This window comes from Suncus etruscus, chromosome 12 (assembly GCF_024139225.1).
Source record: "Suncus etruscus isolate mSunEtr1 chromosome 12, mSunEtr1.pri.cur, whole genome shotgun sequence".
NCBI classification, from domain to species: domain Eukaryota; kingdom Metazoa; phylum Chordata; class Mammalia; order Eulipotyphla; family Soricidae; genus Suncus; species Suncus etruscus.
This window is the reverse complement of record NC_064859.1, coordinates 55839299-55983477: the sequence shown is the minus strand read 5'-3', so window position 1 is coordinate 55983477 and position 144179 is coordinate 55839299. Positions and strand designations below refer to the sequence as shown.

At 38.6% G+C, this 144179-nt stretch overlaps 3 protein-coding genes across 3 annotated transcripts; 2 read left to right on the top strand and 1 right to left on the bottom strand.

Annotated features, from left to right (window-relative positions):
* The first annotated feature begins 613 nt into the window (after nt 1-613).
* Nucleotides 614-1405, top strand: LOC126024517 (V-type proton ATPase subunit E 1-like). Its single transcript, XM_049784950.1, is given in 3 exon segments — nt 614-644; nt 647-883; nt 1155-1405. Coding segments are annotated over 3 exon segments (519 nt in total).
* A 5895-nt stretch (nt 1406-7300) lies between these two features.
* Nucleotides 7301-20833, top strand: MFSD9 (major facilitator superfamily domain containing 9). Its single transcript, XM_049784927.1, has 6 exons — nt 7301-7475; nt 10526-10613; nt 11764-11807; nt 13623-13752; nt 16740-16949; nt 19880-20833. The coding sequence occupies exons 1-6, from the start codon at nt 7329-7331 to the stop codon at nt 20650-20652; spliced, it is 1392 nt and encodes a 463-aa protein (XP_049640884.1). The 5' UTR covers nt 7301-7328; the 3' UTR covers nt 20653-20833.
* Nucleotides 20834-30076: 9243 nt separating this feature from the next.
* Nucleotides 30077-128700, bottom strand: SLC9A2 (solute carrier family 9 member A2). Its single transcript, XM_049784911.1, has 12 exons — nt 128406-128700; nt 90937-91400; nt 80935-81185; nt 57689-57906; nt 56872-57074; nt 50853-50942; nt 49738-49808; nt 44165-44326; nt 37058-37154; nt 34459-34590; nt 32094-32184; nt 30077-30571 (listed from the first exon to the last, which is right to left on the bottom strand). Exons 1-12 carry the CDS (start codon nt 128698-128700, stop codon nt 30201-30203), a joined length of 2445 nt encoding a protein of 814 aa, XP_049640868.1. The 3' UTR covers nt 30077-30200.
* Between the last annotated feature and the right edge of the window lie 15479 nt (nt 128701-144179).

Here is a 144179-nt window from a genome sequence, read left to right as displayed (position 1 = left end):
TCATAGTACTATCGAGTAGTATGAATTTTTGTGTAGTACACTTTAGTGACAGGAGTTACTCTTTTCACATAATTTGATATTGATTAGCTTTCAATGATATGCCATCAAAGTCCAATAATTTTATTGCACTCAACACAATTGTAGGAAAACACAGAAGCTCAGACAGTTTAAGCTCCATTAAAGCAAAGCTGCTGCGACAATTGCATTAGGTACCAATGTTCAAAAATCATACTTTACTCCAAATAGGAGTTCACTGCTTAGCTCCACTTTTAATTTTATAAAAATTTATATTAGTGAAGTTAAGTTCCATAAATGTTTAAGAGAGTAAACAATCCTTAGCATCCCATATGTTCCCCTGAGTCTATCAAGAGTAATTTCTGAGCACAAAGCCAGGCGTAACCCCTGACACCACCATGTGTTGCCCCCCAAAACAAACAAGAGTAAACACTTAAATTTTGCTTTCACTTCTGAAATAAAACTTATATCAGAGGGGAAAATACATAAATTACAGTATAAAAAATGATGGGGGCTGCTTTTTCCCCCCTTTCCACTGCAGCTAGGTCTTCAGACCAAAACTTAAGTCTGTTGCCTACTTGCCTAACATCCTTTCACTATGTCCCTTAGCAATGCTGATGTGAAAAAGCAGATAAGCATATGAAGGCTTTCATTGAACAAGAAGCTAATGAGAAAGCAGAAGAAATAGTTGCAAAAGCAGAAGAAGCGTTCAATATGAGAAAGGTCATCTGGTGCGAAACCCAAAGACTAAAGATTATGGGATACTGTGAGATGAAAGAAAAGCAGGTTGAACAACAGAAAAAAAACCAGATGTACAATTTAATGAATCAAACAAGAATCAAAGTCCTCAAGGAAAGCTGGAGAGATAGCATGGAGATAAGGCATTTGTCTTGCATGCAGAAGGATAGTGGTTCGAATCCCGGCATCCCATATGGTTCCCTGAACCTGCCAGGGGTGATTTCTGAGCATAGAGCCAGGAGTAACCCCTGAGTGCTGCCAGGTATGACCCAAAAACAAAAACAAACAAACAAAAAGCCCAAAGTCCTCAAGGGCAAGAAATGACTTTATTACAGACCTATTGGCTGAAGCAAAACAAAGACTAAGCAATTAGGTGATAAAAAATACAACCAGGTACCAAGTGTTGCTGAATGGAATGGTCCTCCAGGTTTCCTATCATTTGTTAGAACCCCGAATTATTGTACTTTGCCAAAACCAGGATTTCCCTCTGGTAAAGGCTGCTGTGCAAAAAGCAATTTCTATGTACAAAATTACCACCAAAAAAGATGTTGATGTTCAAATTTACCAGGAAGTCTACCTGTCTGAGGAAATTTCTAGTGGAGTTGAGATCTATAACAGGGATTTTAAAATAAGAGTTTCCATTACCCAATAATGCCAGCTGGATCTCAGAGCCCAGTAGATGATGCCAGAGTTTCAGGGAGCCTTGTTTGGGGCAAATGCCAACAGGAAGGTATTGAACTAAGTAAGGCAATGGAGTTTATCTACTACTTCAGAGATAATGGAAGTTTCTGATGTTTTGAAAATATTAACAACATCATGATTAACTGTGTAACTTTTTCTGTTTTAATAATCTCTGTTTATCATTAAAAACCCTTCTGTTGATAATGCACTTTTCGTAATTGTTAACAATGGGAGGAACTTTCATTTAATCTGAGCAGATAATCTACTAATCACTAACTTCTAGCTGAGATAAAAAAAAAAAACAATGTTTTCAGTGATCCATTGTCATGAATGTGCAGGTGGAGAAAGGGGTTCAGGTTGTGGTTGTCTGAACTTCACCAAGTCATCTACTCTTTCTCTGCTTCCTGTTTTTTTTTTTCTCTAGAGATAGCTGCAGATACAATTTTTTCTGTCATTAGAATTTGCTCTTTGACTTAAAATGCACTGGGCATGAATTTTTTCTAGCAGTATAGTAGCTTTACTGTTTCCGTTTGGTCCTAGATCTTTTCCTGTCCAAATGTGCTTTAAAATCTAAGCCACAAAGCTTTACTTTTTTTTATTTCTATTTTTTTTTTCGTTTTTGGGTTACACCCGGCAGTGCTCAGGGGTTACTCCTGGCTCTACACTCAGAAATCACTCCTGGCAGGCTCGGGGGACCATATGGGATGCCGGGATTCAAACCATCACCCTTCTGCATGCAAGGCAAATGCCTTAACTCCATGCTATCTCTCCAGCACCACAAAGCTTTATTTATTAAAACAGAAGGTTTACGTGAAAAAAAGAAAATGATGGGGTCTGAACTGGGAAGTTATTTGCCTTGCATATGGCAGGCCTATGTTCAATACCCAGCATCCCATATGGTCCCCTGAGAACTGCCTGGATTAATTCTTTAGTGCAGAGCAGGAGTAACCTCAAGGCATCACCAGGTATGGCCTCAAAACTATAATAGCACAAAAGTAAATTATAGCATTATATTATGCATGTGCAGTTCACAAATAATTGCACTGCAATTTACCCATCCATTTGTTTATTTGTCATTCTTTCTGATGGATACATGTACATTATGTTAAGAAACCGTGTCAATGACAAGATTCCTTTCTCCTGCCTCTTGCTGTGAAAATGCTCTTTGAGAATAGTGTGTGTAATGATTTCAGTCTTAATTCAGAGGAAGAAATGGTTTTATTTATCCTGAGCTCTGTGATATATTGCTCTTTCCTTACATACTCTTGCCACTGGGTATTCTTTTGCCCATAAAAATAATGGACTTTTAATTCCACTCTAGATGGTTTTTCCCAAGTAGGGACACATAAGAACTCAATGGTTCTAATTTAAATTGAGTGTCTCAAATGAAAGAATTGAATTTGTGAGAGAGAGGCCATAGTGTGAAAGACACATTGATATGAACTCAGTGGTAACAAGTCTCCAAGTAAAACAAATGACTGATGTAGCATTAGTGTGAAAACGCAGTATTTCAGGTCAATGCATGCAGTCAAACTGTTCCATCCTTTGTACCATAGCGGGTTCCAGAAATCTACTAGGAGTGGTCATTTGAGTCAAGAATAAGCCCTGAGCATGAGTGTTTGTGGAAGGAAGGAAGGAAGGAAGGAAGGAAGGAAGGAAGGAAGGAAGGAAGGAAGGAAGGGAGGGAGGGAGGGAGGGAGGGAGGGAGGGAGGGAGGGAGGGAGGGAGGGAGGGAGGGAGGGAGGGAGGGAGGGAGGGAGGGAGGGAGGAAGGGAGGGAAGGAGGGAAGGAGGGAGGGAGGGAGGGAGAGAAGAGAAGAGAAGGAGGGAGGACTGGAGGGAGGCAGGGAGGGAGAAAGAGAGGCAGGGGAGGAAATGTAGTCAGATTCCATACATGTGGAACCTTTAACTATAGAATGACTAAAGATGCCATGGAATTTCACATTCAAATGCCTTAAATTCTGTTTAATGACACATGTGGTATGGTCTTAGCCTTTGAAAGTTAGGAAACAATAGAAAACTCTGTACAACACTGAAAAATTAAAGATGACAATAGCAACAGGTTCACAGCATTGTAGACAATATTCCCTATACCAAGCACTGCCCTCAGTGTATTATCATTTAACCTTCACAAAAACCCATGCAGTGTGATGATTTTCCCTCAGTTGTCTAAGTTGTAATGAGGCTTTATAGTATGCTTGTTCCCTGCCGATTTGAGTGTGCACCCTCCACCAACCAAACTCATTTTGAGTCCTGAACCTCCAGTGTGCCTGTTTGAAGACATGGCCCATTAGGGCACTAATTGCTAAATGTGGGCCACAGGGCAAGAACACCCTGAAACTAGACTGAGGCCAGATTGTGAGACTCCAGGAAAATTTAAGTTTAACACATCAAAAAGGGATGGGGCTTCTATTTTCAGCTGTTCCAGAGCTGAAAAAGGCACTCTGTCCTTTTTAGTTACGGTTCAATAAGATTTCTTATTGACAACTGACCTGAGGCATTGTGGGGAGAGATCCAACTGGCTAGTAAAGTATATCATACTCTAGACCTACAGTAGTGTTCTTTGTCCCCACTGAAAGACTGGAGATATTCTAGAAACTTTCTTTGTGTGGTAATGCTGCCTTCAAAACCCCCAAATGTTGCCAAATTGACCTCTTCTTTCCTGGCAGGTATAAAAGAAATTTGTCATTCATCTCAATGTTATCTTTATAGCTTCAGTCTGTTGAACCAAGGAAAGTTGCAATTTCAATGGACGCCCTTTAACTTTTGTGGGGTTAAACTCTTAACCCTTTAATTTGTAAATAGTTACTAAGTTCCCTTAACTGCTTTCACATCCTACATGTCAGATCCAGTCAATGAGTCTTAAGCTTAGTGTACTTGTGAATTACTTTGTGAACTAACAAGATAATCAAGATCTCTGCCAGAAAAGGCCCAGCTCAGGGTCTGATATTGAATAATAATATGAGCAGACAAACCCTCTCAGTGAGACCAGACTATAGGGTTGAAAACTCTGGGGATTGAACGGAATCACCCACACAATCACCCTGTCACCAGAAAACCCAGCAGTGCCTACTAAGACACTTATTCCTGGCAACTTCACCGAATTCCAAAAGAAGATAATGGCCACTGATACTTGCTAGGTAGCCCAATTTGAACTGATACCTCTATGATCTTCTGAAAAAGGGATGGCAAAGGCAGATTCTCCTTTCTACATGAACTTACTATAGCAGCCCAATACCAACCCATGTACTTTCCAGCAGAAATGGGCCAGCTCCACAACTTAACCATATCAAACTTCCAACCTACCAAAGTTGTTTGATATATAAATACTGGAACGTGTAGTCATATGCACCTCAGTATTTTATAGTAGTGTTAGTCTAGTCGTATCCTAAGAAATATGAGGAAAGTTACACAGTAATCTACCAAGGTCAGTGAGCCTAAACAATTAGTAACAGAAAAGGCTCACTAGAATTAACCATAGCCCAATAAATCCTTAGACATTGACTTTAACAAACTATGAAGATATATAACAACCATGTCAAATTGATTCTTGTTGATCTAAGTTTAGATAATTCCATTGCCTTTGTGCCACAACAAACAATATAAGTACATTTTTATGCATGCATAGAGGCAGTTTATGGTAGTGGGTGGGAAATTGGGGACATTGGTGAAGTTAAGGTCACACTGGTGACTGATGTTTGAACATTTGATGCCTGAAACGACTAATATTATAAACAACTTGCAAATCATGGTATTAACATAAAAATTAGGAAAAAATCTGTGTCAGCTACATAAAAAAAACGAGTTTATACAGGACCACAGACAGTACAGAGGTTACAGTAGTTGCATTGTAAACCACCTACCTTGGTTGATACCTCCCAGTACCCAAGAGAGTCCCCCAATCCCTGGCAGAAGTAATTCCTGAACACAGTAATTCCTTGCACAAGGCCAACTGAGGTTCCATTCCCAGAAAAACTTATGGCCCCCCTATAGCCACCAGGAATGATTCCTGAGTCCAGAGCCAGGAATAAGTCCTGAAGACAACTGGGAGAGGCCCACAAACCAAGCAGTAATGATAATAATTTACTTGTCCTAACAAAAGAAAGACACCTTTCTAATTCTTAGGAAATTTAATTGACCTTAAGGGAATATTCTAGCAACCAGAGGAAGACTGTTAAGGGTTAAACTTTGGACAACCTAGGTTTGAATTGTGCAGGTATCATGTTTACATGATACCATACCTGCTGAGCTAAAAGATGATAAATGAATGTTAAATACTTCTGAACCAGTGTCAGATCAGGAGAAAAAGGTAAAAGCAGTGCTAAGTGTAAGAGGAGGGGCATCAGGTAATCTAATTTTTTTATTTATTTATCTATATTTTGGGTGGGGGGGATCATGCTACGTGTGTTCAGGGCTTACTCCTGGCTCTGGATTCAGAATCACTTCTGGTAGTAATATTGGAACCATACGTGGTGCTACGGATGGAACCTGGGCTGGCCTTGCTCAAGTGCCTTAAAACCTGTATTATCTCTCCCGTTCTATACAGTCATTTGAAATCTCCCCCGCATAAGTCAGAGTCTGATGGATAAGGGAAATAGCAGAGGCAGAGATACAAAATCATAAAATAAGATGAAGGAGCAGGAACTTCCCTTTTACCCCTGTTAGTGTATTGAGGGAGATTGTGTGAGAAGCAGTAGTTTTCTACTGCATGCACAGGGGCCTGAGAACAAGGGCCAGAGAGATAGGTGAGCTGATGCTTGACTAGAATGCTGCCACCGGGGTTTGATCTCTGGTACTGCATTTATATGGTCTCCTGAGCCACGAATAAGTCCAGAGCATTGTCAGGTTTTGCCCCCAAACAAAAATAAACAAACTACATATCTACATTTGGCAAAGTACAGCGACAATATTTTGTATGTACGTTACTGACTTCGTGAAGAAGCAAAGAAGCAAATTTATTTTTCTCAATTGTCTTTAAAATCAGGATGAACAAAGAAATGCATGGTAAGGGGTCAGGCTGGAAGGTGTTACCGAATAGCAGAGGCCGTGAATTATTCCATTATTCTATGTCTGGGATACAGTTTGAACCTGGGGCACCAGCTACAAGTAGTGTCATCCCGGGGACTTTGATTGTGATGATAACCATCAAGGATCTATCAAGTGCCAGCCAATGGCAAGGTGACTGATAAGGTTGGTACAACCCATAGCTTACTTCATAATTACTGATAACGTTGGGTACCACCCACTTGCATATTAATAAAACCCCACATCATTTTTCCCCTTTGGGGAGGGGAAAATTTCTTTTTCCTCGCAAAGCAAAGCAGAGAGAAATCCACGGGGCGCATTCCTGGGGCTCTCTCTCTTCTCTCCTCCCAAGTGACAGGCCTGACGTCCTCTTGCAAACTTGCACACTAGAGCTCAGGGGAGCCCGAACCCCCAGATTCAGAGCCTGTGTGCCCCAAAGTCCACGGCGAGGAGAAGCTCATAGCAAAATCTCTCCCTCCCTCCCTCCCTCGCCAGATCGACACGACGAGATCAAAGCACCACCGACAAGCCAGGCCTCCTCTGGGCAATGCAGGAGCGCGTCTCGACCCCAAACTAGCCCAAAGGGTGCGCGCCTGCAACTCCACTGCGCACGCACTGAGCGGACAGACTGCCGGAACTGATTCCTCGGCGCACGCGCAGTGCCCGAGCCCCACTCCTTACAGCCAGGACCTAGGGAGCCTAGCGCAGGCGCAGAGCGGAAGCCAGGCCAAGTGGAAACCAACCCCCCCTCTAAGCGCCTGCGCAGTTCCCATCTCTGCTTCCGTTCGGGGGCGGGGGCTAGAGGGGCGGGTCCGGGGGTGGGGCCTAGTTGGTGGCGGGTCCTGTCAATCAATTTCTCCGGGTGTGAAGATGGAACACCCGGGGGACAGTAGTGGGGGCTCGGACGCCCCGAAAACGCCGCCCCAGTCCGACAGAGAAGCAGAGGAGGACTCTTCCAAGAGTTCTGCCTTTCGATCCCGCCGCCTCTTGCATTACCTCTATCTGGTGGGCTTTTTGGTGAGTTCTGGAGTTGCAGGGGGAATGGGGGGGGCGTTGTCTGTCGGACTCCGGAGTCGAACCCGGGAGACGCGAGTCTGGCTCCGGGAGGATGGGGACGAGTGCGTGAGGGAGCTGTCCCATTTCTCCCCTACATCTTACCAAGCATCCCACCAGAGGAGCGCGACTCTAGGTTGTCCGGGGATGGTAGTGCATGCACCCCAGTTTGCAACCCCAGGATCAATAGCTGCTTCGTTGGGTCTCCGGCGAGGTGATCACGAACATTTCAAAGTGCAGGTTGTATATAGAGAAGCATGCTTGTGACTTTGGACCCGCTGGCTTGGCTTTGCAGCTTAAAAGTGTGCGTGTGCGTGTGTGTGTGTGTGTGTGTGTGTGTGTGTGTGTGTGTGTGTGTGTGTGTGTGTGTGTGTGTGTACTCGAGGAAAGGGGGTTAAGCATGGTGTGACTTTGATCCACTGTTTTCCGCATTGCACGGTGCAGATGTGTGTTTGTAGGACACGTGTGTGTGTGTGTGTGTGTGTGCGCGCGCGTGTGTGTGCGCAAGCAGGAGCATACACATGTCCTGTTTACTGCCCGCTCTAACGGTGCTGACTCTCCCTAGCATAATGTCAAGCTTAAATGAATGAGTACCAGCAGTCTGTCTGCGAGAAATCAAAAAGATATCTGAAAACCTTTTGTATAGGCGTTGGGTTTCCAGGCCCTGCAATACACATCATACGTACGCCCCCCTCCCCAACTCCTCCCGAGGAATTTTCGGTTTTCTTTGCAAGGTAATTTTTTTCCCCCCTTTGGTTTGGTTTTGGGTTACACCCGGAGGCGCTCAGGGGTTATTCCTGGCTCTGTGCTCAGGAATTGCTCCTGTCAGGCTCCGGGGACCATATGGGATACCGGGATTCGAAACACCTTCCCTCCTGGATCTGCTGCGTGCTAGGCAAACGCCCTCTCGCTGTGCTATCTCTCAGACCACTTTGCAAACTAATTTTGATAGTTCCTTAGGCCATTATCTATGGAAACCCTAGACTCCACCCTTTCACTCAGCTTCTCCAATTTAGGCCTAGAGTAGTCACTTTGGTCACAGAATTGAGATGCAAAAATCACCTGGGTTTCTGTGACTGTCTTTAGCTAGTCTGATTGTCTGTGGCAACAGATCACAAGGCCCTGGGCCCTGGCTGAGCAGCTTCTAGCCTGGGTGCAGGAAAGGACCACATGCTTCCCTGTATACCAAGTGGTCCTGGCTGAGCAGCTTCTAGCCTTGGCTGACACACTTTGTCTTTCACTTGATATAAAATATCATCCCAAGATAACTGTAAGATCCCCTGTCCCAATAGACTCAGACACAAATGAAATATTAACCAATCTTAAAATGCAAATAACAAAACCTAGTTTAGGCAGGGTAAAAGTATCAGCTGTTTGCATTCATGGGTACTAGATTTATGGTGATCTAATAACATATAGTCATGGAAAGAGGTCACTATTAAATCTATTTGGAAGTCCCTGTTTCTATAATTTGTTGATGTGTCTAGCTAGCAAGAGAAGTTGAGCCGGATCAATAGCATGGAGGTAAGGCATTTGCCTTGCATGCAGAAAGACGATGGTTTGAATTCCGGCATCCCATAAGGTCCCCAGAGTCTGCCAGGAGCAATGTCTGAGCATAGAGCCAGGAGTAATACCTGAGTGCTGCTGGGTGTGACCCCCCCCCCAAAAAAAAAAGAGAAGTTGTCAGGTAAAGGTTGTGCCCAACAAGATTTTGTTTTTTATGCATGTTAGTTCTTCCTGTTGATAAGCCTTATAGGAGAAGAAATACAGGTTGAATAGAAAGATAACAATGTATAATATATTCTCTTTTTCCTACATCAGTGATAACTGATAACTAAATGAATTAGGGAAAAGAACAAATCTTAAAAAAAATTAAGTGTTTCTGGTAAAACCAAGCTTAAAAAAATTAGTATCTATACACAAAAAATACAAGATATTTGATCTAGGGCCGGAGTGATAGTACAGCGAGTAGAGTGTTTGCCGTACACACTACCAAACCAGGTTTGATTCCTTACATCCAGTTTGATCCCCTCCTACCCCCAAAACCTGCCAAGAATGATTTCTGAGAGTTAGGAGTAAGTCTTGAGTGCTGTCACATTGTGGCCCAAAAGCAAACAAACAACATATTTGAACTTCTGTAGGTAACACCCTTTTCAGTCTCTAAGTACCTGATTTTCATAGTTCTGCTAGGAAAATACTATTGCCATGTCCATTTTCTCTTATTTTCTTCCTTCCTTCCTCTCTATCCCTCCCTTCTTTCTTAACCTTCCTTCTTTCCTCCCTTTTGCCAATCCTTTCCTCCATTTTTCTCTTCCTCTCTTTCCCATCCTCCATCCCTCCCTTCCTTTCTCCTTTCCTTTCTTCTTTCTTCCTACTCTGCTTACTGGTCATTGGTCCTCTTAAATTTCTTTCTGAGGAAACTTATGTGGAACTGTGTCTCTGACCCCAAAGCCCATTCACTTTCTGTGACTCAGCTCAGACCTCTAACCTTCCCACTGCAAGAGTTTTTTTTTTTTTTTTTCTTCCTGTTTTCTCCCTGTTTTGTGGAGAGTTTCTTTCCATTCATTATCTTTGGTGTTAAACCTCAGACTACTTACTACCTTCCCTCTGGCTTAGGAAATTTTTATCATTGAGCAAGTATTGCATTGCCAATAAAAATGTATGATCCTCTACCTCTCTTCCCACATCACTGCCCCATTTTTTTCATTCAAAACACTTATTATAAAGTAAAATGGATGCTCAGCAGTGATCTAGGCATTTACAAATTTTATCTGTTAAAACATGTGGTACTGGAATGACTTGATACTTAGTGATTACTACACCTGGCAGAGTTTGGGGAACTATATAAGGTGCCCTGGATCAAACCAGGATTGGCTGTATGTGAGAAAGGTGCCTTATTCCTGACTATATCACAGGCCCCAATTTTAAAAATTAGTTCATTTTTTTTTAATCCTTACTTTAAACCACTCTTGCCTTCAGATTCTAATTCAATAACTCACTGTTTTGTTTTTGAGGATTTGTTCGGTGTGAGCATGGTTGTTCCTCTATTGAACCTTCATGTCAGATCTCTTGGAGCAAGTCCAACAGTTGCAGGAATAGTAGGTGAGTTATTGGTGAATGTATGGTTACACATTTCTAGAATGTTGGATTTTGATATCCCTGGACTAAGTAGTTGAAAACAGGACATTATAGCTAATTTTACCCAATGGCAAATATAAAGAGGGACAAGGGACATTTTTTTATAATACTTAAAAGCATTATGTTTGAGCAAATCTTTTCTTAGGATAGGGTTACCCTGTATTGCTGGCAATCAGACATGCCACAGGTAGTTCCTGAGTCTCTCCAAGTCTTATTTTTGTTTGTTGAAAGAGTGATCCTTCCAGAGTGTTCTGTGAGAGAACAGAGAAGCAGAATTTGCAGAGACTACACCACACAGGAAAGAGATAGGCCTGGAGCCTTGGCAGATGGACTGGTACAATTTAGCAATTGCTCTAGGATTCCTCACCCTAGTGGTGTAAGATCCCCTCATGTAAGTCAGTACTTTACCAAAGAGGAGAGAAATAGCCATAGTTATGATTATATTCATGGATAAATGTTAAGATTATTTATAGACAGCAGACTTTTAGAATGATTTTGTTCATATCTGATGACTCCTGACCTATGCCGTGATTTTTATCTCCCTTGAAAAGTGTACTTGGAATTATGTTGGACCACTAGCTTAAAAAAACACCATGTTCAGGAACAGATGATGGGATATGATAGAAATATAAAATACTTTGAAATTTCTTTCTATATAATTGAGATGTTACACAAAATGAAGTAAATATGAAGACTTCAAATTTACTGGATCAGTTCTACTCCAGAGTTCTCTCTATTCCATCTCTCCCATTGAGGATTACCTGAGTTTTAGAGACCATTTCTAAAAGTCATAATACTGGAGCTAGAGAGATAGTTAAGTGGGTAAGGGTCTTGTCTTGTAAGAGAATGAACCAGGTTTTATCCCTGACACAACACAGGATTTCTAAACCCCACCAGGAGTGATCCTTGAGCACAGAGCCAGGAATAATTCTTGAACACCACTGGATATAGCATGCCTCCCCCACAAAAAAAATCACTTTACTGAATAAAAGAAGTCAGGCCATTTGCTTTTGAAGTCTCTTCTTTGCCTCATTGTTTTTTGTGATTATTGTGACTTTTACTGTGCTAAATAATTTCTGTCTTGGATCTTGATGGTTCATTATTATTTTTGTAGGTTCTTCCTATGGCTTCTTGCAACTCTTTTCAAGTACGCTGGTGGTGAGTATCTTCTGTAACACACCTTTAAAGCATAAGCTTGAAGTGCCATCCATAATACAAGTAACAGCAGAGTCATGTAGTCTGTCAGACTGGATGTTCAGGTGACTGGGGCTTGCAACTTAGTTAGATGAAGTAGCAGCTTTCTGTCTTCTTCCTCATTTGACATCTGAGAATAAAGAGGATTAAGAAGATGTGTGTGCTTATTAGTCAAACTATGAAATCTAGTCTTTAAAGATGTCCTTTTTTTGTGAGGCCAGGGATGGGAGATGTGGATTGGGCCACTCGCAGTGGTGCAAAGGGCTTACTCATAGCTCTCTGCTCAGGAATCACTTTTGGCTATCCTTAGGGGAACCATATGAGATACCAAGGATCAAATATTGCTCTTCTGAATGCAAGGAAAACTATTCTCTGGCCTTAGAGATTCACTTTCTAAGGGACCTGTGAGATATTACAGTGGGTAAAGCACTTGTCTTTTATACAACTGACTTGGTTATCTCTCTGGAGCCCCATATGGTCCCCTGAACATTGTTAGTGACACCTGAGCACAAAGGTAGTAATAAGTTCTGAACAGCACTAGATGTGGCCTCAAAACTAATTAGTAAATACATTTTATGTAAGGCCCATATGGTAAGGACTAAGAAGAAAATAACTGTGATAGACAACATTACTCTTATTTCACAGCAAGGGTAACTGAGGCATGGAGAGTTTAATTACATGCCATGACATGGGGAAGGATTTCAGAGATGAATACAGACAACTTAGCCCCAACCTAGGGACTAAATTGGATTTTTCTTTGCCAATGCCAACATAGGAGTGGGATCTAAAGAGTAGATAATAATCTGAAGAGTATATAAGCGTGATAATAATTTCTCACCCAGATCTGAAGAGTAGATAATTTCTGAAATCCATTGCAATAAGAAAAATTTTTTTTCATCTTTACATAGTAGTGGTTATTGACTTCTGGTGGTATTTTGCAATATAGTGAAGACAATCACTGCTGAACTCTATAAGCTTTTACTGTGCAGTGTGCCTGCCTATCTTTTTAGAACTGAACAGGGAAACAGTAGTGTGGGAAGAGTTACAAGCCATGATCAAAGAAATTCAGAGTGGAACAGGAGGAGTTGTTTCAGCTCACTAACTCAGCAACATCTCTGATAAGAGCCATGTTCAGTGCAGGGGAACAGATGTTCTTGCAAAGGTCAGCATTTTTTGATGGGGTCACCCAACCATGCTTGGATTCTTGACTAAGAAGTTGCCAGAATATTACATGTTACTACTAGAACTAAAGGTGTGTGCTAGAAATGGAACTCAAGGACTTGAACACATTTATCTCCCTAAACCTTCAAAAAAAATATTTTTAGTGACATGTGTTAAGTACATAAATCAAGTTAGAACATAGAGTGGAAGGCTTGACTATTTTGTCTAAAAAAATAGTTTGTAGATTTGGGGTATTAAGGGAATTACTTTTCTAGTTTGTCTTGTGTTAAACATCTTACTTAGAAGCAGTAAATGTGGTTATTAGATTGCATAAAGTGATGAGAATGATGACAAAATGATGCTTTATGATTTATGACAGGTCATTCTAGGTGCTTTCTTGGGAACCTGAGGATTTCTGTGGCTGGATATAACTGTCTGGTATTTTCTGCTCATTTTGAAGGAGACCAGGGCTATTAACATCTCCTTGCATACTACGTGGCAGAATTGAGTGTCCAAAACTTTCAGACCATGTCTCCCCACACAGGGCACCACATGCCATTAGTACTATCTAGTATTGTCAGAGGAAGTCAGAAGATTCCTGTGTTTCTCTTTTCTCAGGGCTGCTGGAGTGATGTGGTGGGGCGAAGGCCATCCCTGTTGTTGTGCATTCTCTGCAGTGCCTTGGGCTACCTGATTCTGGCTGTTTCTACCAATGTCTTTCTGTTCCTTCTGGCTCGAGTCCCTGTGGGTGAGTCCATACCCTGCGTGTCTGCGTAGGAATGAATGTTACACAAGTCTTTTGTTCCAGATCTATGTGAGGGGCGGGGAGTATGTTGCTTAAGCACTGGTATCCATTCCCCCAAAAGTGATGGGACTTGTAGAGAACAGGCCCAGGGACTTCCTGTGTCAGGAGCAGCACTGCAGTGAGGCCTGTGCCAGAAGTCACCAACAAGATCTGTTTGGTGTGGCTGGTGGGGGCCTGTAGCTGATTTTGTTCGCAGACTCATCCTCCTCCCCTAGAGAATAAGGATTTTTAGCTCATTTTTCTTGATTTAAGAGCATGCTTTAGGTGTGTCTGAATAAAGCTCAAGTAGCAGAACACAGGCCTAACATGGGCCACGACCAACCCCAACACCATAGTTCAAGCACCACAGGTCTTGGGATGGGGTGTCACTGCTTTGGGACCAACCATAGGCCGGCTGTACCACTAGTCATGTGCAGCACTGACCTTCGGATTCCAGACTCTACTATTTGAAAATATGAGAAAAATAATGTTTTTTGGAAACAAAACCTTAAAAATAACAAAAAAGAGATAGTATTCTTGATTTTAAAAGATAAAGTGCTTGGACCGAGAGATAGTACAGCAAATAAGGCACTTATCTTGCGTACAGTGCACCTAGGTTTGATCCCCTCCACCCATATGACTTTCTAGCAGCAGTGATATTTGAATGCAGAGACAGGAGTAAGCCCTGAGTATCTTCAGGTGTGGCCTAAACCAAAGCAAACAGTTTGATCCTTAGCACTCAGGCCTGGGTGTGGGAGGGAATAGAAAAAATAAAGAAAGAAAAGAAAATACTTCTTGAAGGTCTTTGTATATATTTATGTCATTCTAAATAGCCACACCACCACTTCCAGTATCAGGCTGACATCTGGTAAGTGCTCATCTGGCCTTGAATGTAAATTATGCTTTTTATTTAAGTAGCAAAATGGTTGCCCTTATCAAAAAATGAGCAACTGGGAGACCATTCCTTACAAACTGGGAAGAAATTCATGTCCTATTCCACATAAAATGAGACTGGCTCTGTGATTTGAACATACCCCCTTTTGCTGACAGGGAATGCTACCTACACTAAGAAATGCTGTCCTTGTATGGAACTCCTGACACCTCAACACTCTGTGGTACAAGATTTTGCTAGAGCTTCTGTGGCATGTCTGTGAGGAGTTGTGGGTTCAAATCCTTGAATCACTAGAGTATTTTCAAGGGTGAAGCACCAGAACTGCAAAGACCATGAATTCAGTCTTTCTCTTTCTCTTTCTTTTTCTTTTCTTTCTTTTCTTTCTTTTCTTTCTTTCTTTCTTTCTTTCTTTCTTTCTTTCTTTCTTTCTTTCTTTCTTTCTTTCTTTCTTTCTTTCTTTCTTTCTTTCTTTCTTTCTTTCTTTCTTTCTTTCTTTCTTTCTTTCTTTCTTTCTTTCTTTCTTTCTTTCTTTCTTCTTTCTTTCCTCTCTCTTCTCTCTCTTTCTCTCTTTTTCTCCTCTGTATCACTGTCTCTGTCTCTGTCTGTCTCTCTCTCTCAAAGACAAGAGGCAGCAGGTCTATGCTGTTCTAGGGAATGCTCCAACAATCACATTCTCTTTCCTTTTTGGTAACAAGCAAGCCAAGCCATCATCTATTTCTAATATGACCTTATAGAATTTAACTTCTAGCCTTATCCTAATTCTCAATTAAGGAGAGGGTCCATTTACTGGATTTCAAGAGAGATTTGTGTTTGCCTCACAGAGAGTCTAGTCAGGCCAATGTCTGCTCTGGTGTGAAGAGGAATAGAACCCAGAACCAAGAGAAACTTAATTCAACACAGTAATGTACAGAAAAATGCCCCCTTCAAGAAGACCCTGGCAGCCCAATGTTCCATCTCTACTTGGCATGATTTGGGAATACCCAGCAGAAGCTTGGGGCTGAGCTCCTGCAATGGATAGATCAGAGCAGTGCATAGCATTGACTACCAGAATACATCAAAGTAACTTGTGTTTTGGGGCATGTTAATCCAGCATGTGAGTTATGGGTTCTGCAGATCAGACATATCAGTAGACATGTGATCTTATTTCAGTCCTGTCACAGCTTTAGCTTTCATCGGTATTTTAAAAGATTGCACAAGTCTCTTCCTAGTAGAAAAACTGGACTCGAGCAATAGGATAGCAGGGAAATGTGTGCCTGGCATGCACCAGTCTCAGATTTGATCCATAACACTGTATATGGTACCTTGAGTCCCTTGAGGAGTGATCTGAGCACAGAAGCGGGAGGAAGCCCTGAGCACAACCAGGTGTGGAAAAAATGAAAACTCAGTCATACCTGTATGATTCCCCCCATGGCATTTATCACTTTTCTATGTATATATATATCACATATAGCATGTGTGTGCAGGGATATTAGTCTTGACTGTTTTTAGCTGTGTCTCTGGAATTGTTTTCATAGGGATAAAGGCAATGGGGCAGAGTTGTGGACACAGCTTTCATGCAAGAGATGTTTTCTTACTGAGGAGTTGAATAGAAGGGATAGATATTTAAATGAGGGCCAGCGCTATAGCATAGTAGGCAGGTCACTTCTTGCATGCAGGTGATTGTTGTTTAAATCCCTAGTACCCTATAGAGACCCTGAGCCCCACCAGGAGTGATTCTTGAGCACAACCAGGATTAAGCCCAGGAGTAACCACTAGCTGTTGCCCGAGCCTCCATCCACCCTCTTCAAAAACAGTGCCATTCCAAATTATACTGCAGTAATAAACCTGGAGACACTAGGATATAATAGTGGGGCAGGGCCAGCTGAGAGTACAGGAGTTTCATTGGTAGTTATGGGGTAACCAGCTCAGATGGAGATACTGCAGCCAGGAACCCAGCCATAGTGAAATGGCACTTGGCAGTTCCCAGGTCTCACACATGAGAAGTGATCTAGGAAAGAAAAAGCTTGGGAGTCGATAAGTCTGGAAGCCATTACAGGAAGTGCTGCTTGTCTCCTGACAGGTATCTTCAAACACACGCTCTCCATATCAAAGGCTCTGCTCTCTGACCTGGTCTCTGAGAAGGAGCGGCCCATGGTGATTGGACATTTCAACACAGCCTCCAGCTTGGGCTTTATCTTGGGCCCTGTGGTTGGTGGACACCTTACCGAATTTGAAGACGGGTTTTATCTAACAGCCTTCCTCTGCTTCTCAATCTTCCTTCTCAATGCCGGTGAGTTGATATTGAACCATGACAAGATTGTTGTATGCTTTCAGCATATCTGGGCAGGGGACTCTGGCCAGGCATGAGGGACAGACTGGGTGGTGCTCAAAGACATGCAGAGCCACAGATTGAATTCAGGATTTACCAGGGGTCCTCAAACTTTTAAACAGGGGGCCAGTTCACTGTCCCTCAGACCATTGGAGGGTCTGACTATAGTAAAAACAAAACTTATGAATGAATTCTTATGCACACTGCATATATTTTATTTTGCAATAAAGAAACAAAACAGATATGAATAATGGGCCATAGTTTGAGGACCACTGATTCTAGACACATAAGACTGGTCTTCCAGATACAGTTGTTTTCTTAATCTCCTGATCCATTTGTTAGAAATAAGTCAGACCAATTTGTCATCTCTCTTCTAAGTAGACATAGGAACTTCCCATCATGCTAACACATGCATGTGCCTCAAAGCTGCACAGAGGCAGTCTTGCTCTCCTGGCTTTTCTGCATGCTTCTCCTACAACACTGGGCTGCTAGACAGCACAGGCTGGTATAGAAATATAGTAGTTGCACAAGACTGCAGGCCTGAGCTCCTGTGCCCAGGTGTCTGAAACTTAGTTGAGGCTAACAACTTACTTTTCATTATCTCTGAAAGCACCCTTGTGCTTTTCTCAGAATTTTGATTAAAATGTAAAAGAATGATGTATCTTTGATGAACAAAAGGCAAAGAGTCAAGTTGAAGTACCGTAATAAAACTTATCATGGAACTGGAGCATTAGGACAGCAGAGAAGCTGCATGTTGCTAGCCTGGAGTTTGATCCTCATCAGAAATGAATCCAGAGTGCAGAGGAGCCCTGCAAGGTCTGAAACAAAACTAAATAAATGTATTAAGATGACTCTACTGAGTACTGTATTGAGTTCTGTATTTGGCATTAACAGTATCATTTATTGAGTTACACAAAGCAGTACACTGATGATGTGTAAAGTCTTCTATAATTGTCACAACAAGTCTTTGAGTTTTGTTACACATTTTGCTTTATTTTTTGAATTATGGGCATATATAACTCCAGTCCTTTTCTATGTGATGTCTGCTCTTTAACACTGATCTGTATTCTTTGTTCATGTACCCTATCTTCTGTAAATGTATCCAGTAAAGGTTGGCAGAGCAGATAGATGTACAGCACTGGTGTCTCTGGACCAGATTCTGACTTCAGAATTAAAGCTCTTTCTTAGCTAGGAAAACAGAAAGCAGAGCAAGAAAGATATGAAAGATCCCTTTCTCTGCAGAATAGGAGCTGAGGGAAGGCTTCCTGAAGTTGAAGAAGTAAAGGAACCAGGGAAAAGAACCATAGCTATGGAAGGGAAAGTATGACAGAGCAGGAAGGAGAGAGCAACAAAACATGGCATGCATGCATGGGTGAGCCCAAGGCTTAGCCACAGCTGTCTTTTCATGCTCCATCTGCAACCCCCACTGGACATATCTACATCAACCAGTCCTACTAACCCCATATTCTACCCTGGGGGAATGAGTCCCTTTTGCTTTAGAGTCTGTGCTTGGAAGCACTTGCTGCTATGTGTTTCCTGGCTTAGGTCTTTTCACAAGCTGTAGGTGCAATAGCATAGCAGCAAGTTCTGTCTTGTGGAAGTGGAAGGTAGACTGTCATAACTCCACTGCATTCTGGATATATAAGTTGACTTTTGAGGAGTCAAGTCTCATTCACCTACTTTCTTTTTGTCTTTATTAATTTTAGTCATAGTGATTTACAGGTACTGATCCCTTTACCCAATGTGGAATTCTTTAGACTGCAGCCTAAGTAGCAAGATCCAGAGGTCACAGGGAAGTAGCACCTCCTTAATCTAAGAGCTAGCATGAATCTCTTGTGCTTGAGAAGCACCACACACAAAATTCCTGAGAACAGATGAAGCAACATCCTTGAGCTTTAGATCAAGTTGACCTTGAATGTTGAAGAACTGAAAAACCCTTAGGGTTTTGGGAGGACAGTCTAGGACAGCAAACTTAAATTCCGTTTTTAGAAGCTTTGGTGTAACTGATTTACAAAAATCCCATTTTACTTCGTTAGCTTAGATTGACTTAAGAAGCACCATGAAGACAAAGGTGGGTTCTGTGGGCAGGAATTAGAGCTGTGTTTAAGGTTGTGCTCTGTAGATGATAATGAGTTGACATCTGACTTCTTTTATTTGTTTGTTTATTGTTTTTTGTTTTGGGGCCACACCCAGTAGTGCTCAGGAGTTTCTCCTGGCTCTGAGTTCAGAAATTGCTCCTGGCTAGAGGGACCATATGGGAACCTGTGTCCGTCCTGGTTCAGCCATGTGCAAGGCAAATGCCCTACTGCTGTGCTACCACTCTGACCCCAACATCTGACTTCTGATTTGCTCAAGCACATCAAGCATAAGGGCCATCCTGACTTCTTGGTCTTTGCAATCTGATAAGTCACGGGTGTGTCCCTGTCTCCAATCACCAGTAAGCTAAGGCTCCCTGTCTGTCCATGGCACCTGTGCTTTCTCACATGCAACACTTGCTCTGTCACTGAATTGTTTGTTGACTTATCTGAACTACCTTATAATCTTAACTTACCACATAGAGATTTTATGTGAAATGTGTTTACAATTGAGTACTTACTATTTCATAAATATGCCATCTTTGGAGGGATGAAGATGATTGGGTTCCTTAAACATAATGTATAAAAATTCAGGTGTGAAATGATAGGATATTAAAATCCACCAGAAGCTCCTCAAAAAGGAATAAACAGAGTGAATCTTTGTAATATTTTTTGAGTGTAATAGTGCAGTCTACAGAAAAAAGCTGAACTGTGCATAGTCAGAATTTAGGTTTAGAAGTGTAGGTCAGTATATGAAGAACAAACGGCAGGGAAATGAGTGATCCTTCCTCACTCTTCACTCTCCTACCTCCCCAGGTCTCGTGTGGCTGGTCCCATGGAGTGAAGAGACACTGAACCGTCCCAGAAACCAGCACCAAGACACAGAGCAGAGGCCGTGGAAAGAGGCAGAGCATCAGAAGCCCATCTCTAGGGTCTCAGCACAGGGGGAACCTGGCCAGGCACCTGGATCAGTGTTGCAGACACTGCTGAACATCAAGGACCAGCTCCTCTTCGGGATGTGGGAGCTGCTCACAGTGCACCTGCTCATGGCCCTCTCGGTCTTGCTCTACCACAGCAACTTTGTTCTGGGCCTGCAGCAGCGCTTTGGCATGAGGCCCTGGGTGGCGGGCTACCTCATCAGTGGCAGCAACATCCTGAGTGCCCTAACAGGCCTGTCCGTGGGCCCCATTCTGCATCTGTACCATCATAACGCCCGGATAGCCCTGTGCCATGCCTGCGCCCTCACTGGCCTGGCACTGCTGCTCCACACCATAGCCTACAACATGGCCCTAGTGCTGGCTGCCGCTGCCCTGCTGGCTGTATCTACCACCATTGGCAAGACCTGCCTCACTCACCTACAGCTGACAGCTGGAGGGTCCAAGTCTGGAGGGACTCTGGTGGGCCTTGCGCAGTCAGTGACGGCCATAGGCCGTGCATCTGCCCCTCTCTTCTCAGGCCTGGTCCAGGAGTTCAGCCCCTGTGGACCTCCAGCCTTTGGAGTAGTGCTGTGCATGGCAGCTGTGGGCATCATGTCACGAACTCAGCCTTCTCCTGGCAGCCATGCGGGTGACAGACTGAAGCAGGAGTGAAGCAGACTCAGACCATGTAGGAAAAGCACAATCCAAGGTGTTTGCACAGGAACGAAGGGGAATTCTTCTTTTTCCAACTTGACCACTGAGGTTGAGTTTTCTAAGGGGACACAAGGCAGGATAGGGAAATGGGCCTGGGCTGGCAGGGCAGGGAATGTGCTAGAAGGAAAGATGTTCACAGACTTTACAGACTCTATAAAATTAGGGTAACGGTTACTCTTAGTGGGGCAAAGGGCATAATTTTAAATATTCAGAGGGAGCTTTCCATCAGGATCCTCCAACTGGAGTTGCTTTCCTGCAAACTGCGAGTTCAGATTAGACAAGGCTGAGTGCTGCTGAAAGTCTGGGCCCAGCCTTTCCCGGACCAGAAGCTCAGCTGTCTATTCTCAGTAAGTACTTCTTCCAGTTGCTAATTCTGAAGGTACAAAATGAGTTATTCTGAAACACACTTTTGTTTTGTTTTACTTTTTTGGGGGGGGAGTGGGTTTGGGACCACACTCAGCTTTGCTCAGGGATCATCCCTGACAGGGTTTAAGGGACTGTGGTGCCAAGAAATAAACTCTACTCTGCCATATTTAAGGCAAGTGCCTTTATCCATATACTATCTTTCTAGTCCCTAGACACACATTAGCTGTTGTGATGCAGCAGGCAAGGGGAGGCCTAGTGCACAGCACATGCCAGGCTGTACCCAGCCCTGCACTCTCTCCCTAGCTCTCTGTAATCCTTCACCTCTGGACATAGCTCTGCTGCTGCTTCCCAAAGTCTGTGAGCAAACTGCCATCTCCAGTGCAGGGCTCAAAGGTAGTTGGGAGGCCTGAGGTGAGCTCAGTGGATTTGCTAGCATCGTGTACAGGACATCTGATGAGTGTGCGATGCTAGTGCAGGTTGATGAATCGCTGAGGTTCGTGTTCTTAACCCACTAGCGCTCACATTCCTGTCACTGATAGCTGGTCACTAGGATCTGTCACTAGGGAGGATCGACTTTGCTTTCAGCCTAACAGATGTGTGATCCTAAGTGGTATTTTGATTCATTGACTTGTTTTTTTTTGGGGGGGTTTTTGGGTTTTTGGGTCACACCCGGCATCACTCAGGGGTTACTCCTGGCTCTATGCTCAGAAATCGCTCCTGGCGGGCTCGGGGGACCATATGGGACGCCGGGATTTGAACCGATGACCTTCTGTATGAAAGGCAAACGCCTTACCCTCCATGCTATCTCTCCGGCCCCTCACTGACTTGTTTTAATTCGAACAAGTTAAAAATAATATTTCTAGGGTCTAGGGAGATAGTTCAAAGGGCTGAGTTCAGACTTTGCATATGGAAACTCAGATTCTAGTTCTACCACCTGATGGTCTACTGAGCACCACCGGAAGCAATTCCCAAGTACCAGCAAGTATGGCTGAGAGTCCTCTGTGCCAAATATCTATGTGTACACATACATGTACACACATATTTATGTAATTTTAGAAGCTGTGGAGTCAATTAAACTAATGGGAAGTTTGAAAATTAACTTTTTTTCCTGTCAAGCTACAAAAAAGTTATTTTTATGAAGTAGTGTAATAGTTGTGAGTTTAATCAAGTGCTAATTGCTAAGTGCTCCTGAGGAGACTGAAATATATAAAATAGCTGTGCCCTGAGGGTGCACAGCAGATGGTTGTGAGTATTAGACACAATACAGAGAAATAATCAAGGGTTTGTGCAATGAATAGAAATTACAGGAAAAAAATTCATCAAAAGCTGGTTTTTCTTCACTCTCAGAAATAGGCACATTTCTTAGAAGCTCTATAGAGGGCCATGTAATTTTTTTTCTTTTTATAAATTATAGCACTTTAGTTTTGAAGTTTTAAGAAACAGACCAATCAATGAGTGTGTTATTACCCATACACAAGAGAAAATTAGAAACTAAAGGTTGACCTCAAGAGAGAAGCACAGTGCTTTGGCCACTGTCTTCTCATTTCCATCTTTGTTCTCATGCATCTTCTTGTGTAAATCTTTTCTCAGTGTTCCCAGACAGGCCCGGTGGCATAAATACAGGGACACAATGCCAGCACTCTCATGGCAGATGGGACACTGGAGGTCTGTAGAGGTGCTTCCCAAGGAGGCCCAAAGCTGCTTTACATTTCGGGGAGTCAGAACCTTTGTGTAAAGATTATGGCATATGCTCTCAGGGAAATGAAAGGGTCTATTAAATTTGTTTCATTCTCTTGAGTAATGTCTGCAATCCTTTCTAAAGGTCTTAGGTAGGTTGAACCACATGAAATAGCTGTTTTATGAATAGAATCAGTCCATAGATTTTATCTGGTTTAGTTCCCCGGGAAAGAAGTTTTTTCTCTGAGCAGTGTATCATGGGGACAACATCCCTTCCTCATTCTTTTAGCACAGCCAGCAGCCTGGAGAACACACAGGGCTTGACCTTACATCTGAAGGAGATGCAGATGGCTGTCCCCCAGATGCCAGAATGTAAAGAGAACAAGGGAAGAGAGTGGGGCATGACCAGACTCGGCAAGAATATTGTGCAGTGGGCTGAGCCTTTGTTCTTGCCTCTGCTATATTTGCAATTCCTACTCCTGAGACACCCACACCTCAGATCCAGACTCCTGACTAGGTAGAACCCTGCTGTCTCTAACCATCCTGTCTAGATTTGATGCCATGGAGGCACATCTATACCACTGAGGATACTCAGTCTCAGTTCCAAAGGATGAGGGTCTCATGACTTAGGAAGATCTTCATGTACAGAGAAAAGCAGAGGAAACTAGGAAAGGAAGTTCACTGGGGAACAGAGATAGGCATTGGCAGTTATGGGAAATAAGGGTGTTGGTGGAGGTTGTGGGAAAAAAGGAAACACATACCTAAAGGTTGGGACCACATCTAAGGCCTGGTGCAATCAGACAGGGCCTGTGGGAAATTCTAGGGGTTTTAGATGATAGGTGTCCTTTCTGGACAGTGATTCAGCCATATCAGAAGGTCACTGAAGGTACAATGGGAATGCATCTTGCAAAATGATGATCAAAGTTTGAACACAGGCAACCCCAAACTCCTAAGCACTCCCAGGAGTGATTCCTGAGTATAGAGCCAGCTGGATTCCCCAAGCATTCCCAATCCTCAAGCAATATCAGATGTGACTCCAAACAAACACAAAACATAGGCTGAAACAATAATGCAGCAGGTAGAATGTTTGCCTTGCACATAGACAATCCAGGTTCAATCTAGGACCACCTATGGTTCCTCAACCCTAGCAGGAATAATACCTGAGTGCAGAGCCGGAAGTAAGTCCTGAGCACCATTGGGTGTGGCCCAAACATTTAAAAAAGAAAGAGACCACTGATGAGTATCAAGCACATTTTTCTCTCTCCCAGGTTCACTGACAAAAGAACATGTGTGGGCATTTATGGTCGTGTTCCCTGGAACACACAGAACAGTAAGAGAGCATCTTTTTCTTGAAGATATCTTGAAGGTATTTTGAAGAAATCTCTTGGTATAAGAAATTTTGCTGGGAAGAAGACACATTATGAAAAAAGAACAATTTAAATATCAGCTGAAGTTTAAAAAGGATGAGAGGAATTTTACAAACACATCTGAAAAATACAGAAATAGAAAATATGAAGCTTGTGTCAGAGGTCCAGACTTTAAAGAATTTAGATGAGAACAAAGAAAGTATGATCACTCATTTCCAAGAGGAGATCGGCAGGCTGCAGTATGTTTGGCTGTACAGGAGAAACTGCAGAGAACTTGCTCACAAATACTAATAAGGAAGATACATTTATTGTTTTTTGTTCGTTTTTTTTTTTTTTTTTTAAGGAGTAACTTCTGAAAGCAGAACAAGTTCAGGCAACTCAGCAGGAAGAGGGCTTTCTGGTTAAAGAACTTAGAGATGCCATCAACCTGTGAGATAAAATGATGGCTGATCTACACATTGCAGAGTTGGAAAATGAGAAAGTAAAAAAAAAAAGTTAGCTGATGCGGTAGAAGAACTGAAATGAAGTGCTGTGAACAAAGACAAGGAAAACCTATTACACTGGAACAGGAGCAGAGAAAAAAGGGGAAGACTGCAGCGTGTACAAGAGCATCCTGGTGACAAGCTAGGACAATGCTCTACGTGTCATCAGACTTGTGCTTAAAAACAATCATAATTCTGCAGTGGCTTCAGAATATGTTAGTGCATCTGCTGTCAGGAGAATGAGAGCTGACCACCCACCCCACTCCTGATATATTTCTGCTTTTTTCTGATCATATTCCAGTGTATCATTCTCTTCTTTATCTTTTTTAAAGTCTCAGACATTTGTGCAGCTACTTCAAGGAAAGAGCTTTTTCTTCCAAATGCACAGTAGAAGCATACATGGGAGCTCGGTCACATTCTATTACCTGAGAAGCTGCCTCATTCTTTACGAAGTCTCTGAAATAAGGTCTCTGTAGACCCAGCCAAGAGATGATCTGATCATACACATTATTTATGAGGTAGGGTCACAGGTTGGGAAAATTCTTTAATCCTCACTTTGTTTCTTGAAGAATTTGCCATTACATGATAATAATTTTGCTTTAAACGTTCATTAGAATTACAAGTGTTTTCTAATCAATTGTAACTTAAGCTATTCTTGCCTCCTGCCAAATAATTTTAGTATCCTACAGTGTTAGAAAAGTTCAACTTCCACTATTGTAGAACAAGGTTGTAAAGACAACAAAGCCTTTAGATCTTATAAAACATGATGCTAATACCAAATTAGATATAATTTAAATTTTATTCTATCTACTCTGATGGCAAACCATTTCAAGATAACATCATAGGTAGATTTACTTTTATTTAATCAGGTATCTAGATAACTTGTTTTCAAACATCATATTATTTTATATCTCATTTATCCAGATAGAACATCTGAAGTCAGCTTATTTTTATTCTATTTTATTCTTTGTGTATAATAGCACAATCAACTTAAGCGAAGTTTTCCCAATAAAGTAGAAGGTAGGTGCAGTACTCAGGATATAGTACCTTCTAGAAGGCAGAAACAATGCCCTGATAAAACCTAGTGTCAGAAATTTGTTCTGCTTGCACAAATTGGAGACATGCTCTATGCTTGCTTTTCTCTGTTCTAGGGTTTATTGATTAGAGGTCATAGAATTTCATTTAGAAAAGTGGCAGAAGTTTAGAATGCCAAGGGCCTTGAAACCAAGGTGTATCCACAGGATATTCAAAAGACACTCAAACATGTGGATGTTTAGTCTTCATGTCTCTATAGTGACTGGTCTTTGGTTGGGTGTCAACCACATACAAAGTGGATGATTGGTAAACCTTCTGAAGGGAGGTATCATTTCTCTCGAATATAGTCCCCCTGGGGGATTTGTTGGAAAGAACTTTGCCAAAGGATGGTATAGATTCTTCTACATGGAGTAGCCCCAAGTTAGATCCTTGGCACTGTATCTTCTTAGCTTCATTATGGTTCAGATTTTTACATATACTCCATTAATGGTCACGAGGCAGCCCCTGCTTCAATAGAGCTCCAAACACATTGCAAGTGCTTGATATGTGAACCTAGTCAAAACATAGGAAATAAAACACCAGAAACTATGTTTATCTATGAAAGCAGAAAAATAAAAATTATAAACCATCTTACAAACTAGATTTTCACCTCTGGGTGAAAGGTCTCTCAGACAGGCTAAGCAAGAGACTTAATACAGTATCAACAGATAATGCCAGAAGCTTTTTCAACTGCACAAGGAAATCAATCTTTATGGAATTAAGTCATGAGTTTTCAACTAACAAAAATATGACACCTCTAATCACTGATTTGGGATGCAGTTGATGTGAACCATGCTGAGCCATATGCATTTAAATCCTTGCTGACTGTTTGGGAGCTATGGCTTAAATAAAAGCATTTCTAATGAGACTGGTTTTTCTTTTTTTTGTTTTTGTTTTGGTTTTGGTTTTGGTTTTTGGTTTTTGGGTCACACCCGGCAGCGCTCAGGGTTTACTTCTGGCTCTATGTTCAGAAATTGCTCCTGGCTAGCTCAGGGGACCATATGGGATGCCGGGATTCAAACCACTGCCCTTCTGCATGAAAGGCAAATGACTTACCTCCATGCTATCTCTCCACCTGGAGACTGTTTTTTCTACTTGCTAAATGAGCTCAAGAACAAACAAGAAAATGAACAAAGTTTCTACCATGTGCTACTTACTTGTTGCAAAAAATATCATCAAACCTCCAAAGATCCAACATATTTCTAATAATCATCTTCATTAATTTTAGCTGTTTATTCCAGTTCTGTAGTTGACTGAAGCCTCTGCCAGTAGCTCAGAAAACAAGTGGGGACTGAGCCAGGACAGGATCCTTGTCACATTGCATTCACATACACTGTGATATTTGAACTGTATCAAACATGTACATACTTGGAGCAGGAGGAAATGGATGGCTCAAACAGATGCAGACAGTGGCTCTGGCTCATAACTACTTGCTTTGTTTTTCTCATCAGTGTTAACACTAAATAAAGCACTATCAAAGGCCTTCTGAAATAAATAACTGCTTCTTTATGTTTTTTTTAATAAAATAATATAACACAGGTAAGATGCACACCTTACTACAAAGTTCTGCAAAAACTAGTGAATTTCATTGCAGATGTTTGGGGAACAGGTAACAGAATTTCTTGCAAACTAGCAGACTTTGAGGCCAAGTTTCTTAATTTTTTGCTAACTGGTACACTTGCCCCCAAGAATGGGACCTTAGTATTACATATAAAGACTTTTGAGAAATGGCTTTTCATTCCTGAGGGATATTAAATAAAACGCTGCACAGACACTGAATATCCATCAATATTCTATTCTATGGTCATACTGAAACTTTAGTTGGAAAAATTGTCATTTGAACTAAAGATCTCATTTACAAAGTGCGTGACATTTTTATGTATTACACATTTTTAAATTATTCAAGTGTCTTAACTCTGTATTTAGAATTTAATTTATTGAGCCAAACCATGTTCAGGAAATGCAGTCACCATGAATCAAAGCAGAATGAAAGCCAAGCCACCTAATGTTCAGAAACAAAACAACAGAAATCAACCAGCAACAAATTGCTTAACAAACCTCTGACAATGACTTTATTGTCATTGCTAAATTATAATTTTTGCAAGTTTTCTTTTATTGTATTTTTAAAAAATAATTTCATTTCCACTTACCTGTAAACAAGTGATATAAAAAATATTACTTTGGGCCTACCACGGTGGGAATTCAGGGGCAATGGTGGAGGGAAATTTACATCGGTGGTAGGATTGGTCTTAAGACAAATGTATTATGAGCAACTATTTAATACATAGTATTTATATAAAGTAATTTATTAAAAATAATTTAATTTATTAAAAATGTATAAAGAAAAAGCTAAAATAAGTCAAATTTATTTTTCATTGCTTTTGTCATTGGACAAGAACAAATTTACAATGAAAATAAAAATAAAGTGACATAAGCATTCTTTTTCTGAAATGTTTACTGAATCTTATTGCCATCTGTTTCTTTATGTGACTTTTACCTGATAATAGCTGACTTGGGTCTATATGTTTACCAAGAAATGATTAGCATTTTTGTGTTTTCTCCTTCAATTCTAAATACAGATGTAGTATATTATTAATAAAGAAACCAGAAAAAATAATAAAATTTATTTTTAAATTCAGTTTTCATTTACATATCCCTATTCAAACTTCTAAGTTAAAATCTGAAATTTACTATTGACATTAGCAAAAATGCACATCATATCTCTTGAGGAATCATATTCCTATTACAAAGTTCTAAGTAAGATTTGTTTTCTTTTTTTCAGTAGATGAAATTTGTGTTCTTTCTAGAAATATTCGAATTTAGAATAAAGATTTTTGGCACAAGGTCCTTAGCTTGAATTTTCTAAATCAAGTCTGTGCTGCTTTATACTTATCAGCATGGGAGAATTTTGCAAAATAATTCATGCTTTTCATGAAAGCATACCTGAGTGTCTTTCCCTTCCTTGTTCATCATATCCAGCAATCCTGAAGTATTCCAATATTTTTGGAACATGAGAAAAAATGGTAGATTTACTTCTCTACATCAGTGTAGATGGTGGCAAAGAAGAAAGAGCTACCCCCAGAACATCTAAGTTCTTCCTATATCTTTTTATTTAAATTATTCACATTTCCCCATTTGATAGAACTCTTTACTTGTATCCTTTTCTGTAATGAAAATCCAGGCATTACATGTGAGTGGCTTAATTTCAGATCTAAACCCAGAAACTCAAGAGTCCTGCTCCAGGTAGGTTTCAAAAATGGTTTTTCTCAGAAAATAAAAAGACAAATCAAATAAAATATTTAGTTTAACAGACAAGAATTCAAATAACTTTTAATGCTTATGTTCTGCTTCTTGTCTTGCTGCTTTACTTTAAAAACTAGTACTCTAGTGGTAGAAATCATTTTGTGGTGTATTTGAATTACTATTTTATTGAGGGAAGAGGTAACAAATCACAGACTTGTGCAAAATAAAATAGAATTCTCACATTCTCCAAAGTGCTTCCTGAATAAAATTCAAAAACCTGAAAACTCCCCCAATTTTTAAACACTAGAATATCATGGAGTTCAACTTTCATCCTTGTCTGCTTGGAGCCCCTGATCTGGATTCAAAGTTCTAGTAACATCTGCAGAAAAATATTAAAGTAGGTGGTCACAGGTAGGCAGGGTGGGGGATCTTCTCCCAATATTGCACAATATAAAACCACCAAAATGTAGTGAGCAGACCTTGCTTCACCTCCCGACATACTGAGAGAACAGAGGTGGAGCATCATCAAGAGCGGTCTCCATGCCTGTCATCCCCTAAAAGCTGCTTCCCCCATGCAGCTGTCCTCTATTTCATGAACACAAAATGGGTACATGGATTCACTGTCATCCCAACACACCATGAAGTAAGAAACAAAAACCAGCTGGTTTTTATTGCAAAGGTACAGAGTGGCCCCTGGCCAACCTCAGGCAGCCAGACCACAGCATCAGCCGAACCTCTAGGTGTTACCTAATTCTCAGGACTTTGTGCCACGCAGTTCTGTACCCACTTCTCATGGGTGAAGATGAAAACAGCCATGTTGGAGCTGGCAGGGGACCCCACAAGCTTCAGGACCTGCCCTTTACCCAGTGAGGAGATGGCCTAAATATCCTTAGTGTCATTCACTGAAAAAGATGACGTATACATATTCTTCATAAATAAAATTTGAGGCATATAATGTATATATTAAAATCTTCACCATCAAGGGTATGTTAAAAATGTCAAGTTTTGTCCTTCAGGTTCAATAAAGGCACACATTTTTTATTCCCCACTAGGCCTGCAAAGAATAAAACTGCTTCCAACAAGTCATAGAACAAAAGGTGTTTTATGGAGCTTTTTCCCTTTGATTTTCCTCTTCTTGGGGGAAGCACGCATCCCGATAATCAGTGGCAGGATTCCATCTCCTGCAGAACGTGCTTAGATGGGTTTTACGTGGATTCCCTGCTGGTGTCAGGGTTTTGGTTAGAAGACACAGGTGGACTGGGGGGTGGGTCTCAGGTTACCCTGGCAGTGGCTTCCACTAAGGCTTTTCATTTCCAAAGCGACCCTTGCGGTTCCCAGGTTCTGAGGCTCTCCTGACCAGCCTGGGTGGTGGCCTGGGCCTTGGCTCTACAGTACCACTATCTCCCCGCACCAGACTCTGCTGGCCTTTAGAGAGCAATGGCTGCCGTAGCACACCTGGGGTCTGGGTGCCCCCTTCTTTGCTGAGTGGTACAGGAGGGTTGCTGGGCTGCCCCAGGCCAGAATCAACATTCACCTCATTCTTCCATTCCATTTTATAGGCCTGGGGAGCTTTCTTGGTGTACTGCTCTGGGAAGAAGCGCCGTGCCCGGGGCTGTAGATTGAGGACCGTGGTGGAAGCATCTGTGTCTGAATCGCTGCTGTTGCCACCTACCACAGAGGGGAGGACAAGGACAAGCATTTTAGAGAGGACTGCAAAAGACTAGCTCAGCAGGACCCAGTAAGGCCCGTGATTGTCCTTGGCCGGGCCAGGTGCTAGAGGTTCACTCTAATGTTGGCAGAGACAAGCAGCCTCTGAGCATCCATGTCCATAGTGTGTACAGATGCAATTTAGGAACCAACTACATGTTGCATTTTGGAATGAGCACTTTGAATGCACTGACCTATGTAACCAGCGCAACTGCTCGTCTTGCAAAATCACTAAAGACCAAGAAGAGACAACAGTAGAAATGGACTGCAAGCAAGACACGCTGTGCTGTCAGCTGCCACTAGGAACCATTTCAGGAGGGGCCTAAGGTCAGCTCCAGCTCTCGCACACACTGAGCTAACTGATGATTAGCAGCTATTCCAAAAATCTTTGTCTCACTCTCACAATCCCTTATGCAGCCCTGCTCATTTCTTTTGTGTTCTCATAAAAGGGTCAAACACCAATGCATGCCTCAAAAATTAGAAGAGGTACTATTAGAAGCAACTTAGTGCCATGGCCCTGAGGCTGTGACTGGACAGTAAAGGGCACCCACGTGGGTACTCAAAGCTCACTGAGTTCTGACTTTCTCCTTTTCCCATACTCTCTACCTCTATCTGTTCCTCTGGCATCTCACCTCCATTGCCCTAGTTATCATTATTAGACTTTTTATTTCTAGGTTAGTTACATGGAGAAGCAAATAAAACTAGGAATGTTGTTTTTAACAGTATGATACCACAATCTATTTTTCTTGAGAAATGGTTAAAGAGAATTGGCTGAAATTGACATGAAGATTTCTACTCAATAGTGTGCCAACCTAAGTTTATGTCAAAACTAACATGGAGCTAGAATGCTAGGACAGTGGATAAGGTGCTTGTATTGCACATGGTCAAGCTATCCCCAACAACCCACCGTCCCCTGAGCCCTCCCAGGCATGATCCCTGAGCACAGAGCCAGGAGTAACCCTGAGCACCAATAGGTGTAATACAAAGCAAAAAAAAAAAGTCTTTAATTAGAGCCAGAAGTGAAATATGTGGCTGAATTGTTGTAAATGTTTAAATTCAATATTATAAAAATCACTGTACTAAATTAAAATCTCTACATATTTTATTTTTAGTTTTCTAGCTATTTGTTCACTAACCACATGGTTATATTTGCTTTCTATATTCTACATAAACAAAATTGTATGTAAAATAAATACCTTAGGTATAATGTTCACAGAACTCTTGTTTAAAAGTTTGCATTGCTAAAATTTATCATAATTAATATTATGTATATTTATAATAATTCATTGTATTCATTAATATTATTTATAATTTATTAAAATTGAACACAAGCTCCATTTCTAGTACCACATGTGATCCTTCAAGCCCTGCCAGAAGTGATTCGTGATGCAGAGCCAGTTTTAAGTCCCACGCAACAATGGGATGACCCGAAACCCTCCCCGAAATGTAAAAGCATATTTAAATGGTCTAGCAGTATTTGTACCTGCATTTGGAAATGCTTTTTTCTTTTGAAGCTTTTCAGGGAGCTTTGTATTTTTTGGTAAAGATAAATACCGAGAAGTCGAAGTAGAAGCCTGTAAAAAAAACAGAAAACTTGTTACAACAAGGCTCGTACAACAGACCTTCATACCAATAAGGCTTGTTGTACAAGCCCGTGTACTCCCTTGAACATATATCTCTCTTGATTCTTTTGCTTGCTATTTTCACTCTCAATAGATTCATGTTTTCTCCTGAACAAGTATTTCCCCTCTTTTTCTCCTCTCATATCTTTCTAAGCAAAATTTGTTGAATTAAAAACTATCTTGTTTTGGGGCCAGAGAGATAGCATCGAGGTTGGGCATTTGCCTTTCATGTAGAAGGACGGTGATTCTAATCCCGGCATCCCATAAGGTCCTCCGAGCCTGCCAGGAGTGATTTCTGAGCATAGAGTCAGGAGGAACCCCTGAGTGCTGCGGATATGATTTCTGAGCATAGAGCCAGGAGTAAACCCTGAGCGCTGCTGGGTGTGACCCCCCCCTCCAAAAAAAAAACTATCTTGTTTACTAAACTAAAAAATATCAACAAAAAATACCTCAGAAAGCATTGAGTATTTAAGAAGTATATTGGTTATTTGAAATTGAAAATTCGATGTCAACATTGGTGATAAAATTTTTGTTTCTTGTTTCCAAGTTACTTTGTGTGGAGTTGTGGGCATGAAATATAAAGCAATAATTAACTTATTTAAAAGAAACATGCCTCTTCTAAAATATAGGGGAAATAATTTCTAAAGAATATGGAAAGTGGGTCTGAGTGATGGCACAGTGGTAGGGCATTTGTCTTGAATGCAGCTAACCCAGGACAAGCATGGTTCGATCCTCTGATGTCCAATATGGTCCCCTGAGCCAGAAGCAATTTCTGAGTGTAGAGTCAGGAGTAACCCCTGAGCCTCACTGAGTGTAGTCCCCCCAAAACCATATGAAAAGAGAGCTGAAAAGCAGGACCATTAAAACTACAAGATATAAAAAAAACCCACTGGAATTTTTTTTAATAAGAATACTATCAATGAGGCTGGAACAATAATACAGAGGAGATGGTGCTTGCCTGGCACAAGGCTGACCCAGGTTCGATCCATAGAATCCCATATATGATTCCTGAGGACAGCCCCAAGAGAAAAGTGTGAGCACAGCTAGCTACGGCCCAAAACAGAAAAATACCACCAAATACAAAAATCATGAGGAAAAGATATGTGGAAAAAAAATGAAGCCCATTTTAAGTTTTAATTAGTGAGTCTTGAAAATAATAGGGCAAAAGTATTCAGGTAGCTAATTTCACTAATATTTCCAATGTCAGAGCTTCTCCCTAATCTTTAACTTTGAATTAATGGTGCAACATTTTACACATTGCAAAACAAACAAAAACTAACAAAAAAAACCCTCCTTTCTTCAATCACAAACATTTTGATGCTTGTGACCCAACACAAAATAAAAACATGATGCATCTTTTATTCTGTTAGTCTATCACAATGTTATTTTAAAAATCTTTTTAGCCTATTTATGGCAATGTTCCAGACCAAATAAATGACTGTGCAAGTGGATATTCACTTCCCAGACAACTATAGGTTTCTCTAAGTTCTGATCGACTGAACAGCTCCAGGAAGGATCCCTGAGCCTAGAGCCAGGAAGGAGTAAACCTGAGTAGCACCAAGTCTGGCACCCAATTCAAAAGAATAAAAACAAAAGAAACTAGCACATGGTCACCAGCAACTATGACCCAGGGTTCATAAATAAAGGAAGTTTAATTGACATGATTGCCATGCCAGAATTGGTATATTACAGAAAACCTGACAGGTTCATGATTATAATAACTAATCCTTTCTTCCTTCACTTCCTACCTCCTTAGTTGACTCACTCACCCCTTTTCTCCTTAGTGCTAAATAAACTTCTTTCTCACATATCATTTCTGTAACTGATTACCTTCTCTCTCTCTTTAGTTCGAATCCCAGTCTTTGCATGTCAATATTAAGTTCCAAAAATTAAATAACAATGGGGACACTAGCTACCCAAAAACAGTCTGAAAAGACTTTCTGGTTTTTTGTTTGTTTGTTTGTTTGTTTTTCAGGCCACATCTGTTTGATGCTCAGGGGTTACTCCTGGCTAAGCGCTTAGAAATCGCCCTGACGCCGGGGGATAGAACCGTGGTCCTTCCTTGGCTTGCGCTTGCAAGGCAGACACCTTACCTCTAGCGCCACCTCACCGGCCCCTGAAAAGACTTTCTAATCTTCAGTTCCATTCCAGAATGTCTGGGGTTGGCCCTCAGCAGCCTGGGAACAGCAGCTATTTGTGTTCTTTCCGTCTTTGGTCCCCTATTACCCTGCGTTCTCGGTTCAAGCTGTTGTCTTTCCTGATGCTCTCCCGAAGACTGTGCCTGCGGCGAATCAGAATCTCCTTGGCTTGTCTCTCGCTAGTGTCCGCAGTCAGATTGTGTCGATTGTAAGACAGAGTCTGAAATAAAAACACAAGCAATACTTTAGAGCCAGAGCATAGCACTGTGGGGAAGAAGTTTGCTTGCAAGCAGCCGATCAGGGTTCAATCCCAGGCACCCCATATGGTCCCAGAGCCTGCCAGGACTAATTCTATGAACATAGCCAGGCTTAAGCCCTGATTACTGCTGGGTATGGCTCCCAAACAAAAAAAAAAACAAACACACACACACACACACACACACACACATACACAAAGCCAACTAGCAATATTTTACACACACACACACACACATTTTAATCACTTCTCAGAAATTAATAAACACTTACACTTTGTACCTAGGCCTTGCTACAGATTATAGGTAGTGAAAAAAAAAGTTTGAAAAAATTCATCTTCTCATGAGGGTCAGTAAATACAATGTTTAAATAAAATCGTGAATTCTTTATCAATGAAAAGAACAAGAAGTACTTCTGAGTTCCCGGAGTGTCCTTGGTATGTTTAGCCACCATAAGCATGGCAGGAGAGAGGGAGAAATACAAGCCATCTTCATGAATTCTCTAATGAATAGGAATGGCAGCATATAAAAGCAAACCAATCAGTGCCACTTGGGGGTGCCATGTCCTTCTGATTAGCTCCAGAAGATTTTTTTTTCTACTGGCTGTCAAGTGAAAAAACAGTCACACTGAGGGCAATGATCACATCCAAGTCCTCTGAGATTTCTAGTGGAGACCTTTAACTTTGTCAAATAAATAAATCTGCTTCCTAAATAAATTGAGATCATTAATAAATCTATGTTCATTTTTCTGGTAAAATTGTTTATCTCTTGAGAAAATATCCCTGTGTCTAGAACTAAATTAGAACTAGTGGATTTCTGCAAAATACAGAATAAGGCACAATTCCTGCCTTAAGGAATTTACTATCCAGTAGAGCAACTAGGATTAACAAGACAATACAGAATTATGAAATGAGGCATTAGAGCATATAGTAGGATACAATTGCTACTTCACCTAAAAACAGGATGGGGATAACTGCAATTGTTGGAGAAACTTCCAAAGCTGGAAGATGTGGTTCAGTGATGGAATCAATGGGATATTTCAAATGAAGACAAAAAATACAGAAGCATCATAAGGAATAAAGACTAAGCTGCTACCCAAGAGCTTCTGCCTGTGAGAGTGAGAAATAAATATGGATAGAGTGGAAATAAATATAGAGATATTGAAATAAAAAATATGAAAAGTCCATATAGCTAGATAGTCACCACCACTGTTTTGCTTTGCATTGTATTAAAGAAAAATGCTGCCATTGCAAGATGTATTGGGGAAAAGGTGGGTCATGAATGCAGGAAGGTGGGATGGAGAATCTTTGGGAAAAGAAGGTAATAGATGATGGAAATAAGCCCTATCATACTGTGGATGCCCACCAGTGTTGTGGCCTGTGTTCCATCCCACTTATCTGTGCTTAATTAAGTTTATCCTCTGCAAATCAGAGACTCCAGGAATATGATGTGTGCTGGAAGACTGAGTGAGTCAGTGCACACACCACTTTGGAATGAGCATGGGAGATTCCAATTATTAGCTAGTTTAGCAAATAACGAGGATGCAGTGGTCAGGATGGAGAAACAAACACTAAAAGAGGTGACTCAAAGGGTACAAACAACACTTGATTTAAGATTGCATACTTTCTAATAATTTTGTAAATGAATATGAAATATACTTTAAAGAATTTTAAATCATATTTAAATTTAATTAAAAAAACTTTAAAGCAGTTTCTTAAAAAAAATAAAATAGAAAGAGAATCAAGGGGGTTTAGGAAAGCATGCTTTTCTCTGGTGCCTCCCAGTCCTAGACCAAGCCATCAACCTTGAGCAGGGAATGGTCTCAAAACCAAAGCATTGGAAGTATTTTTAAAAAGTGAAACTAGGCTGGTCTGATGGCAGTGGTTTATCAGAACTTATTAACATTAGTATCACAAAAAGTTGGTATATAACACCCCCCACTGCTCAATTTGACTGGCTTAAAAAAAAAAAAGTGAAACTAATTGCCTTATTTTTAGTTACTTCACATTTTCGTTTTAACATCCAGGCCTGCCTAGCAGCAGACTCTTAGGGACTTTAAGGTTTTCTCTGGTGTGTGGGAGGAAAGTGATACTCTATGTAGACAGGACACAGTGAAGGGGGGTCTGACATATGAGAAGCTACTGTGGGTCAGAAAGGTAATACAGCAGGAAGGACACTTTACTTGTGCTCAAACAACATGGGTTGATTTCTGACATTGAGTCCCACAGAAGTGATCTCTTAAATTCTACAAGGAGTGATCCCTGAGGATGAATATGTCAGTTGTGGCCTAAAAACAAAACAAACAAACAAACAAAAATGAAGATCTCAGGGTACAACCTATAGAATTTCAATGGCTATGATCTGGATAGTAGAAACTTGGGACACATTTTTTAGCCAAAAATAAGTAAATTTTGCTAAACCAATGATTCTTACTCTTTGACGAATTTGATAAAGATTTCTTGATAGTATTTCTCGGATTTCATCCATTTCTCCAGGGGTAAGCTTCCTTATTTTTTCTTCACGGCAATCACTGGGAGCATTTAGGAAAGAAATATTTTGCTCTTTAACAAATATAGAAATAGTTTTCACTTTTTATATATACACACATCTATTTCATAATTTGACAGCTAACTTTAAAATACACATTAGAAATATTCAATATTTTAAAATAATTCAAAATTCAGAACTATTTATTTCAGTGTGAAAATAATTTTTATGCAGTTGTTTTAAATTGATCATGGAATTATCTTTTATTTTCTTTGGTTTTTGGGCCACACTTGGTGACACTCAGAGGTTACTCCTGGCTATGCACTCAGAAATCGCTCCTGGCTCAGGGACCATATCGGACGCCAGGGATTGAACCCAGGTTTGTCCTGGGTCAACCATGTGCAAGGCAAATGCTTTACTGCTGTGCTATGGCTCCGGACCCGCAATTATCATTTTAAGGCAGAAAAACCATAGCAATTTATCTTTTTATAACCTGATTACACTTACTACTTGATAGAGACACTACCTAACAAAAACCAAACTATGACATTGCTATTAAGATTGGGGTTTATAAAGAACATGTGAAAAATATCTACAAAGAAATCATTTATAAGTTTTTAACAATTATTGTCATTATTCAGATTACAAATTTGAAAATTCACCAAGTTATTAAACGTGTCCATAAACTACAACAACAAAATGAATGGCCTCATTCAATGTGCAGAGTATATGGAAATATGAGTCACTTCACAACAGATTCCCAGGAGCCTGGCAGTCCTCTGCCTTCTTATTTCACTTCTTATACTATATAGGTTATTTCTAGGTCTTAATGTGTTATAGTTCACACTTGGATGCTTTTTTGTTGGTGACCTCACTGTTTAAGAAGTCTTCCAATCACAGTTCTGCAGTGTTGACTAATTCTAAATGCATAAATGTGGTGATGTACCCTCCAGTTTTATTAGATTCTCTTAGTTCCAGCAGGAGTTAAAGTGCTACTGAGTTAAAAGTCAATGTTAAGAAAATAGTAGTATATAGTTAATAAGATATTTTTCCACAGAAGCATTTGTGATACCAGGATATGTATTGACAGGCTAATGAATCCACATTGAGCTTATGATGGTGCAGGAGCCTGGACTTGCTCAGTGAGTAAAGCTATTGTTTTAGCAATTTAGTAAGAGCCAACTGTTTACACCTTTCACTCTAACTCCTTCCCAAACCAGTAATATAGGTAAGATAAATTACCTTATTGACAGATATTAACAGGCTAACGAATGCACACTGAGCCGATGGTGCAGGAGCCTAACCCTGGATTTGCTCAGTGAGCAAAATTTCAGTCTTCACGTTTAGCTTTCACAGAACTTAACTACCATTATAAAGAACCAACTGTTTTTACACCTTTCTTTTTAACTCCTTCCCAGACCAGTAAAATGGTAAGATAAATTAGTAAGATAAATTTAAATTGAAGTTTTACAGGAAGAAGACAAGTCTTAGAGAAAGAACTGAAACCACACACATTAATGAGCATAATTCTCACCAAGATTTTTTTCAGAAGTCCACTTGCTGTTACTGTAAGTAATCATACTAGTAAAAACCAGTGTTTTCACTAACTAATGTGTAAGGAATACAAAAAAGAAACAAAGACATTTATGGCTTTGTCAGGATAATCCTTTTATATTTAAATCTGCTTATTATTATTATTATTATTATTATTATTATTATTATTATTATTATTATTATTATTTTTGCTGTACCTAGCAGTGCTCAGGCATCCCTCCTGGTGGTATTCAAGGAGCCATATGTGGTTCTATGTATAATCTCTCTCTACCTCTCAGATCACATTTTAAAATGTTTTATTAGACTAAAAAATTTTAACAGTTTTTATTTATTTCTTAGGAAGGGCATACCCAGCAGTGTTCAGGAGTTACTTACCTGGCTCTGAGCTCAGGAATCATTCCTAGCTGGCTAGGAAGACTATATAAGATACCAGGGATCAAACCAATGTTGGCCACATGCAAGGCAACCACCCTCCCTGCAATAATATTGCCCTGGTCCTGCTTTTATTTTTATTAATTGGCAAAGTTAATTTATATAACTTTATAGAGTTGGAAGACAACAAATAAGTACTATAGGCAATTATCTTTTATCTGATTTTCTTGTACAAAATTCTCACCAAGATTTTACTAGTATATGATTACATATCTCTGCAAAAAGAATATTTCGTTCTATAATTTTATATGTTGCACAGGTGTTATGTTAACAATAGTCAGCCTGACTAATTTTTAACATATGCATTGAAAGTTAAAAAAAATTCCCTTCATAGGGACAGAGAAATAGCATGGAGGTAAGGCATTTGTTTTGCATGCAGAAGGTCAGTGGTTTGAATCCCGGCATCCTATATGGTCCCCTGAGCTTGCCAGGAGTGGTTTCTGAGTGTAGAGCCAGAAGTAACCCCTGAGCACTGTCAGGTGTGACCCAAAAACAAACAAAAAATTTCCTTCATATAATGCAACATACAAGTTTTTACATGACTTATTAAAAATGTCTTATTTACATTTTAAGTTTTTACTTAATTCACTGTTTTGTTTAACTTCTTCATACTAGAATTTTTTTCAGTGTTTGTCATTTTCTATTTATTTATTATTATTATTATTTTGCTCTTTGGCCACACCCAGTGATGCTCAGGGGTTCCTCCTGGCTATGTGCTCAGAAATCACTTCTGGCTTGGAGGACCGTATGGAACGCTGGGTATCAAACAGTGGTCTGTCCTAGGTTAGCCCATGCAAGGCAAACACCTTACTGCTTGCACCACCTCTCTGGCCCTTCTATTTTGTTTTTGACTCCCTTCCAATAAAAGCATAATTGCTATAAAACTTTTTTTCTATAGAACTGTTTTAAGACATAATTTTATTGTTGAAATTTGTTTACTCTTACAATATTACAATTATCTATTGCTGGGAGGATCTGTACATTTTTGTTTATAGAATTGTCAGGTTTTATTTGACATATTTTGGTGCTATACTTTGCATGCTAATTTGAATTTATCATATTGTAGGCCAGAGAGATAATCAAGATAATAAAAGAAAACTGCCTCAAATGTGGGCAGAGTCAAGACTGATCTTTGGACTGATCCTGTGATCAAGATAATAAAAGAAAACTGCCTTGAATGTGGGTAGATTCAAGATTAATCTTTGGCACTGATCTTGTGAACACTGGCATGTGTGACCCTTGAGCACTGCCAAGGGGGTCCAACAACCAACATAATAAATAAATTTAAATTTTCTATTTTTTTTTTGGTTTTTGGGTTATACCCGGCAGCACTCAGGAGTTAGTCCTGGCTTTGCACTCAGAAGTTGCTCCTGGCAGGCTCTGGGGACCATATGGAATGCCATAATTTCAGTCGGGTCTGTCCTGTGTTGGCTGCATGCAAGGCCTTACCGCTGTGTTATTACTCTGGCTCCAAATTTTCTGTCTTGTATATTTAATATTATTGTGAAATATATTACTTTTTATAGCAATTTTATATAATTGTATTTATTCATTGCTTTCAGGATATAGGTTTACTAATTTGCATTTGTTTTCTGGAAATATTTATGCTAGTATTCAAACACAATATCTAGAGAGTTGTGCATTTTTCTCCATTTTGATCAACTCTGCTTTGAAACAAAACTTAAAGTGTATATTTAATACATTTTTGTTCAAAATTGTCATTAAACTATTTGTATTCTATTTTCCCTCTGCTCTAGAATTGTTTTTATTCTTTGTTATCCTTTTAAATTTTACTTTTTATTCCTCCCATCTTTTGTCCCATCGATAAATGCCTTTATAGTAACTTGAGATTATACATTAGTCAATGATCTATTGAAGCCCAAATTAATCTTTATACCAAAATAACACTACTATAATCTTATGTTCACTATAATTTTATGTTCACTTAATACTCTCTATATTTATATAATTATAAATTTATATAATTAATATTAATATTTTCCCAAATATTTGTCACATCCATTTTTTTATTCCTTTCTTAATCTCTAAGTTTCTCTGTAAAAATTTTTTCTTTTGGTTAAGGTCTTTTAGCATTCACATTTATATCCTAAGTTTTAGTTATCAGAAAATGTTTTTATTATTCTTTTGCTAAAATTTATTTTAGCAGAGTATGGAATCTTAGGTTTCCAATTACTTGATTTAGGACTTTGATGATATAAATGCTTTTCAAATACTTTTATTGAAAAGATTCTATTTTGTTTTGTTTCCCAATGGAGAAAATAGCTCTTTATTTTTTTCATATAGGTAGGTATAAGATTTTATATTTATTTTACTTAGTTTTACTAACATATGTACATTTGGTTCTATTTTATTCTTATATGTTGAAGTTTATCATACTTTAAGTCTTTTATCTGTTTTGGATAGATTTTGGTCATTATCTTTTAAATTTTTACTATGTTAATATTTTTCTAACTTCCTTCTAGAACTTTTCAACACTCCCTTTATATTTCTTTCATTTCAACCTTTAGTCAATTCAATATTTTATTCTAGTGACATACTTCTGTCCTAAATACTAAGTAATCAATTCTTCATTGGTGCTTAATTTTTATTTGCACCATCAAATGATATCCTAAATTTCATGATTTTATTTTTGGCTCAAATTATTCACATATATAGTTGTATTTATATAATCCTCATGATAATGCAAATATATTGGTGGTTTCTTTTTCATATGTATGTGAGTATATATATATATATATATATTTGAATTACCTTTTATAACCATTTTTTGCTTATCAGTTCATCAATGTTTAACAGGCATATTTTATTGACTACTCAGTTGGCTATTTTTATTGGTTGTTAGATATTCTATATGAAAAATTATTAAAGTGGGTTAAGGTTCTTTGTAATCATTTTTCCTTCCAAACAACTATGAATGATGGAGGTAATAACAATCTCAGATGATTTCAACCATCATGTACTAAGGTTAAACTTTGCTAGGTGTATTTTGTGGGTTAGGATGGAGATATGTGACATAAAAGCCTATAGATCGGTGTGAGCTCTTCATTCATTCTCTGAGAAAAGTCTGTCAAATCTTCTCTTTAACCTCTCTGACATCTTCTCTATAATAATTTCAGTTAGAAAGTGGCATCAAATAACAATTCCATTTTATTGGCTATTCCTCTCTCAAATCCTGACATGGAATTTCTCACTGCATTGACATTGTCCAGCTTTTCAACAGATATCCACAGTGTATTTTGTCACTCTTTCCTAATTGCTCTCAAGAGATGGCTGGGTCTGTAGCAGTATTTGGATAATTTGATCTGTAGCACTATTAAAACCAAATATTGAATTCCTATTCCCTCGATTTTGGTGTCCATTTTTTTTGAAAATGTATTACAAGGGAGGTGGTATGATTCATATGGTACCTGTGTAGCAATAATGCAGCCAGTTTTTAAGTGTGTAATCCAAGTCCTTAAGCCAAACCTTTCAAGCCTTTGCTTTCCTTCCTACCAATTACAAAGCAAATCATAAATAGGGTATAATACTAAAATTCTTTTCAACTGTGATTGCAGAACCTGGCACTTTCTTTAAAAAGATGAGTAACTACATTATTTCTTATTTAAAAAGCAAACAGAATGCTCCATAAATATTATAAACTAAAGAGATAGTATAGTGGGTAAGGCGCTTGCCTTGAACACAGTGGAAGTAGGGATTGATCTGCAGCACCACATATGGTCCCCTGATCAACCCCCCAACCCCAGCAAAAAGCCCTGAATGCCAACAGGTGTGACCTATAAAGGAAAAAAAAAAGATAAAAACTTAAAATATGATGTAATGCTAAAATGAAGTGCAAATCTAGGGCCAAAGCAATAGCACAACTGGAAAGACATTTGCCTTGCAAGCAGCCAATCTAGGTTTGATCCCCAGTATCCCATATAGTCCCCCAAGCCTGCCAGGAACGATTTATGAGTAAACTGCCAGAAATAACCCCTGATCACTGCTGGGTGTGACCTCACCAAAAACAAAACAAAATAAACCAACAAAAGTCAAGCCTAACCACATTTTCTTCCTGAAATAGGTAACCTGCCTTAAAGCCCCACAGTGAAATGCTTGCTGAACTGGGATGACACGCCAGTAATTTTTCTTAGTTCATTACTGTTTCTAAAGCAATATGATGCCTTCAAGTCATCCTAACCATTCTTCCTTTCAGTTCTAGACTGTGTCAACTCCCATGATTTTTACAAGGACTTTTTCCTCATAAAAATCACAGTTTTTATCATTGCCAGTGATTTGAAGCCTTCTCTCTCTCATCAACTCTCCCACTGGTAACATTTTAATTAGGTAGCATTTAGTTTAAATGAGCCTTAAGCTCATTAGTTAAAGAAGAAATCAATGGAATATGTAATTTCTGTCATTTCTGTGATAAAGAAGGAATGATGATTACTAAAGAAAAAAGCTCTTTTTGCTAATTAACTATTTACTGTGCTGCTTTTGATTTGCTGAAAGCTTCTGGAGAAGTCACCTCAGTTTTCAAGAGCTTCATATTCTGATTTTCTAAATTAGGGAGACAGACTAGATCAGTGAATCTCCATCCTGTTTATATATTAGTAACATCTGAAAAACTTTTAAATCTATCATTGCAGGGCTTCAACACCAGAAATCCTGACTTCACAGTACTGAGCAGGGCTGAGTACCTATTTTACTTAAATGTCTCTGCATTGTTTTATGTCCATTCTTGTCAGGAATGACTACATAGATTATGACCAATTTTCTTTCTAAGCTAACTACAATTCTGTGAATAATTGTGTGTAAACATATACACAATCACATAAATTTTCCAGTAATCACAAAGTGAAACAAAGGAAATACTCTATAAGCAATAATTGTCTTAAATATGTCTCTTCATCTAAGGCATGTTCCAGGATTTTCCACACTAACCAGGATTCTGCAGCAAGAATTGAAGAGAACTCTCAAAGTCAGGTCAAATTTGCTAGGAATATTGGTCTGGAAATATGATCAAGACACACTTAGAATGCTAACTTTGATTTATAAACCAATACTTACTTTAGAGATATAAAAGAAGGTACAGTGCTTATCATCCCAGTCTCTGCCATCTCAATGGCATGTTTTATTTCAAGTTTCTTATATAAGGATACAATGCTGGACTTGGGTTGATTTTCTCGAATCAAAAGCTTCCGCAGATATTTATCATCAAACTTCTTAAACCTGAAGATAAAAATCAATTAATTCTAATCCAGAAATAGTATATTGTCTAAGAAAAGATGCTATTTTAATTAATAAGACAATTTATATTGTCTGCAGGGGAAAATTAGTGGCAGCTGATCAATATATATATTTTTTAAGCATATGCATTAATGCCTATGTGTATAAAACATATGCACATATAATTACATTTTTGTGTATTATACATACCATATTTATTTGTTAACATTCATATAATGGTCACTCATTATAACATAGAACTCATATATTTCTACAGTTTCTATTTCTCAACCTCCCCTTTCAGCAAATTAATTCAAAGGGGGAGTTAATATTGCCAAGCTCCAATCTCCAATTCATTTTTCTCTCTCTTCCCCCCACATCATTCATTCAAAACCATGTTGGTTTATTTATAAAAATACATACAAAAGTTCAACCACAGGGCCAATGAAACACATAGCAGGTAGGGTTTTTGCCTTGTGTGGCCTTCTAGGCAGATTCAGGGTCAAATACCAGGACACAGTAAAGTTTCCCAAGCACTAAGAGGAGTTATTCTAAGTACATAGCCAAGCCATGGACGCTGCTGGGTATGACCCTACATCAAAATCAAAGTAATAGAAACAAAATACAATAATTTATTACCACTTTTGATGCTGTAATTTTTTTGTAGTGTGCACCTAATTTGATAGCTATATTCCTACATCAGAGCACTCAAAGAGCAACTAGAATTCTCCTGTGAAATATAAGTTGAAGGGGGCATTATTCTGAATCTCACTTGAGCTGAACTGCCATGACTACAAGCTTTTGGATGTACTTCCATTTCTTCAAACTGTATAACTTAATATTGATTCCAAAGGGTAAAGTCTGCAATATCCATTCACATATTTTTGGGAAGCTGGGGCCTTTAAGTGTTGCTCAGGAGGCTTGGCCCCTTCTTGTAACTTTCGACCAACATGCTTAGCCAGGATTCCAAGCTGTAGTACTGCTTGGGCCCTGCAGTGTTGATGCTAGAGATGACTCAGGCCACCCCAATGTAGCTGGTGACCTCTGGTGCCACACCCAATGGTATATATTGGCTTCCTCAATGATTCCTATTAATTTCCTATGAATATTTTTCTTTATAATAATTAACATTTTCTTTTTAGGGGGTGATTACTTCTGGCTCTTCAATCAGGGATCAATTCTGATGATGTTTGAGGATCATATGTGATGCTGGCAATCAAACTGGGGCTGATCACAGGCAAAGAAAATGCCTTAACCCCTGTACTATCTCTCCAACCTCGACAGCAGTTTTCTATCACACAATATAACTTATTTATCTCATTTTATGTTTCCTAACTCTAAAAAAATATCTATATTGGTAGGAAAAGATTTATTTTCTATGTCACCAGTACCTTGAATATTACCTGATACATGATTAAGCTTTTTTAGGTGGATTAATCCATTGGTTCCAATTCCTCCCAGTATTCAGGCTGAGAGCCTGAGAGACATGCAGTGAAAATGGATGATTAAAAGGAACTTAATTTTTGAAGCTCGTTATTGTGCTTTGACAGCTACCATGAGAAAGCTAGCGCTGGAGTTGCTTGCTAATCCCAGGAGAAAATGAATAGTTAAGTAACCCAAGTTAACCAAAGAGGCCAGCAATGTCAGATAATATCCAACCAATCCACTGAAGTATAAGCAAGACTAGTCAGATCAACTACTCAGTTCAGAACAGTATTTCTCAGCCTCTTAACTCTTAACAAGTGACTACTTTGAATATCTGGGTATTGAGTAGTATTATTTTCCTGTGTATATTTATTGAAATAAAAACAAATATTTAGTAAAAGAGAAGAGAATCACAATTACAGTGATCCCTGTATTAACATTTAGAAGTTTATTGGCTGGGATTAGAATGATAGTACAGGGGCTAAAGCACTGACCTTAAATGCAGCTGACCCTGGTTCAGTCCCTGGCACAGCATATAATGTCACCTGCCATAAATAATTCCTGAGCTCAGAGCAGAAGTTGCGTCTGAGCACAGCTGGATACAACCCAACATGACCCCCTCAAACACATTTTTAAAAAAGAAATAAGCTCCGGGTAGGGCATTTGCCTTGCATGTGACTGACCTAGGATCGACTGTGATTCGATCCCCAGGCATCTCATAAGTTTCCCCAAGCCAGGAGTGATTTCTGAGTGCATAGTCAGGAGTAACCCCTGAGCTTCAACGGGTGTGCCCCCCCAAAAAAGAAAACAAGAAACAAAACAAACAATCTAAAAAAGCTTATAGGCACACCTGTGTTATAAAAAGAAACAATACCAATCCATATAAATAATAGAGAACTACCTTTAATGTGCCTCCCTCTGACAGGTCACTGCATTAAAATCCAACCTAATTTTCTAAATTTATTTTGAATTTCATATTGGGGCCATGGAGCCAAGACTCACATATTTAAAAAAAATATTATTGTTTTTGCTTTTCACGGGAGATAAGTCAAAATAAGACTGAAACTAAGGAAAATGACATCTGATCTATTTAACATAGGAACTGTGCACTTTCTTTCTGTTTTCATTCTCATTCCACATCTTTCATTTCTCTGCCAAGCTACACATAGGCGGTTTCTTTCTCCATCATTGCTCTCCTTTTGTCAAGTTTGAGACACTGCCCTGCTTTGTCAGCCTTTCATTTTGTTCTCAAAAGATAAAATGCTTCACAAATTCTTTGGCCAGGCCACTAGAAATCCATTCTTTAAGTATTTCAGAAAGAAGTGAATGAAAACCAGCTGACCTAAAACAAGAATTTCTTTTTTAATGTAATTTTCAGTAATGTCAACAATTATATACAAAACAGAGATGAGATTTAAATAGCAATAGATCATGTACTTCACAATTCGGAAAATTACTTAGTAAACAACATGCATGAAAATAGGCAAGAGTTTATGAAATCATTATTTATGTGTACTGAATAAAAATACTATGCATGTAATAATATTACTTTTTAGACATTAATAAAATTTGGCTCTGCCATCTTTAGAGTTTACATGATAAATGGCCTGGAAACCTTTTGAAGAAGACATAATCACCCCAGAGATAAAGTGTCTATGTCTAGAACATAAAAGCTAGTCAGACATATTTGGGTATTCCTTTATTTAAGTTTAATTCTAAACCACATGGTTCAAAGGATTCATCTCATCCTCTTTTTGGGGGGTAGCCACACTTTGCAATGTTCAGGGCTTACTTCTATGTCTGCACTTGGGATTTACTCCCAGAGGTGCTCAGAAACCACCTGGGATGCTGGGGATAGAAACCAGGTTGGCTATGGGCAAAGTAAGTGCCCTACCTGCTGTACTTTTTGGCCCCCATTTTATCCTTCTTAAAATGCCTTACATTCTACTGACCTAATTTATCTGGTTTTGGAGACAGATGATGTCATAGGTTTTTAGCCCAATCTTTACCTTTGATGAAACAAAAGCTTTTTTGGAATAAACTCTCACTTGTCGTTTTGGAACAATAGTGATGAACTGCTAAAGAACTGAATAAAAGTGAATGGGATGTAAGGGATAAGGTCTACAAAAATAATCATGGTTTAGAAACAATACAGAAAGAAAGAAAAAAAAAGTGTATCATGGGCCTGGCAATTATAACATCTCTGGCTAGAGGGTCCCTGGGATGTAATGCAAGGAAGTGTAGCGAGTCACAGGCAAATGGTTAGGGTCCTTGAGCTAATTCTTGCTCACAAAACAGTGAGTATTGCAAATATACTTGGACATTTATTTGATAGTTTCGTAAGAAAGATTTTAGTTTGTTTTATTTTATCATCTTGTGACCCTGGGAATCTATTTGGACTATCTCCATGTAAAAAATTATTTTTACTTTAGTTAAGGAATTCCTAATTCCTTCCTTAAAAAGGCTAGTCTAAAGGAACTTTAAAGTAAACAAAAATGTTAGAATTACAAAGGTTGTTCTAGTACTTGAGATCTCTCTCACTCATATTATTCTGTAATGATACAAAGATATAGTTATTTTTGGTAGACACACATACATACTTATATACACACCCACACTCACAATAACCCTATCATAAAATACATACACCACCCACAATACCCCCCCACATAAACTTATCCCTCATATATATGTATACCTATTTGCCATGGACTGTGTTGCTCATTGATGGATCTGTTTTGATGAAAAGTTTGAAAAACCTAAATCTATATTTCATGCTTCTTATGTAATTCAATACATTTCAGCATGTGTGGAAGCAGGAACCATTCAATATATTTCATACTTAAAACTGCATAAATTGATAGTTGGCAAAACTTCATATAAATCAAGAGTGGAAGGTGGGGACTATCGAATGGAGGAATCTTGCAAGTTAGGAACATTCCAGAGCAAGAAGGAGCTACTGTGTATATTGCCTTCCAAGACATCCTTCAGTGATGACTCCTTTAAGTCTTAAATAACCAAATGCTAAAAACTGCTTGATTGAAAACCAAAGGCCCTACTTTTTAGCATTTTCTAGTTCTAAGTAAAAACCCTTCATTACTGATTAAAGCTAGCATCATGGACAGCACTGAAGACATATCGGAGAGGAAAGGCCAGCAGCCAGTCCCTAAAAACCTGTTTTCCAATTTATATGAAAGTATGTTCCTAACTAGCTCTGCCTGGTTTGTCTTCCTTTCCTACCTCCACATTTCCATCCATAGAGAAGCAATGAATCTTATTTACCTATCATAGGACCTTGAAAAATAAGATAGAGTGATAAAAACGTAGAGATGCATATTTATAAAAGTACACATAGTATTAGAGGGAATGTAGCTTTAATAACAGTCACTATTTCTCTTAGTCACTTGTATCCTCACCCTTCAACATAAGTGTTGAAGCTCAAATAGTAAACGTCCATTTTTAAGTAAAGAGACTACAATTCTTAGTCTACTTTATATTAAAAAAAATTGCTGCAGGATTGAGACCTGGCAATACAAGATCCGGCTAAACCACATGAGGCATTACTTGCAAGCGTCTGATAACTGATTTGGAGGAAGTCTTTAGTACATACTGTCTTTTCTTTACCTTTCCTCTTGCACAGCTGGGGGTGCGTGCATAATGCCTCTAGCAGGAATAGTTATTTGGGTCTAAAAGATCACCTGGGAAATCTAGGTTCTTTGTAGAACAAGTTAGACAGTAAGTTCGAGGGACCATGAAGAGTCCCCAGAGTACTGATCATATACTAAAACTACATTGCCTACTTCTGGTTATGTATGTGAGAGAACAAAATAAGCTTCAAGCATATCAAAGGTGTTAATCTTTCAGGTTATCTGTAATCAATTAACTTCAAAGGAAAAATCTGTAGCACTGAAATAAAACATTTCAATATGTTCTGCATGCTGTGTGACCCAGAGTTATGTACTATATTACACTGACAACACTATTCTTACTTGTCTCTCCAAAAGTTGTGACCCCAGTGTCCACAAACATCTTCAATTCCAGTCTTCACATGATCAAAAAACTAAAATGAGAAAAAGGTTGATTAATTTTTTACAATAACTTATACATTTTCACATCACCTCAAAGAGCTTGATAACAGGTTTTTGTTGTTGTTTTTTTTGTTTGTTTTTTGTTTTTTGTTTGTCTTTGGTTTGGTTTTTGTGCCACACCCAGTGATGCTCAGAGGTTATTCCTGGCTGTGCCCTCAGAAATTGATGCTGGTTCGGGGGACCATATGGGATGCCAGGGGTGGAACTGTGGTCCATCTTAGGTCAGCCGTATGCAAGAAAAACACCCTACTTTGTGCCACCACTCTGGCCCCAATAACAGTTATTTTTTAAATAATTTTTATTGTGAATTACAAGTTTTTTACAGTTATATTTAAGGTACATAGACAGTGAATTAGGACCACTCTCACCACTAGTGTTGTCCTCTCTCCACCCCTGTTCCCAACATGCATCTCATATCTCCTCCCTTGATAATTAATGGTTTTGTTTGAGGGCAATAAAATGACTCCAGTCAAGAAAATCAAAGAGATATTTTTCCTATCAAGAGGAATTCTTTTTGTTGTTTTAGTTTTGGCTTTTGGGCCACACTCAACAGTGCTCAGGGGTTACTCCTAGCTCTGTGCTCAGAAATCTCTTTTGGCAGATTTGAGGGATCATACGAGATGCCGAAGATAGAACATGGGAAGGACCCTGGTCAGCCAGGTACAAAGCATATACCCTACTGCTGTGTTATCATTTTGCCTCTCAATAGGAATTTTTATATTGGTTTCATCATACCACTTTATCCAATGATTTTTAAACAGAAAATAGAACAGTAATTTTCAAGGAAAAGCAAATTTCAACTTAAAGGAAATTATAAGAAAAATTTCTTATCTGCCCTTCTTAGCAGCCTTGCTCAGAGAAAATAGCTCATTCTCATTCCTACCTCAGGACTTTTTCCCTGCCTACCTTATCCACTGTCTTCAGAAAGTGAGTACCTTAATATCAAGTGGTTTGACGCAATCCAATGTGTTTTACCCCCATTATCTCATAAGTTGTCCTATTCCATTGATACCTACCCGACAGTGGATCTCCTCACTGACAGCTTGGTGCTTCTTATTGGATCTCTTTACATCTAGAAACTCCACTAGTGGTCGGATGGTGATTCCCTGAACAAGGAAAATGTGAATATTATTATATTATTAAATTAAAATTGAAATAACTATTGCTCTCCTAAGTTTTGATAACAATAAATGCTACCCATGTCCCAAGAACCAACAGTTTTTGTCCCACTTTTGTTAAACTTTTTTTCCTCTTTAATAGTTGTGTGCATTTTGGGGCCAGCAGCAATATTTCATGCCAGCAGCTACTATCAGAAAGAAAACAATGGGTGCTATGCAAGAAACAGAAAAGTCATTCTAAGAAATAAAAAGAGAAAGGAAGAACCTAAGAATTTTTCAAGTATCACCCATTTTAAAGAAATCACCAACTTGTATTACCTATAGAAAACCTTCCCATCAGTCTTTCACTTACTCATGTAGGCAATTTTAGTCAACATTTTTGGAATATATGTGAGTGGCTTGGGTTGTTGGGGCCCACAAAGTATCTCATATCTGGAATTTTGTGTCTTATACAAAGAAAAATAATTCAAACAGAAACAATGCAAGTAAAGAAATGAGGGAGAAGGCTCTGGAGAGGTGGCGCTAGAGGTAAGGTGTCTGCCTTGCAAGCGCTAGCCCAGGAAGGACCGAGGTTAGATCCCCTGGCGTCCCATATGGTCCTCCCAAGCCAGGGGCAATTTCTGAGCACTTAGCCAGGAGTAACCCCTGAGCATTAAACAGGTGTGCCCCCCCCCCAAAAAAAAACCAAAAAAATACGAGGGAGATACACAGGAGAGGCTTTGTAGAAAAGAGTTAGTGGACAGGACTCTTGGAAGATGTTGGAAGCATCATTTCATCAGACACCAACATGACAACAGCATATTGGCAATGAAAGGGAGAATAATAAAGAGCTTGTAAGTTTTTTCATTGCAATTTTTTATTGAGCTTTTCATTGTGAATCTGGAAAGTGAAGAAAACTACAGATTTGTGGTAAGTTATGAAAAGAAATTTTAAAAATTGCTTAATTAAGTAGGAAATAGCTACCAGAAACCTAAAGTGAACATTCATCATGAAACTGTAAATGTTTTTCCATGAAACAAGAAACAACACAAGACATATTCTTCTAGTTGACACAGTAGTTCCATAGGTATAAATCAATCAAATAAGGGAAAGAGAAAATGAAATAGGGATGGAAATGAAGGAATAGATGTTTACTCCTCTTTTAAGATATATTTTGTCCTGTATCATAGAGCCCCTATCATTAAAAAATAACAAAAATGTTCCAAGTATATTCTGCACCATTCTAATATTTTCCAAAATATTTTAAATAGCAAGTTAGAGATTTATTCTAAATTACTCTAATTTAGAAACAGTGAAGTAACCAAAAAATACCAAAGAACAGTAGAGAACTTATAGATATCACTATAACAAATATATTAAAAACATGTAATATTGGAAGTAAAAGAGGCAAGTTAAAAAATGAATGAGAATGTTGGGTCAAGTAAGATCCCCAACTTTTCAAGTCTGGGTAGTACATGGTGAGGCTTTTTGGCATGAATAAAAGCTATGTGAGTGTGAGTGGATTTGAGAAGACAGAGTGGATAGACAGGATGAAATATGTTCCTTGTCATGCTTCTCTAAATTCTAATTTACCCTTCTATATGTCTTCAACTTTTGCAAAATTTTTTACCCCCCCCCACAAATTTTTTTTGATAATATAAATTGCCTGTGACACTCATGTACATATAATTACACACTTTTCCCAAAAGATAGTTCATTTGGCTCTATCAATTCAGCTTTAAGTTTTTACTCTTGTTTGTTTTTAGTGCCACACCCTGCAGTGTGGCTTACACTTGTCTCTGTGCTTGGAGATCACTCTTGGTGGGTTCAAGGGATCATATGGGGTGCTGAAATTTGAATTCATTTGGCCATGTGTAAGGCAAGTACTGCACCAGCTATATTATTTTTATCTTTAGTTTTATGAAATGTGAACTGATTTCAATCAATTTTTTTTTGGGGGGGAGACACACCCCGTGACGCTCAGGAGTTACTCCTGGCCATGTGCTCAGAAATCACTCCCAGCTTGGGGGACCACATGGGAACCGGGAAAAAAAACCACAGTGTGTCCTTAATCAGCTGCATGCAAGGCAAACACCCCACCACTGCAACACCACTCCAGCACCTCAATCATGTTTTGTTTAAGACACACTTTGTGCCTCTCTGTATTTTTGTCTGCCACTCTGAAATAACATGGAATGTAAGAACAGCTTTCCAGTCAACACATATCATCATTTTTAGCTCAAGTAAAGAGGAGTTGGGGAACGCATGTGCTTATGGAAGCTGGTAGTTTCAGTCTTAGGCTCCATGAAGTTACTAGTTTAATAAAAGCTCCGAGAGCAAAATCAAAGCAATTTTCTAAACTAATGTATTCTATAAGTACTTTTTGACCTGCTTTTTTCCTATCAATATTTATTTAATAAATATTAGTGAGTACACAGTACAATAAAAATAGGGCACAGAGTTCCTGCTCCAATACCCACATTGATTCTTTTTATGAAACAGATTATTTCTAACTGAATGCACTACCATAAATACAGCAAAACAGATTAGCTGTAGGAAGTAAGTATGACCTGGAAAATAGATCGATTTCCATCAATATGGAGTTCTTAAAAATACAACATAGATAAGTTTATAATTATTAAAGCAGTTATTATAGGCAATGGGTTATTAATGCCATATTTTAAAAGATCTATATGTTTAAATAGTACTTTGTAATGGGCACATTTTCTCTAAATTATTTGCAGTATAATATCACACTTAATAAATTCTACCCTACTTCCTCTCCTCCCTCCTTTCTGTCTTTAAGTTATCTGTTTCAGAGAATTTATATATAGTATTTGTTTATAATATTTTAAATTCCTAAAATAGATGTTATAGTCTAGGTACCTGTGAGGAATTAAAGAGATAGAGGGGGGAGAGGAAAGAAGGAGAGAATTAGAGAGAGGAAGGAAGAGTTGGAAAAGAGAAAAGGGATCTTAAGATTTAAAAAAAAAATCTATCTCTACATAAACATGTCATTTGAAAAGAAACAAAATCCTTATTAATGAGAAGGCAAAGATTTTGTACATATTTTGATTACTGTACCATATATGTCATTAACTGTCTCCTTACTAGTTTCTTTCTCTTAACTCCCTAAGTTTTATTTTTAAAACTTCAAAAGTTGTAACTAAAATTTAAGTGATAGAGTGACAATGTATTAAATATTTTGGCATTGATATACAAGATTACCACCATCCCTCACACCATAGTACCCTTGACTATCTTCCCATTCCCTATCACCCACAGCCCATCATCCCTTCCCTCCCACCTCTGCCTCCATTATTCATTGATTAACAGTTTTGGTACAATGTTATCACCCTTTAACAACCATGTGCTCTGTTTCCATGTTATCTCCAGTCAACCTATTCATTCCCCTGCCTTCCTCTCCAGAAACCTGGGATCAGGTCTGAATTCTAATATCTGAAGGGTTATTATTGATAACAAATACCCTTAATTTGTTTCTCTATTTACCACAAATAAGTGAGATGTGTATTTGTCCTCTGCCTCTTGCTTATTTTACTAAATACGATACACTGCAAATTTTATCCAAGTTGCTGTGAGTTACCTGACTTTATTTTTTATATTGGGCGCATAGTATTTCACTGTATCTGTATACCATAAATTCTCTTTCTATTCAACTATTTCAAACTGGGTCAGAAGGCTGTTGGACATTATTAGGTTTTCCATTACCCTGGCTATTATATTGGAAGATGACATGAACAAAGTTGTACATATATCTTTTTGAATCAATATTTTTTATTCTTGAAGATAGATCCTTTGTAAAGATAGTATTATGTGTGCATGTTTACATACATGTGTATAAATGCCTATGTGTATTGATAGCCTATTAAGAGTCAGTTTTGATAGAAAATTGGAAGAGAGAGAAATAGCAATGGAGTCAAAGCATTGAGCAATGTCACAAGTCTTCAATCTGTGCACACAGACAATGATAGGATCAGACAATGAGGAGACAAGTATCTTATATCACATTTCCTCTTCCCTATGGCATTCCTTTGAGTTGGATTGTGATTGTCTATAAACCTCATCAAAGGAGACAAGAATTCATCCAGGGGGATTCCAAAAACTGTGCCTGAATATCTTCATCACTTCAGCAGTAGACATAACGATCTATAAACATATCAGTTATTTTCAATGCATCAATTTAATTTGCTACCTCTTATTTTTAATTAGTAATATTAAAAACATTGATGACATGGGTTTGATACTGATGCACATAGTAACTTCAAAGTGAACCTGTAGGCTTTGAATATAAGGAAATAAAAATTCATGTACAAATTTTGGTATGGTTGTGAAAATCCAGAATACTATGAATGTAATTATGATGTTTTACATTAATCATCCACCTCCATACAATCAATAAGCAATTGTATACAGTTTAATAATGTCTCTTCTTTGTTTTTATTCTGTTTGTTCTGATTGGAGGTGTCACTTTTTGTTGTTGAACCTAGTAGCTAAAATGCTGACCTTGTGTTTTATATGTGTTCATAGGATTGACAACTTTTTATTGTCATTCTTATTGTATTTTACAGCAAATGTGTGTCTACAGTGGAAAGGAGGTGGCTTTCCACTGTAGCTAGCTGAGAAACACTAATGTAAACAAGAATAGGTGATCACTTCATCTCCAAATGACCTAGTTCCCAATTGCTCTAGCCTGACATGGTTCTATTTTTGTATTTCATGCTTGTATTTGACACCTCACATTCTGAGAGCTGGGGAAAGCAGTCCAGCTTGACTTATATCTTCAAGACTCAACCTGAGAATGCTGCTGAGAGATTAAAACATTCAAAAACAGTTGATTCACTTTGAAAATTTAGCAGTTTGAAAGTAACAAATTAAATGATAATTTAATTTTTTGTTTTAAATCTCATGATATGTACTACAAGAAATACAATAAATGGTGAAAACTAGAATATGTACTTCCTTCATAAGAAGGATAAAATTAACCTGGAATGTTTGGAATGCTACCATGTACAACTCTATTACTAACAAAACCTATAAATATTACCTTCTTTTAAAAATAGCTTTCTTTAAATTTAAAATTTTAATGAGGCACAACTCTAATAATTAATGCACATGTACCTATGTCAATGTGACAAGACTATAGATTTATTTTTTAAGTAATAACAAAAATATGTCTCATAATTTTCAAATAAAATTAGTTTGTTTTTCTTAGGGAAAATATGAACTATTGTAAGCAGACTTAAAGACAACTGACATTTTCAACAAACACACATAGCTTCTAAAAATGTGTCAGTTTAAAACAGATCCAAAACTTTCCTAATCCAATGTCCATGTTGTGCTTCTTCTGGTTGCCTCAAAATAAAATAACAAGCCCTTCCAGTGGATAGACTATTATGTCTTCATGAAGTCAAAGAAATTCCAGAATTCAGGGGCTGGAGTGATAGCGCAACATTAGGGTGTTTACCTTGCACATGGCTGACACAGGACAACCTGGGTTCGATTCCCAATGTCCCATGTAGTCCCCCAAGCCAGGAAAAAAAAGAAACTCCAGAATTCTGATCTCACCAAGTAGTTAGAGGGTCTGGGCTCAGCTACATCTTATTCCCCTCATAATATGTGTCCTTAGTGCAGATGCTTTTTCTCTCTGAGCCTGAGGGCAACATGAATCTTTCTTTCTGTGCTGAGGGCAACATGAGTCTCTTTTTTCCAAGATTCGTTTTGAGGGTGAAAAGAGATACTACATGGTGACTTAAGTCAGTGAAATCACCAAAGAGAAGTATTTTTTAAGGGTTATTTTGTCGGAGCTAACACAGTGGTGCTCAGGGATTACTCCTGATTCTGTGCTCAGGTGTCACTCTTGGCAGTGATTGGTTGACCTTAAGAGGGTACAGGTTTGCTGAATGAAGTCTCTACTCACCAAGATGAAAACAGTGAAGAAGATGACAACAATTGCTGCTGTAATGAATAGCTTTTTCCGAGGAAATACAGCAGCAGGAAGGAGAAAGACTAGAGCAAAGCAGATAGCTCCCCGGAGTCCTCCGTAGGCAATGATGAACTGATCCTTAAAGGTCAGGGGAATGGTCCGGAACCAGTTAATGACCTGCGTCAGAACAAAGACACCTGAGAGAAAGACAGACAAAAACATGTGTGAGGACAGAGCCTTAAATTCTGAAAATTCACTCTGAGCTAATGTACTAGGACAAAGTCCATGAGTAGTGTTCCTCTGAGTTTTCTCTTTCTTTTCCATTACACCAGCATAGCCATGCTCTGTGTTGGAGCCTTTACTGTTCCAAGATAATGGCCGAAAATATGGAGGATCAGTGAAGCCAAGAAAGATGAATTTGATTTATAGAAAAAGCATGGAGGTATTCAGGGAAGTAAAGAATGTATCTTCAGGGAAGAGAAAGAGGTAGGAGAAAAAGAAAGAAAAAAGAGGAGGAGGAAGTTGTGGAATATAAAGACACAAAATGGAGGAGGAGGAGGAGGAGGAGGGGGAGGAGAAGTGGAGGAGGAGAAAGTTGAAGGAGGAGAAAGATGGAGGAGGAGAAAGAGGTAGAGGAAGAGAAAGGTGGAGGAGGAGAAAGGTGGAGGAGGAGAAGAGGAGGAGAAGAGAAGGAGGAGGATAGGAGGAGGAAGAGGAGGTAGAGGAAGAAGAGGAGGAGGAGGAAGCAGAAGAGATCTACTCTTGCAGCAAAAGTACTCCATTTTCATTGAGGTGACAAAAGTTCATTTACCCAAAGCTCTCCAGATCAGACAGAAGAACAGAGTGAAGCAGACGAAGGCCCAGTTCCACTCATGGTTCTTCCCAACGGTGGACACACCCATAAAGATGAAGATCAGGGTCTCACTGACACTGCTTAGCATCTTCATGAAGTACTTGATAGTTGTGTAGGATTTCTGAGATACATTTTCCTCCACATATTTATTCATAGTCATTGCACAGGTAGTGATTCTGCAGGAAGAGATACAATCTCTATTTAAACATGTCAATGATCCTAATCAAACATGAGTCAGCATAAACAAGCTACATGATGGCTCTGCCCTCTGCCCATGCCCATGACATTATTGACTAATTGTACTTTAGATGTGAGTAGCTTCCTTAGGAACCGGACCACCTCTTAATGTTTTCACCAATATATGTGTAGGTTTGACCTACACAGCGACCCTCAGATTTCCTTGCTTCCACATTCTCTTTAGTTTTGTTCTACATTCCCAGAGATTATTGGACATCACATCATTGGCTATCCTGCCAGCATTGCAAAGAAAACAAGCTAAAAATAATGCAAAATGCACCACTGACCTATATGTTGTTCCACTTAAATATGTTCCACCATTTTTTTAATTTCTCTATTTCCTGAAGTGTTAGCAATTGTTTAAAATCCTAAACTTGTTTAAAATTTTAAGCTTAAACTTCTCTTCCCACCATAAATTCTCAGTGCCCACCTTTTTTTTTTTTAATTGGTCACCTGTTATTTTTGAGTATTTTAATCTAAACATCTCTTGGACTCATGAGATATATTTAATTATTTTTTAATCTCACTTCCTTGGTTTCAGGTTTGGATTCTATTTATCTCGTGACCCCATTTTTAACAAATTTGAAATTGCAAATGGACAAAGAACTGCCAAGAAAAATTTATTCTTCCCACAACCTTGGGACTAAGAGTGCCGTATTTCCCTTCCCATGACATCCATATTCTATATTTTACATTCTCTAACTCTGAGCTTTTTTGTTTTGTTTTGTTTTTCATTTTTTGTTTTTTGGGGCACACTCGGTGACGCTCAGGGGTTACTCCTGGCTATGCGCTCAGAAGTCGCTCCTGGCTTGAGGGATCATATGGGACACTGGGGGATCGAACCACAGTCCGTCCTAGGCTAGCGCTGGCAAGGCAGACACCTTACCTCGAGCGCCACTGCGCCGGCTCCAACTCTGAGCTTTAATAACTATAAACCCTCACCCATAAATACTGTACAGTCCTCCTTACCTCAGCAGTTTTCTGATCCTTTAATTAAAATCCTCCAACATGTAACTTCAGAGGAAACAGACCTAAGGCTCTCAAAGTCTAAGATCTACACAAATATTCACAGCATATTTCATTGTGATTAAACTGCTTTTAAAGACAAAATTTTGTTTTGTTCCCAAATCAATCCTGGTAGGACTGAAGGACCATATGTGATGCCTGATTTGATCATGTGGAAAGCAAGTGCTGTATTACTTGTCCAGTCCCAAAACAGACATTTTTTTTTCTTTTATGTTCCTGTTTAAAACAAAACAAACACCATCAAAATAAAGACGGCAAATTGAGCCATGAAGTCACTGTACCCATAGTGATACCATAAGAAATCTCTTCTAGTGTATATGAATGAGACTGCATGAACCTCATAAGGAAGAAAGTCTTACTAGCCGGGTTAAGAAAATTCTGCAGTGCCACCAAATGGTAGTAGCTGAGAGTTTATCTGAGGGAAGTCAAGGTTTATGGCACTCCTCTTTGTCAGGCACTTGTGCAAACACTTTGCATGGATTATGTCAGTTAAACCTCATTACAAGTCTTCAAGGCAAATTCTATTATCTTTGTAATTTTACAGATCAGAGAACAAAGGCAAACAGAAGACTAATTGATAAGAAATGGTGGTGCCAGGACTTTGACCCAGGCAGTCTGCCTCTCAGCCAGAATTATTAAAGACATAACCTTTACTCTTGCCAAGCTCTTAATGAGCCCAATTATCTCTGATGGAAGGAAGACCTCATCATGTAAAACATGTTTGTGTAAATTGAAAGTAGCTACATTGCCAAGTGACTTACAATATCATTGAAATTTTATTTCACATTTGCTGAGGTGATCAGAGGTCCAAATCCACTTTCACTGAGCTGAAATGAAAGCAAGCTGATATAAGGGCTTTTGGTCCACCTAGAGCTCTGGGAGGAGAATATGCACCCCATCCCTTCTCATTTCTGGATATCACTCATTTATTGGCTCTTGGCTACATTAAGGACAACTCTTTTCATAACTATACCTCCTGCACCCTCTTCCAAAGAATCCTCATAATAAAGTGACCAACCTGAATCATTCAATGTCATGTCTGCATTGCAACATCAGTCCTAACATACCCGCAAGACTTTTTTGCCATGTAAAGTAAGATAGCCACAGGTTCTCAGGATGAGGATCACTGGAGTTCTCATCCAGTATTCACACTGTTGTCAGCATTCACTTTCCTCAGATGCTGACCACCCCTCCCCAGTGCACATTCCAGATGGATATGGTCAAAAATGTACACAAATATTCAGTGACTGAATCTCTGACTCTGACAACATGACACTAAGCACTGGGATTTCCCCACCAAGCAACAGAGATGAGAAAGAACAGAGTAGGTCATGAGAGAACAGAGTGAGCATGCATAAGCGACACCCCAGAACCCACCTCCACAAAAATAGTCAGCCCTTCACACCTCTGAACATCTTCCTTCAAATGTTGGCTTCTTTAACCAAACACAAGAAAGCAGGATTTGCCCAATGCAAAAAAGAACATGGGTCATGTAAGTTTGTTCAAAACCCCAAATTCAATCACTTTACGAAGATACATACTCAGTAACAAAAACGAGCTTTTTAAAAAAAATGATGACAAGGTAAAACTTCGTGATTAAAACTATAATTACTGCATTACTTCTTGAAATTATGTAGTTCTCTAGGAAACTTGCTTTTGTGTTTTTTTGTTTGTCTGTTTTGGTTTGGGTTTGGACCAAACTCTGAGATGCACAGGAGTTTCTCCTGGTTTTGCTCATAGGAATTATTCCTGGTGGTGCCCAGGAGGCTATATGAGACTCCAAGGATAAAATTCAGGTTGGCCATTTGAAAGCCAAAATCCTACGCATTATACTATTACTCTAGCCCTGGCCTTAGAATTTTTATTAAATATTAAAAAAAACTGACATATATACCTGAAGCAAATATGTTACATGCCAGTGTTCCTTCCATCCTTCCTTTACTAACAAATATTTCAAAGAGATATTAAGAGACTGAGAAGTAGTTTTGAAGTTGTGAAGATGATCTACCATTCCCTAGGTGAGATACAGAGGCAACCAATCAACTTCACTTCACTGCATAAGAAATTTCACAAGAATTTATACCCTAGAGTCAGAGAGATATAACAGTAGTTTCCTTGCATGCAGTTGACCCAAGTTTGATCCCTAAAACCATTTATAGTTCTTAAAGCATACCAGGAGTGATCCCTAAGCATACAGCCAAGGAGTAAGCCTTGTGCACCATGGAATGATGCTTTAAAATTTTTTTAAAGAATAGTTTATAATCAGGATGACTAAAAATTATAACTTTGTTGAAGTAATTAAAAAATAAATAAATTTTTCATCAGTGTCCACAGGCTCATTTTCTGTGCTCTCTGTCCTTAACATGACACCAGAAGAAACATGGGTGCCTGCCAGCCAACCTCACTGTAATTGATGCTGCTTCCTCCCAGTACAAGTGAGACACTGCAGGAAAGAATGTCCTAGTGGGTGCCAGCAGCCTTCAAGGCCAACAGTGTTTCACCCAGGAAGAGTGGCCATGCCTGAGACATGAAAGCAAATGACAACCTGGACAAAATTTTCACACTTCCCTATTCCTCTCATATCTCTCTCATCTCTCTCTCATCTCTCTCTCCTCTCTCTCTCTCTCTCTCTCTCTCTCTCTCTCTCCCTCTCTCTTTCTCTCTCTCTCTCTCTCTCTCTCTCTCTCTCTCTCTCTCTCTCTCTCTCTCTCTCTCATCCTCTGACCTGTAGTCAGAACACCTCCCCTTCAGAAACAGTTCAGTAGATAAGTCACGGAAAAGGTCTCCATGAAGGACAGGCTTCCAGTAGCAGAGAAAAATAAAGCCTTCTCTAACCATTTGTGAATTCTCACCTGCTACTCCATAAATATGTACACCCTTTATTTCTCCAAGAGAATACAAAGAAACTTAGAGAGCTAGAAATAGAGTTCAAGGGCAGGAGTGCCGGGGTACAAGTCTATATCATTGCTTTTTATACTTGTAGTCATTATTACATGAGCATGTAAAGACTTTTGTGACTGAAAGTTCTCTCATCTTCATCCTGAACATCAGTTTTATAATATAGTCACCAAAATATAACAACAGAGGCCCAACCTACTTTAGAAAAATCTAGATGAATTTTTAATTTTAAAGTCCATTTCATCAGGAAACTACAGGAAATTATCAGTCTTTAATATATTCAATAGTGCCATACTTTAATTAACTCATGCCAATAAATCACTTCTCCTTGTTCATACCACTTAATTTTATGTTCAGTTAATATGATCACTAATAGCAATTTACTATCAACTAAGATAGTAGTTATTAGTACTAATCTGAATTAAGATTTGTGATACAGTATTAAAGAAAGGAGCAAGGAAGATGCAGTTTCTCTCAGAGTGAAAGGTCTAAAAGAAGAAACAGGGGTCAGAGCGGTGGCGCAAGTGGTGGGGCATTTGCCTTGCACGCACTAACCTAGGACAGACGGAGGTTCTATCCCCCAACGTCCCATATGGTCCCCCAAGCCAAGAGCGATTTCTGAGCACATAGCCAGGAGTAACCACTGAGCATCACTGGGTGTGACCCCCCCCAAATAAAACAAAAAAGTACAAAAGAAGAAACAGTCATAAATACATAAATGATGTATAAATTATATATAAATAATTTTAAGGAAGAAAACTGCCTCTTTGACCAAAATGTATACTTGATCCAAATCTTCAGAGATCTTTGAAAGCTCTCCAGGCAGAGAAAAGGGGGAAGTAATTAAGGGAAGATAATACTTGTGCAAAAGAAAGAAATCAAAGTAGTATTGTTGGAGATAAGCAAGAAGGTAGGGGTCATATGATGAAAAATAGTACTGTTATGTGTTTTCTTAGGAGTTTAAATTTTATTCTAAGGTTGAAGGGGTAAATGAAAGAACATATTTATGATCATATAATTAATGTCCAACCTACTGAAAGCTTCATGAAGGATAAAACAAGTGACATCATGCATATCATTAATACATTCTGAATCAATGACAATAAAGATCTATGGAGGAACTTATTCATAAAAAAATCACTGCATCATAGGAAAATAGCTGTTTTTAAAGAGAATTCTATAGATGAATGGTGGATATATTTGAGAGGACACAAATATTAATATTTGGCCCTTTTCTTCCTGCAATAGTTTGTCATTTTGTCTTCAAACTCTAGCACTGCACCTGGCACATACAAAATCCCCAAACAAGTCTATGTTTTGACAAGTGTTAGGTTATTTTTCATGGGGCACATGGAGGTAAGGAGGGTACGCATAGAATTGGTGGATGCATTCTGCTTTGCTATTATCTTGTCTCACATTACATTTTAACATGAATTTATGGTGATTATCACCAATTTAGAGATGAAGAAGCCAAAGCACTATAATTAGTGGTTTTTATATTCACTAGCAATTGCGGTTTTCTTCATCACTATATCACTCTAATTACAACACAGGAAAAGTTCAGACCAGATAATACTATCTCAAAAGAGTCTTTGAAGAGAAAAACAGACTTTATATTTGACTATTTTATAAAGAGAAAATCGTAGCAAATATTCCTGCCCCCCATGGAACATCATGCTTCTATCACTGTAGTCAAAGAAGCTAATCTTCTCTGGATGCTTATTTCCTTTCTATTCAATCACATTTGATGGAACAAGAATTTGCATTCACCCATGATTAGCAATGGATCTATTCAAATAGTGGTACTGAATTTTGGTTCAATTAATGTTGGCTGACCATACTTTAATGAAGATCTATAGTTCTTGATATAGGCCTGATATATATAGTCATGACCATAGGCCCAAAGGTTAACTGTAAAAAATATTTCTCAATGGGAAGGCAAATTTATATACAGCCTCTGTTCATATGCTTAATGTAAAGCATACTTCTATTAATTCAATAACAAACTTAAATGCTTCTTTGAAGTGTCACTAATCCTCTAATTACTATTTCTACAAGAGTAGATGGGGGCAGGAGGACAGAGAGATAGTAGAGTGGGTAGGATGTTTTCCTTGCATGCAGTCAACCCAGATGCTCTGAATTCAGCCAGGAGTTACTCCTGAGCACAGGGCCCAAAGTCTTGAGCACCACCAGGTATGGCCCCCAAACCAACCCAAAATAAACAAACAAACAAAAACAAATAAAAAGGCAAAATTTTTCTATAATCTGAATTTCTCAAAATTGAACAGATAAAAGAAAGTTGTAACATTGATTTGCTCCCATTCTCTGTGATTTTTAAAAAAAAAAATTGCATTCAGAGCCAGGATTTTAGCTTAAATAGCAGAGAACATATCTTGATCTTGCATATGTAATATTTGGGGTGGTCCTGGACCCCCAAGCACCACTGGGTATGGGTCCTACACAAAAATAAAAGAATGCTTATTTTGCATGCAGTTGATCCTGGTTATAGCTAGTGTGGTCTTCTAAGCACTGCCTGAAGATATCCCTGAGAACAGAGCCAAGAGTAAACTCTAAAAACTACCAGATGTGATCCACAAACTAAAGCAAAAGAAGGTACAAATTCAATCGCAGAATAATATAATCAAATAAGTGCATAATATTGTCAATAAAGAGATTTTTACCAATATTAGAAAACATATACGAGTATGTAACAAGCACTAGCAATGATGAACAATTAAAGTGAGGTCTAACAGTGACTCATAGTACACTGTATGTTTTCAGGACAAAGTGCTCACTCATGTGAGGAAAATTAATTATTCCAGAACATGACTTTACTATATAATAAATTGCCTCTTCCAGGAAACCTGACAACCAAGAGAAATTCAGTTTGACACATGAGAAAATGCAAAGAAGAATTGTTCTTCATAAGAATTCAAAAATATAAACTAACCTTTTCTTTAGATCCCCAAAATGAAATAAGATAACTTCAAAAGCTTGCTATTTTTCAAACAGTCTTTTTTATTTTATGGATTTGTTTGCTACTTTCAATTCAAATCAGTTAATGTTGATTAGAATACTTAGGGATACCTACTGCAGTTGTGATTTTGTAGGAAAAGTATACAAATATCACAACTCTTTGCCAAATGAGTACTAAATACCCAGGAACCTGCTGACAACAGATGGACAGTGCTGCAAAGCCCTGACCTCGAAGCAGAAAGACTAAAATAAAAGCCTGATAATGAGGGGCCGGAGAAGTAGCGAAGGCAAGAGGGTATACATTCGCTAACCTAGGACAGACTACCGTTCATTCCCCCACTGTCCCATATGGTCCCTCAAGCTGGGAGCAATTTCTGAGCACATAGCCAGAAGTAACCCCTGAGTGTCACTGGGTGTGGCCCCAAAACAAACAAAATAAATAAATAAATAAATAAAAAGAGCCTGATAATGAAAGGAAGGCTCTGCAACTGGGAGAGCTCTTGATGTGATGTGGGAGTGAACTGTAGGAGAGATAAGTTAGGAGACACAGCATACAATAAGACTGTCTCAGGACTCATCAAGAATGCTGATGACAGCAGCAAAGGCAATGGTGCTCTGGGAGCAGTTACTGTCCCCTGGAGTGTGTGAGCAATGCTTCAAAAAGAATCCGTTGCGAACCACATAATGACTGGATACACTTGAGGGAATTGCAAATGACCAGTATCCATCCTATGGAATCAGAATCTCTGTTCTGAGAGTCAGTGGATAAAACAAACTTTCCAGGTGATTCCTCAATATAACAGTTTGAAGAAAACAAGTGGGGTTAGAGGTGTAGGATTAAGGAGAAGTAATGCATGCATGAGATAAAGAACAAGAACTTGACTGATTTCATTTAAGATTTTATGGGAGAGTAATAATTAGATGAATGTGAAATTTGAGAACTTTGGGGCATTTCATAACAATCTACCATCTATTTTCTGCTTCTTTTTCTTAGCTTTCATTTCTGGATTCTGGGTCTAGATTTTTATAGTCTCTTGACTGGATTAGTGTGTAGGTGCCTTAATATAAACCTTTCCCTGTGTGAGTTGCTGCCTAGGAATTCCTGTTTCCAAGTCACAGTAACTCTATCCTCTCCCTCTGCCTGAAGAGAAGTCCATAGCCATGTGGGCAACAGTGATTGCCATGGTCCATCAACCCTTACTACAGGTACTTTTATACTGTTATGTGCTTTTATGGGATACTGAAATAAGTTGAAATGGAGGCTGGGATAGTTCTCCAGATAAATTTAAATTCACTGATTTAGTGGATGCAGGGAGAAAGTATCTCTCATTTACTTCTGTGGCAATGTAGACTGATCCTGCCTTTTTGAAAATGATAAGAAAAATCCTCAACAAAACTAGAAATTGAACTTCCATAAGACTCAACAATAGTGCTCCTAGAAATATATCCTAGAGACCCAAAAACACAAAGCAGAAAATCCCTCTACACTTCTATGTTCATTACAAGACTATTCACAATAGCCAGAATCTGGACACAACCCAACTGTTTGAGAACGGATAAATGAATAAAATAAAACTGTGGTATATCTACACAGTGGAATACAACACAGCTGTTAGGAAAAATTAAGTCATAAAATTTTCTTATACATAAATGGCTATGGAGAGTATTATGATGAGTGAAATGAGTCAATGGGAGATAGACATGAATGACTATCATTTGTGGAATATTAAAAAAATAGATGATAATAAACTAAAAAGACAATAGAGATAGAGGCCATGATAGGAAGCTTGCCATAAATAGCAGGGAATGCATTTAGGGCAGAGAAGAGACCAAATGACAATAATAATTGAAAATGATCACTCTGGACAAGAACTGAGTGCAGAAAGGATGTGATGTGATATGCATGTTTCCCTTCAATAACAATGGTGCAAATCACTATGTCTAAAATGGAGGGGGGAATAAAGGGAGAGGGAGATAGAGAGAGGGAAAGAGGAGGGGAAAAAGAAGTGGAGAGAGAGAAGAAAAGAGGCAGGAAAGGGAAGAGCAGAAGGGAAACAGGACAATGGTGGTGGGAAAAATGCACTGATGAATAACATTAGTTTAATCATGAACAACTTGGTAACTGTGAGTCTCACTATGATTAAATTAAAGCAGTTATTATATATGTATATATATATGTATATATATTATATATATATGATTAATTAAAGCAGTTAGTGTTTTTTCCCTCTTTATTGTAGTTGAGGTAACATGGTCAAAACAGTTGATGTTGATGCTTTTGGTGTACAAAATTACAGCACCTCCACTATCACACAAGTGCCCCGGGTTCCTGTGTTACTTCTTTTTTCTCCTTCTATGCTGTAAGCTTGCCTCCCATATTTGGGTATATCAAATCTGTGTAGTCAGAGCTCAAGGTTTTGCAGTCAATACCTTCCTTGTGTTGGTCACTACCACTAATGAGTGGTATCACCTGGCTTTAGTCCTTCTCTCTCTCTGTCTTGTTTTAATTGACAGAACAGTCTCTAGCTCCATTCACTCTATAGCAAAAGGTTTTCCATGCCATAGGGCTAGGTACAAGACACAAATCAGCTCAGGTTGTTGCTTTAACCATAATTCCTCAAGGCCTAACACCGTTTTTTCTTTAATGTCCTCCACAGGATTTGGCAGAATAAGTCTTTATCTATAGTGACAGGATTACAGAAGCATAAAACTCAATGAGTATATGATCCTTTGTTTTCAGAGATTGCTGTCTTGAGAGAAAGGAAACATCACAGAAAGGATGACAAAGCAGGTGGGGGGAGTAAAGATATTCCCAGTTTTTGCCCGGTTTCATTATCCCAGGACTGAATCAACACTTGTACTGCTCACAAAGGTCTTTATCTGAATGAATCAGTCTGGGTAAAATCTGATTTTCATTTCTTACCCTAACAGATTCTCCCTCTACTGTGAGAGTTGGTCATAAGGACCCCAGCTGACTCGAGTCATCACAAATAGCTGGGGATTTACTGTGAGCATGCACATGGGCAGGCAGAATCTTGGCAACATGGCTGGGAAGGGTGGACAATGCCAGAAGTCATGTTCCATGAGATAAGAAGAAAGAGGCAGCCGGAAGAGGGATTACACCAAGGGCAACACTCTGGCACCATTGGAACAGCCTGGCAGCTTCCTTGCTGAGGGATCAGCAAAGAAAGTTCCTGGGCTCAAGCCAGCCTAGCTTGTCACTCACGAAAGAGCACTGCTTAGAAGCTTATTCTAGTTCACTCCCTCAAGGAGAAAGAGGTGTTCTGGGGACATCAACCTTTTCTAAGAAGAGCAATCACTGACTTCCATAGCTGAATTCTCAGCTCTGACACCCTCAGACAGAAACTAGAAAATGGATTTTAGCCACTGCCTCAAGGTGTCATACTCGCAAGTATTAACAGACTGGCAGTTTGTTTCATTATCAGCTCTCTAAAAGGATTTTCATTGAAACAAAAATCCTAATAGTTTATTGGCAAGTATGCAATATTTTTGTATCTGATTTATTACTTTTACATTATATATTATACTCTTCCCATTATATTATAACAATTTAAATTATATGTTGTAGAAGATTCTATGATGATAAATGTGTTGGAAAATAATTGTTATTTCTACTATTATTTGAATATATTGTTAATATGTCAAATAATATTAAATCTGTTTTCTTAGCAGCTTTAAAGTCTGTCATGCAAAGTACAATGAAGAGGACTTTTTGCCCTGAATGTGGCCGACCTGGTTTAGATCCCAGGCATCCCATCTGGTCCCCAAGCACTACCAGGAGAAATTCTTGAGTATGGACCAGCAGTAATCCCTGAGCATTGCTTGGATATGAACCCAAAACCAAATATTGATTTTTAAAAAATTCTATCATGCCATATTGCCAATACAGTTCCCACACCACACATCAGATCCTAAAGTTATTCATAATATATTATGATAACCTGATGTTTTATTATCATAAGATAATAATAGAAAGCTTTAGAATATTATTATAAAGAATATAATATTATGGGGCCAGAGAAATAGCATGGAGGTAAGGTGTTTGTCTTGCATGCAGAAGGTAAGTGGTTCGAATTCTGGCATCCCATATGGTTCTCCGAGCCTGCCAGGAGCAAATTTCTGAGCATAGAGCCAGGAGTAACCCCTGAGCACTGCCAGGTGTGACCCAAAAACCAAAAAAAAAAAAAGATTATAAGATTTATTATTCTCATTCATATGCAACTGAGAGACTGAAAAAGTAAACCATTATTTTATGCTGTAAAGCTCCTAAGGAAAATAATCTAATGGGTAAGAAAGACCGTGTAGGTGTAAGGTGCAGCCTTCCATGTGGATGGCCTGCTTCCATTCCTGCACCAGAAGCCTTGAGTTCTATTGATTTTAACCCTGGAGAGTCCTAAGAATCACCAGGTGTGGCCCTGAGTACTGAACACAGCTGGGTATAGCCTCAAAACAAGGCCAAATAAAAGCAAGTTTTGCTCTTCTAACAGTTCTTCAGGAGACAGTTTAATTCAGAAGGAAACAGTTAAAATGTTCACAAAATTTAAAATTATTGGGCAAACACAAAACTCTGACTAGGAATTTCTACATTGTTGGAATTTGCTCTACTAGTCTATGACAAGGAGGCCTGTAACACAATGAATAGGAAAATAATCATATCAGTAGTAGTAGACTGTTTTACTCATTGCAATTCTGAAAATGTAATGAACTGATTTTCTTAAAGTGTTAAATACTTTTATTGTTAAATATATTTATTGGCCTTCTTGTGGATTCTATCAATTCTTCCTAGACAATTTGTTTCTTTTTTGTATTTCACTTAAGCTGAAATTATTTTTTCCTTAAAACAACCTGATAACACAAGAAGAAATTCAGAAATATACCAGTAAAGGCAGTAAAACTGAATAGCATTCAATTCTATCCTGGAGAATGAGAATGATTAACAATAGAATATTAAATTTTACTAAAAGCGTGTGTAGTTTCTTTTGGTTTTAGTTATTGTTGTTTTGCTGCTGGTGTGTGTGCATATACGAGCATGCATGTGCTTTGCCTCCATCAAAAATGTATATTTTGGGAATACATAAAAATGATTCTTGGAAATAATATACTTAAGAATCTAATACAAGTCCTTGTTAAAAAATTAAAAATTATGACATTTAATTCAGCTACTTTTAAAGCAGAACTCCATAAACACATATCACAAAATAAAGCATGCAGGTGCCCTGGTGCTTTGGTTGCATATATTATGGAAGCTATTTTACTTTTATTTAATATTTTAAAGAAGTGTGTTACAAAGATATCCCATAGACATAGATAGACACTTTAATTTCTTCCTCCTCCTCCTCCTCCTTCTTCTTCTTTTGGTTTTTGGGCCACACCCATAGGTGCTCAGGGGTTACTCCTGGCTATCTGCTCAGAAATAGCTCCTGGCAGGCACGGGGGATCATATGGGATGCTGGGATTCGAACCAACCACCTTAGGTCCTGGATTGTCTGCTTGCAAGGCAAACACCACTGTGCTATCTCTCCGGCCCCAATTTATTCTTGTTTTTATAGTGGCCCACCTAGTAGAGTGTCTACACTACTCAGTAGTGTAGTAGAACTTACAATCATTCCAATGATGTCCAACCAGATGTTGAGGACTGGGTTGATCCTATCCAGTGGTAAAATAGTCAGGTCTTATTATCAGAAGGAGTCATCAGGACAATCTACATAGTACTCAGGAACTTTGGGGTACATGGGGTTCCAGGGATCAAACTCAGAGCCTCACACTATCAGGTATGCTCTCTGCCACTTGAGTTACACATAGCTCAGAAATACCTATATTCAAATTCTACAACACATTTATCTCATCTGTGAAACATACATGAACACTAATAATATGAGTAATTGAAAACTCTAGGCATGCGTATTTTCTATTGCTCATATATAAATTATTACAAAGGCTCTCTCAATCCTCTGTCTTTATCAGCGAGTTTCATTAGTATTTCCTAAAGTGGGTGGCTCTACTACCAAGGCTGTGCTGGTGATCTCTGAGGTTGGGATTGGAAATTCTCTCTATTTGTCACTGAAAGAAAGTGATTGTGTGGTGGGGGGACATTAAATAAAATATTTAATTTTCTGAAAATGGTAGAATAAACAAGTTTGGGGAATTCTGCTTTGCAGAAGTTTTGTCTATTGCAGTACCAGACAAAAACAAAGATTAAAATACTGTACTACATACTGTTTTCCCTCTAAGAAATGGCTAGAAAACATACTGTTTTGAACAGTGATTACTATATCAGTTTACAATTCTAGTTGGTGTAAAATGTCAAAGATCCAAAGCTGTGGAATCTGTTAAATAGCACTTCACTCACCACTAAAAGAATGCCAATTTTTCCTCTAGTACTGTCCTATCCCTGAGTTAGGTTCTGAAATGTTTATATCAATATTCCTCATATATGGAACTTGAACAGAGCATTTTTTTCTTTTACCTCAAATTTATTTATTTGACTTTTAGAATTTATAAGTCATCTCAGATGAGCCTTTGATTTTCCTTCAGTTCTTCCCCTCTGGACCTTTTCTACTGTGAAAAAAAAAAGTGTTCCTGGTAAACAGCCTGATTTGCACAAGTGGAGGATATGTTTATCTGGTCCAGTTCTTTCAGTTTCATGCCCTAGTTATTTTTTCTTCCTCTTTATTAAAAAGAGCCAAAAATATTCCACAAGGGTTTGAATATCAAGTAGCCAACATGTTGAACATTCAATCAATGCTGCCTAATACCATCAATAAATTAAATTTTAAATGACCTAATCATCATGGTTTAAAATGCAGAGATAAACTAGTCAAAATGACAACATAAAGTTATAGAGATAGTTCGGGGGTTATGGTACCCAGTTTGCAACTGCTAACCCTGGTTCTATCCCAAGAACATGCGGTCCCCTGTGCTTGATAGGTGCAGATGTGAAAGTCCCAAAGGCCTGAGTTATTGAAGCTACGTGGTCCGGCATTGAATCACTAGCCCAATTGTCTGAAAATGACCAGATTTTATGGACACAGGGGCCCTACATATTCATGTAACCCACCAGATCTAATATTGTGTCATTTCAACATGTAATAAAAATAAAAATCACTAATGATAGATTCCACTCTATACGAAATCTATACGGAATCTTCAAATTATGGTATGCATTTTAAATATTTTAGATGTAATGCACATCACGGCCCAGTTTAACACACTCTATGTGCTCAAAAGACACTGTGGCCACTAGGGTAAACTCTGCTCAGGACAGCCACTGGAGATGCCCCTCTCTCAGCCCTAGTGCATGTTGGTGTTCATCTGTTTAGTCTATTTAATTAGGTACTTAATATCATAAAAAGATATGCTGGTGATTTTATACACTACTCTAAATAAAGTATTGTATAGTTTATATTATATGTAGTCTTAAATATCAGTACTCATAAAAGTAAAGAGAAGATAGCTGCTAGTATGAGGTATGAATAAAAGTGGTTGAAAGGTACAAATTTTATATACTATAAAGAATAAGTCTCTGGGATTTATTGTCTATTAGAATGACTATAGTTAATAATATGGTGCTGAGAAGATATTAAAAAGACTGCAACATATATACATATATACACACAACTATGTGAGGTGACAATATAGCAACTAACAACCTTACTACATAAAAATTTTACAATAGCTATATACATTATCAGGTTTATACCTTAACTTTATACATGTCAATTATATCTCTAAAAAAAAGATTTACTATTTCAAATTCCCTCCTACTTTTGTTAGCTTCACCTTGCATTTAAGACAAACTTACTGGAAAATTACTAAACTATTAGTAACCATAAAATTATTATTTGTTTGTTTTTATGTTTTCATACATGTGTCCAGAATATTAAGGAAGAAATTTGTTTTCTCATTAATTAATCTATTTTCTGCTTTTATATATATATATATATATATATATATATATATATATCCCGATACTATTCCATTTCATATTTGTGTTTGGAATGTATTTGGAATAATAATTTGAAAGAGGCAGTTTGGCCAGACAGAACTCTCCAGAACTATCAGTATAGAAGAGATCATAGGCAACAATGAAATGTGTGGCTAACTCCAATCCACAGCACCTGTGTGGCACATGTAAAGGCCTGAGTTTGATCCTCAGTACTGTCATTGGGCACAGGTAACCCTAAAGAGCTTCACTTTAGGCAAATTGCAAAAAGAAGCTGGCATTTCCATACACAATATGAGACTCAGTGAGCTGGTGGAAGACCACATGGTGACGGTAAGCACAGCAGACTATCAGAAGGACATTGAAGTGTCTTCTTACTCCATTTCTGCTTGCCCCTGGCCTTTTCCTTTCTAAATGTTCTATGAAACTCTAGAGAGAAAAGACACCCTCACTGACTAAAAATTTGAAACCATGAGACTTTTCCTAAAAGTATGCCCTCTGAATCTCTAAGCATCATACCCAAGTCCAAATTTTTCCCCAGCAAGTTAGAATTTGGTAAATGTTTTATAGGAGTAATTAATTTAACTAAGGAATGGATTCCTATTACTTATGGTACAAAGATTTCTATGCTGGCTTGCTCATTCAGGTCATAACATCTGAGCAAGTTTGAAGTATTATTGCTCTAGGATAAAAAGTCACATTTAGGTTTTTCTCCCACCTCCCACAACTGTAGACTGTAGCTTGCTATGAGATTTGGCTCCCAAGAGATCCTCAGCTTGAAGACACTACTTGATTCCTGACTTCTGTGAACCATTTCTCAGATTCCACAAAACCATGGGATAGGATGAAACTGTGTTCTGAATTATAGACCCCTCAACTAACTCAAAAGACTTAAAGGGGATTTTTCTGTAGATGCATGTCCTTAATAGTTTTAACTTTTAGTGTCTATTTCCATATGTCAAGGTAGCTTCTCCCATCCCTGCTGTAGGTCTGATTAGTAGAAAATTCTTGTACAAAAGTCATGGATGGATTATGATCCTCAGTACTGTCATTGGGCAAAGGTAGCCCTAAAGAGCTCCACTTTAGGCAAATTTCAAAAAGAAGCTGGCATTTCCTCACACAATATATGACTCAATGAGCTGGTGAAAGACCACATGGTGATGGTAAGCACAGCAGACTAACAGACTAAAGTCATGGTTGGATTATGAGCTCAGGTTAAATCAGATTACGAAGATTGTTTAGCTTGTTATTTTTACCCCATATACACCAGAGTATCATGTGGCAATGTTCCTTTTTGCATATCACACTAAAATGGGAAAATCTTACATATAGAAAGAAGTTCTTATCTAATAGGAATAGGAACTCATAATGCTTATAGTGCAGGGCTGCCTTTCGCCCTGAACATTAGTCATGCAGACTTGACTTAGTCCTCAATGGATCATCCAACCCCAAGCCTCAGATCCCAACATTGGTATAATGTATGGCACCAGCACCAGGAATCAAACTTCCTTCAGGGGAGGGCTTAATGCCACCCTGGCATCAACCTACTCCAGGATAGGCCAACAAGATACCCTGACAATGATGAGAAAACAGCAACAACTTGATCCACAGGTAGATTGCCCTACTTCACCACCCAACAATGAGATGAAATCAGAAGATGCTCCCTCCCTCTTAGGATCTGTGCAAGAACCAAGATCTCTAAGTACACAAGGCTGACTACAACAACCACAACTAAGCAGAATTTGTCCTGGGAGCACAAAGAAAAGACTTTATCTTATGCTTCATCCTAGAAATTGTGATAAAAACCAAGATTGCTAACTACAAAAGACTGACAACTGTAACTGAGCAGAACTTTTTCTGGGACCATAAAGAGAGACATTGGGGTTGTACAACCAACAAATCCAGAGCCTGTAGTCAGTCTTTTGACAGTGTGCTTCATGTGTGGACACACCCTGTTCAGTGGTAGGCAATGTGCAGGTTGTGAGCCACATGCGGCTCTTTACACTTTTCATTTGGCTCTTTTGTGTGCCGGTTGGTCGCTCCAGGAATCAGGACTCTGCTCCTAGCCTCTGTCAGTGCGCGCCCTGTGTGGCTTTCAAAATAAATTTCAATCGTGGTTTTGGCGAGATTTGGCTCCGTTGAAAAAAAAAAGATTGCCGACCACTGTATGGAGTTTCCTTTCTAATTTCCTCAACATTTACTGTGCCTATGCAAAAAAAAAAAAAAAAAAAAAGCCACATCAGCCCCTCCCGTCTTTTTTTTCTTTTCTTTTAATTTTACTTAAATTCTAGATAGGGGCTCCCATCTTCCTGCCTTTTTCATAGAACCATAAAACTTGAGTCATTTTGATCTGTCTCATATTTCTATGTCTTTCTACAAATTGAGAAAGAAAAAAAAAGTGGATTGGGCCCAGGGGCCTATTGGTTTCAGGAGCATTGAGTGAAAAATAAAAGAGGTCAGATCTAAATATCCATCCCAAAGTCAATGAAAATAGAATCAAGAGACCCAAACTACAACAAGCTAAACACAAAATGGCCTAGTCCTGGGAGCTAGGAGTGGAGGTATGAGATGTATATCGGGAACTAGGGTGGATGGATGCCAACACGAGTGGTGGGAATGGCTCTAATTCACTGTCACTAAATATCTGAAGTACAACTGTAAAAAAACTTGTAATTTCTAATGGTCTCAATTTAAAAAATAATAAGGAAAAAAGTTACATTTAAGGCCAAAGTGATAGTACAGTTAATAGGGTATTTGCCTTATACAAGGCCAATTTAGGTTCGATCCCTGGCATCCCATATCTCTGGAGCCTGAGCACCACTGAGAGTGCCCTCAAACCTAAAAAGCAAAAAGTTACATTTAATTCTTTCATAACACTTTCTAGTTAGTTCTAAATAATTTTCAGAAATCTACCAATAAATAGTTGGCAAAATTTTTTTAAATAGAAAATAGATCATAAAAAAAAACTAAGAAACATTGCATTGTTCAGGATGAATGAAAAATCAGTGTTGAGTGTGGTGTGGACATGAAAGAGAATGCATATGTTAAGGCAATGGCCTTGTACAAAGTTGACTCTCATTCTTTCCCTTGTAATCCATATAGTTTCCTGAGAACTGCTAGAAATAATTCTTGAGCACAGATCCAGGAGCACTGATATATAAGGCTCACAAACAAGCTACAATATGGCTAAGGTCTGCTTCCCAATTTCTCGAAAATAGATGACATGTACTCACACAAAGAGAAATAAGAGAGAAGGTGACTTTTACAAACATTCAGTGACAACTATCTCAGAACAAATGAATAACCTAAAGCTTCAATTTCTAAAAATCAAAACCAAAAACAAATACAGACATGTATTCGAGATCATGGTACTTAAAGATATTAATTTTTAAAAAAGCCAAGAGAGGGGGGCCGGTGTGGTGGTACAGGCGGTAGGGCATTTGCCTTGCATGCACTAACTTAGGACGGACTGTGGTTTGATACCCAGCACCCCACATGGTCCCTCAAGCCAGGGGCAATTTCTGAGTGCATATCCAGGAGTAACCCCTGAGCGGCACAGTGTGTAGCCCAAAAACTAATAAAATAAAATATAAAAGCCAAGAGAAATTTTAATAACTTCACTTGAGAAATGAGAAATATAATTTGAGAAATTATAGAAATAATGTAAAAGAAGGTCATATTTATATACTTAAATATCTTAAATAATGATTTTGTATTGGAAAGTATTCAATGTTACTAAGATCTTAGGTTTTTAGTATAGAGAACTACAGAACTTTCTGTTAACTTAAGCTGTAGAGTACGCATATACTCTGGAACATGTAAATACATCTGAGCACATGAATACAAGCACACATAATTTCTCTACAGCAGCAATTTATTTCAGTATAGAACAGAACATAATTATTAGAAAACAGGTAATTTCATCTGTCTTAATGTTGGCAGTGGAAAACTTTCTAAACACACTGGAATATTTAAGCCTAAATAATTCCTTAATATTAAATTAGATTCTGGAAGTATTGTGAAGTTTATGAGAGACACAGAAGAAAGAGAGTCTAAGACTGCCCAGAAGTTAGTTAGACCAGTTGTTAATAAGACAGGGGAAGAGAAAACAGGAATGACTCTACTTCATGTTGTCTGCTGTCAGAGCCAATCAAAATCCCAACAAAAGAGAATTAGGAAAAGGGAGAGCCAAAACAGAGAGGGCCTTACAGCCTAGAGAGTGAGAGAGGCCAAAGTTGGGACCAGAGCAAGGAGTCAGTCAGGGAAAGGACCAGACAATAAGAAATAGTAATAGAGGCAGTAAAAGGCAGCAAGAGCAGGCAATCTGGCAGATTCTCCAGCAATCCTGCAGCATCTAATCTGGCAGAGAACAGCTGCCCCTAGCACGTTAGCCCTGGCTTTATATACCCTGGGCCAACTGTTCTCCTGCAGGCAGTTACAAGGGACTGGCATCTGGTAAATGATGTCTTCGCCCTTCAAGGAACAGTAGCACTATTATGGCTGAAGAGGGGCCATAAGAATCTCTGTCTCCTTATACTTTGCTACATGGTAGCAGGGAAAATCAAATCAGACCACAGTTTGCTGAGAAAAACAGCAGACACCCTCTTAAAACTGGTGAAAACCCAAGGTATAAGGTTTGCAAACATTTTTTACTTTATTTCCAAGAAATAGGTGCTGAAATGCTACCATTGCTTTCCTCTTTAAAATGCATTGTATTTTTAATTCAAACCCAAACATCATTTATATAGAAGTGTGTTGATAATGATTGTTTTGGGATTTTGGATCACACTTGGCTGTGTTAAAGGCTAATCTTAGTTTTTGTGCTAAGAGTTCACCCTTGGGGACCTTGAGGGACCAAATGGGTTGCCAGGGAATGACCCTGGGTAGGCCATGTGCAAGGCCTTTTACCTTGACTCAGGATGTTTACTTTTTAGAAAGAATTTTTTTTTTTTTTTTTTTTTTTTTTTGGTTTTTGGGCCACACTCAGTGAAGCTCAGGAGTTACTCCTGGCTATGCGCATGGGGGAAAATATGGGATGTTGGGGGGAGGGGAAATTGCTGGGGCGGGGGGCATCCGCCCTAGGCTAGTTCAGGCAAGGCTTACCGCTTGGTCACTGCTCTGGCCCCTTAAAAAGAAATTTAAAGGCCTGTTCACTAATTAATCTCATGCACAGGGTATTCAAATGTCTAAGGCAAAAATAAAGCATGGAAGTTATTGACTTTGAAAAACAATCAAAAAAGGAGGGGAAAAAAGAGAAATAGGTTGAAACCAAATGAAGGAGAGAGCAACATAGTGGGTAAATATCAGTAAAATAAATTATATAATTTAATGCTATTTTATAAACTCTGGGAAAGATAATTTAACCTCTCAAAACTCATGAGCTCCCTTAACTTTGTTTTGCTTTTTCTGGGACTTCCCATTTTTTTTTCTTTTTTTTTTGGTTTTTGGGCCACACCCGGCATTGCTCAGGGGTTACTCCTGGTTGTCTGCTCAGAAATAGCTCCTGGCAGGCACAGAAGATCATATGGGACACCGGGATTCAAACCAACCACCTTAGGTCCTGGATTGGCTGCTTGCAAGGCAAATGCCGCTGTGCTATTTCTCCAGGCCCCCCATTTTTTTTTAAGTCAGCAAGGGAAATGATTGAGTGTGCTTCTTACATGTTACATCTCTTCATATCCATCTACCTTGCAATTTGCTTATAAATTAAAAAAGGATATGCACTTAGGATGAAAAATGAAAGGATTTATAAAATCAGTATGATTTAAATGCAGAAAGTGATGAGTATTTGAAGATGCCCACATTACATATATAATTATAACAGCAACATTATCTGACTCTCTGGCCCAGTTTCCCAAGCTAAGTACAGTCATTTCATGAGCATCTGTGTGTGTTTACCTGGGGAAAAAAAGCATGTGCGTCTGCAATGTGGAACACAGAAGCATTACACATGGTTGAATTTTGAATAATAGCATCCTAATTATTCCCCGTCAGAAAGCATGATGTTCTTTCTGAGAAAAAACACTTCAATGTAAAGCTGGAACTTCACTGGCATCCTAGAACAATGGGTGTGCATGGAAACTGTAAGTTAAAAATTATTTACTCTCCATCACTAGTTTGTTTTCTGCTGCTTTTTTTTTTTTGTGTAGAGAGATAGCTAATTTATTCTTCTAGGCACATTAAAAACAAAATTTAAGTATTACAAAAGATATTTCAATATACTAAGATAAAAACTAATGGGACTAATAAAGAAAGTTTAATTTTTTTCACCCAACGAAAGATTGCTGCAGAGACTGACCCACATTATTTCCTAGATGCATGTGTTTCTATTTGTTCTAAGATGAAGTCACATATTCCCTGTCCCTGTTTTTCTGATTCATACAGTAATCCAAACCATGATCAATTCCTTCTTCTAGGCAGTTCACAACACAATGCAGCACAAACTTTTAACTCCAGTAGACAATGGGTCTTGGATGTTTCTAAGTATAGATGGACTAGAAGTCCAACCTCATCCAATGAACATCTCAACTATCCCCATCCTCTGGATCTTCTCCATCTCCATATCAGGCAAAATAAGATATATCTCTATGTATACAGTTTCAGATAACTATGTGAGTACCATAGACAAGGTGTTGTCTATGGTGTTCATGATGTAAATATATTCAAGGTTCTTACACAAAAAAAAATACTATAATGATGATTGAAAGGCTGATATAAAGAACAATTCAATACTTAGTAGTGACCTAGTAACTGGCTGATCATCCACTTTCAATGACACTGGTCAAAGAACAGGAAACTGGAGTCACACAGAGGATATGAATAGCAACCAGGAAGATGAAAAAGATGGCATCACTCTGTCAAACTGGATTAATATGTTGCTTTATTTAGGTTCTCTGTGAAACAGAAAACCTGTCTTTAACCTATGACTCTCATCACAGTGGGTCCCCCTATTTCTGTAGACAGTTAGTTGGCTTTCTTTACCACAAATCTAGTAAGATTCTGATTTTTAAAAAGTGTTATTATAAGGCAAATATCAAAATAGTACACATAAAATAATTATATAAGTTTTGCTTTAAAACTAAAGCTTTGTTTTCAGCAGGAACTCTTTTTCTTTCTTTTTTTGTATTTCCCCTTTCTTTTTATTTTTCTTTTTCTCCTTTTCTTTTCTTTTTGTTTCTTTTCTCTCTCTCTCTCTTTATTTTGGGCACGTCAAGCTGAACTCAAGGCTTATTCCTGGCTCTACACTCAGGGATCACTTTTGCAGGGCTCATGAAGCCATATGTGGTTTCAGAGATTGTACCCAGGTCCATCATGTGCAAGGCAGCACACTAGCCACTATATTATCTCTCTGGGTCCCTTTTCTATAGCAACTCTCAATATGTAGAGTACACTGCAAGACAGACTTAATGTAGATAGATCTGTAAATAAGTTTATGCACAAATAAAATATTGTGAAACAATTATTTTACAAAGAATTTTCTAGTGAATATAATGATAGGCTTGTTTCTGAAAACTATGAAAAGATTCATATCCAAGAAGTAGTTTCCCTCAAAGTTTCCCACCAAAGCTTAAACTGAACCTAAATACTAAAATATTTCAAATAACTAATAAATATTTTTGAAAACATTCTTGCAGCTTATTGTCCTATACTTTATGAGAATCCAGAGATCACTTTTCAGTAGCTTTCCATCTTTAGGCACTGCGTTACTTGGTTTTAAACATGATTTGTTGACATTTTCAATTTTTTCTTTCTTTTTTATTTGGGCCACATCTGGCAGTGTTCAGGGTTTGTTTGTAGCTCAGTGCTCAAATATTACTCCTGGCATGTTCAGGAGACCACATGAGATGCCAGGGATAGAATCCAAGTAGATTGCATACAAGACAAACACCCTACCCTCTGTGCTATCACTCCAGTTCCCATATTTTTATTTCTTAGGGATGATAAAACTAAAAAATAGTAATCTAATCTATTTTTTAATTTTCCTTACAAGAATTTAAGAAAAACTTATTTCGTATAACTCATTAAACTGGCATCTTCATTAAAAATACACAAATTCAATAATATTTCCTCATTAAGTGTTTTTAACAAAGAATTAAATACTTACGCCATGATGCCTGAGAGGTGAAACATTTCAGCTGTTATATAGGACAAGTAACTGTACAGGAAGACAAAGAGTGGCTCAATCACTCGGATGTTATGTGTGAACCGAGTGGTAAATGCTGCTATAAATCCAAGGAAGATGCCAATCAACACCCCACCAATTCCCACAACAAAAAAGTTAGCAATTCCAGCAAACACGTCAATGGTCTCAATGGTTTTCATCTGGCAGAAAGACTTGAACAAGTTGTACAGGACCTGTGGGAGAGAGAGAGAGTTGCACCGTCAAGATCCTGCCAACTTCTCTATGCCAGTGTAGCCACAGAAAATCTATCAGGCTTCTAGAAAGAATTTTGTTCCATTTAGCAGTGCCTCAATAACTGTGTACTTATTTATCTTATTTTAATAATGTATTTCATAGTTTTAAACAAAAGCCTTTATTAGACAGTGTGTTATCAGGGCCATGGAAAGAGTAAATGTCTTGTACATGCCAAACTTGGATTGATCTCTATCACCAGGTGACCTTTACAGCATCACTGGTTATGGCTATAGAGTCTGTTAGCACCACTGGCATGGCCATGGTGACTGGCTGTTCTTCAGGACCCACACACACATCACAGCACCCTCAGGCCTAGCGCTGAACTAGCATTACCAGGAGTAGCCTCCTGTGCCCAGATGCTATTTAGGATTTAATGTCCCTCCACCATCTCCAAAAAAAGTGTCAGGAAAACTTTCCTAAAAGTAAATGGAGAGGGGCGTAAGAATGAGAATATACTGGGTTGCATGTTTGCCTTGCATACATCATTCAGGTTCAATCACCAACATCCTTTAAGCACCACCAGGAGTGAGTGGTTCTGAGTAAAGAGGCAGGAGTTACCCCAGATTATTGCTGGGTATGGCCTCAAAACAAATAAATAAAGGAGAGAAGGAAAGAAATTATCAGGTCACCTAATGTGCTTTTCAGATATTATCAAGATTATACATTTAGAAGTCTAGAAAATGGACAGATATGATGGGGCAGGGGCAGTTCTTGCCATGAATAGATGTGACTAGCTTGGTTACAATTCCTGACACCAGAGGGTCTTGGAGACCCAGTAAGGAGGGATCCCTGAGCAAAGTCACAAGTAAGCCCTTAGTACCACAGGGTACTGTGGTAAATAAATAAATAAATAAATAAATAAACAAATAAATAAATAAATTGACTCAATACAGGATAGAGGGCTTTAATGTGTATTTTTGGATGCACAGGCAGGACTGTCACAGAAAAAAAAGTCAGTCACTATAAATTGATTTGCCCTGTTGTGGGGTCATAGCACAGATACATCTAACATGTGCTCTAGTGCAGACTCCTTCTCCAGGATCCTGAGGTCCTCTTCATAAGCCTACAGCTTACCCAATTTAGCCCCCCAAATACATCCCAGGCCTGGTCTAGCAGGTTCCTGGAGGAGTTTCTCAGAAGTCCATCTCTGTTTCTGCTATAAATATATTTTTTGACTACAACGTAGCATTTTCCCAACTGCACAAAGCTGTCTTCTTCCCAAAGCTACCGCCCCACCCCCTGTATGCTAAACCTATGGTAGGAGACCCAGTAAGGAGGGATCCCTGAGCAAAGTCACAAGTAAGCCCTTAGTACCACAGGGTACTGTGGTAAATAAATAAATAAATAAATAAATAAACAAATAAATAAATAAATTGACTCAATACAGGATAGAGGGCTTTAATGTGTATTTTTGGATGCACAGGCAGGACTGTCACAGGAAAAAAAGTCAGTCACTATAAATTGATTTGCCCTGTTCTGGGGTCATAGCACAGATACATCTAACATGTGCTCTAGTGCAGACTCCTTCTCCAGGATCCTGAGGTCCTCTTCATAAGCCTACAGCTTACCCAATTTAGCCCCCCAAATACATCCCAGGCCTGGTCTAGCAGGTTCCTGGAGGAGTTTCTCAGAAGTTCATCTCTGTTTCTGCTATAAATATATTTTTTGACTACAACGTAGCATTTTCCCAACTGCACAAAGCTGTCTTCTTCCCAAAGCTACTGCCCCACCCCCTGTATGCTAAACCTATGGTAGGGGAGGGTTTGGATGCTTTCCATATATCTACAAAAGAAAAAGTAGATTTCCAGGGAGGTACAGAGAAACTTTTCTATTTTTTTCCAGAAGAGGCAATAGGTCAAATAAGTTTGTAAACTTCTGTTCTAAAGTCCTAAGATTATAGTTTGGTTTGGTTTCTAAAAATTTACCCAGTCTTTACCCCACCTTAGTTTAAGGCTTGAGAAATGCTAGGTTTCAAGTCTGCTGAGCAAACCACCTGCAATCAGGCTTCAGAGGTCTGCTTAGCTTAGAGGACAGTCCTTTGTCCCTTGCCCCTCCCTCTTCATAGAACTAAGTGAAAACAAGACAAGCAACTACTTGCCTCTCTTACTGTGTTATCTTCAACTCTGTGTCCAACAGTTCTCTCTCATTCATGAAAAGTCTGGCTTTTCATGAAAAGTAGGAAACTTATTTGGGTTTGTTTGTTTTTTGCTGTTGAGAAGCCCACATCGAGCAATTCTCAGAACTTATTCCTGATTGTGTGCTTAGGGATCACTCCTGGTGGGGCACAGGAGACCATATATAGTGCTGAAAATTGAATCTAGGTAAAATATATTCAAGAAGAGTATCCTGCCCACTGTGCCATAGCTCTGGTCTCTTTATTTAGGTTGTGAGATGTTAAAAATTAAAACTGTTGGTCCATGATCACATAAAATGTCAGAGAAAAAAAGTGGATCCATAGGCAAGGGGGTCTCAGGAGCATTGAATTAAAAAAAAAAAAAAGGTCGGATCTAAATACCCAAGCCAAAGTCAACAACAACAGAATCACAAGACTCAAACTATAATAAGCTAAACACAAAATGGACCCGTTACACTAGTAGTCCAGGGAACTAAAGGAAGAGGGTATGGGATGCATGCTGGGAACTATGGTGAAGGGAAGTCAACAATGGTGGTGGGAATGGCCCTATTTCACTGTCACTATGTGGCTGAAATACAACTGTGAAAGACTTGAAATTCACAATGGTCTCATTAAAATTAAAAAAAAAAAGTCAGATGTGATAAAGGAATCTTAGATTCTCTTTTGAATGTGTAGTTCAGTATGAGTCAGATTGTCCTGCCATCCAAAGTGTATCCTGGCAAAGTGCCTCTCCATGTTCTTGTTTTTTAGTTTGTTTTTTGTTTGTGTATTTGTTTGTTTGGGTCCCATCTGGCAGCACTCAGGGGTTACTCCTGCCTCAGGGAACCATATGGGATGTCTAAGATCTAACCCACATTCGTACTGGGTTAGCTTCATGCAAGGCAAACACCCTACCACTCAGGCGGTCTCCACATTTCTTATTTACTTGCAGCCCTTCCAGTCCACTACACTCAAGTCCTATATACTCTTCCTTGTTTTCCATGGCAGTAGAAAGTGTACCCAAAGATCATACCATCTCAAGATCTATTCATCCTTGTTGTCCAGGAGGTGGCAATAAATAACATCAGGATGTATATATATATATATATATATATATATATATATATATATTCTACTAACTAGTGGCAGCAGTCAAGAATATTTGTTATCATGTAGCCATGCAATAACCTGAGTAAAAAAAAGGAGAAAGCAACCAAGTCTACTCAACAGTTAAATATCTTCTTGATTTGCCAGAAGAGATGTTGCTTCTGAGCAGAAGCCTTGTCCAGTGTTCAAACAGGTGCGCATGAGAGTTCCTCAGCTCCTGCCACACAACCCATGGCAAGGCTGTGAAACGAATGTCCCGCCAGTTCTGTCCCTGAGCCCACACCCCTACTTCCTGTTTCCTGTAAATCTCATCTTCCTTTTGGGCTCCTGCCCTCTGCAAGCCACCGGAGGAAAGGTCCATTTCCTTGTAAGGCTATTATTTCTGTCTCCATTCTCTCATTCCCAATCAGCCTCAATGAGGGAAGGCTTACTTATACCTGGCAAGCTCTATTTTTGTTTGTCTCTGGTCTGGGAGATCTCATCACTGCTCCCCAAGACAGACTGCACCTATTCATCATTGCTCCTGGGTTCCTGCCTGTGGTTTTTCTCAACAGGAATCCAGTCCTGAAATCTAGGAAAACTCTATTCACCTTGCGAAATCTTGATAAAGCAGCTGTTCCTCCCTAGCATTCTTCTGGACTCCCACTGCTCAGCTTAACTCTCTTTTCTCCCACCTTTGCTACAAGATGGTCGTCTAAACCTGTCAGCTTTGGGAAATGAGCAATCTGCTGCTGTTGAGAACATGCCTCCTTTCCCTGCAAACAGAGAAATGCTGTGTGCTCAGAGCCCTTTCCTCATCCCCCCACCCCTGTCTGGCACATGGATGAAGCCACCAAAGGAAGTTCATGGTCTCATGCCTCAGGACTACGGACACTGGCAGATGTGCCATATGGCCGGAAGCATTCAAAAGCCCCTCTCCTGGCAACTGACTCCATCGTATCTAGCAAAGGCACATTTTGTTTTCAATAATCCCATCGGTTTTGCAGAAAGCAAAGCTGACTGACTCACAGGCTCTTCTTTTTTCAGTCCACTGGTCAGAAGCTCCAGTGTACTTGTGCTGTTGCCTCAGATGCCAGGGCAATGTTGCGAAAAAGTATCTTGGGTACAGACCTTATCCTAATGACCCGAAAGTTTTTCCTACCCTCCCACCTGCTTCAAACAAATCTGATCCCTTCACCAGAAGCATGGTATAAAGTTCTTCCTAGCTGGCTACAAACTGTAGTTCAATCCATGAAATCCTTTCACTCCACCAAGGGAAGCTATAGGAGGATCTTCTGCAATTTAATATACATACATATGCTCACATTAAAAATTTTATAACTTATGGTAATTGTATGGAGTCTACAATGCTCAAAGGTCTGTGCAAAATTTCCTTAATTTGATAAGTACATTTTTTAAGAGATGAAAATGCCAGTGGCATTTGTTTGCTGGATAGTACTGAGTACTAATGTGACAGCTGAGTTTCTGCACAACTTTGCCCTGTTATTTTCAAAATTTTCAAAATTTTAAAATTTTAAAAAAACCTGCAAACTTATTTCCTTACCTCACTGACATTACCAGATAATAGGTCTAATACTCCATTTATGTCCTTAATGTACATGTAACTAAAGTTTGCCTTTTATTTTCCTAAGATTATTTTAAATAACATATTTTCATGTTAACTTAAGCCATCATGTACTTGGAAATTTTATTTAAAATATGCAATAATTTAGATAATACGACGATGAGCTCATGTGATAGTCATGAACAAAAATACAAAGTCCTTTATCAGAATAGCTCTACTCCAGAAAAATTGAGATTTCCTTTTCTCTTATTAAAAACAAAGAATAATAACTTTACATAGGGAACATTAGATCTACTCTGATCTTTGCTCTTGCAGTCATTTTTGCCCCTCCCCATTTCCTGCAGTTAAATTTCAACACAACCTATACAGTCTGAATTACAAGGGCCCATGCCCAGCTTCTTATCGTCTGTGCTCCCTAAAGTTAAATGTCCCTAAGATCAAATAAAGGTTTTTGGAAAAAAGTTTTAGAATAGCCAATGGCTGTGTTAGAATGTTCTAAAAATGATATTGGAAATTACCATGTGATAATAAGTGATCTGATTACAGATTACAGAAGAAATAGCAGGACTTCTCAGATGGCTGAAACCCGAGCAACCATTGCCTAATAGGTGTTATTTTGACAGCTTCCTTAAACTATTTACTAAAAGAGAAATCACAACAAAGCTCTATTTAAAAAAAAAAATCACCATCATTTTTTATTGCTATTTCTCCAGTTTATTATAATTTACTATAGTCATAGACAAGAATATACAGAATTTTCCTGAATTGTTTGTTTGAGACAACACCAAGCTATATTCAGGGCTTACTCTGGCTCTGCACTCAGAAAATCACACTTGGCAGGGCCCTGGGGACCATATGGAATGCAGAAGATCAAACCTGGGTCAGCCATGTACAGGGCAAGCACTTCACCCACTGTGCTATCTCTTTGGCTCTTGCCCACAATTTATATGTCATCAATTTGTTTTTGCCTTGAGACATTTTAAATGTCTCCTTCCTTCTCTTCAAGTTTTTAGCTCAATATTTAATTGCCATGATCTGGGGGAAGGAGTTGATATATTGACCTACAATTTACCAACCTCAAAACTTTAGTTTTTAATAAAATAAATATAATTAATTTTAGAAAGGAGAATATTTGATTTTATATTTTTAATTTTTATTTAGGCACGGTTCTTTTAAAAATGTGTATAATAGATTTTTAGGTATGCAAAGTTTTACCATACTGGGTAGCCTCCAGTCTCAGCATCTTTCCACATTTGTCCTCAGGACCCCTTCAGGAGTCCTCCTCCTTAAATATATTTAAGTTTAATTGCTATAATTGTCTCCTGCTTTCAGTAGTGCTGGTTCTATTGGTCTCCATGTACAAAAATATCTAACCTCCACACCACCTCTGTAAGCTTCTTTTTCCACATTCTCTCTGCAAATCTCTAATAATTCTAGTTTCAACTCTTCCTGATTGATCATTTTCACTGCATTCAATGGGATTTATCTTTTTTTACTCTTGCAGTATTTCATGAGTTCCATAAACCTTTCTCAGAGAGATGACAAGCATTCATAAACCAAATAATCATCTATGAAATATCCCGGGGCCAGAGCGGTGGCACAGCGGTAGGGTGTTTGCATTGCACAAGGCTGACCTAGGACAGACTGCGGTTCAATCCCCCGGCAGCCCATATGGTGCCCCGAGCCAGGAAGGATTCTGAGGGCAGAGCCAGGAGTAAGCCTTGAGCATCACTTGATGTGGCCCAAAAAACAAACAACCAAACAAAAATCCCCCCCAATGCTTTTAGGGAATCTGATAAATGCCACCAACATTGTAACTTTTTAACCCTTTTGTTCTTGTACCTAATACCCAGTAAATTTTTCCCACCTGCCATACAATTCATTGTAATTGTGACTTTCAAAATTGAGCAAAATTTGAGTGCTTTATTCTTTTATTTTTGGCAGGAGAGCATACCCTGCAGTGCTCAAGCATAATTCTTGGCTGTATGCTCAGGGATCAAACCAAGGCCAGTCACATACAAAGCAAGTACCTTACCTCCTATATTGTCTCTCCACTCTGGGTGGCTGATTCTTCAGCATAATCTCTAGGCATGCCATGCTCCTCTCTGGATCTACAACTTTGCAAATCGTTGATATTCAGGAGAGTATTCTGCCCATGACAAAAGGTTCTTTTGGCCAGTACTTTGAATTATATAGGCTTGGAGCCTATACAAGGGCCTCCCCATCTAAGGCTCAGCAATGTCCTTTGTCTGCCCTACCTTGACCTCCTGCCTACACTGGAAAGGGAACCCTCTGCCTGGCCCACTGCTCTTCTAGGTCAGATATTCCCTCTAAACATAAAACCACATTGGATAGTCTCATGACTTTTGCCAGGAAGCACAGTTATATGCCTCTGGAAAGCCTGAGGCCTTTCCATACACGGTTCAGAGAGTTAGCCAGGTCCTTGCCTGGGTCCTATTTCCTGGAAAATCCTTGTGAATAGATCACTAGGTATTTAAATTAGAAATCATATGAAAAGAGAAAGAATAGTAAGGGCACGAAATCTCACTCTGCAACTTTCCTTTGATACAGTCTATTAGAAGCAAGGCCTCAACATCTTGAAGTTTCTCTGAAATTTTTCTGACTACAAAATAGATGCACATGAATACATTGCACATAGAAATCCTTTTAGTCCCCTTAACAAGGGTAAAATTTGTCAAATACAAGTTAAAATAAAACCTGATGCTTCCAGAATAAAATAATTTATAAAATGTCTTTATTTGTATAGTAGTTTTTAGTTAAAATTTAATGTTGGTAATCTAATGGCTAATGTATAATGGTTAACATATAATGGAACAAATAAAGAGGATTTTGTTACTTGAGTGATGTAACTTAGTTGCTTTGAAATCATTGGCTTAGTTGCTTTTCTAAGACAAATGGAATTTCTAGGACCAGAGCAATGGTCCAGTGGTTAAGGTACTCGACTTATATGCAGCTGATCCCAGTTTTATTACCAGAATAACATGGTACCCTGAGCACCATGAGGATCAGCCTCAGAGCATAGAACAAGAAGATTCCCAAAGCAACCCCTCGAAATAAAAATTAAGATAGCATTTTCTTATCAATAATTTATTCCATGTAATATGGAATGTAGTTAAGAGACAACTATTAAGATATTTTATTAAATGCAGGGGCCTGAATACAGGTTAACAATGAATAATGTTGACTATAATGCCACTTTTAATTGACAAAGAGTAAAAAATTGAGTGAGAATAACATTTAATGATGGGAAGTAAAGGAAAAAATAAAGCAAATTACTAGAGCATATTTTCCTTCATCTTCCCTGCCCCAATTTTTCTAGCAGAGAAATGGAACTACCCACATCACAGATTATCATAAAGACCTGAGAATAGCATTCACCAAAGGCCAGTGGCTGCCATCACTATCTCTATTAGTATGTCAATAATTTTCTTCAAAAAAGAAAAAATAACATGTGATTTGCTACTCTATGGATGGATGTTGAGCATATCATGCTGAGTAAGATTAGTAGAAAAAGAGGAACAGACACAGAATGATCTCTCATATGTCATATATAAAGATACATAGTCAGAGATTAACAAATCCCAAAGACAAAAAAGAACCTCAGAACTGGTCTACAGAACAGGGAATACCACAGTAGAGAGAAGGGGGTGGAGCAAAGACAGAATAGAAGGGAATAAAGAGGACACATTGGTAACAAATGTGGTGCTCAACATTGAATCATGAACATATCACAGTTTTATAAACCACAGTCCCTCAAATAAAATTACAACAACAATAATAAAAACCAAAAAAAAAAAACACTCCCAATATCTCAATAACTGATTCAGCAACCCAGGGTATTCTATGTGTCATCTTTTTATTCTCATTTTTGTTCTTTTGAAGGGCCACACTTGAAGGGAATCTCAGGCGTTACTCCTGACTCTACACTCAGGAATTACTCCTGGTATTGCTTGGGGCCCCATATGGAAGGCTTATGACAGAACTCAGGATGGTAGCATGCAAGCCCTACTCACTGTACTGTTGCCGCTGTCCTGTCATCTCTTAAAATGGTAAAAGAACTCTCTGGATCCTGTGGATGAAAGCTGAGGCTTCCTTATCCTCTCTCAATTCTAAGCTGACTGTAGAGGCAGGGGTGGGTAGGTAATCTGACTCCATTCATAACCTAGAAGCCCCTGGCTTTGATTATATGTCCAAGAGTACAAGTTAAAGGTCATTTTAGGCTCACGCAGAGAAGCACGGACTCTTCATGTGTGAACATTTGGTTCTTCCTATCCTAGCAGTGTGGTCCCTCAGATGACTCTGATAGCCCCCAAGCTCTGATGCTTCAATCAACACATGAGTAACCCCAGCCCCTGGGGGGGGGGGAGATGACAGATAATTTGTACTCTTTGAATGAAGAATACTCAATCATGGGAAAAAGAATTGAAGACCAGAAATGTTGTGACTGAATAGTAATAATAAACTAAAACAATTGCCTGGAATCCTGAAATTATATAAAAATGCATCCCTATAAAAATGCTTGATATGCATTCATTTCTTTTACTTTCTGCACATCTTATACTGCTAGCATTACTCCCTGCCAATTATTCTGGGACCTGAATGCCTTTCAGTTCTGATTAAAGACACTTTCTTTTGAAGAAACCCAAATGAGAGATCCTCAGAAATTATGATTCAAGGTCATAATCACCTTCAGGATCCTCAGGGTCTGCCCAACTTTGAAAATTTCTTGGACAGGCTGGCTGTGTCCAAAATAAAGGAAAAAATAGGATCCTATGGGATAGAATCAAATAAAGTAAGTGGCACATCTTAAACCAGATTAAAGATGTTAGACTAGAGATGACAATCTTGCAGTAGCTGACAAGCCATGGGGACATATGCAACTCACCACGGTCACTGCATCATTGAGAAGGGACTCCCCAAAGACTAAGATGTAGAGCTGCTCATTGACGTGAATGTTCTCAAAGACAGCCAGCACAGCCACAGGGTCCACGGCGGAGATCAGGCTGCCAAAGAGCAGATTCTGCAGCAAAGTGATGTCACTCAGACCAAAGGCTTCAATCTGGCAGATTCCGAACAGAGAGACTCCAATGCCAATGGAATTCCAAAGTGTTCCCACCACAGCATACCAGAAGATGGTGCCTATATTCTCAAAGAATGGCCGAGTGGGCATGAAGTAGCCCGCATCCAGCACAATGGGTGGAAGGAGGTACAAGAAAAACACATCAGTCTTCATGGCAGGCGGGGACTTCTCATCAACTCCAAAAATAATCCCACCCAGCAGAAGTCCCACCATAATGAGGAGGCAGCTCTCAGGAACGATGGTAGGCAATTTGTGATAGAGGTGAAAACCTGTGGAAGGAAACAGAGGAACAGAGCATGGGCAATACAGGGATTCAGAGGTGGGCAACAGTTTAACTCTGTGACAGACCCAATCATCTCCTTCTTTGGGGGCCAGGAGATGGAGGACCTTCCAAGCAATGTGACACCTAGCAATTCAGTCAGGAGGATGTAGTAAAGCTCAGTCCTAGGGATGCTCCAGAGGACCTCAAAGCACTGCCAGGTACTATTCTGGTGGTCTGAGATATCTGCTACATTGAGTTATTACTGAAAAAATAAAAAGGACACTGGGTGACCAGTTTCTGAGGGATATAAGTAGGCCATTACCTCCATCTCAAGGAGCATTTCCTATGAAAAAGACAGCAGAACATATATGTTGACATGTTCCCCTCTAGCACAGGTAACATTTGTTAAAGCCCCAACAAGTCCTGTAGAAACAGGAATGGTGAGCTTCCTGGTGGAGGCCACTATGGGAAGATTTCATTAAGGGTCACATAGTTCCTAAACACAATGACAGGGCAGGAAGAATCCCTAGCAAAGAGGGAAAGAAAACTCTGTCTCCTAGTTTGGTGTGGCCTGCTGTGGCTTAAGTACACTGAACACTGTGCATGCAGAATTGCAGGCTCCAGAAGGAATAAAGGAGGGAAATGTGAGAAATTCAACACTGAGGAAGTAATTGCATAGAAGAGTCACTTAACAGACCCTAGTGATGAGAATCCATATCCGCCAGGCAACAGGAGCCCATCCTAAAGGCAATACATACATTTTGGAATGAACTCAGTATATGGAAATCATCGATTTATAGGACTAGACTATAAAGATGACAAAATACATCCAGGAAACTAACCACAGAAGTTTCAGGAAGCAAATCCTCTGAAGCCTATGGACTATATAGATACAAAAGCCCTATTCTGAAATTGTTTCTGAATCAAGAAAAATGTGAACTTAATTTGAACTTTAAGAAACTACTATCTTAGGGATGCAGTGAAAAAGTTTGTATTGAGTTAGATCATCTATGCAGCCTGAGTAGTTTTTATTCCTTGCCTCGCAAGTACTAATAATCATAAAAAATTTAGACATTGAACTGGTTCAGGAGCTCCTTGCCCATGACCTCAAGCCTGCTATACTCAGTATTTTTTTTTGGGGGGGAGGCACATCCGTTGACACTCTGGGGTTACTCCTGGCTATGTGCTCATAAATCTCTTCTAGCTTGGGGGATCATATAGGACCCTGGGAGATCAAACCGCGGTCCATCCTAGGCTAGCGCTTGCAAGGCAGACACCTTGCCTCTAGCGCCACCATGCCAGCTCCCGTGCTCACTATTAACTAAAGTGAAACCATACTGTTGAATGTTGTATGTTGTAACACTCTCCTCACATTGCTCTAACACTGCTCACACTGAATTCTTCTTTCCTTGCATAATGTTACCTGTGTTATACTTATGAGCCCAGAAATAATTCCTTGTCCCTCAGCACACAAGTGTATTTGGCTCCTTCTGGACTGAAGAATGGGAAGGGTCAATGCAAAAAGTCCTTAAGACTTTTAGGTCTTACAGGTTGCCAACTGATCATGAATCCCTGTGCATCTCCAGCTCCCCAATTCTGCCTACAATGATGGGTTTATTTCTTATAGATAAGGGTCTTGTTTGTTTCTGGGTTAGCAGAAGCCCCTCGATCCCACACCATGTAAAGAACTGTGGCAATGGCAGAGCAGTACCTGCATGGCACTAATTAACCCCTGCAGAACTACAATGCTTCTCCATTTCTGCATGGAAAGTGTTCTTTAAAACATGCACAAAAGCCAGAACAGGATCAAATACAAGTGAGTGAGGCCTTATTTGGGGAACTCTTTTCCTCTTCTGCCTGTATACTTCCCCTTGCTTCTATCAGGCGCGCTCAGAACTGTCACATGTGATAATGTCTCTGCTAACTGTATTGAAAGGAGATGCTGATTACTGAGAATAAAAGATAGAAAACAAGGTAAAGAGAAGGAAATAGAGGTTTCCCTGCTTCCTCTACTGAATCAGTATGGTAGATACTTGTCAGGAAGCTAGGCGGGCAGCAAACAATTGAGGACTATCAAAGCAAGTGAAATGAATTAGCAAAAAGTCTGGGTGCAGTTAGGAAGAGGAGCTGCCAGGACTGAGGGCTAAAAGAGGTGTGGAGGAAGTGTGGAGGGGGAAATCTGATAGGGACACACACCAGAGAGAGAAAAACAAAACCCAGCAGCAAAGCTAGAACATTTTCTCAAGAATCATGTATTTGTATTTTGAAAATGCTGCCCTCCTTTCTTTTATGAATGCGTAGGTCACTCAACAAGGGTTTGAGTGAGTATTGTTTGAGTTGGGACAGTGGTTACTGAATCTGCACTGTTGCCCCTATGAAGGGATTTAATGAAGGATGGAAACAAGAGATCTTAATTCTGCTCCCTGTTTAGTGGGGATAAACAAAGAAATTGCATTTTGTCACATTCTAGGCTGGCATGAAAGTCTTTGTGGCAAAATGCTTATGGTTTATCAACAACAGGCATCAACTTTTTCAGTGCAATATAATTAAAACAAAGTAAAAAAATTCTTGTTAAATTTTACTCACAAAATAAACCAACCTTTACAAGTGTGTTTACATTGATAGTTTGCCCCATCCCACTGCTGCAAACATTTCTTGGGGAAAAAAGAACTTGCACTCTAATCCTATTCCCAGAATTAGATCCATTCTCAGGCACAAAATAAAATGATCCCTTTTACAAATCATGAACAATTAAACTAAAACCACTCTTTATCCCAATGGAGTAATTTATTGCCATAATTATTTCTTATCCAAGGGCCAAATAGATAGTCCAGCATACAACTGACCAGGTTTGATCCTTGGCATCACATATGGTTCCCCCAAGCACTGCCAAGCAGTGCAAGAAGTAACACCTGAGCATTGCTGAGGCCCCCAAACTGAAAATAAATGTTATTACTCAATAAATATTTTCAATCAACAGAATAAATTTTGCTACTGCAATACAAAAGCCAGCCATAGACAATACCTAAATTTCTGATGAAATTTTATAAACATGGTAACCAAAATTTTATGTATTTTTTGTTACAAAATAACATTTTTTTTATTTTTTTACTTAAAATGGATAAATCATTCTCAAACCTCAAACCACACAAAACCAGGTCAAAGTGTATCTGGCCCTGGGCTATATTTGACCTGTTCCTGGTTAAATTTGTTCTTTGCATTCACTGCTAATTTCTACTTCTAATATTTGGGGCATCAAACTTGTATCAGCATATAAAAGTATGTAAGTGTAGATGCTTTAACATTGTTTTATTTTCATTGCAATCAAAATTACTTGGTGGGAAAAAAGAACTAGAGCTATTCTGTAAAAATATAGTTTATATTTCTCTCCAGAGTTAATCTAGTTCATTTAGAAATTCAATTAGAAATTTCAGGGGGGGGGGTTCTTTTTATGACTGAAACCCAGTTGCAATCATGCTTGTAATCATGGTGCTTAAATAAAGATATTATAAAAAATTAAAAAAGAAATTTGAATTAGAAATTTCAACTAGAAATATTCAGATGAACTGAGCTTCAAAATGAGAGATCTATGTAGTCAGGCAATACTTTCTCATTGTATATGTGCCAAGTTCTGGAAAGAGAATAGAGGAACAATAGTACAGGAGCCTCCAGAGAATAGGAGGCACAAAAGAGCAACAATGAATCAGAGGGCACTGGCACCACCAAGAACAATGTCAGGTAGTCCAGTGAATAAGCAGTGAGGGTCAGGGGATACCCAATAGTGGATGAGGAGGAGGGATGAGCCCTTGGGGAAAGAGAGAGAGCACTACCTCTAGATAACAATAAAACAAACATTCTAAAAACTGCCATATTTCAAGGCCACTTAAATAAACTTTTTTATGGCTTTCAGAAATATTTGCCAAGTTCCTGTTAAGTATGGGGCATATAACCTTGGAAACAGTAATCAGCAGCTGAGGCTAGTTGGCCCAAAGCTCAACCTGGACTTCTGGAACAACTCCAGAAAGCTCTGGAATTAAAGAGGAAGCCTGGAAGTAACATTCATCAGGACAGTATACAACAATGACAAGTATTAAAATATATTATTTCTTTTCTTCCTTTCCTTTCCACTTTCCTTTTCCCTTCCCTTTCCTTTTTTCATCTTTCCTATCCTTTTCCCTTTCCTTCTTTCTTTTCCTTTCCTTTTCTTTCCTTCTCTTTCTCCTCCTTTGCCTTTACCTTTGCCTTCTCCTTTGCTTAGCCTTTTTTTTTTTTAATTTGGGGTCACACCCGGCAGCGCTCAGGGGTTACTCCTGGCATTATGCTCAGAAATCACCCCTGGCAGGCACGGGGGACCATATGGGATGCCGAGATTTGAACCACGGTCCTTCTGCATGAAAGGCAAACGCCTCTCCTCCAAGCTATCTCTCCGGCCCCCTTTCCTTATCCTTTGCCTTCTCCTCTCCTCTCCTCTTTCTTGTCCTTTCCTTTCTTCTTTTTTTTCCTGTTATGTTTTTGGGTAACACCTAGCAGTACTCAAGAGTTACTACTGGCGCTATGCACAGAAATCACTCCTGGCAGGCTCAGGGGACCATAAGGGATGCCAAGAATCGAACCCAGGTCCATCCCGAATCAGCCACATACAAAGCAAATGCTCTACTGCTGTGCTATCTCTCCAGGCTGAGAGATATTATTTCTTAGTGGCTAATAACTGCCTGATACAAAACATCTTTACCTGATAAGAAATATTTTCATTAGATATACCAACTACTATTATCACTTCATAAGTTTAGCAAGTAAAAATAAAAAGAAAAAAAGGACTAATCAATGATAAAAATAAAAAATAAGTATAAAATAAATAAAATAACAGGATATTATTAATAGTGTATAGTTAAATAAATTGTTCTGAAATAACTTATTAATTCTTTATAGATTTGTTACATTTAATTTTATGCCAGAAGTAAAAGATATCTGTAATTTCTTTCCAGCAAAATAACATAAGTATTAATATAGATTTTAGATGTACCACTTATGAGGTCTGTAAAGAACTTAATAAAAGTTTTTTAAAAATTGGAGAAAAAGAAAATATAGTCAAACAGATATTTGTTAGAATTATTTCATAAAACTTAGATAGCTCTTAATTTTTCTAAAAACTAGACAACCTCTAACAAAAATAATAAAAATTCAATGAGTTCAATTTGTCCATGAACAATGTTCAAAGGGGCAAACTTCATTAAACAACTGGTTATTTTAGGAGACTTAGAAGACTTAGAAGTCTTCCTGAAGGTTGATTAGAAATAGAAATATATAAAGTGTTCTTAAATAATGTACAAAAGATAAAACAAGGTCCTTCCTATAAGAGAGAAAAAGCTGTACTTAGTACCAGAGAAGTAGGAAGGGGATATGAGAAACATTTCTTTAATTTTTTTTATAATTTTAATTTTTTTTTAATTTTTTCAGTTTTTTTAAATTTTATTTTTATTATAAATATTTAAACACCATGATTACAAGCATGTGTGTTGTTGGGTTTCAGTCATAAACAGAATACCCCCTTCACCAGTGCAACATTTCCACCACCAATGCCCCCCTCTGCCACCCCTGCCTGTATTCATGACAGGCATTCTACTTCTCTCATTCTTTAACATTGTTTTGCTAGCTGTTAGTGTAGTTATTTCCCTAACAGCATTGGGGTGAGCCAGTCCTTCTGGCCCTTCTATCCCCTAACTCTATTGTCTCTGGACCTAATTACAGTAATGTCTTTAATTTTTATTAAAATGCATAGAAGAGTGAGACTGTTCTGTGTCTCTCTCCCTCTGACTTATTTCACTCAGCATAATACATTCCATTTACATCCATGTATAGGAAAATTTCATAACTTCATCTCTCCTGACAACTGCATAATATTCCATTGTGTAGATGTACCACAGTTTCTCTGTTGAAGGGAATCTTGGTTGTTTTCAGAGTCTGGCTATTGTAAATAGTGCTGCAATAAATATAGGTGTGAGGAAGAAATTTTTGTATTGTATTTTTGTGTTCCTAGGGTATATACCTAGGAGTGGAAGAGCTGGATCATATGGGAGCTCAATTTCCAGTTTTTTGAGGAATCAAGGAGAAACATTTCAAGTGATCAAACTTGGGAATGAATTGGAGGCAGTGGAATTAGGAGAAGAGGGTGTGTTATTTGGCTTAGGACTAAAAGCAGATGAAAGGTGAGATCCTGGTTCAGGCCTAGCACAACCAGCTGATGTGAAAGGCAAAAAAGATGAGTAGAAAGTCATATTCTTGCTGAGCTGCATGTTCAAAGACATGCCTATGCTTTAAGCAGGTTTAACAAGTGAAGGTATTTCAGAACCAGCCTTAATGTCACATATTAAGAGTTAGGAAGAAGGTTCTCCTAGGAAGGCAGAGATTAGTGACTGGAATTTGGAACTAATATCAATGCTACCTGATTAGAACATTTAACCAAATGAATGGGATTTATCAACAGTATAAATACATCAGAAGCTGATGAAAACATAAAATTGAATGATTTAAGAATATTTCAAGCTAGAAAAAAATTTATTTTTCACTTCATAAAGACCAGTATGGAGAGAATCACTCAGCACAAGGACAGATTGACAAAATCAAACTATTTCCCTAGACAAAGCAAAACAAAACAAAACAGCCAACCCTTGGACATATAACGAAAGAAAAAAAAACTATCAGGCAATATTCACTATGATAAGAAGAAAAATCAAATGCAACAAGAGTTACCAATCTCATTCCATTTTTTTTTGGGGGGGGTCACACCCGGCAGTGTTCAGGGGTTACTCCTGGCTCTATGCTCAGAAATCGCTTCTGGCAGGCTAGGGGGACCGTATGGAATGCTGGGGTTCAACCACCGACCTTCTGCATGAAAGGCAAATGCCTTACCTTCATGCTATCTCTCCGGCCCCTCATTCCATCTTTTTCTATTCTATATGTATTGATTATGACTCAGTTGTGTTCTGGGTACCATAGCAGTCACAAGGGATGTAGCAGGGAGTAAAAGAAAGCCCTGCATAGAACATAATCAATAAACCAACCAGTAGGTGATGATGAGCATGACAAAAACAAAGAAGAAATATAATATCTCCACTGGCAGGACAGATGACAAAAGTCACTTTGAAGATTTATACCTGAACAAAATCCTGAATGAAGAGAGTTCATGAATGGACTTTCTAGAAGTAAAGAACAGGGGCAGATACAGTGAATTCAGAGCACTTTGAGCCTAGAGGTTTGCTAAGTGGAGTGAAAGAGAAGAGAGCAGCTTCCAATGCCCTATATGATTCCCCAAGCCTGCCAAGAGTGATTACTGAGTACAGAGCCAGAGTGACCCCTGAGCACCACTGGGTGTGGCCCAAAGACAAAAAATGAAAATAAAAACTGAACTAAACAACTGTTTTATGAACAAGCTTGTAACCATGGTGTTTAAATAAAATAATTAAAACAAACAAAAGGAATGGAACAGAAATATCAGTCAATACAATTCCCAGTAAACCAGAAACGAAATGATGGTGGAATCATTAAAGTGACCAAAGATTAATGGACCTCAAGATGTGACAGCCACTCAGGCACTAGCTGTTTGTTCTTCAGGGCTACATGTGCTGCCCTTATCACACACACACACACACACACACACACACACACACACACACACACACACACACACACACACACACATCCGCCCTTGCCTGAAAACCTGCTCTGCTCTCTCTAGGCATCCCAGAGGGAAGGAAGATGAAAACTTCACATAGAGTAACTTAAATTAAATAAAGTTTAAATACATTAAATAAAATTTTATTTACATTTAAATGTCAAATGTTGGATATATGTTGGCAGTTGCCTAACAGAAAGTGCTCTGACTTGTGGAGTTTGATCTTATGATATAATAACAAATATACATATATATTTTTGGTAAGGTCCACAGAGCCTGGCCAGAACTTCACTGAATTTCTTATACAATAAAGGGACTAGAAACACACTTAGTTCTAAAATTTGGTCTTTGACCTAATTCCTGACAGAGTTTTTAAACCTCTTGAAATTTTCTGGTCGACTGGAGCATCTTTAGTTCTATGAAGTAATGGTACATTCCATGATAGCTTTATGTTGTGAGCTAGTCACAACAAAAATATAAGTAGAGCCTTGAATTGTCTGACCCACTCACTCTCTTGCACTCAACTGGGGAAGAGATGAGGGCTGAAGAGAGAGTCAAAAATTAATCATACCTATATGTACCTCCTCCATTCAAATCCCTGAGTTATGAGGCTCAGAGTTCTAAGGCTTCTGGTGTTTACCCATCCATCTCTCATCCTCTCCTTTACTGAAATATAAGTCACTATACTAAAATATTGCCCTGAGTTGGGCCAGCTGTTCTAGCAAATCAGTAAATTTAAGGCACCTATGGAGTCCCTGAGAGTCCTAGATAGTAAAAAGCTTAGTTGACTACCTGGGGTTTACAACTGGCAAGAGCAGTGGTAACAGTCTTGAAACTAGTGAGATCTGATAGTAACACCAGATAGATAATGTCCAAATTAAATGACACTATTAGACTTTCAGTTGGTATGCAGAGAGAGTTAGAGAATTGCTTCATTTAAAAAAGTCCACTCACACTTCCACAGGAAGCCTTCACCAAGTTTAGAGAAAAAACAATCAGTGCATTTCTTTCAATGGGACAGACTAATCAAAGATAAATCCAACATTTTTTGGCTCAAGCAACTAACTGTAGAGTGGAACTACTTAATGAGATGGAAAGCAATCAGAAGAGATAAGAATTCAGGGAGGTAAAACTCTATTTCAAATGCTAATTGGAATCTCCTTGAAAGATACCATGGGCAGCAATAACTGAATAGCAGCAAAATGTGTGTAGGTGAAATGCAGTCTCTACAGAAAAGTTACCAATTCTTTAAAAAGTTGTGTCATCTGACAAACATATATCCTAAATGATTACCATATATTTTAATTTGTTCTTTAAAAATATTTTATTGTGTTTTAGTCTTACAATGTTTCAACACCCATCCTATTTACCAGTGCATACTTTTCACCACCAATGCCCCAAGTTTTCCTCCTCTTACCCTTAGCCTGCCACTTTGGCACATAATTTTCTTCTCTCTTTCTCTCTCTAACTCATCTTCACTCTCTTTCCCTCATACTTTCTTTTATTCTCTCTATCATTCTCTCTCTCTTCTCTTTAGGAATTGTGGCTTGCAATATGGTTATTGAAAGGATATTAAACAGGTGGTGTTGGAAAAACTGGTCAGCTACATGCAAAAATAAATGAACTTAGACCTCTTTATAAAACCATTCACAAAAGCAAATCAAAATTATCTAAGACCTTGATATCAGACACAAATTCATAAGGTACATAGAGGAGAATGTAGCAAAACTATCCATGACATTAAAGCTAAAGGTATCTTCAAGGATGAAGCATCATTGGCCATACAAGTAAAAGCAAAATACACAAATGGGACTACATTAAAGTAAGAAGTATCTACACATCAAAAGAAATAATTGCCAGTATATAAAGGCTGCCCATGAAATTGGAGAGATTATTTACCCAAATGCCCATATGACAAATGGGGTTAATAATATCTAAGACATACAAGGCATTGGTATAACTTAACAAGATAAAAACAACATTCAACCCAATAAAAATGGGAAGAAGAAATCCACATTAGTCAAAGATTTTTAACATTCCCAGAAATTTTTTAAAACTGGAATTAAATACAAAAAAGGTGATTAAAAAATAAAAGATATGTTTTGTGCTTTTTGCTTTTTTTTTTTTCCTCCTGCCCTGGCACAGTAAATATTGGGGTCATTCGAAAAGGAATTCACTTGGCCTAAGAGATATGGGGTTTCTCCGCCCTTGGAGTATATTGTCATGGGATCAACTATAGACTCTGTTCAGAATCATTTACTCTCCCGGTGGTGCTTTTGTGGTGTTTGGAAGACTTCTGCTCCATCTTGGGTGATACAATCAGACCATTTTTTATCTTCATTTATCATCATTATTATTTTTATTTACCTATCTATTTTTGGTCGATTTCTTTGTTTTAGTGTGGTTATTGAAGTTGTTGCCCCCATTTATACTTATTTTTTTCTCTTCTTTTCTTTTCTTTCTTTATGTGCTCTGCCATGTTTCTTATCTCAAGACCCTGGCGGGTTTTTTTTCTTTTTTCTTTTTTTTTTTTTTTTTGTGGTGCTTATCGTTATTGTTGGAGTCCTCACTGGATATTTGACACTTCTTTTTGCACTGGTGGAGTGTTTCACCTTCTTTTTCTCCTTCATCTCTCAAACCGATGATGAGAGCCTCTAGAAGAATTCCATTTATTTTTGGCATATTAGACTTTTACCCCAGTTTATTACTTTTCTCTTCTTCAAACAAAACCACGTAACTTGAACTAGCTAGTCCTGCCTCCCAGTGAGAGGGGGAAATAAGGGAGGCACCAGGACCAAACAGGTACAAGACTACTGAGTAGTAGGCTAGGTACTGAGGGGACCACATATTCTAGCAGCCCTGGGGGTGAGGGAAGAGGACATGGGAGGTAGGACAAAAACGGAGGTGTAGGGAGGACAAATGGTGATGGGAATCCCCCCTGATTTTATGTAAATATGTATCTAAAATATTATTGTCAACAATATGTAAGCCACTATGATCAAAATAAAAATTATATAAAAAAGATATGGTAGATAACTATAGTTAAATTCAATTCAATTTTTAGTATTTATTTTAAAAATAATACAATAATATGAGAGTAAAAAGTCTGATTCTTGGAAAATGAAGCACGTATTTTTCACTATTTTCCTAGTGGATAATCTATAAAATCTAGACATCATGCATAAAACAAATATAGACTAGGAAGGTGAAATAGAATGAAGACAGGCTAAGAATTTTGAGACATAACTAATATAGCAATGAGTTATGTGGTTTCTCTTCTTGCTCTCTGCTTCAAATATACCAGACCTGCCAGTTAGGAAGTCAGTAATCTGCAGGTGCCAATGGACAAGACAATGGAGAGATCCAACAAACAGATACTCTCTGTACACACCAACTCAGAAGTCAATATAATAAGACAGAAAAAGTGCCGATAATAAATTTTCTACTGCAGCCAATACAGCAAAAGAAACTGAGGCTTCTGTTCCAGCAAAGCAACCTGTGAGAGCCTAGATTCAACCCTCACTGTATGGTACAGAAAACCTTGGCATTTGTACTTGAGATCTGCAAGTAGAAAAAGTAAAGCGATGAAGGATGAGCCCTTCTTGCTGAAAGATAAAAAAGAAAGACCATATGTTGGATCTTAATGTTACCACCTTGTAATAGTAAGTCACCCTATATCCTTATGAGGCAGTGAGAGGAGATCCAATGCAGAACCAGAATTTGACCTAATGGGTTTAAAGACATCAATTCTTGGTGTTGACTCCATTACAAGAGTAAAATGAAGGAATTTCTATGACTTTCCTGTCATCGGAAGAATGACAATGAGAGAACCTGTCCTTAAGAAAGAAGAACATCACCAAGTGTGGCCCCAAAGCAAACAAAGAAAGAGAGCAAGAATCTAGAAGGGCCATATCCTTGCAATAAAAATGAGGAGACCCTTCATGATCAATGGAAATGAGTAGAAAATGTGAAGGCTATCTCCACCTGGGAGAGAACAGGACAGTCCTCAAAAAACGATAAATTTATAAAATGTCATCTTAGAGAAAAGCATAAATCTTCGAATATAATCATAATAAACAAAAGGAAAAATCATTAACTGCCTATCAACTGAACAACGGTAAATATAATGGGCCAAACCACCATTAAAAAATCTCAAAATTACTATGCTAGATAAAAGAAGCCAATCAAAAAATCCACATGATTATATATATGAAATGTTTAGATCATGTAACTATATAGTTTAAATATAGAGTAAGGGTTGCCAAAGGGAGGGTTGAAGAATCATGGAGTCATAGTTAAGTATATAGGATTTCTTTGTGTGTGAGGGGTTAAGGGGGACTGTGATGTGATTTCCTAAAGTTGATTGTATTGATGATTGTACAACTGTGAATATACTGAAACTATGAAACTGACAGAGCTAAAAAAAGAAAACAAAAAACAATACTCCCAGCAGTGTTCAGGCTTTTGGGGCCATTCCTTGTCAGGGATTTAAGCCAGGTTTCTTGCATGCAAAACGTGTTCTCAGTCTTTTGAGCTCTTGCTAGCCTCAAGCTGTGTACTTTAAATGGATGAAATATATGCTTTGCAAATTATGTCTCAATAATGCTAACACAGTATAGAATCAATGGGCCCAAGAGGAAATCTCATGATAAAATAAAAACGAATCTTGAAATGGAATGAAAAAAGAAAAAAGTGCTGCATGTTAAAATGTAGATCCTGGCTAAAGTGCTGTTGAAAAATAATGTATAGCACTAAATGCATTCATTTGGAAAGGGAAAACATTTCAAGCCAGTCATCTAATAGTGAACAAGAACAAATAATACCAAAAAGAATAGAGTAGATAAGTTGTAAAGCTAAGAGCAAACACCACTGAGATTGAACGCAGAAAGAAATTCACAAGTGCTGGACAACTAGAGGAGAAAGCAAGGATTGCCTTCAAAGTTTGAACTTATCCCAAGAAAGAAGGAAGTAACTACACTCAGCACAGACCCTGGATATAAGCAGTTACAAGATTGTTTCATAGATGGTGCTTGAAGAGTGCCTGATAAGGCAGTGAGTGGTTTGTGCAGTGAGTGACTCTTGGTTCCACCATCTCTGCAGAACGTCTGTTGCACCACAGAACACAGACTCCTGGTCCTCAGAACGCAGGTTCCCCAGACTGTGGCAAATCTTAACTATGCTCCTTTGTATCATATAATGCAAAGCTGGTGGACCAAAATGCAACTGAGTAATTCCTCTAATTTTTCCTCTAATCTGCCTATTTTCCTCATCAGATTTTATCCTACACTCATAGAAACACAGCAGAAAAGCATGTGATACTCTGTAGAAAGAACAGAGAAATGCTTCCTATCGCTGGGGTGTCCAATTTCTAAAACCTCAAGCTTGTATATCCCACCTTTCTAGTTCTCACATTCCTGCTTCCACTCTTCTCATACTTTTTTTTTAAAGTTGTTCTTTTATTTTCTGGTAAGGCACACAGCCATTAGATTGTATTTGACTTGCATTTTATTGTCAGTGATTTCCACTCTTCATTTATTCTGGTTCCCATCTCATTACTCTACTCCATAAAATATTTGCTTCCCAAAATACCTCTGCATTACAGATCCATTTTTCTTTACATGAAGAATATTTAATATAGCAATGCACTTATCTGTAAAGTCATCTGCTCTTCTTTGGCATACTATTAATGCATAATGAAGTAGCCAAATAATTTCATCATTGCAAAGAATAATGCTATAAAAACAAAAAGTGCCTTTGAGCCTAGTAGTTAGGTTGATCATAGAGGACAGTGGTCAGTATTTTTAGTGCAGATCTTAAAACATTTGTGTTTTCCTCTGTGCATTAAACCAGCATATGACACAGCTGCCTCTTTGCATTCTTTTATGTCACTAATATGTTTATTACAGCACTGTATGTTATATGGAAAACTTCATCTCAAAAAAGAGAGTCAAGAGCTACTTTGAAGAACTAACTTCCAAAGATTCAGTGCTACTGCATCAGCATTCAAAATTCCATGACACCAAATAAAGCCAAAGATAATCCATTTTCTCACTGTGTCCAAAGAAAGATAATCACAGGCAGAGTGCCGGACTGCAGGATTAAGTATTATACTGGGTTCACTGATGAGACTCAGCAGTTGGGCATTCTCCATTTATCAGCTGAAAAAATTCCTTCGAGGATATAGCATCTAAAGGGAAAATGGTGTGTCTGAAAAAGAATTGCTATAGTGTACAAATAATAAATAATCTTCTTTTAAGGGCTTTCATAATCTACAATCATCTGATCAAGGCATGGATATTCTTGGTCACTCCATGGGTCATTTGTATGTTGTACAGGAATTTCCAGTCCTTAACAATGGATCTTTTGGAATCTTGTTTTCATTATGTTGTGCTAAGAAATGCATACCATGCTGTCTTCAACCAAAGTGTTATATCTTCTGCATAAATTATCTACTTATTGACGAAAAACAAATATTTCTTGTTGTGTCAGTTTTGCCTGTAAACAGTGACACTGTTTTATCTTAAGACCTGAAAAACAGTGTTGTGGATTACAAATTTCTTTCTTATGGTTTCTGATCATTACTATCACAATATGGTTGTACCATATAAAATGCAATATGTTTGTCTGATTTACACTGCACATTCACCATAATCACTAATAATTTTAGAGTATCAATTGAAAAGCATACATCATTTTATTTTATATCTATTTTTGATATTTTATAATGAGAAAATCTTTGTTTATTTTTGTAAAAGAATCCAATTTAGTCATTGTTTTAGATAATGACATTATAGCATCATTGTTTGTAAATTATTTCATAGAGGGAAGAGTTCTATTCTATACCTATGATTCTAAAAAACAATGTTGGCTGTGCATTGCTGTGCTTTTATGAATAATTTATTCTTTATTTCAATAACTTTGCAAAAGTAAATATTGTAATACTGTATAATATTAAAATATCTAAGGACTTATTTTTACTAGAAGCACAAATTTTGTCCAAAAATGCTAATAAAGCAGCATATGTCATTGCTTGCATAATACCTTTTCAGACTAACTTCCATAGTACCCTGCAAAAATTAGCACTGTATCCTACTGTATAATAAATAATCTTAGCATTTACCAACTGTTGATACAAATGTTAGTCTCTGACTACTTTTCTATATGGTTTATTTTGATATTCAAGAGTACTTGCCACAATAAGCACCTGACTCCCAAATAATTTTACTTCAAATACAAAAGAATGATATGGCTCAACAAGCTATACACAGAGGGAAACAGTTACACTAGCAGTCCGGGAGTCAAAGGTGGGAGATATGGGACACATGCTGAAAAAAGGGGTGGAGGGAGGACAACCCTGGAAGTGGTGATGGCTCTGTCACCATGTATCTTAAATATTACTGTGAAAGATTTGTTATTCACTTTTGGTCACATAAGTATTATTATAAAATAATCAAATAATTATATTTTATTTATTTATAATTATATAAATATTTACATATTATATTTATATAATATATTATATATTTATATAAGCATATACATATATTTATAAAAATAGTATAAAATAATAAAATAATTCATAGAGAAAGCAGAGAGTTGCCAAGGTTTAGGAAGAGTTACTATTGACTGGGATGTTTGCATTTGGGAAGTTTTACAAAGTTTTGGAAATAGACTGTGTCGCTGCCTAACACTGCCACTAAGGGTTACAATGATTAATTTTTACATATTTTTAGTCAGAGAACTATTTTATTAAAACTGAAGAAATCTTTTCTTTTACACTTTCCTATAAATTATTATTATGGGTGTTAAAGTAAAATATATAAAATATTAACAGTTGCATGGATGCTGCTATAAAAGCAAGAAAATATGACGATGCTAAAACTGCTTAGTTTCTACTTTGAGATTTTCAGGCTGCTAAGTAGTCTAGATAGCCTATACAATCTACATAGTCCTAAATACTGGTTGATCAGCAAAAAAATAGTCTATGACATACTACTTGGGCATATTATTATTTTTTGTTTTGTTTTGGGCTACACCTGGTGACACTCAGGGGTTACTCCTGGCTATGTGCTCAGAAATCTCTCCTGACTCAGGGGGGCCATATGGGATGCTGGGGGGATTGAACCTAAATCTGTCTTGGGTCAGCCGTATGCAAGGCAAATGCCCTACCACTGTGCTATCACTCCAGACCCTATTTTATTTATGTATTTATTTTATTTTGGGGTGGGGTAGGGTGGGCAACACTTGGGGTGGGGTGGTGCTCAGGGCTTTCTCCTAGCTTTATGCTTAATAATCACACCTATCAAGTTCAGGGGACTATATGAGGTGCCAGAGATTGAGCCTGGGTCAGCCACATACAAGGCAAGTGTCTTTTCTTCTGTAGGGCACTCTTCTTGAGACTTTCAAAGACAATTCAGAAAGTGGCAGTGTAATATGTGCCAAACACAAAAATGTAAAAATAAAAAAATATCAGAATCTCCTATGATTCCAAAGATAAAACAAGTTTTACAAAAATGCTCATAGGAAGTGTCAAATAAGGAATAAATTATTAGCATATTTGTCTATCTCAGAATATACATTTCACTACTAATATGAATTTATTTTGTAAATTATTAAAACTATTGTAAACAAATAATTCTCCTTAAAATTCAAGAGCATAATACTTGCTACTTTTTTTTAACAATTAAAAGCAATAAGCTTACTTTGGGGGCATAGAATTGGGGCACATCACCAAAACAGAAGCCCTTCTATTGGCTCTGTGTTCAGGGATTACTCTTGGTGGGCTAAAGGGAAGAACATATAGGATTTGGGTATTGAACCGAGGTGAACTGTATGCAATGCGAAGACCCTACCCACTACACTGTTGCTCCAGCCTCAAATATATTTATTTTTAGTCATAGATAGTGCAGAGATAAAGATGCTTGGCTGCATGTGGTTAATCCCATTTCAATGCCTGGCTCTAGATATGAGCATAAGCAGTAGTTCAAATCTTAAATCACCTTTATAAATTTAAAATGAATTAATAAAGGACAATGTCTGCTTTGCTTCATGGAAGACTGAATCTAAGATCAAATATTCTTAAATCTTTAATGGGAGAAGAGACACCTATGTTTTGAGACTGAAATTAATGAATAGGAAAATGAAAGAATAAGAATCTACTTGCAGAGATGACAAGCTTGCTGAGAGCTACCACATATCAGAGGCAACTTGCAAATTATGTTCTGGATCCGGATCATTATCCAATCCCAACTCCTGGCCACAGATCCTCATCCAAAGTATAACATACAAAGACTCTGAAAGTAGCTGATCCCTAAAGGCATCTCAGTGTTAGAAACAGCAGGAGCCTATCACCAATTTTTTAAATTTCCTGTTTGTTCATACTAGAACCACATTCTAAGATTATATTATTATTATAAAACAATATTATCATAAAACAATAGACAATTATAATCACCAATATAACAATCATAAAACAATAGATGAGACCAGAGATTTAGTGCAGCAGTAGAGATTTGCCTTGCACGCTGCTGACCCAGGATGGACCTTGGTTAGATCCTGGCGTCCCATATAAGTCCACTAAAGCCATTTCTGAGTGCATAGACAGGAGTAACCCCTGAGTGTCACTGGGTGTGCCCCCCCCCAAAAAAAAACCAATAGAACAAATTCCATCTGATGTCAAATATGTATAATTATCCCAAATAACAGTGACTCAGATCCTCAGAAGATCACTAAGTATAAATATGTTCTGAAAGCAGAATGCCCTGTAATGTCAGAAAGCCTAAAGAAAAAACAGACTACTGGGGCTTCTGACTGCAGGCGCATGTTGTTCTCTGATCTGGGCTTTATCATAGAGGGTCTACAGGAGCTACGGGTGTTCCCATGCACATCCCTTCAGCTGCATATCTCACTGAAAGAGGAGAATGCAGCGCCTTCCATACCCACAGCACAGGGTGGTAGGTGAGATCTGTGGCTAGTCTGCAGTCCCAGCAGCCACCACTTTCCCATCCGGCCTCCCTCTACATATGTCCCAGGGACATGCATTTATTTGCTTACAAGGATTCTGCTGGCTGTCTTCTCTTTCTCTCAGGTCCCAAAACAACCCTAGCCTGCAGCGGAGACAGGCAGGAAGGAGGCTGCACCATGGTCCTCTCCAGACTCTTCACTGTCTTTCTCAGATTCCTGATCTCAGATCTCAGTTGCAGCCATGAGAAGACTTGGCCACTACCACCCCCAACATTCAGGCCTCTCTCTTAAGCAATAGAGTAAGTGCTCAGCTCTGTCAGGGCCAGCAAAGTACATAGCTCTGACAGTGCACAGGCTCGGTCCCATCAATGTGGCAAATCTACAAATCCTGGTTTGTGCTGAGTCCACCAAGCTCACCTTGCCAGCAGAGAGAACTCAGGCAACCTGAAAGCTTCTGACCCTCTGCTGACTGTGATTTCTAATCTGATCTCAAGGCCAGAACTGAGCTAAGCAGTTGACTCATGCCCTTGTCTCATTACCATACCTCTTGATCCCTCTCTTCTATCTCATTATTTCCCTTCCAGGGCCAGCAGCAAGATAAGGGCAATTTGCACAGTTGTATTTTCCCCTCCAGAAGACATTGGGCCTGAAGAATGAATGAGCCAGAAGAGAACTTTTGCTGAGCCAAATTCTGCTGATAGCCACAGTTAGAAATCCAGAAAGTTCACATTTTGCTTTTAGTGGGCAATTCTGTGATTACTCCTGATGAACTTAAAAGTTCTGAGTGTGTTCAAAGTGTGGAGATCTCTCTTCTCACTCTCTCTTACATTGAGATACACACATATTGCACACACAGACACACACATGCATCACAACACATACATAACCATGCATTATATATATGCACCTATCATCCTTGGTGCTTCATCAAAGAACTTCTTTGATTAATGTAGGTTAGGGAGCATCTGCCTGCTTGAAATATCCCCTCATATAAAAGACAGAGATGGGACCAGAATGATGAACAGAGAGATACCTTCCATGCTGTTGAGGGTTTGATCTCCAAAACCTCCTGTGGTCCACTGAGCACTACCAAGAGTGATCTCTGAGCAGAACCAGGAGTAAGCGCTGAGCACCAATGAGTGTGACCTAAACACACACACACACACACACACACACATCCCAAAGAACAGTCATATCGATGACCAAAGTGGAGGCAGCAGTAGTTTTTATAGTAAGGAATTGAATCTATGCAGAAACAAAAGTGATGTCTGACTGTGCACAAAAGTCAAGTGAGAAATGAAGCTAAGATAGAGAACTCTTTGATGGCCTAGAGGAGGTACTAAGAAGGAGGGCATGTGAGCAGGAACAGGGAGACAGGAAGATTCCTGCAAGATTCACTCCACACTGGGACCCAGAGGTGAGCAAACAAGTCCTGCATCTCCTCAGGATCTGTTGGCAATAGCTGGGAGTAGGTACAACTACGGCAGAAACTGAGTCACAACTAAAAGTGGCCAAAACTACAGGAAACTAAAACACTTTGCTGAAAGAGTTGCCCATCTTATACTTTCAAGCACCTCTACAGCCTTCCAGGAGTTCTAGAAAACCATCCCAAAAAAAGTGGCCATTGCAAACCCAGCTGGGTTGCTGCTTCTGTTATTTTTCCAGGAATCTATAAATTGATATACACGGGATTAGAGCGTAGCTCAGTGGACAAAAGTACATGTTCTGTATGCACTAAGGCCAAGTTCAAACCTCAACAATGCACAGCACCTCAAGTGTGTCCAGGTAAACTGTCCATCCCAATCACTATCCTGAGAGATGGCCTTAGCACCTCAGGGTCTAAGAAGTTCTACTTTGTCAGGCCCTAGCATTGATCCCCTGACTAGACTGGCTATGTATCACTGGGAGTGGCCCCCAGACCTTTGAGAATTGCTTGAGAGACTCCCCTCTACTTTTTAAAAATATCAAGACAATGACAAATCTTGGCCCTGAGTTATATAGCTTATAGTTTGGGGGGGAGGCCAGAAAAGTCCCATGACAAAAGAAGGGACACTGATGGAGATCCATAGAGTTAGATTTTATAGAAAGATAATTACTCCATAACCCTGATAAGATCTAACAACTATCATGACAATCTAGATGAGTGAGAGAAGTAGAATGCCTGTCTCAAATCAGGCAGGGGTTGGGAAGGAGAGAGAGGGGGCATTGGTGGTGGGAACTTTGCACTGGTGAAGGGGGTTGTGCTCTCTATGCCTGAAACCCAACTATAATCATGCTTGTAATCATGGTACTTAAATAAAGATTTTATCAAATAAATAAGTAAGATAAAAAAAAGAACACTAAACTGAAAAAAAAAAAGAAGATTCTCAACCTCTTGAGCTTGGTGGAGTTTTATTTCCTTGAGTCTCTGAGCCCCTATGCTTCTCACTTAACCATATTCTTCCTTTTCTATTGGCTACAGGGGCCTGAAAGTGATAAGAGTAAAGAGAGGCTGTAAGAACTTCCAGTGTAGGCTTTAACCAGGAGAAATCCCAGAATCCACTGAGAAGTCAAGTTCTAGTACCTATTTCTACATAGACCATTTTGAGCCAATTGAAATGTGGGAGGGAATGGTGATTAGGACTGTAATCTAGAGTCAAAATTTTCCATGTGAGCCAGCAGTGGGTGACACTTCTATTCGATTGCTCCAGGCTAGATATTAAACACTAAAATTTGTCATTCTTTCAGCCCATTTGTGAGTAAATTATTCATTTATGCCAATATGAGTTTTATTGTTTCCCTACTTCCTCCCATTAAGCTGTTGAAGGTTATCGAAGGAGTAGCCCAAGTCACCCATTTACCATGCCTAGGACTTTCCATTTCTGCTCAGTTTCCAGTCCATTACAGGTCTAAAGTCCACTTTCTAAACAAACTTCTCACTTAATTAAAATGTAAAGATCTACATAGAGTGAGGGACTCATAATTGCCAGTAATTGCCACATAATTAAATATTTTCATGAGGTGACTATTAATCCTTATTTACATGATAGGATACATAATAAAATTGAGGATGAGAGCCAGCTAAAAAACTATTCTATTTGGCAAATTGCACCGTTCACTAAATTCTAAAAATCCCTGTCTTTTTCATGGCTTCTGATTTTCAGTACATTCCTTTGTATAAGTCCTCCCCTTTGTATAAAGCTTCAAAGACCAAAAAAGTTTCAATGAACATCACAATATATATCATATTGCAAAATTTATGATCATATGGTTTTGATCATAATTATGATGTTTCACACACGAACATACAAGTTATTATTTAATCTACTTACATATCTAATGAAAAATATAACTTCTGTCAATTATACATGTTTGTTCAGACACTTCAAGGTAATAAAAACACAAAATTGAGGACTGGAATGACAGTTCTAGGTATGTTGCTTGCCTTGTATGGTGCTGACCCAGGTTATATTCCTGGTCAGTGGAGACCATCAAGAATTATCCCTGATTACAGAGCCAGGAGTAAAACCTGAGTGTCACTGGGTATGAGTCCAAAACTAAAACAAACAAACAACAACAAAACCTTACAACTTTAAAACTGAAAATATAAATGAAAAGATAAAGAAAAAATCTCCAGAGGGAGTAAGTTATTAAGTACATAAAATAGCCATCTTATCAAATCCTTAAACAAAATCACTTATTAGCACCTAAAGCAGAGCAGAGAATGTGATCCTTGGGTGAATAAATATCAGCAACAAACAAAGCAAAAAGAAATCTCATGTGAGAATTAAAAAAAAAATAGATGTGAAGCATCCGAAAACATGGCATAGTCTTACTGAGAACACAGATGTGAGTTTTTCTGCATGCTTTCTAAACACCACAGGAACATAAGAAGCAAAGAACTGGAGGGCCAATCTTGGCCCATGGCTTCTCTTACAAGAGAGAGGGACAGTAAGTATACAGTCCACCAATAAATAAATGATCACAGTCCAGACTATGATAATGGCCCCAGGAAAGTCAGCCTGGGCAGCAGGATGCAGAAAACTAGAACAACCCTAGGTACATGGATTTGCTATTTCCTCAAAAGCCTGAGCTTATCTCACTAGAGGAAGCATCTCAAAAACCCTCTGGACAAAATCATGGTCTTCTCAGAGACCAAGTAACAAAACAGCACATATCCCTCATCCCCAAATAAAAGCCCTTTTGATTTAGAAGATACAAGAAGGTCTTACTTTCTTACACTGCTTCTCACCATGTGAATGCCTAGCGAGGGACAAACCCACAAAGCAGGACAATCATGAAGCAGCTTGGGACACCAGTGAAGTGAGTGGCCTGTTTGTTTTATCAACTGCTACATTCCTTTGATTAGCATATTGTTATAAATTCTTTCCCATCTCTGGTTCTAAAGAGGCCAATGCTTACAAGAAGTACGAAGGACTGAAGCATGTTAACTGTGCGTGGAGTGACATATCTGAGGGCCCTGGTAAGCATGAATGAGCCAGCAACTGTGAAGATGAGGACCACCATCAAGCAGAGAGGTTGTTCCTGACATGGTCCCTTCATACCTGTTCTCTCTTCCTCCAGCCAGGAAAACAGATTTTTCTACACTTCAAGTTCTACAATTATGGCCTGAATAAAGCAGAGCACCTTTTTTTTTCACCAGTAAACCCTCACAATCAGAAAAAGGTTATATTCTTGAAGGTGACATTACATTCTTAAACATGTATAAGTGAGAGAGAACAACTGGGCAAAATTGGATTCCTGAGTATAAGGCTGTAATGCTTTGGAGGAGGCAACAACATATTTTTCAGATGCAAGAGCTGACCAAATCTCCCAGATGTATAAGAGGGGTTTTCTAAGTGGATTAATGCTAAAGTCATAATAAGGTAATGAGGATGCTACCATGAATGCCATGTTTTTCAGATAAAATAGAAGAGATAAGAAAGATTTATTAAGTTGCTCCAAATCTCCAGCAAGTAAAAACAGAGCATAATTTGCTCAGTGAAGTCAACTACCACTCAAAGCATGTTCAAGAACAGTATATGCATTATAAAATAGAGAGATCAATAAAATATTCACCTAAAGTAGAATACAGGAATGGAAGGATATGCCATTAATAGACCTCCTAGAACCATATATATAAAGCTGTAAGATCATGGGCAATAAGGATATGTGGTGACTCTAATAACCACATATTAAATTAAAGTAAAACAATAAGTATCTCTAAACATTATTTAGTTATTTGATTACATGGTGATTACTTTTTAATTGTTTGCCATATGCTGGGTAGACAGTAAGTCAATTGCTTATGAAATGTTTGCCCTGACAAAGGCTAGTTTGCATCTGCATGTTCCTTTGTGTGTGTGTGTGCATATGCTTATGTGCCTGTGAGTGATACAGTCAGTGTCCATGTGTGGGCAACAAGAAACCAGATTGAACCTTTTCCTCTCTGTAAATCCACTGCATTCAAACTGTCCTATCCCAAGTTGTGTAGATTGAAACTTAAACACACTAAACCTAAAATCTGACATGTTCTCAGTGAGTAGCATAGGGTATTAAGAAGGATTCAGAAACTCAAAATACACCATCTAGCTTAAAATAATTTTATTCAGTTGGTTACACAATGATATTGTGGAGCCAGTACAGTGTCATTTTCAGAACTGTCTGATTCTGCAGTAAAAATTAGATAGTGAAATTATGATGGGATGGCCATGGAAGGAACCCAAATATGGCCTCTGACTCCAGGTCAAGAATGGCAAAAATGAAGCACTTCCAGATCAAGAGGCCACAGGAAGATCTGACATGATTCATTTTTTTCTCCATACAGATGTTTGAGGTGACAAGGTGAGGCACAGTGTAGTATAGACATACCATCCTGAGATCTCACATGGACTACTGAGGAGCCGCAAGAACTGGGAGAAATTACACAAGCTTCCTACACCTGCCTTTGCATCTATCTGAACCACTGAGGATACTTCACAGAATATAGCCCAAAGTGACTCTGATGATTCAATAAGACAGTGGGTATATAGCATTTGGCCCAAATAACTGTCAAAGAATAATATTTCACTCTTGTTAGCTATGATTACTTTATTAAAGACTCAAGTGACAGGGAGATTATTCAGTTCCGTCACCCACCCTCTGATACTGTAATAAAAGAATGCTTGGCTACATTACACTGTTCAGGTTTCCCATTCTGGGAACCCCAGAGAAACCAGCTCGGAATGAGGAAGAGTAAGGTTGCTGATGGAAGAGTCAGAGAGATGGCAACAGAGTTGTTTCACTATCCTGTGACCCAATGGGGACAACTCTCTAGTTAATACAAACAAGCTTTGAACTTCAGAGAACTCTTGCAAGTGGGCTGACCATATGGAATCTGAATAGCTTTTCAGTTAAAGTGTCTCAATTTAATGTTCAATTGGACTTTTCTCTGGTTCACTCTGTGCCCAAACTAGACAATAACATAAAACTTATCTGTAAAATATCATTCTATCACAGCTCTATGGAGGAATTCCCAAGCCTTCTTCTGAATTGCTTGATGAGGGAGAGCAACACACAAAATTTTAGTTAGGGAATGAACTTTCAAAATTTAAATTTGGAAGGCTTTGGACAGTAATGAACAATGTACAGTGTTATCACAGGAAGTACATCAATTATGATTCACTGCATTTAAAAGGCATAATTGTGAGCAAGCAACCTATAATTGTACATGTGTCACTGTACAATTCTCCCCTGTCTACAGATTGCTTTAATCTTATAAACAAACACTTCTCTAGCCATGTTTCTTTTGGTATAAAAATTAAAAAGCTTTGCTAAACGGGGCCTGAGAGATAGCACAGCATTAGGGCGTTTGTCTTGCAAACGGCTGACCCAGGACCAATGGTGGTTTGAATCCTAGCATCTCCATGCCTGCCAGGAGCAATTTCTGAGTAGAGAGCCAGGAGTAACCTCTGAGCACCGCCTGGTGTGGCCCAAAGACTAGAAAAAATAAAGAAACGTTGCTAAAAAATATTGCCTTTCCTTCAAGTTTTTCATATTATTTCCTCCCCCCCCCCCCCCGCCAAACCTGGTGCAAATGGAGCAGATATCTAGCCCATCTTCTGCTAACTTAATAGGAAAAACAAGTCAATGAAGTCTGCCAGGGTCAAAAGAAAAAGTGAAAGGCACAACTGGAATTTTAACTGGATTCTAGAATTTGAACTGAACTTGTATCTTTTATGAAGGTGTCTTGCACTGCTGAACTACTCCTCTTTAATACAAGCAAGAACATGTAGAATATGAAACACATAAGAGTCATATCTTAGGTTTCTTAAGTTCCTTTCCCAAACTAAGGATGCCCAATCCCCACTGATGCAAACAGAATAGAACCTCCAAGAAATGCAGCAGCAAAAAGTGCCTCACATGAAAGGGACTTCTGTGATTTCACTAAGGGGATATACTTTATATGCATGCATTTTGGACACTAGATATAAAGCCTTTATTTTCAGATTGCCTTATAAAGTGTCTTTAGTCTTTAAGCCACCTAACAATAGAGAAGCATTAGTCTTCTTTACAATAAACATAAAATATTAATATCTAACCATGCGCAAAATGAAAAAAAAAACTTAGAGGCACCACTAAGAAGTGAAACCAAAAATGAAAGATTTCAGTGAAACAGTAAAACAGCAGAATTTCAGATAAAAGAACCCTCCTTAATTCTAGAAACTGGTAATTGTTCCTCAGATTTATTCAAAATCTGATTTCATACCAGCAAGGGAAAGATTCAGTTAATTCTTTTTCTTTTTTTTTTTCTGGTTTTCAGACCACACCTGGTGACTCTTAGGGGTTACTCTTAGGCAGGGGTCTTCAAACTACTGCCCGCGGGCCACATATTGTATTTATTCCCATTTTGTTTCTTCACTTCTAAATAAGATATATGTAGTGTGCATAGAAATTTGTTCATAATTTTTGTTTTTACTATAATCTGGCCCTCCAACAGTCTGAAGGACAGTGAACTGGCCCCCTGTTTAAAAAGTTTGAGGACCCTGCATCTTAGCTATACACTCAGAAACCACTCCTGGCTTGTAGGACTATATAAGACACTGGGGTGGGGGAGGGTGTTGAACCAGGGTCTAGGCTAAGCTAGTGAAGGCAAGGAGGACACCTTACCTCTTGCATCACCACTCTGACCCCTTCAATTGATTTTTTTAAATTTTTATTTAAACACCATGATTACAAATATGATTGTAGTTGTATGATTATAGTCATGTAAAGAAAACCCCCCTTAACCAGTACAAGATTCCCACCACCAATTTCCCAGATCTCCCTCCTCCCCACCCCACCTACACCTGTACTCAAGACAGGCTTTCTATTTCCCTTATTCATTCACATTATTATGATAGCTTTCAGTGTAGTTATTTCTCTAACTGCACTCATCATCTATGTGGTGAGCTTCATGCCATGAGCTTCACCTACATGGGAAGATGGGGGGAAATAAGGGTTGGGACTGAGGCAGTAAAAGATTAGAAATGAGCTTTGTAGGCCAATATCAAGGTCACAATACAAGATGGATATTATGCATATATAAACTATATGCATACAATACTATCAATAGGAGACCAAGGAGAAAAAATTTCCAGTGACTGTCCCAACATAAATCAGTGCTAGAATGACCCATCCTCCTCCTCCCAAAGCACATTCTCATTACTGTAGGGAGAGGTAGGGGGGAAGCCTGATGACCCCTATAGAGCCCACATAAACTGGCGCCCAGGGAAGGCCTGGAGTCTAGGAAAAAAAAAAGAGAGGGATGGAAGGGGGCCTGCCAAGCATCCCAGCTCTCCCCAGGCTAGGAAGAAGGCCTCTGGCATGGGGACTCCCAAACCCAGTACCTGAGAAGTGCTGGCCTTCAAAATCAAAGGGGAAACCGGAAGCAGATATCTGTCCGCACTCCTCCCCATGCACCTCCCCCCTAGAGTACGAAGGGAGGGGGGAAGCCTGAGGACTCCTAAGAGTCCACCTGAACCCACTTCTGGCCATCTGAGCTGGCACCCAGGGAAGGCCTGGAGTCAGGAAAGAAAGAGAGGGACGGCTAGGGGCCTGCCAAGCCTCCCAGCACTCCCCAGGCTAGGAAGAAGGCCTCCGGCATGGGGCCTCCCCAAACCCCATACCTTGCAAGAGCTGGTCTCCAGAATCAAAGAGGAAATCAGAAGCCAGATATCTGCCCGCCCTCCTCCCCATGCACCTCCCCCCTGGAGTACGGAGGGAGGGGGGAAGCCTGAGGACCCCTAAGAGTCTATCTGAACCCATTTCTGGCCATCTAAGCTGGCACCCAGGGAAGGCCTAGAGTCTAGGGGAGAAAGAGGGGGGGCGGCTGGGGGCCTGCCAAGCATCCCAGCACTCCCCAGCCTAGGGAGAAGTCCTCCAGCATGGGGACTCCCCAAACCTCATACCTGGCAAGAGCTGGCCTTTAGTTGATTCTTAAAGAGTTATTTTGTCCTATATAAATCAACTATAAGTTAAAAAATAAAGAAAAAAGAGAAAAAGAAACAAGGCAGCTCTTTATGGCTTTCAGCAAAGTGGACATTCATTTACCAGAAAAGCATACATCTTCAATTTTCAGGTTTACTCCTGCTGAGGAAAGGTCTGTATTTACAGCACCGAAATCACAAGGACATTCAGCCCCACAATGAATCCTGAGTACAAACCATTAAAAGCCTGATGAAATCAGGAGGAACATTCAAAACACCATTTCCTAAATAGCTTTCCCAAACTAAGGATGCCTACTGAAATAGATAGGATAGAGAACTTCCAAAAAATAAATGAGATTGTCCAACCACATTCAATTCCTAGCATCATGGTTCCCTGAGCATTACCGGGTATGTCCCTGGGAGTCCCCAGCAGCACTTCTGTCCTCCAGCTAAGCACTGAACCACCTGCTCAGCTGACCAGGTACAGTCAGAAAGGAACCTCAAGTCTCCTGACCACTGCTTAGAGACCCCCAAAAGAAAAAAGAAAAGAAATGAACAGCAAGATGTGAATTAATAAATGATAATTAATAAACAGGGAAACTCAAGAAGTTCAAGCAAGAATGGTGAAATAAATCTATATCAAACCACACCAAAAAAAAAAAAAAAACAAAAAACAAAAACAAAAAAGAAACACCCTGTAGTATGTGGAACTGGATCCTTCCAGGAGTAATTTCTGATTACAGAGCCAGGATTAACACCTGAGGGCTACTGGGTGTGGCCCAACTGCCTCCCCCAGAAAAAAAAAAAGGCAGAATGTCAGAAATCTAAAATCTGAAAGAAAATGCAGACTAATTTCAAATGGTAATCAGAGAATAGAAATCTCTTTTGCAAAAAAGAAGATAAAGTGAATTAATATCTACCAACAATTAAGTAATAACAACCCCAACCCTTCATCATTAAAGAGAATATTCAAGATGAAGACACTTTATAATCTAAAGCATAAAGCATCATTCAAGAGAATAATCAAAATAAAGATACTTTATGACCTAAAGCAAGATAATGTATTATTCAATAATTCCCTTGAATTATCTTCAAATAAAATATTTCAGTCAAAAGAAAACAATTTGGAGAAAAGGGAAACATAAGTAACTGTTAAAAAAAATTAAGAATAGGGTTTGGAGCGTTGGTGCTCTGTAAGGTGTCTGACTTGCCCAGGCTAGCCTAGGATGGACTGTGGTTTGATCCCCCAGCATCTCATATGGTCCCCAAATAAGGAGCGATTTCTGAGTGCATAGCCAGGAGTAACCCCTTTTTGTCACTGGGTGTGCCCCCCAAATAAAGAATAAACCTGTCTATAAATCTACATATATATTGCTTTAATTTAAAAAACTACATATAAACAAGTGTAAATTATAAAATCAAACATTAGGATTTTGAGAGCTACATGCTGCAGTGCTCAAGGGTTTACTCCTAGCAGGACTCAGGGGACCATGTGGTACCAGGGATCAAACCCAGCTTTATGCAAGGCTTTACTCCCTGTACTATCTCTCTGGTTCAGGTTGTTAACTTTTTTCAGTATAAGCATTACTATATTTTCCTGTATATAAGATGACAGAGCATATAAGACGACCCTGAACTTTTGCTGTTAAAATATAAGACTTGGGCTATATTTTCTGTATAAGATTATGTCTCTTTTAATGCACACCAAATGGAAATTAAAAAACATAAAAGAAAAAGAGTAGAACCCTCAAAGGTTAACATTATATGTTAATATAATAGACTTTGGAGTGCCAATAATCATTTTACATTACTCATTTGTAGTGAGTGACTGTGATTGTTTAATTGTGATCTACATTGATAGCAGGAAGAGGAGGCTCCTCATAGAGCAGCTGGCTGGGGTGCAATGATTAATAGGACAGCTAGAGGGAGACAGAGTGCCTCTTCTGCATCCCATAAAAGTTGAACAGAGAACTGAGCACTGGAAAGTCGCATACCCTGTGGCTGGATGAGATGCTGTGCTCGGTAACTCAGCTCCTCTGAGTGCCCTGATCAGGACAAACAGAGGACTGAGTGATGACACCTGGCAGCTGGATGGGAAGCATCGGTAAGAGGGGGGCAGATCACTTGTCCCTGAATCTCGAATAAATTTCAGCATGCCGTATACAGGCATATAAGACAACCCCAACTTATAAGAAGTTTTTCACGGGTTAAAAAGTCATCTTTTGGGTCCGGTGAGGTGGCGCTAGAAGTAAGGTGTCTGCCTTGCAAGCACTATCCAGGAAGGACCGTGGTTCAATCCCCCGGTGTCCCATATGGTTCCCCCCAAGCCAGGGGCAATTTCTGAGTGCTTAGCCAGGAGTATCCCCTGAGCATCAAACGGGTATGGCCTCAACCCCCCCAAAAATAAGTCATCTTTTATACCAGAAAATGTGGTACTTAGGAAAAGGATAAAGAGTGAGAAAAAGAATTCCAAATTACACCATTTTTTGCCAAAATGTGCGATTACACTTCTTATAGATTTTTGAAAATTTTATAAACACAACATTTAGCTTTAATTGCTTCATTTATTTGGGGGGAGATGAGGACATGGGTCAAACCCAGCAGTGCTAGTGGATAACCCTGGGCCCCAGTTCTCCATCTGGGGAATTGTACCATGGTCAGTGTCTGTCAAGGCAAGCACCTTAACCCATGTATTATCTCTTCATCCCTATGTTGTTTGATGAGATATATTTCATTGGTATCTCCAAAGCAAATGATTCAAGAGCAATAATACAGGAACTGATGTCTGTGAAATATAAATTATGTATGAAACATAGATACAGAAAAAACATTTAAAATTCAGTTTTATTTTTAATAGGAAAGTAGTACATAAAATATAATTTGAACCACTGGAAATGAACTGAAATAGAGAAGCTAATAGTAAGATGATTCAAGAAAAATTTCACTCAAAATGCATTACAAGAAACTAATATGAACATATTGATTGGGTACAGTAATTTTAAAGCAAACTTTGAAAATATAGTTTAAATATGCCACATGTTGTCACCATAAAATCAATATCAGGTCTATTTGACTAAAACATAATTACTAAAGTAATCAATTTAAAATAACCATAAGTATCCAGTAATGGCTATGTACTAAAATTCTAAAACAATTATTGGACAGAATTTTTAAAGAATATCACTAGAGGATTTTAAAATATTGACAATTGAACAACAATAAAATTCCACATGCTAAAATTATCCATCACAACTAAAGTAGGGCAAAAATTTTATTTGTAGTCTTAATATATATGCTTCCATTTCTCTAACATAGACACATTTGGACCATGTAAACTCGTTTAAAGACAAGTTTTATTTAATAAAAATTCTGTTTCAGCTCACATGACCATCTTTAGATTTCATGAGAACCAAATTAAATTTTTTTGGACTTAAAGTAGTGACAGGACAGAGTTCTTGGATCAGTTTTATCAAGCAGTTTTCTTTCCAGCTTTAACAGAATAAGTTGTGTTAAATTTCTTTTTCAGGACAATAGGGTTTGCTAGTTTATTGAAATTATTATTTTGAGGCCAGAAAGATAGTGTAGTGGCTAAAGTGCTTGCATTGCATGTATCCAACCCTAGATCAATACAAGGTACCATGTGGTCCCTTAGCAGAGACATAAGTATGTCCCAAACACAGAGCAAGGAGAAACTACCAAGTACCTCCTGGTATGGCCACACTCCATGAGTGTCCCCCAATAGTAAATTTATTTGGAAAGTAATTTTATTTTCCTTATCTTTCTGAATTCTTTTGGTTCTGACACTTTTCATGATAGATATAATTTATAATAAAGGTTAATTTACATAAATTTAAGAGTATTGTGAATATAAAACTTTTTTGTTTGTTTGCTTTTGGGTTTTAGGTCACACCCAGTGATGCTCAGGGGTTACTCCTGGCTATGCACTCAGAAGTCACTCCTAGCACAATTTCTCAGTGAAGAAACAGGAGTAACCCCTGACTGCTATTGGGTGTTCCCTTCCCCAAAAAAACAAAAAGAAAGAAATTGTTCCTGGCTTGGGGGACCATATGGACATCAGGGATTGAACCCAGGTCAGTCATGGGTCAGCCGCAATCAAGCCCAATGCCCTACCACTGCACTATCGCTTTGGCCCCTCTGTGACATTTTTAATTATTATTATATCATGGTATTTAATTTAAAGAGAACAAGTATTTACCTGCATTTTGGAGAACATATGAAGGGAAATGGATAATAATAATAATAATAATAATAATAATAATAATAATAAAATTTTAATACCAAAGATATTGTAACAATTTTGCTCATTTTAATAAGAATACTGTTACTTTAATACAAATTCATGACAATTTTGAACTCATGATTATAGCAATATTTAAAATTGAAATCATTGAACATAATACTAGCTATTTTTCAACTACAAAATATTTTGGTTTTGGCTTTTGGAGATCACACCCAGAAGTGTGGGTAAGATCAAGTCTTTTATTTTTAAAATAATATCTTTATTGAAACACCTTGATTATAGACATGATTATAGATGGGTTTCAGTCATATAAGGAACACCTCCCTTCACCAGTGCAATATTCCCATCATCAATGGCTGCTATCTCTATTCTCCCCCACACCTTGTCTGTATTTGTGGCAGGCATTCTACTTCTCTCACTCATTAACATTGCTATGATAGTTGTCAATGTAGTTATTTCTCTAACTGCATTCACCACTCTTTATGGTAAGCTTCATACAGTGGGCCAGAACTTCCAATTCTAATCTCTATTGTCTCTGGGCATTATTAAAATAATGTCTGTTATTTTTCTTAAAATAGATAGATTCTTAAAATAGATGTAAGCTCAAGTCTCGATCTTGGTTCTATGCTCAGTTTACTGGGATCTGCTAGGGTGCTAGGAATTGAACCTAGCTCAGCCAAAGCAAGAAAAACATCCTATACAATCTCTCCAGCCACATGAGTTTTGCTAAGCATTCATTACCCTTGCAGGGTAAAATTTAATATTTTATAAACTAAAAACAAGTAAATTGATAACCGATGAGCAAAACTTCAATTTGGATTTTTTTTGTTTTGGTTTTTGGGTCACACCCGGTGATGCTCAGGGGTTACTCTTGGCTATGTGCTCAGAAATATCTCCTCGATTGAGGGAACATATGGGATGCTGCGGATTGAACCTAGGCTAGTGCGTGCAAGGCAGACAGATGCCCTATGGCTTGCACCACCACTCCGGCCCCAATTTGGAATTTTTATAAAATTAAAATATATGTACACTAAAGAAAAGTAAGAAAATGAAAAATAACAAAAGCTGATAAATTAAAATGTACATTACAAAGTTTGATTATTTAAAAATATATAAAAACTTTCTTTGGGCTGGAGAGGTAGCACAAGCAATAGGGCATCTGCCTTGCACATGCTAACCTAGGATGAACTGCAGTTTGATCCCTGGCATCCCGTATGGTCCCCCAAGCCAGGAGAGATTTCTGAGTGCATAGCCAGGAGTAACCCTGAGCATCACTGGGTTGCCCCCCCAAAAAATCAACTTCTTTTACTTTTGATCTTATAAAAAATCAAACTACTAATAGTAGGAAGAGGTAAATAATGTAATATAAATACAGATATAAATGGGGAGCAGGTAAAAAATAAGTGAGTTTTATCCTATATTCAGAAAAATTTAAATGACCTAAATTGATCCAAGAAGATCTGAATAAGCTAGAAAATCCTACAAAACAACTGACCCATTTGTGAAAATCTATCTCTATATAGCATCAAATTCACTGGTTTTAGAGATGAAACATTTCTACAATTTCACAGAAGAAGAAAAAAGTTTACGTAAGGCTCTACTTCTCAGGGCTTCTTTATATGTGAATAAATTCTGTGGAAAACAAAAAAAATATTCCAATAATGATCAATAGCATTATCATTTTTAAGTTGATATGAAGAATAGCATTATTGGTCAAAATTATTACTCCTGTTGTTTCAAAAGATATAAGAACATGCCTGTAGTAAAGTGTAGTGATAAATTTCTAGAAGGTACCTAAAAGAGTGTGAGAACAAGAATATGAAAAAGAGGTCAAAGTCATTCTCCAAACAAGGTTAGCTCAATGGAAAAGAGAGGTTCTGAAGCAGAAGGGAATCAGGTATTTTAGCCTTACTAGAAACAGACACAGGAGATGGGACTTTAGAAATGTGATCAAACAGACTGTTTCAAAAAAGAGGTGAAGACATTAGCATCATTTACTGCCCACCAAGTGGATAAGCATGTGCTTCAGGACAAACCAAATATGACAATGAGAAGCAGATCAAGGACAAGGTGTGGTGTTTAGCTTTTTTTTTTTTTTTTTTTAAGAGATCAAGTTCCAGTAATTCAGGCAGATTTTAACCAAAGAAACTCTTAGGTTTCTTATTTCAAATTCAGGCCAGCATGATATCCAGAGAAGTCTTCATGACCCAGGCTATTTTCTGTCTTTCCCTTAAAATAATAATACAAGTGTTTTAATTTCAAGGCAACAGGATGAAAAGAAGTAAAAAGGATCTTTGCTGCCTAACCTTGAGTTTAAGGACAGAAAACAATGAAAAGAGCGGGGCTTGTACAGGAGTCTATAAGACTAGAAGAACATTTATTCCTGGCTCCATTAGTGGTTGTGATGCAACAAATTTAGTGTGTACTTTTAAATGCCTAAGAAATCAAGTTACTCAAAATATAAAGACTAACAGTGAACAATGAGAGGATAATGAAATGAGGTTCACATGACTGAAAGGAAAGGAGAATAAAATAGAGGATGTTTCTTGTCAAATTTTCAACCATTTTTTCAAAGGTGTGAAAAATGTGCTATGCTAGTTTATTCATTTAATATTCTGTCCTGTTTAATCATTAGCAATGTGTCTCTATACTTTCTCAGGCAGGTACACTAGGTACAGGGAATAAAAGTGCCCCAAATAGAAACCGTGGCATTTTTCATGAATGAGCAGTTTTGTCATGTCATGTCCTCATATCCCCTCCAATGAGTAACTTCAGTCAGGCAATCACTCTAAAATCATAGTTATTTTCAGTGTAAAACCTCAAACATGGGAATAGAAATATTGTGTGCCCAATGAGCTATGAAAGAAGAAAAGTCTCCTCTGAGACATTTATTTCAGAGAAGAGAAGGAGAGAAGCTGCAAGGGGACAAGGACAAAGACCTGAGGGAGAACTGCTTCTGGCATGACACTCTGAGAACAGTGACAGCACTGCCAGGTTAGTCTGAAAACTGACCTTCCTTCTGAGCAGATATAGCACCTGTATGTTCAACTCTTTCTCACCCCAGGTGTGGGAAAGAAAGAGGAAATCTAGAGGCTCAGGAGGCCAATCACTTGGGCATCAGCAAGGGCTGGGGAACATAGATGAATCTGGATCATGAAAGTACCGCTGGGTGAGCTACCTGCTCCCAGGAACCCTGAAACACTCATGGCTGCCTCCTTACAAAGCACCACACAATGGATAGGACCTGGTCAACCCAGTGGGTGAAACTATCAGAGAAAAGGAGCAGGTTCCAAATATGGAGCATGGAGAGAGGCATAAAACCTAAAGATACAGCCTAAAACAAGCAAAGCAATTTGTAAGCATCCGGAGAGTGGAAATAGTAGTACTGTGGCTTTATGTGCACTAATGACACCGCCACTCTCACCAGAGACAACCACTATCACTCTCACCAATGACAATGTCTCAGTGTCATTTTCACCGTTAAGTGTCACTCTCAACAATTACTGAGTCGCTCTCATCAGTGACAGTGCTCACTATAAGACACTGCCTAACACTATTCTTTTTTTTTTTTAATCTTGGAAACATTGTGTGTGGCAGGCATCCCAAGCAGTGCTCAGGAGCTCAAGGGCCCCTTCCAGGAATACTTGGAACCAAACTAAATGGTTCAGAGATGGAGGCCCAGCAATGCAACTTATTTTCCATGAGAGTGGGCTTGGGGTCATGGGGACCACACCTGGTCGCGCTCAAGCTTTGGAGACCTGCCATTGGCAGGGATAGAAGTCGGGTCTAGAACAGGTAAGCAGGCATGGAGCCTTGTATGTTGTGTGTCTGGCTCCCCAGCACTGTTCTTAGAGTGTGGTCTATATTTTCACTCAGACCTCAAGACTGAAGAAGGCTTCAGGACAGACTGAAAGATGAGAGGTGGAATAGACCTGGGTGGAATTCTGGCCAAGCAGCCACCAGCGATTTCATTTCCCCATTTCTCATTTCCTCCTCTAACAAAGGGGATAATCAAAAGTATCTGGGCTGTTGGTGGTGAAAATTAGAGATAATGAGCTTAAGTGCCTACTAGCGGCTGTTATTAGTGCAATTAATCAGATTAAAATAATCAGGAGTAAAGAACAGAAGAAAGCGTGGTAATGGACTAGAAATGGCAACAAAGAAGCAGCAATGGAAACAGAGCACAGGCAGCCCCAGAGCAGGAGCTGGAGGAGATACAGGAGTGGACCTACACCAACTGCATTCAGCACCCAGTTTGAATCTGCCCGGGATCCCGGTGAACTCTGAGTCAGCTCCCACCTTGAGCCCAGTGGGAGGCTCAAGATCAGCCTGACACAGGAGGGCTTAGAAACCTGCATGGAAAATCATAGCATCTGGGTTTATTTTTGTAGGCAAAATCTGAGTCAAGGTCTCCTCTGAGAGGCAGCTGGGAAGTACAACTCCCTCAGAACTTCCAGGCTCTGTTTCGGCATAGCTTGCCAGAGCCAGACAATCAGGGATTGCATTAAGTGGCACTTCTCCTTGGGTAGTCACTGAGCTTCACAGAGCCCCTATATAACTAAGGAGGCAGCTGCAGGCCCCCAGGGTAGCTCCCACCCTCACACCTGCTGTGTGCATGCATCTGGATCCAAGGGCAGAAGTCTCTGCTGAGTCCTCTTAGTTCTCTCCACCTCACACTATTCTTATGCTGGGAAGCTCCCATGTATATATGTCCTTTGCCTCCCTCCACTACCATGAAGGAAGTCCTGAAGCCTTCACACCACTTAGCACTTCCCTGTTCGTGTGTGTGTGTGTGTGTGTGTGTGTGAGAGAGAGAGAGAGAGAGAGAGAGAGAGAGAGAGAGAGAGAGAGAGAGAGAGAGAGAGAGAGAGAGAGAGTTATTCCTGTGTGTTTCATCTACCCTCTTCCCATCTTTCCCTGGTGGAAAGTCATTACATAAAAATATAAACTCTTCCCATCCCACACGTGTTTTCTATAGACAAAAGCCAAAGCACTTCTCAGAGATTAAGTGTCAACTACAACTAAAGGCCTCTGTGGGATCAGATAATAATGCGACCCCAAGGAGAGGAGAGAGGCACAGGCTTCAGGGAATGAAGGCCTTCCAAGCGACAGAGAAATGTGGGTGAAAAACCAGGTGAGTTTTTTTCAGTTTATTGTTTGTTCGTTTGTTACAGTTTTTGCGTCCCGTCCCGCCTCCCTGGGTTTTTTCCCTTTAGAAATTGCTGCCTGGAAGGATGACAACCTGCCTGCCGGGTGGAGCTACAGTTCCCCATCTGCTGCCACACAGGTCTCAGGTGTTGCCCTGCCCCTCTGGGCCGGCTGTTCTGCGGGTCTGGTGGATGCCAGGACTTGGGGCGTCCCCCCAAGAGTATCAGGACGTGAACTTTTGTCAAGCCACCCGCTGCAGAATGCAGAAAGCGACCCACCTCGCCTTTTCCTTGGAAGCAAGGTGCTGTCAGTCGGGCGACGTCCTCAGGACAGGGACTTGGGGACTTGCCCAATTCTAGTATCCGCAAGAGAGCAGAGCTAGAGCTGTCAACGACCCCGCCCTGGTCCTCCCTGCCCTGCAGGGGCTTTTCCCTAGTTCGTCGTGTTCGGGGCCCCCCGGATCGCCTATGCACGACCCTAGCAGAGGTGCACCCGCGGTGCGCGATTCTCCTGGGTGGGCTCTTGGGGCGCGCGCGTACTCACCTATCTTGGCCAGCGAGGCCAGCAGGATCCAGAGCGTGATCTCGAAGGGGATCTGCACGTGCGGATAATCGAGAGTGAACACGGGCAGGCGAGTCTCTTCGTTCAGGCTCGTGCCCGGGGCCACCACGCTGGCGGGGCTGGGCGGGCTGGAGCTGCTGCTGTCCACGACGCGGGGCGCGTCCAGCAAGGTCTCGGCCAGGCAGCCGACTGGCCCCGCCACCTGCAGGAGCAGCGACAGCAGCAGCAGCAGCGGCGGCGGCGGCGGCGGTGCCGGGACCCGCCAGGTCGGCTCCATTTGGACCGGCCCTGCCCTGGCACCGCCGACCAGGCCGGCCGGCTGTGCCCGTCGGCGCGTTCGTTCAGCGCATCGCGCCGGGACAACTCCGCCCGCCCGCCGCCGCCTCTCAGCTGCTACTATCCGGGTCCGGGCGGCGAGCGGCCGGCTGTGCCAGGTCGAATGCGGCCCGCTCCGCCCTCAGCCGCCCAGCGACGCCGCCCGCCGGCCCATGCCTAGTCCGGCGCTCTGGCCCCGCCGCAGGCCCTGTCCGGGCGGCCCGCGGAGGGAGGGCGGAGATGGGCGTGTCCTATTGTTGGGGGCGTGGTGGGGGCGTGGTGGGCGTGGTCTTTGCATTGGACAGGACGGGCAGGCGGCATGGTGGGGCGTGGTGGGGCGGGGATGGGGCGTGGCCTCAACTCCTACTGGTGGGGGGCGTGGAGAGTAGGGGCGGTGCTGAGCGCACCTGCAGAGCCCAGCCCGAAGGCTCTGCGCTGGGATTCAGAGAAGTGCGGATGGGTGCCCAAGTCCTTCGCTTCACCCCTTTCTTCCACTCTGTGCACCTAGAAGCGAGAAACCTTAAAGTGGGAATGGAGAAGACTAAGGGCTGCGTTAGCGACCCTCTAGGGCAGCGTTTTTCAACCACTGTGTCCCGGTGCACCCGTGTGCCCTGAGATATTTTGTCTGGTGGGCCGTGGGAAAAATTCCAATTTCATCCGTGACACGCGGCTTAGGCTCACAAAGAGACCAAAGCATTATCATCATTGATTATTTCTTTGTGTTGATATGATTCCTATCCGAGAATTAATATATATATATATATATATATAGAGAGAGAGAGAGAGAGAGAGAGTTAAAAAATTTTTTAACATTTTCTAATAGTAGTGTGTCTCGTGATTTTTTTTCCATGAAAAAAAGTGTGCCTTTGCACAAAAAGGTTGAATAACACTGCTCTAGCCCTTCGCTGGCGGGCTATGGGGCTATGTAAGGACAGCTCTTTTTTGGAAGAGGCATGAGACGTCTCAGGGGTCCTCAAACTTTTTAAACAGGGGGCCAGTTCACTGTCCCTCAGACCATTGGAGGGTCTGACTATAGTAAAAACGAAACTTATGAACGAATTCTTATGCACACTGCATAGATCTTATATTGCAATGAAGAAACAAAACAGATACAAATACAATATGTGGCCCGCGGGCCATAGTTTGAGGACCACTACTGCATAAGAGGGTGGGTTACTCTGTCAGCTGGAAGCCCGAACACAAGACCCGAAGCTGGGAGAACTGGCAGTCCCATCCGGGGGTGGTGGACCACCAGGGGTCCCTGCCCGTGGCTGAAACTCAGGAAAAAACCTCCCTTCGTTCCCTTGGCAGGAGTTCCATCGCATCCGAAGGAGCCTCTATAATATGTTGCGCCTCCCCGAGCAGAACTCAGTGTTCCACGCTCCCAAGAGACCTGTCGCTTGTCCCCCATCCTCGTCGATTTTACACACACACACACACACACACACACACACACACACACACACACACAAACACACACACACACACACACAAACACACACACACACACACACACACCAATTTAAAATGGAAAAAAAAATTTTTTTTCTTCTCTGTCTGCAGACTTGGAGAAGTCTGTGTCCCGGAGCAACAGAAAACACAATCATTTCGTGGAAAACCAGTTGTTTGCTGCTTCCAGCCTGCGCCGCTGATTACAGGCCGCGCTGTGTTGTGGAAAGGGGACGGGAGGAAGCGCGATTCCGTTCTGGACCCAGAGAGCCCTGTCTGGCTTGGCCCACGCGGTGGCCACCGCCTCCCTCTAACCTCCCACCATGGAGTTTGGCAGCTGCCCACATGCTGTGGACCCTGTAACTTCATCACTAGTTGTCCCTGGAACCGAATTGAAGCAAAGTTTGCTTTAATGAGACAAAAAGTCCTTCTCTCTCCTTAATGATAAGTTTTAAAATGAATGATAATCAATGTGTCTGAGCAGGGCCCTGACTATTCAACACGCAAAGAGTTTAAATGTGAAACCTCAGCGGAGGCGGTAGGGGAAATTTCCATGTGAAAAGAAACTTAAGTAGCCTGTAGACCTTGAGAGAAGGAGATCAAATGGGAATCAGGGAGGGAACAGAACAGGACAGGACGGTTAATGTTTCAAAAGTGTAACTGTTTCAAAAGCGCACTTTATTTTCATTTTGTAAAATTACTGAGTCGCCCAAATTTCTGTTATTCTTTTTCTGTTCGCTGCGAATTTTCATTAAAGGAGAAAGCAACTTCTCCCCCAGCCCTCCTTAAGGCTTATTCCTAGCTCTGCACTTAAGATAGCTCTACACTCAAGAATCACTCCTTGCAGGCTTCTGAGGATGATATGGGATGCTGGGGATCGAACAAGCGCCCTACCTGCTGTAATAACATTCCGGCCCCAGAGAAAGCAATAACTCAAAAAAGAAATATGTGGCTCAGAGCTGGGAGCGTGACTCAAAGGCCGAGCAAGAGGCAAGCAAGGCCCTGGGTGCAGGTGGCGCCAGACATCCACCCACCTAGGGCGGCACCTGCAGTGCCCGCCCCTCCTCCACAATAAACACAGCAAAAGTTGCCTATCCCTACATAGCGAACCCCGTACAATGCACTTTTTTCTTATTAATCATGACAAAACCCCCAAAGAGACAAACATTTTTGCACGTGAAGAATTCTGAATGCACAAGTCTTTCAAAATAAGCCGATTTACTCAAACTTACAGATTGATAAAGGAATTCAAGCCTCGTTTGACCACACACTATTTCCATTCCTCCTGTTGCTCATGAACAAGAGGCTATTTTTTCCCAGACTGCTTTTAAAATACAATAGTGGAGGCTATTTTCCACAAAAACCATAACACAATAAAGTTTTATTTACAGTAAGCAAATCAGGCCAGTTCTGCAGGTTCAATGTAATCATAATAGGACAAGGACACAATAAGGCTTTTTTAAGTGACTGTTACCAAGACACATCTACTTTTAGCAGCTTTGCTACAGAGAGTAACAGCAGAGGTTGACATCGCCTTGATTTTCTAAATCTTTGCTATTGTCGTAGGTTTATCTATTGTGTATTTGAAAGGGGAAAAAGGCGGTTCCCTTATTTACTCTTATAAATAGAAGATGAAGGGCTTAACTTAAAAGCCTCTTCTTTTTTTTATCATTTTCCTAAACCAGGTAAGAAAGGAATCATAGTAGCATATAATACATAAACTTAAGCAATTTCTTCATAGACCCCATAACTGATTGTCATTCCAGGGTCTCATGAAAATGATAGCACCCCCCCTTTGATATGACAAAGTTGGTAAGAATCCTTTAGTGCACTCTTTTTGCTATTTAGCACATCCTAGATGGCCTTTCTGATACGATCTTTATCTTACTTTCCCTGACCTCTCTCCTTCCTCCTCAACTCCTATGAATACTGGATCATCTCAGGCCATCAGCTTTCTCATGGTTTCCTCTGCTGCAAATTGTTCTGTATAAATATCATCCCAATCATTCTTGATTCATAGTTTGCTATCTCAAATTTCTCTTTTTACACCAACAATGTAAAAATGCAATTACATGAACAAATTTGTAAGCATTTATATAATAATGACCTTATTTGAGATTACCCTTGTAGCAATATGTAAGTGCCTAGTAGAACTTTATAGGAGTCTTTCAGGATTACTGATAAATATTTCTGTCTGCCTTTTATCTAAGGTGGTCAATTAAAATATAAATGTAGTTTATAAATTCTGTAGGTTAGCTCTCCTGAATCATATAGCCATCAAGTAGGACTTGATCTTTGGCTTTGCTAAAAATCACAACAAATTTTGCATTTATACTGAAAAGGTATGTCTTTAAAAATATAAATAAGAGATCGCCTATGTACAGAAACATCATGAACTAGTGCAAGGCAATACTTGAATACACTTTTCCTTGCCTGGTGGACCTGAAGCTAAATAGTCAACTCTTCTCACATAGAGTCTGGATCTAAATGAAATTATTGAACCACTAGGAACTTCTGTATGAAGGAAGTCTATTTCTGTTTTACCTGTTAGGTGACAAGCTCAGAAGGCTTAACATATGCTTGGTTTTTTCTAATTTTTTTTCCCCAGATGCAGCCTGGAGACGAGTGGGAACTGGAACTGTTCTGAAGTGGCAGAGGCTCAGAAACGCCACAGCGCGGCGCCAACACTCTCTTCAGGCTAGGCACCCTCTTCCTCTGTGCTGATACTCAAGCTCATGACTGCTTTAATATCTGCTCCTCTAAGTCTTCTGGTTCACTCTGTAAGCATCAATCTCGATCCACTCTTAACTTCTAGGAAAAGTCATCAGAGAACTTCGTAACTATTAGAAACCAAAACTGCTATTTCACATCATTGTTTTTTTTTTATACATTTTTATTCTATTTATATGTTAAGGACCCACTTTTCCAGTATGGAATTTACTACCAGGTCCCTTCTTTTTCTAAGACTAATACAAAAGCTTTTCCTACTAAAAAGTCTCTACTCTTTGTATTGTAGACTTGATGATGTTACAAATGTAGTTGCAAGTTCTAAATGTCTAGTTTTTTTTAGAAGAAAAGATGGTCCTCTGGAGGACTAAATCTAGAACCATGCTTTTAGAGGTTAACATGCAAATGATTAAGCATTAATATGAGTAATTTATGGTCACATATAGCATTGAATGTATTTTTTGCTCTTTTTGACAGAGGACTATGATTCATTTTAAGAGAGAAATAGAAATGTTTTGCTTTCTCAAACCATTAACTTTTGACTCGACAATCTCTAAGTACATGTAAAATTAGATTCAGTCTACAGATAATCAATCACAAGATTTTTCAGAGTTTTAGTTTTCCTCCATAAGATAAAGAGAGGAGAAGAAACTATATATTTTTATAAAAGACTATAAGTTTATGATTCAACTCCAACACTACTATGTAGATAAGGCACAATCCTATGTTCTGCCTCGTCCTTTTCTTTGGAATGTTAAGGCTACATTTACATTCTTTGAACCGGGCAACATTCTGTCTGAATTTTGACCTGACATGCAGTCGGAAAGCAAAAACACAGTTTGTGAGAACTCTTAGATTGCCTCATATTCTTAAATTATAATTCAACTGATTTATCAAATCAACAAATATATAGGTAGAATCTCAAAGTCTCCTGGTATCCTGTGGCACTCAATAAATGAGAATCCTTTAAAGGATTATAGAGGAAGAAAAATCATTTTCACCACCACCACCATTCTGAATTTTCAGCTGGTTTCTGTGTGATAAAAGACAAGTTAACAAGGAAAAGAGCAAACAGATTTTTATTAACATGTTTACTTGGGAAAAGACCAAGAAAAAAATAAATGTCTCTCCAAGATGACTTAAAATCAGGGTTATAGGCCACCCTTATAGAAAAAAAGAATACCTGTGCCTCTGAGAAGGGTGTAATGATTTCAAAAAGTTGAACGAGTCTATAGAAAAGTAGGAGGAAGGCATAGTTCTCTGTAATGAAGTTTATCTGGAATCAGCTATCTCCTATAACAATAGTCATTCCCTGGCTAATAAAACTCTTGGGGACAATTATGGCCCTTGAAATGCTTTGAGAAATTCTCTCTTGAGTTCATAAAAAGGCTTCTCACTGCACTTGCTGTTTCCATTATGCTTGTAGATAGTAATAATCAATATGCCATATAAAATTGTTCAAATTGTCACTTGTGATCAGAGATATGAAAACACAAATGACAATGAGATGTCTCACACTAATGAGGATGATATATATTTAGAAATAAATCAGAAATAACAGTGTTAGTGGGCATGTGGTAAAAAGTCATCCCTTTCACAATAGTAGGAAAATTGTCAGTTCAACCTCTATGGAAACAGGATAAAAATCTTAAAAATAAATAAATATGTAAATATGGAACTTCTATATTACCCAGTCATCATATTTGTTGGAATTTATTTCAGGAACAATGACAAAAAAAGCTCCATGAAATAAATATATATATATGCATACCTATGTTCCATGCATTACAATTACCAAGATAGGAAAATTACCTAAATGTGCAGTGAATGGAGAAAAAAGTAATGGAGAATAGGAACAAAATGTAATACTATTCAGTTTTAAGGTGCAATCAGTTTGCTGTAACATAAATGGAGCAAAAGTTTGCCATGTCAATTGAAATAAATCAGAGGGAGAAAAATAAATACTAGATATTTCACTCATCTGTAGTATATGAAGAAACATAGCAAGGAAATATGAAATATGGAATGAGGGTAAGCCCTTGGTTTTTGACAGCAAAATTAAGATTAATAAGAACTGGGGAAAATAAAGGAAGAATCAGAATAGAAGTGACATCAGGACAGTTATGGTGGGTCTCAGGCACTTTGTGATGGTGAAGATACATTAACTTTATTCATATATCAAACCATGAAAATTAACACTAGTATAATCAAGGGAAAGGCAAATGCCCTACTTGCTATGCTATCACTTCAGCCCCTACTGCAAATATTTCTATATTTTCTACATACCTTAAATTTGCATTATTCTTATTACTGACTGACTTAAAAGCATCTTAAAAAGATATTCACTTGAAATAATATGTACTTTTGTGTGTGTGTGTTCCCTACCTTTGACCTTTTTTCCATTGTGTGTTCATTTATTATTGACTAATACAATCAAATTATTTACTTTCTTTCAGAAGCTGCTTTGTGCTAAGCAAGCATTCCTGTAAAAATACATAGATAGGTTCTATAAATTTTTCCATTATATAACAAGACAAGGAAGCTAAGTTAATAGCATTGGTTGGCAGTTATCATGTGTTAGCATTGGTTAACAATTGCTTTCACAATAGGAATAACTCTTTTCAACTCTAGACCTGTCATATTTCTCAATATCTATTTCATTAAATAATACTTTAAATGTACGAATATTACTTATATCAAAAATGAGGAAGTTAAAGACAGAAATAATTATGTAACTTCTCCAGGGTCATACAGAACTACTCAAGGTTTGAATACAACTTATTTAAATCTAGAAATTATTTCAATAAAACTATACTATAGAAGAAGAATATGCTGATGATGGTATTATGATGATGAAATTAGGAGGACAATTTATTATGTCAACATTACTTTGAAATTTTGGTCAGCCATGTTTTGTCTATTAGTAAACATTTCTTTATGATAAGTTGTCTTTCTATCCAGTTAGATATAGGAAAAGCAAGATGTTCTTGTGACAGAACTGAAACTAGAACATAAATTCTTTCCCACTCCTTTTGACTGTGTGTATGTAGCCATGAGAATTCCTCAGAACTAATCGAGGTCACAAGAAAAGTAAATATAAATTTAATTTAAAAACTTAAAAAGCAGGAATCAGAGAACTTCAAAACCTGTAACCACAGTACTAGTTCAAATGTGGGAAAGTCATTTAAAGAGTTGAGTGGAAAGAAAAATGAAGCAAACTGACTTATCTTTGTAGCAATCTCCTAGTGTTTGCTTTGGAGTGCAATTTTTAGGGGAGCAAAGGCAAAAAGCACACATTCATTTTAAGAAGATTTTTTTTGTTTTTTATTTTTTTGGGGGTGAGTGGGGGGCACACCCAGCAATGCTCAGGGCTTACTTTTGACTTCACTCCTGCTGGAACTCAGGGGGCCATATGTAGTATTGGGGTTTGAACCCAGGTAGGATGCATGCAAGATAAGTGCTTTACCTGCTATACCATATCTTTGTTCCATGGAAGAGTTAGTATCAATTTGGATAAGATTTAACATTGGGGGCTGGAGAGATAGCACAGCAGCGTTTACCTTGCAAGCAGCCGACCCAGGACCTAAGGTGGTTGGTTGGAATCCCGGTGTCCGATATGGTCCCCCGTGCCTGCCAGGAGCTATTTCTGAGCAAATAGCCAGGAGTAACCCCTGAGCACTGCCATGTGTGGCCCAAATCCAAAAACAAACAAACAAATAAAAACAAACAAAAAAGATTTAACATTGGATATGAAGATAGAAGGAGATAGATAGAAGGATAGTAAAAAAGTTATTGGATCCCCTAGGTAATTAAATTCTGGATATATTTTGAAATCAGAAATAATATTATTACTTTAGAGACCAGATTGGGAAAAATAAAAATTAAAGTAAAATCTAGCATAACCAAAGATTTTCCTCTCAATTTAATTAGTAGAATAGAGTTCCTTAAGTTTTTGTTTCTTTTTTTTTTTTTTTAAACAGAGATGAATGGTTGCCAGAGAGCTAATTTTACTGAGATGTTTATCAAGAACTTTGCAAATGGTAAGCTTCAGGTACAGACCGACCTCCAAAAGAAAATGTCAAACTCATCTGGTTATTTATTCAGATTGGGCGTGTAGGGAAAAGGTTCAGAAAGGCCATATAAAATTTGTAAGTTATCAGCCTATAGGTACATTAATTAGGATAATATTGACTACAACAAAAAACAAATACATTAAGTGCCAGAGCTGAAACTCAAACATAAATTCATATTAGCATACATTAAAAACATACTTTTGGGGGCCGGAGAGATAGCATGGAGGTAAGGCATTTGCCTTGCGTGCAGAGGGTTCTGTGGTTCGAGTCCTGGCATCCCATATGGTCCCCCGAGCCTGCCAAGAGCCATTTCTGAGAGTAGAGCCAGGAGTAAATCCTGAGTGCTGCCAGGTGTGACCCCAAAGAACAAACAAAAACAAAAACATACTTTTCTTACCATTTTTAAAAGAAAAATATTTATATTTTATATATTCACATATATTTATAATAATATACTATGTAAATATATTTATATATTATTCATTATTATATATAATATATAATATATAATTTATAAGAATTATTTATGATTTATAAATCACAATTTATAATTTGTAATTTAAATTATATAATGTATATAAAATTATAAAATATGTGAATTTACAATCACTTATAATAATACTATATATTACTATACTATATAGAAATATATAACAAATAACACTGTGTATATTTAATAATATTTATACTTTTTCTTATAACTTCCAGGTCATATAATGTCTCCTTCAGGAAAGAATTCACATAAACCATTCAGGGTAATTGAGGCTTGCACATCAACTTTGTCATTGCATTGTTATGGAGGAAAAAGGCTGGTCTCTGCATATTTTTAAGTTGTACAGATTATTTTTATTAAATAGTATTTATTAAATGAAAATTATTATTAAAATAGTATTATTAAAACGTATTCCATTTGCAAGGAATACAATTAATTGTTTAATTTAGATAAGAAAACTTAAAAATATAGTCTCTGGAAAGTGTTTTCATCCAAGCAAAAAGACTAACTACCAAGAAACAGAGTCTTGAACAGAGTCTGAAATAAGTACAGTTAATGGACATTTATTCTATAAAAAGTACCAAGATATCATATAGAGGGTGTAATGAAAGAGAAAAGACAAGACCCAAGGACTGAGCAGAAGGAATATTAACTGGAGTTTAGAGAGCAAAGTACAATTAACAAACACACACTCACACACACACACACACACACACACACACGATTGAAAGGGAATTGATAAAATTCAGATAATGTTATGTTTTATAAGTCAATGAATAACTCCTAAATGCCACCGATGGGTAGGATGAGGATGAAGATGGACCCTAAATTTTAGAAAAGTAGAGATTTGGGTACATCTAAAAAAATGTTTTATAGTGATGTGCATAAAATTTCTGAAGAAAGTATATTGAAGAGAGATGTAAAGAAGCAAAGTCAAAAGCAACAAACATCAGCCCGTTTCTCCTTGTTTTACTCTATGTAGAAGGAAATAAATGCAATAGCAGTGATAGAAAAGCATGTGGTCTCAGAATTAAAAAACATAAAAACTCTAAAACAATGTTTTACATAATTAATTGGAGTGATTTAATGAGAGAGAATTAAAATGAATGGCTTAGCCAAGAAAAGAGAAAACACTACTTATTCTGAGAAGACAAGAGAAACAGTATCTAGTGTGTGGATAGAAGGACTTGACTAAGAGCAAGGACAGTTTATCCCCCAGTATCCAGGGTAGTATCCAGAAAGGAAGGAAATAAACACAGAACTGAATACTGGTGGTAAAGCAATTTTTTGAAATTTTGGTTTCATTGCTTCTATTTCTTTTAGCAAGAGTAAAGATGAGGAGAGAGGTTTGAGAATTAAAAATAAGAATATGAAATATTTGAATAGGACAATGGAAAAGATAATGACTAGGAATATAAATCATAAATTGATTTCATGGTTATGAAATATGATTTTAGCTGATTTGAGGTTAATGAAACTGAGTAGAAAATGAATTATGTTGTATTCTGTATGTACATTTTATTTCATAGGTACATGCATGCAAGGGTCAGAGAATGGATTCATTTAGTACTTTATGATGACATCAGGCAGATTGAAATGAGTGAAAGCATTGAGTATTTGTGAAGGGAATGACCTTAGACTGTGGTATGAAAATCAGAAGAGATCAACAGATTGCATAGGCCAGTGGAGGCAGCTTTGAAAGCAGAGAACTAAACAGAAAAGGTAATTAGAGTTCATAGATAAAAGTTGAGCATTAATATTGGGATGGACTCTTTCTTTATATAAAGCTGAGTGGGTTTGATCCCAGATGCTACATATGGTCCCTTGATCCCTGCCAGAGTAATCCCTCAGTGCAGATCCCTCAGTGAAGCCCTGAGACTGCTAGCACCCCCCCACCCCCAGACACACATATAAGAAAGGCATAATTTGAATTAGTCCATTTGTTAAGAACTTTTATTTTTTTAATTTTCATTTTTGGGTACTTGGGACTATTCCTGGCTCTCCACTCTGAAACACTTTTGTCAGGTTACATTGAATGATCAGCTCACTGATTTTGGAAATTAACCTCTAGTTTGACTTCTGTTTGTATAGGCAAAAAAGAATACACCATTATTCTTCACCAGAAAAGGCCTCAAGTTAATTTCTGACACTTAACTAACTCACTCACTCATCCAACCACCAGCTTTGACAGGCACCAGTATTTTTTGAATGTGTCATCTCACTGGTATAAAGTAATATCTCATTGCAACCTTGATTTGGGTCTTGATTTTAATCTTAATTTATCTGATGATACACAATTTTTCATGTGCCTGTTGGGCATCTACTGGTTTTCCAAGAAAAGTGTCTATTCATTTCCTCGCTCCACATTTTGATGTTTTATTTTAATTTTTGCAGCTGTTGATCTGTGTGAGCACTTTATAGATACTATATATAAACCCTTTATCTGATGTGTTGAGGGAAAATATTTTTTCCCACTTTACTGTGTTTTAGTTAGTATGTGTCTCTTTATCCATATAGAATCTTTGGGGTTTGATGTAGTTCCATTTGTTTAGTTTTGGCCCTATAGTCTTTGTTGAAGACTTTGTTGAAGACTTCTTTGAGGCCTAGGTCTTGGAGTGTTCTGCCTATTTTCCTTCAATGTACTCTATAGATTTGGGTCTAATCTCAAAATCTTCGTTTCATTTTGAGTCGACTTTTGTGTAAGGTGTGAGATATGAATCTAGTTTTAACTTATTTTATGTGGTTATCCAATTCTTCAAATACCATTTGTTAAAGAAGCTGTCTTTATTCCATATGTATTCTGAGCTCTTTGTCAAAAACTAGCTAGCCAGATATATGGGGGCTTAATCTTGGATATTCTATTCTGAACCATTGGTTAGAGGTTCTGTCTTTATTCCAGTGCCATTTTAATTTGATCATTATAGCCTTGCATAATAACTTCAAGTTAGGAATGAGCTACCTTCCAGTTTTTTATTTTTCAGCATAGTTTTATTTATATGAGGTCTTGTTTGGTTCTACACAAACTATTATTGACGGTCCTAAATCTTTGAAGAATATTGTCTGAATTTGGATAGAGATTGCATTGAATCTATATAGTTTAGGTAAGATGGTAATTTTGACATTGATTCTCACAATCCTTGAGCATGGAATGTTTTTCTATTTCTTATGGTCTTTAATTTATTTATTTATTTATTTTTAGTTTTGGGATCATACCTAGCAGTGCTCAGGGGTTGCTCCTGGATCTATGCTCAGAAATTGCTCCTGGCAGGCTCAGGGGACCATATGAGATGCCAGGATTCAAACCACTAACATTCTGCATGAAAGGCAAATGCCTTACCTCCATGCTATCTCTCTGGCCCCAATTTATTTTTTAAATGCTGTGAATTTTGTGTTGTATAGGTCCATCATCTCTTATGTTAAGTTGGTTCCTAAATACTAGGAATGGTTCTTAGTTTTTTAGGTCCATTTTAAATAAAATAGACTCTTCATCTCTTTCTCCTCTGATACATTACTTGCATATAGAATTTCAACTGACTTATGTGAATTTACCTTGTATCTGGCCTTTGGTGTATTGGTTTATTGTTTTTTAGAGGGTTATTTTTTGGTGAACTCTCTAGGGTCTTCAATGCATATCATCATGCCATCTGCAAATGGAGACAATTTGATCCCTTGTTTCCAATTTTGGTTCTTTTATTTCCTTTTCTTATATGATGCTGCAAAATTTCTAATGCAATGTTAAATATGAGTAGAGACAATTGATATCCTTTTCTTGTGCATATACTCAGCAGAAATACTTCTAGTTTATACCATTAAGGTATAATATTGCCTTCGGAATATTTATAGATAGCCGTGACTATCTTAATGAAAGTTCCTTCCAATCCTATTTTATTGAAGATTTTCATTATAAGTGGGTGTTGGAGCTTGTAAAAAATCTATATATTTATTGGTATTTATGTATTTTTATAATTCCTTTGACTTATTTTAATTAATTTACATAAATTGAACCATCATTGAATCTCTGGGATAAATCTCCCTTGATACTGGTGTATGATTTTTTATGTACCACTGGATTCTAGCTTGCTAAGATTTTGTTGAGGATTTTTTTCATTAATGTTCATCAAGGAACATTGATGATATTTTTTGTTGTATCTTTATTTATTTTGGGTATTAGCATAATGATTTGTAAAGGCTATTAAAAAGGATTCCTGTTTCAACAATTTGGGAGGACTTAAGGATCAATGGCAGTCCATCTTGTCTGAAAGCTTAATAAAATTCACACATAAACCTATCTGGATCAGGACTTTTATTCTTGGTGAGATTTTATTATTATTGAATTGTTTATCAGTGTTTATTGTTTTAGTGTGGGAGTAAAGTATTTATTTTTCAATACCCAGTGTTTCTTGGGTCTTTCTCCTGGCTTTGTGATAAGTGATCATTTCTGGTGAGGCACTGAAGACTATACATGGGGCCAGGACTCAAACTTGGGTTAGGTTCATTCAAGGCAAGTGTCTTACTACTGTATTATGTCCCTGAGCCCTAGAACTTACACTAGAACATTGGAATTTGCTCCCAGGAGTACCATGGGATCCAGCACAATTGGAGGTTCTGAATTTAGGCCATACCTGGCTGTGCTCAGAAAAAATCCTTGAAGGACACAGGGGACCAAATAGGATGTTGGATTGACAAGGTAAGCATTTTACATGCTACACTATTACTCCAGTCCCTGTCATAGTAATTTTAGGCCAGGTAGTGTGGATCTGACAAGTCAGAGCTTGGATCAACAATGTGGTAATGCTGCTGAGGTAGTGATGGCAGGTTTGGGGCATTTAGTGCCATGGAGAGTACTCCATGCCTCTAGGCCTCTCCTTGGTCCCAGTGGTGACTTTGGTTCCTTGATATTCCTTGATATTTTCACATAAATTCAAATTTTTTACTTATAATTAACATATTTGTTTTCACCCATCCTTTAACTTCTTAAGCACAAGTATCCTTTTGCGGAGAGGTGTTAGTCAAACCCAGCAGTGTTCAGGACACACCCGTGGCTCTGTGCTCAGGGACCACCCTGGTAGAACTGAGGGAACCATATATGGCGGTGAAGTTTTGTTCTGCCTATTGTACTATTACTTTGGTCCAGCGACTGTCTTTTTTTTTTAATTTGTTGAGGGAAAATGTTACAAGCAAGTACTAAAAAGTATATTCAAAGAAAACACAGTAATTATAAAGGTGTGTGATGCATATGTGAATTTTCTTGATTATTCACAATAGGGGTAAAGTTCCCCAATATAACTTTCTTCATTCATGAAAGTGGAGTAATAAAGCCAATTGTAGAGAAGTGATGTAAGAATTGGGTATGAAAATGTTTAAATACTTAGGATAGGTGTTACAGATTACATACTAACATCATTCAACTGCTCTCCTACATTGTCCCTGCCAGCCTTGATATTATTGGTATCACAAGATAAAATTCCTAATTGATCATGAAATTGGCCAACAAATATTGGATTCTTCCAGAATCCCAGAAAACTACAAAAAATATATATTTATACTAGGCTTCATGTCTTTTAATAGAGTTACTGTCTAAACTACTAGAAATATAATTTATCCACTCTGCAGTTTAGGAAGTTGATGATTTGCCATTATGGATCAAAAAGACTCAAGTTACAAGTAATTCAAAATCAACTTGTGATCTTCCTTCTGTTATTTATTTGCCTGTAGGCACTTACAGAAACGACCAGAGGAACAAAAATAATATGAGGTGGATAATTGTCCAAAATACCAGAAAATAAATTACAATCTAGTTTCTCCTGTTTTATTTTAGTCAATGGTACTTTTACTCTTTTTCAAACTTTATTTTAATATAATATCTTTATTTAAGCACCATGATTACAAACATGTTTGTAGTTGAGTTTCAATCATAAAAAGAACACCCCTCCTTCACCAGTGCAACATTCCCAACACCAATGCCCCCCTTCACCATCCTCCCCTACCCCAGCCTGTATTCAAGATAATGCATTCTACTTCTCTCACTCATGCTTTTGGTATTGGTGTGCTGACCAATGGGAATAATTTTAATTTCCTAGATGAGTACATCAAAGAAAAGAAATGACTGCAGGATGATTAAACTATGTCTAAATAATCCATATAGGGATCTCACTTTATGACTTAATGTCTGGTGCAGGACTAACCTCCAAAATAACCTCAATAAAGGTTGTCTGTTTCTTATCAGATATGACTCTCTAGTTTTGTCCACAGTCTATATAAGAAAGGTATGTATATAGAATTACTTTCCTAAATAATATATTTTCTCCCCCATTTTCTTTATAGTTGGAATATTCCATGATTACACAGTTAGTTATAGTTTCCTCACACACTTAGTTACTACATACCAGAGATTCTGCACTTATGATGGCACCAGCAATCTCAATGACAATGCCCTTATATTACATTCAACGATGTAGGGCAGAACTGGGGGTCAATCTTTTTGCCTTATCCCTACAATGCAGGTAATCTAATACTAAACCACATAACTGGACCCAATGATGTAATTTCTTAAGTTCCTTATTTCTCTTCCCATTTATAATTTTGCAAAAGACAGAAGAGAGCTCAAATTATCCAGCTCTTAGACAGGGACTTGCCAAGTGTTTTTCTTTAGTTTTCTCCAAAATATGTGTATGTATCCTTGCCACATTCCTCTTCCTT

Bases quoted from the DNA above. Each gene is read 5' to 3' on its own strand.
- SLC9A2 (XM_049784911.1), bottom strand. From the start codon at position 128,700: ATGGAGCCGACCTGGCGGGTCCCGGCACCGCCGCCGCCGCCGCCGCTG. The intron at 57,075-57,688 runs GTAAATGAACTT...TCTTTCTCTCAG, and splicing joins TCTGATCTGGAGAGCTTTGG to GTGTCTTTGTTCTGACGCAG. The intron at 50,943-56,871 runs GTGAGTAGAGAC...TTCCTTGTTCAG, and splicing joins TCTTCACTGTTTTCATCTTG to GGAATCACCATCCGACCACT.
- MFSD9 (XM_049784927.1), top strand. From the start codon at position 7,329: ATGGAACACCCGGGGGACAGTAGTGGGGGCTCGGACGCCCCGAAAACG. The intron at 11,808-13,622 runs GTGAGTATCTTC...CTCTTTTCTCAG, and splicing joins TCTTTTCAAGTACGCTGGTG to GGCTGCTGGAGTGATGTGGT. The intron at 16,950-19,879 runs GTGAGTTGATAT...CTACCTCCCCAG, and splicing joins AATCTTCCTTCTCAATGCCG to GTCTCGTGTGGCTGGTCCCA.